Consider the following 127,323-nt stretch of genomic DNA (forward strand, 5'->3'; position numbering starts at 1 on the left):
ATGTATGTGCTGTCAGAAATAGCAGCAAGAAATTATGTGACACACAAGAAGTTGTTTTTTTTAATGGTTATTCTGTGCATGGGATTAATGAAATAAGTGCTAAAAATTGATATTTTACAAAAGAGGAAATTTTTAAATGATGTTGTCTTTCATCAAGGTTATATAAATTGTTTTTAAATGTGCAAAATGCAAAATGTATAGGAAGGAATCTGTAATCTAGAAATGAACATGTATGTGTTCAGATGCCAAATCCTGGAAATTAGTAATGCTGAATGAATGCTAAATAGGTATGCATTATATTATGAAGAGAATTAAGTTTTCCACCTAAATAGGTTAAGGGTATATGATATACAACCTATATGCCCTTAACAAGACAAATTCAACCAGCCCTGTAATCCAGAGGGCTTGTCATGAGGATTAAATACAGTCTAGCTTCAGATATATCAGAGAGGTCAGGCTGGGATGCCAAGTAACATGTAGCTAAGTAGGGAAAGGTGATTAAGTACATGTTAAAAGAAATAACTTCATATCTTATAACCTAACTATATAAGTTAATAATTGGATTTTGGGGTGTCTGGATTCATTTTATGAAGTGCTCCATTTCAATGAGAGTAATGAATAGAGATACTAGTTGATATTATGATACAACAAATTATAAATTGGAATTTAATCAAGTATGTAGCAATATTTTGAGCTAAAAGAAAACTAAAATGGAGGATCTAAATGCTTTGTACTTCAGTTTGGTTACACACTGAAAGATTGCTAAAGAACTTAATCAAAGTTATTTGGAAGTTGTGAAGTTCAAACTAAAATTCACTGAGAGTAAATTATTATGAAAGAGGCACTGGTTGAAGACAGATGGGCCAGGGTTGCTAAGTAATAAGATCTAAGTCAAGGCCAGCAGCCTTGGGATAAACTTGCTCAGAAGCTATTAACCTCTTCCTTGCACCCAGGAAGGAGAAAGAAGTGCTTATAAAATTATGAACTGAAATAGGGACCTCAAAGAGTTAACAACCACTGTGTGATAGAACTTAAAGATGAGTATATTTTAATTGTAGAAACGGAGGTGCTCAAGCAAGCCAGCCCTGTCTGACCAAAAAGCTTGTTTGCAGCTATGGAATCTCACTACAAACATTCCAGGTCCAGCATGATAAAATGAGTTGAGTAATATGAGTTCTGGGGATTGTTAGTTGATATTTTGATTACATTTTGATCTGTATAAGGATATATGTGGCAAACAACAGCCAAAGAATGGGTAGGGTGTTAAAAATGGCATATATGTGACAATGCTTGCTCAGAAATTTATGATTGTTATGTGAATGCCTGCTAAAATGTGTTTAAGTATTGTTTAGTATTGTAAACAAAACCTCATTGTAAACCTGACTCTACCATATATTTTGTTACCTCAGTTTACCAATTTGTACTATGAACTGAAATTTATAATGGTTGAGCTCTATGCTAAAGATTGTTCAATGATGTAATCTTTTAAATCAGAATTCTTTTGGGTTACCAATTAGCAATTGAAGTGATACCAGGGGGATAGTTGTTTGACTTATGATGGTAAAAGCATGTTAGAGAAAATGGGGAGGTATGTTGGGTGCGAATTCGGGAGAAAAAGGGACTTTGATCTAAAGTCCATAAAACTTTAGTATGTGGATTTGTAAAGGAAAAATGGAAGGTGTGTTCTGCTTTTTAAGCAGAGAGTTTTGAAGGAACAGAAAAGGAGAGAGAAGGTGAAAGAGAACAGATGAATGTTCTGCTCTCATAATTGGATCTTTTAACTTAGGGATAATATATAAAGCAATGTATGTGGGAAAATCACACATGATTCTTTAATTTCTCTGGACAGTTACCCTGAAATGATTCCTGCATGACCTTGTCTTAGTCTTTCAGATGGCCTAGGTCCAGGAGATGATACAGCCCTGATTTATGGGGAACTACTTAATTCAGCACCCGTGGTCTTTTATTTCAGGTTTTGTAACTACACCGTGATGTGTAAATACATGAAAATAATTGAGTGATCAGCCTTGTAGGGATATTAAAGGCTTGTTTGGGGGTATGGAGATTTGTTTCTGGACTGCTGATAAGCAGAATTTCTCTCAGCTGAAATGGGGGAAAACTTGTCTTTTAAGGAAAAAGAAGGCTTCTGGGACCCAGTGGCAAGTGCTCTAAGGAGAGAAAAAGTCCTAGGATGGTTATAGAGAAGGCAGCCCAAGGTTCACTTTGGACTGAATTTTCCTGACCATCCTCGAGTGAAACAACAATGGCAGTGACAGCCTTGCTTGGGGTGACTTTTGTGACTTGGAGATATTTTCCCTTTCTGGGCCTTCTTCCTTCGTGACAATTCCCATGATCAGCACATAATGCAAATTGTGATATTAAAGTTTCCATTTCCTCATTGGGAATTCTTAAATTGTTAGGATAATGCTTTAAGAAATAGGTGGAGTTTATTCCTAGATGACTTGTATTTGTAGCTTTAATTTACCATAGTTGAAGTTTGGTTCTTGAGCTTGGAAATATAGCTTACAGCTTTCTTGATTTCCCCAGCCTCTGGGGTAAGGAAATACATCTGTAAGATATTGTTACTCCAGTGTTTATAGATGTTATAGTTAATGTGTACTTTGCAATGGGATATTCTTTAACAAATATCACATACCAACTCTGCAAACAACTCAGGAAGGGATCTGTTCCTATCAGAAGATGATTTCTGAAGATGAAGTCTGTTGGTTAAGATACCCAAATGCAAATGTATGATGTTCATTGCTATTGTATTAATGTCCTGTTCCTATCTGCTATTTGCCCCAGTACACTTCTCTCTTAGGGGCTGACTTCCCCTTGTGACCGGTCTGCCAATGGGGGAAGCAGTGGCTAGACACCCTTCAGATCTCCAGGCAGTTCTCCACCGACCTGGGACCCTGGAATTCACTGAGGACACGCCCCTAAAGACACTGTGTCTCCCTCCCCCTCTTATTCCCCACCCTCTCTCTCTTAAACATAAGCAGGGACAGCTATACACCCATTCTCAGCACTGAATACGCTACAGAAGATTTGAACTTTGCCCTTTTTCCCTTAGATACTTGGAGAGATGAGGGGATAGGATGGCAGGGGGCACTGAACCAGGTGGGGCCTGAGATTCTGGCCCTCCTGGAGGCTGTGTGGTTCCCCTATGGATGGCTGGGCCTGCTAGATGGCAGGACTCACCAGAAGCAGTGGGGAGACAACTAGCAAAAGGAATAAATGATCCACTCGCTTCCATTACTTCACTTTTCCCCTACCTCTTGGTTTCCCCCTTCCCTGTCTGGCTCTTCTCTATTCTCCAGGGCAGAACTCCCCCTACAGCTCCCCTACCTAACAACCTCCACCCCGCAAGCCCAACACTTCCGACCACCCCCAGATCCCACAATCCCGATAGCCCTGTTGCACACAACCCCTATCTTCCCTTGCTGCAAGCCTCCTTTTTCAGCCCTCAACCATTCCTCACCTAACCTCACTGAGCATTGCTGGCTTTGCCTAGTCACATCCCCTGCATTTTCAACCTCCTTGTTCAGTTCATGAAAGACCGATTGGGTGCCATCCAGATGTTGGCTCTCCAACAACAGTACCGACCCCTAGCGAGCCCCGGGCTGAGAGCCACGAGCTGCCTCAGTGGGCAGGTTTTCCCTCTTCCCCCTAAGAAAAAAAGAAGTCGGAAATAAGGGAGGCCAGAGCAGGGAATTGCCTAGCCTTGGAAGTTTAAACCGGTTGGATGCCATTCAAGTATTGGCCCTTCGACAACAGTACTAGTTCCTAGCCATTATAGAGCCCCGGACTGAGAACTGTGAACAGGCAGGCACCCCCTCTTCCCCCTAAGAGAAAAAGAAGTTGGAAATGAGGGAAATCTGAGTTGGAAATTGCCCAAGCCTTGAAAAATTCAGCCAGGAGACTAGAAGGACGGGAGGGGTACTATTCATGCTGAAAAGTATTTAAGACTGAATTTTCAGGAGGGAACTCGGAACTCTTTTGGCTGAGTTCCCACTAATGCACATTAGTTCAATAAATGGCCCTTTCTTTGCCTGATTGCATTATCCACAGGTCTTCCTTGGTGGTGGGTGAAATCTGGGACCTTAACAAGCTAAGGAGAGAAAGCAGAAGAGGGAAAATCTTCAAACTTCCTCTTCTCTCTCTGAGTCAACCCTAAACATCAGCTGTCTCCTCTGAACCTTATTTTGAGAAGGGAGGTTCTCTCTTTCCCCTCGATATACTGAAAGTCTTAACCCCTCTAGTACCAATAAACAATCTCTCGAATACTGTATGCTGCCTCCCTTTGAATCATATGTTGATACTCCCGTTCTACATGAGAAACTTGAATGAATCCATTTCCCCATGCTACAGAGGAGAGACAGCCTTTGAAAGACACAAAAGACCATCACAAATAACTCTTTATCAAAGTAAGGAGTAAACAGACATTTGAGTTATAAAGATTAGGGTAAGCAAAAGAACACCAGAATAAATGACTCTTTCTCTTGCTGTTCCTCAGCTCTCCAGCTCCTGCTTGGGTTCAGTGCAGATGATTCTCCTTCTGTAAGCCCCAACTGCTTTGGGGACACCACAGTTGCCACATTAGAGACCCCTAGGATCTGCTTACCTTTTGAAACTCACAAGGTCACTTGGATACTTCTAATTCAAGATACTCATTCACCCTAATATCAAAAAAGCAAACAAAGAGACAGAGATAACTATTTGCTTATGGCTGTTACAGCTGTCAGGGAATAGTCTCTCTGTGACCTAACTCTTGGGAAACTTCTCAGACCAGACCTGCCTCACTTGTTGCTCGACAGGGGAAAAAAAGACAATGGTAGGACAGGTCATTTAAAAAAATCTTTTGATCTATTAAATTTCAGATCAGACCAAATTTTATCTGGTGGACCCAGCTTTCAAACCTAGTATACAAAGTAGTTGGAGTCTTGATCGACATGGAAGTTTCTGAATCCTCTGGGGCTTTCTCCCCCTTTGTCACAGGGATTAGTTTTTGTTTCTGAGTTACTTGAAAATTGTAAAAGAAAAAGGAATATTGTAATATTTTTCACAAACTCTGAAACAGGAACACATGAAAGGCTAAATTAGTTCTTTAATCTAAGGTAGGGCTAAGTCATTAATTTTTTTTTTTTTTGTATCGTGAAACCCTTTAATAGCTTGGTGAAGGATATGGACCCCTTTTTGGAGTAATATTTTTTTTAACCCTTACCTTCCTTCTTGGAGTCAATACTGTGTATTGGCTCGAAGGCAGAAGAGTGGTAAGTGGCAATGGGAGTTAAGTAACTTGCCCAGGGTCACACAGCTGGGAAGTGTCTGAAGCCAGATTTGAACCTAGGACCTCCCATCTCCAGGCCTGGTTCTCAATCCACTGAGCCACCCAGCTGCCCCCAGAGTAATATTTTTAAATGCGTAAAATAAAACACATAAAATTACAAAGGAAACTAAATGGTAGTAAAAATAAAGATAATAGCTAGCATTGATATAATGCTTTAAGAATTGCAAATATATGCATTTAACTTATTTGATATAATTTGATTAGATGTAATTTTTTCCCACTCAAGTTCATGGATTCCCTGTGTTCTATCCAAGACCTCCTCCTTCTCATGTTAAGAACCCTTCGGTTCTAGGGCTTGAATTTAGGGGTATCATTTTTCATCTTTCAAACTGATAATAGTTTTATTGGGTTTTTTTCTCTCACAAGGTAAGATAACTTCACGTTCATTACATAAAGGCTAGTCAAATTGGCTAGCTACATTTCTCCCTGATGAATGGTTTCTGTTATTGGTCTTGCCAAACCCTGTAGTCGAGGCATTGCCATAAGGGTTAAAGCCCTCCTCTTCTCCCTGCTTGGGCTGCATAGTCAAGGTCGTGGGTTGAACTGTGTACAACCTGCCCAGCTGCATGCTCAAGATTGGAATAGTCAGCAGAGGGAGGATTGATAAGGTTTGTGAGTGGGAAACTGCAAGGTTGGAATAGTCAGCAGAGGGAGGATTGATAAGGTTTGTGAGAAATTGTGAGAGACTGTGGGAAACTTGTTTCTCTGCCCTTGTTTGGAATCCTCTCGATTCTTCCTTGTGCCTGGCAGGTAATGTTATGAATTCCTATGAATCTGCCCAATTATTGGTTCCTGCTGTTGCTGGGCGGTAACATCATATCTTCCTGTGTGCCTTAACCTATATATGCTTTGTGTGAACCCAATAAAGCTATGTCGCTATGCATTTCATATAGCGTCCATTCGTTACTCTTCATTTCGTTACCCCAAGTAAGGTCACACAGGGCTGGCCGACCCTGGCACTGAGCCTTACAAAACCTAAAAAACTTTTGTGCTTTTTTTAATCTACATAATCCACTAGGAAATGTCTGGAAAGCAGCACAGTGTTATCAGTAGTTCTAAAATGATTGTAGTGAACAATATAAATGAAAGAACAATAAAAAGGATACTGAACACTTAGTCATTTTAATCACCTTGAAGCCTGTTCCTGGAGAAAAGTTGAAAAAATACACCCCTCACCCCTCTTTACTGTAAAAAATAGACTCGAATACAGGACTACAATCCCCACGAGCCTTTGCTCCACTTCCCCAGAATGCCTTGTAATCTCACCTGGGCCGAGATCGAGAAAGTATTTAAGCTGATTCAAAGGCTTTTGTCGCTCTCTTGGCTCTTTTTGGACTTCTGTTTTGGAGCAGGTGGTCTCTTGAGTGATGTGAGGTTATTTTGTCTAGGCCTCTGGCCTAGGCACATGTTTCTTACTTGTATATTCTTTAATCTTTAACCTTTAATAAACCTCTAAAAAAATATAATACTCCTTACAGAGAGAAACTAATTTCTACCTGCCTCAGTCTCCCCATCTCCCCTAAATTTTAATCTTTACAGTTGGCGTAACCACTTCGGGAGAAAAAAAACTCTCAATCTTCTGATTTAATCTTTAATATCTAGTACCTAGAAATATATATATATTTTTTTGAGCCATATCTCTCTGGCCAAGGTTTTCTACCCTCACAAAGCTGCTACAGACTCCAGACCTGCTGCCCACCCCACCTGGCTCGGCCCTGCCGCTTCCTGCCTGCAGCCTGCAGCCCTGATCGTCCTTACCTGATACCTGGTCCTGGCCTTGCCCACCCCCGCAGCTGCTCCTGCTCCTGGCCTCTCACCGGCCCGCTGCCTGCCTATTTCTGCTCCCCAGACCCACAAGCACGACCCCAGTTGGCTCATCACCCAGATCCTTGGAGCAGATCGCTCAGGACTCATTGCGACCAGCTGGTAACAGTATTGGCCACCTGGGTGGAGGGGAGAGAAGAGAGGGAAAGGAGAACAGGCAATTTTCCCTTAGGCTAAGCCTCCACGTGGATGGGGGTATTGGCCACAGGTGTATCAGAGAGGGGAAAGAGAGAAAAGACTAGAGAGAAGAAACAGATCTTTTCAAACAGAAACCTAAAAAGCAATGGGTTTAAAAGAATTTTTGACTCTTCTGGCAATTTCATTGATTTTACCTGCCTGTCAGGGAGCAGACTCAGCCCAAAGATTCAACTTTAACTTTGGGGAGGAAAATGGGTAGCCCAGCAAACTGGAAGCCAGGCCCAGAGACGGGAGGTCTCTAGTTAAAATCTGGCCTCCGATGCTTCCCAGCTATGGGGCCCTGGACAGATACCTTGAACCCCATAGCCTAACCTTTACTACTCTACCTTTGGACAATAGACATTTAAATGGATAATTAAAAACAAACAAACAAACAAAAAAAAAAACCTAAGGAACTTTGAAGAGACTAAAGGCTATATTCTAAGGCATTTCAGACTCCAATGGTTTATAAAAAAATCTCTGTATTCTATTGCATTGTTTTGTTTAAGATATAACTTTGTGATTTTAAGTTCTTATATTGCTGGATTGAATATTATTCTGTGAACTGAAGGTTGATTGAATTTATTTTGAATGTACTGAGTTTTAAAATTCTGTTGTTTTTCCCCTATAACTGTTGAACAAATATTATTGTGAATAAGCCCATATATGAAAAAACAGCTTTTTTTCTGTTTTGCTGAGGATAGATAGACTTCAGAACTGGTTATAATTGTATTAACAACCTTTGGAATTTTAATGTGCTAAATACCTCAAATGATTTGATTTTAAGGGTTTTTTAAATATGATTTTTGGAATTTTTTTTTTAACAATCTGGTTATTTTTGCCTGCCCCTACCACGAGGTAAGGCCCATTAGCTGAAGTGAAATACATTTTATAACCCCCAACCTTCCCACATGAGAATGGAAGTTGGGCAGTTAATCTCAGGGCATTTGTATCCCTATAAGCCTCCGAAAAAGGAGCACCCCTTTATTTATGCTCTTCAGCTCACTACTTTACTTGCACCAGAATGATATATAGATTTCTTGATTATGTTCTAAACCCAAGATGAGTTTTACTTTGTTTAAAAATATGTTTAAATACCAAGGTTGAAAGATTGTTATGTTTGTAAAAATTGTGACAAATGTCCATCAATTCATAGGTTTTAAAAATGTCATACAGCAACTTATGTGAAATATGAAAGTGTGTTTGTTTGCTATTGTAATTAATTGGGCTATTGAGAATTTTGGGGATTTTGATATCTACATATTTGTACTACTGTATTTTTAAAGATGAAAAAATTGTTAACCTTGTTCAATTCATTTGCCTTCTACTCACAGTGATCATGGCCAGATACAAAGAGGAAATGGATCTCATTTTTTGGTGAGAAAGCCTTGCATTTTATATTTTCTTAGCTGACACAGAGTATCAATGATTGTAAGCTATATTTTTGAATTTTTTAAAGCTCTTTTATTATTATATTTTTCTTGCATGTGCAATATACTTTTTCAGGTTTTTTTATTATTTTTTCTCTCCTTTTTATATTTGAAGCACATGTCACTAGTATTAAGATTTTCTTTAACCTTTTGATTTTTAAGTTTAAGATACATTTGCTAATATATGCCCTAAATGGCTTGTGACTATAAAAATGATGCCACTAATTATTTAAATAAATTATGGGACTTTTCTTAATGATTCTGTCTGATTCCAGGACAAGAGATACACACAAGAGCCATTTCATAGGGCCAAAGAAAGGCCAATCTAGGATGGATTGATGCACTTCTAGGCCAATACAAAGGTCTTGAACCTAGTGTGAAGACTCGATGTTACTATGTTTAACATGTGTTAAGACATAGGCTTTCCTTGTATCCACACTCACCCTGAAGATACTCACAGACGGGTATCCCTGAAACCTTGGCTCCTATAATCTGGTCCCCTTTTCTGCCTCTCATAGTGTTGTACCTTTCTGTAGTCCTGGCACTGACTGGGTAAATGCATCATTACTTAGATCATTTTGATTGGGCCCTGATTGAAGGACCTGTTATAGATTTATTTTTCTTCTACTTGGAATTTTTACACATAAGACTTTGATAGTCTATATTTTCATCCAGGTAAAGGAACAAGAGATTTGGATTTTTGTATATACATCTTGGATGTGGTGGTCAGTTTGCAGATACGCTTTTATTTCTTTTTTTTAAATCCTTTGTTACAAGAGATGGCTTCCAGATAAGTGAGAGGTATGTATTTGAAAGGTGATGTAAAACAAAGGATATCAATTTTTAATGAAAGAAAAAAAGAAAACATTATTAACTGAAAAGAATAATGATATTGATGACAAGGAGAATGAAGATGACAATGATGATAATGACCATATAACTGTAAAGGTAAAATCCCCTGACAGGACAAAATATCTGCTTCTGAATTGATAGTGGGCAGTTACCACCTTCATTTATTTTATGCTTCATTTCCAGGCCACTAAGCATTTGCATTTAAAGGGAGCTTTGGACAAAATAAAGCATGTGTTTTCTCATTCTATTCTGCCTTTATACTTAGTACAGTGGTAAACCCCACTATTTAAAGCCAGGGTTTTTTGGCCTTTTTTCTTAGGACAATATTACATTTTCCCCTCTCTATTCAGGGAAAGGACAAAATTTATTTTCTTGCTTTTAAATTTTGGAATAGAGTGCTGGTTATCAAAATATGTTTTTGAATGAGCGTATTTTTTATGAGGTCTTTGGTTAGAGTATTGAGTGTCTCCTGGAGTCCTTAAAGAGCAGGAGAAGCTATTTCAGAGGCTATTCCCGCTGCGGTTGCTCCCCACTTCCTCTCTTTCTTCCTCCCCACTCCCTCCAATTACTATAAAAAATAAAAAGCTTTAACTTCTAGTTAAATTCTAATTGATAAAATTTTTAATTATTCTAATTAACAAGGATTTCTCCTTCCCATCTCCTCCCATTACTCTTCTCTTCTTCCCTCCCCCGCTCCCAATCTCTACTCCTCTTCCTCGCCCTTCCCTCCATCCACCATATCCATCTCAAACCAGAGGTGGTCGAGACACTTTCATCTGGCCATTTTCCAGAATTCCTCCAAGTTTTCCTGCCTTCTAGGAGTTTGAATCCCCAGTGGAGGGACAGTCATGTGACTGACTTTGGGGATCATCAGAATCCCCCCTGCAGCATGGGAAACATTGCAGGGGGTGGGGCTCTTGGCCAAGTCATTAGACTCCTCGGGGTCCCAGCCAGGAACCTTATGTCCTTTTCCAAGACAAATGACCTTTTGGCTCATCATCTGGAGGTAAAATCAATAGAACTTGGCAACAGACTGAATATTGATGAGCAGAGGGGGAGTGAAGAGTTTGGAGGCTGGGTGACAGGGAAGGAAATGATTCTCTTAATAGTAAGAGGGAAGATAGAGAAGAGAATTTCAGGAAAGGTGATAATCAGTTTTGTTTTGGACAGGCTGAATATAAGCTGTCTAAGGGGCATACAGTTCAAGATGTTCAATATACCATGGGTAATATGAAATTTTAAATGGGGAGATACATTAGGGATAAGTAGATAATGATCATCTCCACCAAGATGACAATGGAATCCATAGAATTTATCTGATCATAATCTTTTAGCATTACATTTTTCCCTATGCCTAACCATCCTTAACTGTTCTTTATCCTCACTTTATCCTCACCTCCATTCCTTAGTATTTTCCTAGGCTATTATCGCTACATTGGCTATGCTCTCCTTCCTTTCTTATCTTGACCCTTTGGTGAATTAGTTCAATGCTACTTTGCCCCCCTTGTCCTATCACTGATCACATCTTATTGAACCCCAACCTTGACCACCTTTTGTGCTTCTATTGACATCCTGCTGAACACAGCTGTAGAAAACCACAGTAGAATGCACTACCAGTTAATGTTACAGAATCTCACTTGTGAGCCCTCACATGCAAGACAATCCTTTTACATTCCACTAACCAATTCACTACCCCATTCACCATGGTAACTATTTAAAATCTTTTTGATCCCTCTTTAAGTCTCTCATGATACTTCATCATGACACTCATGACATCCATAGCTAGGGACCTCATTTCATATTTCCAAAAAAAAATCTGAGGCCATTCTGAGAGCTCCCTCTTCTCTCATCTAAATCCTACATCATTCACACATCCTCCCCCACACTTCATCCTTAGCGTATAGGAGGTGGCCCTTCTTGCCAAGAAAAACCCCTCATATACACTTTCTGCTTCTCTGCTTGCCAATAAAAATGTACATATTTCCATTCTTAAAATATCTGCCTCTACTAACCTAGATAGCTATCTTTCCTCCTCCCTTTTTCTGGATAAACTTGAAAAAGTTAATCTATACTTGTGCCTTGATTTTCTCACCTCTTGCTCTTCCAAACCCTCTGCAAACCACATTATTCAATTGAAAGAGTCATATACAAAGTGATCAAAATGTCCAATTTCTAAATCTAATGGACTTTTTTGTCTTCATCTTTATCTCTCAGGAGCCTTTGACCTCATTAATCACCATTTCCTGAATGCTCTCCCATGATAATGGTCTCTTCTGGTTCTCCTATGTGCCTGACTATTCTTGGATCTCCTTTGCAAAATCTTCATCTAGGTCATGCCCACTAACTTTGGGGGACCCAAGGAGCCCTTATTCTTTTTCTTTTATATTATCTTACTTGACAATCTCATCATCTACTAGGAACTCAGTTATCATTTCAATCCTTTTTTTCCAATAACACAGCCATTGCTGTTGTTCAGGCAAATTCTCATCACCTCTTTCATGGATTATTCCAAAAGCCTGCTGGCTGGTCTCTCTTTCAATCCTTGAAGTGCAGGTCTAACCTTGTTACCCTCTCCCCTCATTCAACCAATTCCATTGGCTCTATTATATCCAGGATCAGATATGAAACCCTGTTTGACATTTAAAGCCTTTCATACCTCATCTTACCACTTTTCCAATCTTCTTTATTTTATTCCTCTCCACAAACTATATAATTCAACTTGCTTTTACTCATACATGACCTTCCATCTACCTTATCCATTCCTTTGCACTGGCCATGCCCCAACACCTAGAATGTTCTTCCTTCTCATTTCTACTTCCTAGGTTATCTAACTTCCTTTAGGACTCAACTCAAATGCTACCTCCTCCAGAAGACCTCTCCTATACAATCCAAACCCTAGATGTAATAAATAATAGTGATGCCAAAAAATAAAATAAAAACATTTCAGAGGAGCCATTTGTAACATTAAAAAATGAACAGAAGCAAAGAGAAGGAAATTCAGAAGAAAGCATTAACAAGAGGGACAACTTTGAAAGTATTGAAATAGAGATTCATAGTTTCATATGAAATCCTGTATGTGTGTGTGTGTGTGTGAATGTTCTTCTGTGTGAATGGAAATGTGCTCTTTTGGTACAGAATTTTTTTTTAATCTAAAAAAATTCTTACAGATGCCTCGCAAAAGAGAATGAAACAATCACAGCCCCCCTAAATTGATAAATTGATTAAAAATAATTTCAAAAAGAAGAATTAAAAGTTAAATTAAAGCTCTTTAAGAATCAAAAGAATTTTTTAAATTTTTTAAAAGAATCAAAAGAGAGAATCAATTAGATGGTAGAGATTTTTTTTTTAACAAAACAGTAGGTACTCTGAAAAAGAGATGGAACTAAAAAATGCAGAAGATACAAAATGAAATATTTGAGTGAGGTCAAATGATGGAAAAACTAAACAAATTAGTTCTTGGTTGTTAATAAACCAAGACAATTAACTCTAATGACAAAGCTCAGCAAGACAATCTGAAGCTCATTGGGCTCCAAGAAAAATATAAGTAAATAAAAAGTTTTACTCATGTTTCAGGAAATCATGCAAGAAAATAGCCTAGACGTATTGGAAGTAGAAAGGACAATACAAATTGATAGAATTCACAAGACAGTCACAGAACCCCAAGTTTAACTTACCCAGAAATCTAATCAAGATCTTGAGCTTCAAGGTAAAAACACCACCAGCAGCAACACAAAAACTTGCGAGCAGTAAGGAGACACCTCATTTATCAAGGGATATGAGTTCAAATCACCAAGACTAAAAATTAACAATGAGAAATGAAAAAAAAATAGCTAGTATATTATATACTAAGGTGATGGAATCAAGATCTAGATGTCTATATAGCTATATATCCGTATATCTATTTCCTTATGCATCCACATAGCTACATAGATATGTAATATATATTATGGAACACAGATAAAGCTAATATCTACAATATATAATGTTACATTATTGTGATAATATATAACACAAATATACACAATATACAATATATATAAACAAATAGATAGACCAATGTACACATATATAAATTTCTTGGACATGGCCAATATGGGGATTTATTTCACTTTACTATTCATATTTATTACAAGGATTTTGTTATTTTTTAATAGAAGTACAAATAGGATGAAGAAGAAATAATTTTTTCTTAATAAAAAATGAACTTTATAACAAACAAATACAGCATACCAAAAATCTAAATAAAATAGCTTACTCTCAGAATAACATTCTGCAAAAAAAAAGGTTGAATTTTCAACAAAATATATAATATCCAGATTTCACCAGATACAAAGAACTCAAAAGGGTACGTATTGCAGGAATATTTCTCCCTAAAACTTCCCTACCCTTCCCTTTCCTATCTCCCAGATGAACATTTACCACCATCCTCCAATTTTTACCCCTTTGGAAAGGAATTCAAGGGTCCTGCTCCATTCACTACCTTCTTGATGGTTGTGGAATGGGCCTCTAAACCTTACCCACTACCAAGGATAGATCTGACCATTCACACCACTTGGATGACTGGGAAATCATCAACTACAATCTTTCCAAGTAAAATAGAGGACATTAAAGCCTTCCTGAGTTTTATCCTCTGCTCTTTTTTTTTTTAACCCTTATCTTCCATCTTGGAGCCAATTGACTCCAAGGCAGAAGAGTGGTAAGGGCTAGGCAATGGGAGTTAAGTAACTTGCCCAGGGTCACACAGCTAGGAAGTGTCTGAGGCCAAATTTGAACCTAGGACATCCCATCTCTAAGCCTGACTCTCAATCCACTGAGCCAACCAGCTCCCCCCATGCTCTGCTCTTTTAAGCCATCCCAAGGCCTTTCCATATGCCAATAGCTGAAACCTCTAGGGCAATGATGATGAACCTTTTAGAGACCAAGTGCCAGGCCCCCCTGACCCCCCCAGATACCAAGTGGCATAACATGTGCCCCCAGAGACCAAATGCCGTGCCCTGCCCCCCTATAGGGAAGAATCAAGGCAGTAGCAGGACAGATATTTATTCATTCCCATGAAGCTGAAGTTGTATCTTCCTTGTCTAGATCTGGGATTTCCCTCTAATAAATATTTTAGGATCTCTATCATTTTTGTCATGAGAACTACAGAACGTACTTTGGTTCACTTCTAACCTCATCCTGCGATCAAAAGTCTTTTCCTCTCTTTCAAGGCCTGTTTTCCTTTCTCAGAGTTGAGGTTCATGTGATCTATGTAACATGAGATCTGTAGAGTAATTTACAAATACCATGATGAGACATTTTGATAAAACTAAATGCCACGTAAAGCAAAACTGACCTTAAAATCAAGCTTCTATAGTCTTTCTTTGACTTTTATTTGTTCCTTTTATCTGAGTTATGTTGATTTTATCCTAACAATCTGTAGGTGAAAGCAGAAAGAATTAGTTCAAGGAAAGAAAAAAAAATCCATTGCCACAGACAAGTGCTTTTGGATTCCTGGCCCATATAAACAGCATTGGCTCCTTTGTTCCAATTATAATTATTACATTCCTAGGAGAACAAAGTAGGAATATTATTGCACAGGATTTTTCAGATTGACAAACTTAATCTAATGGCTTCAAAACTTTTTTGGCTTTGATGCTTAAGTCAAATTAGGAAAATCAATTAGGAAACCAAAATAATATGTTTTAAATTTTTCATAAAACAATGATTATCACAATAGAAAAACAATACCATTTTAGGATTGATGTGTACATTTCAGGACCCTTTTCCAGGCTCTGGTAATTGAAAATCACTGCCATTTCTTTGGAACAGGAAGTCAACTAGTACAACTTTGGAGGCAAAATTGCTAGGAGAAGATAATACTGCTGTGACTAGTAGAACTACTAATTCTTAAAACAATATTTCTTTTGGGCTATTTCATCCTCAGGGAGAAAGTTACCTTAGTCCCTATCTTGATCTATGTTTGGCTTAAGACTGATCTTTGAAAAGCTCTTTAGTGATCCTTCTAACTTGAATTGCTACATAAATAACACAGTTATTTTAATGAAATATCAACAAGTATCTATATGGACTACAACAGAAGTTGTACAAGGAAACTTAGATGTAAAGAGCCTGCTCTCAATCAACTTAATTTTCTATTTAGATCTCTTGACTAAAATATTTAACAAAGTGGTTTCTGATTTTTTTTTCATCCATACTCATTACATTTACATAATTACTTTCAAACATGTAATCTTTGATGTCTGATCAGGGATGAACTACAAGTGAAAGCTTTTTCACATTCATTACATCTGTAGGGTTTCTCTCCAGAATGAGTTTTCTGATGTTCTGTAAGGTGGGTGCTTCTACTGAAAGCTTTCTCACAATCACTACATTTATAAGGTTTCTCTCCAGTATGAGTTTTCTGATGTTCAACAAGGCGAGTGCTTAGACTGAAAGATTTTCCACACTCATTGCATTCATATGGTTTCTCTCCAGTATGAATTCTCTGGTGTTGAGTAAGGCGAGTGCTCTGGCTAAAGGCTGTTCCACATTCATTACATTTGTAGGGTTTTTCTCCAGTATGAGTTTTCTGATGTTGGTTAAAGTTGGACCAACAACTAAAGGCTTTCCCACATTCATTACATTCATAGGGTTTCTCTCCAGTATGAGTTCTCTGATGTTGAGTAAGGGATGAGCAATAACTAAAGGCTTTCCCACATTCATTACATTTATAGGGTTTCTCTCCAGTATGAGTTTTCTGATGCTGGTTAAGGTATGAACAGGAACTGAAAGCTTTCCCACATTCATTGCATTTATAGGGTTTCTCTCCCGTATGAGTTTTATGATGTTCAGTAAGGATTGAGTTTTGACTAAAGGCTTTCCCACATTCATTACATATATATGGTTTCTCACCAGTATGAATTATATGATGCCGAATAAAGGTTGAGCGATAAGTGAAAGCCTTCCCACATTCATTGCATTTATAGGGTTTCTCTCCAGTATGTGTTTTCTGATGTTCAGTAAGGTGTGTGCTGCGGCTGAAGAATTTTCCACATTCATTACACTTATAGGGTTTCTCTCCAGTATGAGTTTTCTGATGTTGAATGAGTTGGGTCCTCTGACTAAATGCTTTCTCACATTCACTACATTCATAGGGTTTTTCTCCAGTATGAATCCTCTGATGCTGAATAAGGTGCTTCTTTTGGCTAAATGATTTCCCACATTCATTGCATTCATAAGGCTTTTCTCCACTGTGAATTCTCTGGTGTTGAATAAAGGTTGATCGGTCACTAAAAGCCTTTCCACATTCATGGCATTCATAGGGTTGTGCCCCAGTATGAATTTTTTGATGTCGAATCAAGGGTGATGGATCACCAAAAGACTTTCTACATTCATCATATATGAATGGTTTTTCTTCAATGTGAATTCGCTGGTGACGAATAAGATCTGAATAGTAACTGCAGGCTTTCCCACATTCATTACATTTACAAGATTTCTTCTCTGTGTTGATTCTATGATGTTTAACTGTATCCAAGTTATGTTTGAAGTTCTTTTCATGTCCATCATATTTGTAAGGTTTCTCTCCTATAAAAAGTCTGGGTTGCTTTACTAAGTTTGAGCTCAGATTAAGGGTTTCCCCAAAACCATCACATTCAGGGCCTTTCTTCCAAGTAAGTGTTTTTCTATGCATTCCTACTTGATGCAATTGTTTTTCGGGTTTTCTCTGCAGGTTATCTATACTACCCTCAAATGCCAAAGTTTCTTCTAATGCAGAATTCCAAGATCCATCCATTTTAATTCTTTCCATCACTATGCCCTAGAATGATGATTCTTTGGAAATGTATTGCTTTGAAGTTGAAAGCTTCATCTCAGTCCATGTCTTCCAATCTGAAAGAAATTGAAAATACAAACGTTCCGCTTTCCTGTGTGAAGGAAAGGGAACTATTCTAGTGATAATGAGGTAATAAAACTGACAATACTGACTATATTGAAGATATGTTTTGACTATTCTCTGATATAGCTTGGCAGTCTGGGGAGAGGTTGGAAGGAAAAGCTGAAGCTAGGTAAGCAGTCAAGAGAAGGTATAGGAGAGAAACTATTTGAACTGAAAGCCTTTAACTAAATGGTGGAGAGGGTTCATGCTTTGTAGACAGAAACAACTAGAATGACTGGTGAGTTCATAAGTGCAGCCAAAGGAATTTTACCAACTTTCCTTTTTTCCTTAACTAGACTATTCATGATTGGCATATTCAAAAATGGCTATAGTCTTTTTACCCTAAATAAATGCAGCTGTGAAAGGCTCAAGTTCCCTTTCCTTCATTAATATAAAACACTTCTAAGCCAAACCTTCCTAGTTCACTTGGAATCAGACTGCATTTCTGAGAAGGCTAGTTGCCTAAAATTATTGTGTATGCCATTTCATCTCTAAAATCAAAACTATCATTGAAACCAATGGTGATAATAAGGTGACAGTCAGTCAGGGCATTTGAATAGTATTCCTTTCACTACAGTAGAACAGTTTGTATGCTATCAATAAATCCTATAGTTAGATCAATTGAGGATGGGGCTCTTAGTTCCTGAAATCCCAGTCTAGACTGGTGGAAGGTGAATCCAGTGTTCATAAAGAATGATAAGCTATCTAAGAGGTAAAGAAGTAAGGCAGAAAATTAGAAGACTAAGCCTATCTAGGGAAAGATAAGTAGAAATGTTAAGAATGAGGAATGTCTCTTGGGTATCTGCTTTTAAGGAAGTTCAAATTGTCAAAATCTTAGGGCAGTCAACCTGCTGCCAACTGCTACCTTTTACATACTATTCTACAAATTAGTCTTTCTAGAATGCTATTTTCTTCATATTACATCATAGAAAAGATTTTATTGTGTCACTCCATTGCCTATGAGATAAAAACTAAATTCTTCCCCATACTTATTCAAACATTTCCCACTATTTCCTGTCTACCATAGACTATATACTTCAGACTAATTAATCTCTTCATTGTCTTTAGATTATACCATACTTATTCTTTATTTAATCAATCTTTTGTTCAAATTGTTCACTTTGCCTTCAACATGTTAAACAGATCTTATTCATCTTTTCCTTCTCAAGTACAAACTCCTCCAAAAAACTTTTCCAAAACCTCTTCTCTCTTTTCTCATCTCTACTCTTAAAGCCCATACTAATACTCTGTATCATTTAGTTTTTTCAACTAGTCTGTAAGCTCCTAGAAAGATAATGTGTTAATCCAGTGCAGTGGAGAAATTAAACAAAAAACACAAGGATCCTGAGCTAACTCTTTTCAATATAAGTAATTTCCTACTCTATCACAGAGCAAATAAAGTTATGTCCAGGGGTCATGGTTCTTCCCTTCTTCACCAATTCTTTGATAATCTTATAGCTTGTTCATTCCAGGACAACACAGCCTACTGTTAAAGTGTGCAAACTCTTTTATTATAGTGCAAGAGAATCTTCATGCAATCTCTTTAATTATATTTTAGCTAAATAGATAATTTTTACTGTTTGCTTTAGCATAGGTTCACATATAAATTAAACTTCCACAGTTTACAGCTTGCTTTCCTTTCTTCCATCTTCAATTCAAAGGCAGAATTATTTCTCACAGATTTTTTAATCACTGGAAAAGCAAGTTTTTTCCTATCTGGATCCAAAGTAGCCCCCCACCCAAGTACTAGCTTATAATTGATCTTCTTATATCCACTTGAACTTTAATTTGGTAGCTCTCAAGAATATGATTCTTAATATCAATTCTCCTAAACTATTCAGGCTCCCAGAGGTTATGTGACTTGCCTGATGACACACAATGCAGGTATCCAGACTACAAGTCTAGTACTCCTTCCTACTATGCCTAGTTTCCAATCCACTGAAAATTTTTGAAGAGGGCCCTTTTCTGACCCTGTAAATGAGACATAATTAATTAAAAATACTTCTTAAATTACCATATTAATGAATGGCTATGTAAATTAAGACAAAAGAAAAAGTTATGTAATAGGTGGCCTCAACAAAAAGGAAAGAGAATGACTTCTCCATTTACCTTCATTAAAAAAAAAAAATCAAGTGTTTACTGAACAATTGCTAATTGTCCAGCACTGGGAACACAAAATATTATTTCTCTTTCTCAGTAGGTTAAAATATAGAGGAGAAGCTAAAAAGATAATTATAAATAATATAAATTAATCAATTGTGAGATTGTGTGGAACAAAATATAAATAAACAGCAATGGAAATTTCAGAGGAGTTGGATATCAATATTATCTGAAGTAGCTGGGAAGCCCTTCAAGAAGGCTTGAACTGGAACTTACAAGTCTGTTAGGATTTTTATAAGAGAAAAGGAAGAGGCAGAATATTTTAGATTGAGGGTAGGGAAAAAGGAAGAGTGGACCAAAAGCAGCAATCAGGAAAAAAAAATCATATGACAAAGCACATCTCTCTGCCCTTGGTAGGTTTTGAAAGTTATTTTTATAATGTTTAAAATATCTTTTTAGTTTTACAAAGTATTAATGATAAGATCGTGGAAGATCACATCTCTTCCAAAATATCTGATGCCTTCTCTGATTTGCATCTCATGCTATCACTTTCCCTAATTTTTAACATCTCTTTATCCAGGGGCTCACAATATCACATTGCCTTCAAACAACTCCTACATTTCTCCTCCCTTTCAGAGCTAGTGAAAAAAAAATTTTAAGCCATGATTTTTGCTCCTTATTCTTCTGTACAGTATCATGATGTCTCTCCCTTAATTGTGAATGTACTCCAGAGTTCTGTCCTTGGCCCATTTCTCTTCTCTCTCTCTCTCTCTCTCTCTCTCTCTCTCTCTCTCTCTCTCTCTCTATATATATATATATATATATATATATATATATATATATATTCTTTCACTAGGTGATCTGATCAGTTCCCAAATAATCTCTATGAAGATTAAGACCCACAAATCCAGCCTTTATCTCTTTTCTGATCCCCAATTCTGATCACCAACTATATGTGATTATATACCTCCAACAAGGTGCCCCATAAGTATCTCAAAATCAACATGTACAAAACAAAATTCTCTTCTAGCTTCACCCTGCTTTCTAATATCACTATTTCTGTTGAGGACATTACCATCTTGAGTCACCCAGCTTCACTGTTACATGGTAATCCCATAAATTCTAGATTTTACCATTTCCTACAGATAGTCCAGTTCCATGAATAAAAAATTTTTTTAAAACTGCAACTGCTCCATTTGTCCATAATTTCCTATCATTCTATCTCTCCTACTCTATTGACTCTCCTAAACATTCATCATTATCTCCAATCCCTTCCCCCTTAGAATTCTCAGGTTATTGACCTATGCTGATTTCATTTTTTCTCTTTTCCCATTATTATAGACTCTTGCTAAGTAGGTCACTTTCACATTCTATTCTACTCTCAAATATCTTGCCACCTTGTCTCATTACTACTCATATCTTGTCAAAATTCAACCTCAGATTATTCTCAACACTCTCATCCACTGATCCTACCCATATGCCACTGAACCTAATTGAAGAAAGTCATGAGCTGAGTCCACTAAAAATGTGTGTTCACTAATTCCAAGTAGGTTTTCATTGCAGCAAGGCAAACTTTATATTTGTCCTTAATTGATTCTCTATCCCACTCCTCATCCTCTTAGCTTAGAAACCCAGTTCATACTTTGCTGCAAAAAATAGAGGTTCTTTGCCAAGATATCCCTCTTCTCTCCTTGATCTCTCAAAAGTCCTTAGAATCATCTTTCCATTATCTTCCCCTGATAAGGAGGTCGCCCTTCTCCTCACTAGGATCAATACCTCTACATGTTTCCTTGATCCCATTCCCTCTAGTCTTCTCCAACCAACTGCCATGTCAATGATCTTTTCTCTAATCTTTAATTTCTCCCAACTTGCTAGTTCCTTCAGTACTGACTGAAAATATATCCAAGTCTTTCTCATCCTTAAAAATCTTCCTTACATCCTAACAAACCCTTAAGTAGCATTTATCCCATGTCTCCTTCCTTTCACAGACAAATTCTAATGGAAAATTTAAAAATCTATCCTCATTTGTTGCCTTTACTTTCTCTTCTCTCATTCACTACTCAACCTTTTGTAGGATTGTGGTAGGAAGAGTATCTATGAGGGTCTCTGGAATGTAAGTTGGACTAGTATTCTTAATTCTCTATCACAGTTTTCCTTAGGCTCCTACCCTTTGTGGGATAGAATAATTTTTCCTTAAAAAGTATTAGAATTGTTATCTGACTTAATTAGCCCAAAGGAGCAAGACTTGCACCATTGGCAAAGGTTCTTGGTGACCTAAATAAAAGAAACAGTGTATAAAGAATCAGGGTTTTCTCCCTTGACACTGGTGTGCCATTATGACAAATGCAGAAGCAGTGAAGCTTAATGGTATCTGTCTTCAAGGATCTTAGATTTAACTTGGGTTTAGACTAGAAAAGGGAGGAAAGACATAGGATGATAGAAAGGCTTCAAAGCCACTGGTTGAAGGAACTGGGAATGTTTAGCTTGAAGAGAAGAATAAAGTGGACATAATGTCATGCCAAGCACCTAAAATGCTGTCATTAACAGAAACGTTATACTTGTTCTTCTTGCCCCTAGAGGGCAGAACTAGGAGTAGTGTGTGGAAGGTAGAAAGAGGCAAATTTAACAATAATAATAATAATAGTATGTGCTGGGGGCAGCTGGGTAGCTCAGTGGATTGAGAGTCAGGCCTAGAGATGGAAGGTCCTGGGTTCAAATCTGACCTCAGACACTTCCTAGATGTGTGACCCTGGGCAAGTCACTTGACCCCCATTGCCTAGCCCTTACCACTCTTCTGCCTTGGAGCCAATACACGGTATTGATCCAAGAAGGAAGGTATGGGTTTAAAAAAAAATAGTATATGCTGATATATGCTTAAGTGCCAGTCACTATGCTAAGTGCTTTACCATTGTTATCTGATTTGGTCCTTGCCACAATGCTGGGAGGTAGGTACTATTATGATCTTCATTTTACAGATATGGACACTGAAGTAAAGTGACTTTCTCAGGGTCATAGAGCTAGTAAGTGTTTGAGGGTGGATTTGAACTCGAGTCTTTTTGACTCTGGGTCCAGCAATCTATGTACTGGGCTTCCTAGCTTGATGGAAAAGAAACAGTGCTTAACAATTAGAGCTACCTCAAAATGGAATGGATTTCTCAGAAGGTCTTGGTTTCCCCTTCATTGAGAGTTTTTAGAGTTTGGATGACTGATTGTAGTAGCGATTCTTTTTTAGGTATGGGTTTGACCAGATGACTACTAGGCTTGCTTCTTATTGAGATTCCCTGATTGGACTATTTCTTTCCCCCTGAAATAGAGCTTCAAGTTTCCAGATCTGATATAATATTCCATTTGGAACAAAGATGAGATTCATGGATCCTGGAAGGAGATGCCCCAAGAGTCACATTTTCAGGTGAGTCAATGAGAACTAGGTGGAAATCACTACAAAGAAACAGCCTAGGGGGCCGATGAGTGGTTCAGTTGAGAGCCAGGTTTGGAGATGGGAGGTTCTGTGTTCAAATTTGACCTCACACACTTCCTGGCTGTGTGACCTGAGGCAAGTCACTTAATCCCCATTGCCTGGCTCTCAGCTTTTCAGCCTTGGAATCAATATACAGTATTGATTCTAAAATGGAAGGTAAGGGTTTCTCTTTTAAAAGAAAGAAAAAGCATCAGTCTAGCTAGTAACTGAAGAAATGTTCATTTTGTTAGAAAGCTCTCTTGAAAGTCTTTAAAGATTTCTTCATAAATCCTTGTTGTTACTTACACATATCACCATTCCAACATATTTTCCTGATTCCTTTCCTACAAATTCTACCTCCTACTTCTGCTCCTGCTTCATCATGGTTATCTTCAAGCATTTCAGAGTTAATACCTCCTCACTGCTTTCTGCATCTTGTCTCCCTACCATGTAGTTTCTGATGGTCTCCCATAGAATATCATAAATTATATAAGCATTAGTCACATCTGAATCTGCTTTTCTGTGAATCCAGACTCAGAGCTTTTAGGGCTAGAAACCCCCACCACCTTAAACTCAGTTAAGGGTGCCTCCCCTTTTAAGTAGACTCCCAGGGGAAACTTTTCTCCATTCCCCACTTCCAAAGCAGCCAAGAACATAGTGGAATGAATCAAATGACATAAGTTCTAACATCTAGCTGTGAAACCATGGGCAAATCATTTAACATTTCTGAGACCGTTTCCTTAACCTGTAAAGTGGAGATAAATTTCTGTTACATGTTATAGTTATTCTTCTAGTAGTGATTAGAGTTGAGAGACAAAAAGGTCTTCCCCTGCCCCCCAACTAATACTTTCACTCTGGGGGATTGTCATAGAGCCAACACTGCCAAGATTCAAGTACAGATTTATATAAAAGGGTCAAAAAGAGGGGCTTAAGCTGTCATAATTTAATACTGTTCCACCTCGCTTATTCCACAAGAACTGTAGAAAGACTCGGGACTTACACAAGAGAGCATCAAGTAGCAGAGGAGCTGTGATAAAAAGAGCCTAGAGGCCCAGCAGTTGATTTCTTTAAATATGCACACAAAACATGCATAGTCTCAGAAGAAAAAATATTGTCTCCTCGTTCTGGGAATCAAACCTTCAAATCACCAGGAAAAGCATACACATAGTTAGTTGGAAAACGGAACAAAAGCACTAATTGGTAGATATTATAGTCTGGAAAGAGACTCTTTTTCCACTTCTCATCTCCCAAGGTTACAACCAAAGCGTTTCGGGGTTTTGGTTAAAACGGAAAGGGTTTAGTTGAAAGGAGACTACCAAAAATGAAACGGCCGGGTTCCTCAAAAGGCGTGCTTCTTCCTTTAACGGTTCCCCACCCCGGCCAAGATCTCAGTAGGGTACTGACGGGGAGTGGCCAGGAGCCAAAAGCCGGGAGCATTCAAGCAGATACCGGTAACCCCCGGGCTAGGGACTCACCCACCTCCCAGGCACTGCAAACAACTCCTCCGGCTACCCTGGAAAGCTTGCTGCCATTCCCTCACTTCAGTGCAGCTGCCGGTCTACAGTCTTAGCCCAGAACGTGGGGGCCGGACCAGGAGCACGCAGTCTCCTGAAGCAGAAGGAGGGATTAAGTGAAGACCCCAATCTCCCGACCCACCCACTCACCCAAAAGAGAGGGAAGGTGGAGGGAAGGAGAGCACCCACATCGCCCTTCGCGGTCACACTCTACCAAGGACAAATAGACCTCCCAGGGACCCAAACTGGAAAGAGGGTTCCTCCGAGGGGACCCGAAACCGTCCAGCAACAGATTAGGAAGACAGCATTTAAAACTACGATTCCCAAAATCCCCCTGGATGAGCCTCTTCCTTTGTTATTCAACATGGGGAAAGACTGATCCTGGAAGCTTTTGAGGGAAACAATTGAGTCTCGGAGCACAAGTGGGAGGGTTTTTTAGGCATCTGAAAGCCTTATCCTTTCCTGGTGCTTCCGCACCACCACATTCCTGGCTTAAAAGTGTGTCTGAACCCTAGCCCGGGCTGGCTTCACAGAAGTTCCAGAATAAAATTACAAACTAGGAAAAACAAAAAATTCAAATTCCCTCAGACCTTAGCCCCGTTAAATAACTTAAGGTAATAGGCATTTTCGCTGCACTTTACACTTAGGCGAAACAGAGTCTCAGACAATGTTACATGAGAGAAAGAGAGGCTCGGAAAATGTTAAATGTCATACCAGTTGGATGTCGCTGACCTGTGGGTCCCAGGTCTTTTCTACTTCTTCCTCCCTTCAGGAAAGAGGCAGCTTGGAATCTTTCCCAGGCTTCCCCATCTTCCCAGAGGGATTAGGTGTGATTTGAGTTGGGTGGAGGTAAGGAACATCGGTTTGCGGAAGTGCTAAAAGGGAATAATTGTCTCTATTAACTGCAAATCCCAGAATGTTAGTCATTTTATATCAAGGATTTGTACACGCTCTAACAGATAGAATTTGAATCCAGGTTCTCTAAGAGGGAAAATACTTTAATGTTTATTTAGTCTCTCCTGTCAGACTGTAAAACTCCTTGAAGCAGGAACTGTCTTTTACTTCTTTTTGTATACCCAGCGCTTAGCACAGTGCCTGAGGTGGAGTAGGAAATGTTTATTGATTAGTACTGTCAACTAGAAAAAACACAGAACTATTAAATAGTCAAAAATCACTCTTTAATTAAGGGAAAAAGGGTTAGCGCTACTAATACACAACAGAGCTGCTTTCCAAGACTGCACAGTCAAGACGCCCTGGTCACCAGCCCCTGGGAGTGCCACCAACTCAGGATGGACTCCGAGGAACAAAAGAACTTGGGGAACCTATATGCCACTCTAGATGACCTGGGGGGTTTAGGATTAGAGGGACAGTTGATTGACTTTACAATGATAAGAAAGGAAAATGAAGAGTTCCAAACAGGAATAATAGTGAGGGGCTGGGGCCCTACAATGGACACAAAAGGGAAGACTCAGCCCAGGGCTGGGTCACCTTGGTCATGGACCTTAGCCTAGGGGGAGAAACCATTGGGACAAAAGGGATGCTTAATATTGGATGGGATTAGCTGTTCCCACCCAAACTACCAGGAAGTTCTCTGTCTGGTGAAGAAGGATCGTCCCTCAGGGGGAAACCTCTCTTGTGACAAGGTCAAAACCTGGGGTTTCTACACTCAAACTAAATAAACTGGGGATCTCTAGATTTCCAAGTTGACAGTACCAAGATCTACTAACTCCAGAAATTCAGAGACTGGATACCCAGAAGCAAGTTCTAGCACTACTGATGCTGGAACAATTGGTGATCTTTTTGCCTGAAACCATTAAGAAAGCAAGATAACCCAGGACTGAAGATTTTACTAAAACTACTTTAATATTTATTAAATTATTTTGTAGAAGGCATTTTCAGGTGCTCTGGCATGATAGTCCATGTCTTCAAATATAATCAAAACTCTGTAGACAGAGTTCAGTCATTTCATCTCATTGGGACTCAGCTTCTTGATCTGTTAAATGAGAGTTAGTCTATAAATACATGTTTTATATGCTGCCTTGAGGCAAAAGTGAGAAAGTTTATGGACATTAAAAGCCTAAATAGGGGCAGCTGGGTGGCTCAGTGGATTGAGAACCAGGCCTAGAGATAGGAGGTCCTAGGTTCAAATTTGGCCTCAGACACTTTCTAGCTGTATGACCCTGGGCAAGTCATTTAACCCCCATTGCCTAACCTTTACTGTTCTTTTGCCTTAGAACCAATACACAGTATTCATTCTAAGAAGTGTAAGGATAATTTTAGCTTTGTGACTTGAAATCTATTTAATTGGTCGCCAGAGATAATTCCCAAATAATAAAATACCCAAGTCAGCTGGGAATTATGGCGATTTTAATTAATATAGAGAGAAGGAATTAAGGAAAGGAGAGAGAGAGAGAGAGAGAGAGAGAGAGAGAGAGAGAGAGAGAGAGAGAGAGAGAGAGAGAGAGAATTAATTTCTGCTCTGGCTCAGGCTGAGCCAGGTAGTAGTTAAAGGTCTTGGTCAAAGTGGCCTCCCTGAGCCTAAGGGAAAGGGAGTCAGTCTTATCACTCACCACTAGACTGTCTCCAGGAAGCTGTCTGAGTGAGATCCTCCAGGCTAAGTTCCAGTCCTGGCTGAACTGAACTCCGAATCTAATTGCACTCCGAACTGAATTCAATTCAATACTGAACTGACTTTTTAGCCTCCTTTTAAAGAAATTTTCTCTTATGTCACCTTCCCTAAATTTTCATGTCTACCAATCACAGTAGATGCTTTCTCCAGGACTGCCTATTCTTTAGTTCTCACCTTCTTTGATTATATTTTCAATTGAAGGGCATCCCCTCATTTTCCAATTTTTGGCCACCACAAAGAGTGTATCTATGAATATTCTTGTACAAGTCTTTTTCCTTATTGTCTCTTTGGGGTACAAACCCAGCAGTGCTATGGCTGGATCAAAGGGCAGACAGTCTTTTATCACCCTTTGGGCATAGTTCCAAATTGCCCTCCAGAATGATTGGATCAATTCACAACTCCACCAGCACTGAATTAGTGTCCCTACTTTGCCACATCCCCTCCAGCATTCATTACTCTCCATAGCTGTCATGTTAGCCAATCTGCTAGGTGTGAGGTGATACCTCAGAGTTGTTTTGATTTGCATCTCTCTGATTATAAGAGATTTAGAACACTTTTTCATGTGCTTATTAATAGTTTTGATTTCTTTAGCTGAGAACTGCCTATCCATGTCCCTTGCCCATTTATCAATTGGAGAATGGCTTGATTTTTGTACAATTGATTTAGCTCTTTGTAAATTTGAGTTATTAAACCTTTGTCAGAGATTTTTATGAAGATTGTTTCCCAATTTGTTGCTTCCCTTCTGATTTTAGTTACATTGGTTTTGTTTGTACAAAATCTTTTTAATTTGATGTATTCCAAATTATTTATTTTGCATTTTGTGACTCTTTCTAAATCTTGCTTGGTTTTAAAATCTTTCCCTTCCCAAAGGTCTGACATGTATACTATTCTGTGTTTGCCTAATTTTCTTATAGTTTCCTTCTTAATGTTCAAACCATTCATTCATTTTGAATTTATCTTCCTGTAGGGTGTGGGGTGTTGATCTAAACCTAATCTTTCCCACACTGTCCTCCAATTTTTCCAGCAGTTTTTATGAAAAGTGGATTTTTGTCCCAAAAGCTGGGGTCTTTGGTTTGTCATATACTCTCTTGCTGAGGTCACTTACCCCGAGTCTATTCCACGGATCCTCCTTTCTGTCCCTTATTCAGTACCAAATTGTTTTGATGACCGCTGCTTTATAATATAGTCTGAGATCTGGGACTGCAAGGTCCCCTTCCTTTGTATTTTTTTTTCATTATTTCCCTGGATATCCTTGATCCTTTGTTATTCCAAATGAACTTCGTTATGGTTTTTTCTAAATCAGCAAAAAAATTTTTTGGAAGTTCAATGGGCATGGCACTAAATAGATAAATGAGTTTGGGTAGGATGGTCATTTTTATTATATTGGCTCATCCTACCCATGAGCAATTAATGTTTTTCCAGTTGTTCAAGTCTAGTTTTAGTTGTGTGGAGAGTGTTTTCTAGTTGTGTTCATATAGTTCCTGTGTTTGTCTTGGGAGATAGATTCCTAAGTATTTTATTTTGTCTAAGGTGATTTTGAATGGGATTTCTCTTTCTAGTTCTTGCTGCTGAGCTGTGTTGGAAATATATAGAAATCCTGATGACTTATGTGGGTTTATTTTGTATCCTGCAACTTTGCTAACGTTGTTGATTATTTCGATTAGCTTTTTGGTTGAATCTCTAGGATTCTTTAAGTAGACCATCATGTCATCCACAAAGAGTGATAACTTGGTCTCCTCCTTGCCTTTTTTAATGCCTTCAATTTCTTTTTCTTCTCTAATTGCTGCTAGTGTTTCTAGTACAATGTTAAATAATAGAGGTGATAATGGGCATCCTTGTTTCACTCCTGATCTTATTGGGAATGCATCTAGTTTATCCCCATTGCAGATGATATTAGTTGATGATTTTAGATATATACTGTTTATTATTTTTAGGAACGACCCTTCTATTCCTATGCTTTTTAGTGTTTTTAAAGGAATGGATGTTGTATTTTATCAAAGGCTTTTTCTGCGTCTATTAAAACAATCGTGATTTTTGTTAGTTTGCTTGTTGATGTGGTCAATTATGTGGATGGTTTTCCTAATATTGAACCAGCCCTGCATCCCTGGTATAAATCCTACTTGATCATGGTGAATGACTCTTCTGATCACTTGCTGGAGTCTTTTTGCTAGTAACCTATTTAAGATTTTAGTTTTCTCTCTTAAAAGAAAGGCCTAGGCCATTGGCCTAGTCCCTAGCCTTCCTATTATTTCCTCTTACTCTGTCTCTCTCCCTTTCTTTAATGCCTTCATTTGTATTAATTAAGATCTCCATAACACCCAGCTGACTTGAGTGTTTCATATTTGGGAATTTTTCCCATGGCGACCACTTATTTTTTATTTAAATCAAGACACTAAAAAATTATCTTTACACTTTTGGCAATTCAAAATATTTTCACAATCACAGTCTATGGCAACCACTCTTTTGTCAGTTAGTTTATGGAGATCACATAGGTTGTGACAAAAAACCCTCAAAATTTCTGTGAAATCTCTTTCTTTTCTCTCTTTATTACTTGCTCTGTCAGTCAGTCTTTTTAAACATGCTAACTCAGCTTCAAAACACAGTTGCAAGAGAGGGTGAGTAAAAATATTTTGATTTCTCCTTAAACTAAATAGAATACAGCTGTTTTAAATCTTAGCAACAGGGCCCTAAGGTCCTGGCTAGGAGAGCTGTTTCTAAATCTCCTTTCTTTAGGGAACAACTGCCTAAATTAGTATTAAGGGAAACCTGGGAAAAGCTTTTGGCCTTGTCCTGCTTCCCATGTGTTTACTTTAGAAATATGTGGATACAGCCAGTTCACAAACGTACTTAACAACTGGCTATTCAGTCTTGAACCCATATTTTCACAGTCACAGTTTATGGCAACCATTCTTTTGTCTGTAACAGTATTATGCAAAACATTTCCATAGAGGTGATATTTTGTTAGAGAATACTGATATAAAATCAAAATCCTAATTAAAATAAAGTGAAAAACTGTATTCTTTGATCTGTATTCTGATTCCAACAGTTTTTTCACTGGTGGTGGGTAGAGAGCATTCTTTGTTGTACGTCCTTCAGAGTTGTCCTGGATCATTGTATTTATTGTTAAGAGTACCTAAGTCTTTCACAGTTGATCATCCTACAATATTGCTTTTACTGTGTACAATGTTCTCCCGATTCTGTTTATTTCACTCGCCATCCATTGATGGTCTTTCCAGCTCTTTCTGAAATCATCCTGTTCATCATTTCTTACAGCACAATAGTATTCCATCACCATCATATCCCACAATTTGCTCAGCCATTTCCCAATTGACCGGCATTCCCTCAATTTCCAATTTTTTTGCCACCACAAAAAGGGCTGCTATAAATGTTTTTGTACTTGTAGGTCCTTTCTCTTTTTCCCACCCAGATCTAAATGGCATCCTTGACTCTTCACTTGCTTTCAGTTCACATATACAATCTGTTGCCAAGTCTTGTTCCACCTTTACTGCTTTTACATATATCCTTTCCTAGTTGTAGGTCTCCAACAAGAGTCCTTTGCCCTGATGTAGCTCCTGTTTTGATTCAAGCATGGGCTACCAGGATACTGGACTGCCCTGATGTTGGTTTGGTTCTTTCTCCTTTTGTGGTTTGAATGTAGGCTCCCTGAGAGCTGACTTGAGCATGGGCTGACTGGGTATTAGTCTTTCCTCTCTCCTGCTTTCTTTCAGGTGAGGAATCCCTGAATGCTGTACTACCCAGATACTGATTTGGTCTTGTTTCTTGCTGTAATTGTGGCATGGAATGGCTGAGCACTATTTTGACTGGGCATAGATCTGGCCCTTTATCAGTCCTGTTTTCTTCTGTGGGTCTAGGATGCTTGAGAACTGTACCTTCTTCCTACCTTGACTTAGCAGGAAATAAGAGAATAAGCATTTACATAGTGTCAACTGGAAAAAAACACAGAACTATTAAATAGTCAAAATCACTCTTTAATCAAGGGCAAAAGGGGTTCAGCACAAAAAAACCTCAGCTCTAATAGGCCTCGACAACAGAGCTGCTCCAAGGATTGAACTCTGGCTGCTCTGGTCACTGACCCCTGGGAGTGCCATGGACTCAGGATGGACCCGAGGAACAAAAGAATTTGGGGAACCTATACACCATTAGATGGTTGACATCACTATAGCTACAAAGAAAATGGGAGTGTTCAAACTACACAGACAGAATACAATCAAGCTTGGGAAAGGAATCATAGCTGAGGCTAAGGTGTAAGAGAAGGAGCTGCTTACAATGGATACTAAAGGATCCTTAGCATATGCTTAGACTCACCCACCTAGGATTGTCATTTCCCTGAGGGTCTCCCACTCCCACTCTGAAACTGCCAGCTTGGGGTTCGGTTCAGTGTAGATTCCCATGGGAAAAGAGAACAAGGATAAGCTTTGGGGTCTCCAACCTATAAGCAAGTCTTGAAACTTGGGGTTCATCAGATCTCACTAGGCCACAAGTTTGGGATTCCTAGATTCCATGTTGACAATACTATCAAGCACTGTGCTGAGTTCTTTACAAATAATAACCCTGGAAGGTAGAATTATTATCCCCATTTTTGACCATTTATATGCTGCTTACAGTGTGCCAAACACAGTGCTAAGTATTTCTCCATTATAATTTCATTTGATAGGCATTTTATAGTAGGCACTTAATTAATGCTTTTCTCCTCCCCTTCCCTTTCCTGCAATAATAAAGCAAAAAGCCCAGTATACAGATATAATTAATAAGAGATAGAACTATTGCAATGCCACATGCCCAGAACCATTGGAGATTTAAAACACAACATAATTAGCATATAAATAAGCAAGTGATATCTAATAAATCAGTATTCCATGTGTCAACATGGAATCTAGGAATCCCAAACTTGTGGCCTAGTGAGATCTGATGAACCCCAAGTTTCAGGACTACCTTATAGGTTGGAGACTCCAAAACTTGCACTTGTTTCCAGTTCCCATGGGAACCTACACTGAAGAGAATTCCAGGCTGGCAATTTCAGACTGAGTGGGAGACCCTCAGGGGAATGACAATCCTAGTTGGATGAGACTAAGCATATGCTAAGGATCCTTTAGTATCCATTGGAAGTAGTCCTTTCTCTTACACTCTACCCTCTAGCTATGATTCCTTTCCCAAGCTTGATTGTATCCTGTCTGTGTAGTTTGAACACTCCCATTTTCTTTGTAGCTATAGTGATGTCAATCATCTTTCCCTGCCCCTGGACTCCCCAAATGGTATATAGATTCCTCAAATTCTTTTGTTCTTCATAGTCCATCTTGAGTGGTGGCATTCCAAGGGGTTAGTGACCAGTGTAGCCAGAGTTCAATTCTAGGACTCTGTGCAACAGCTCTGTTGTCTAGGCCTACTGACATGGGCAATGTACCCCAGAAACCCAAGCAAACTATTATCAGGGAAACTCCCTTGTTTTGCCTCCTCCTGACTCTGAACTTAGAAACACCCAATGAATTAGAAACACCTAGGGTCCTGAGATGTTTATCTTCTTTTGTCCTCCAGATTTAAGATGGACAAAGAGATGAATCTTTATGCCTCCAGGCAGACCCCGGTCAGATGACCACCTCACCCCACCAAATGCCTGAGGTCTTACCACTCTAAGTCAGGTCCCCACAAGGGCATAGAATCTTGTAAAAAGGCATAAAAACCTCTGAAGTGATGTTGTTCAGGGGAACAGCCTTTCCTTTCATGCTGTCCTCCCAAGGAACTGTAAAGATTAAAATTTAGGGGAGACTGAGGCAAGTAGAAATTAGTTTCTCTCTGCAAGGAGTATTATATTTTTTAGAGGTTTATTGAAGATTAAGGATTAAAGAAAAAACAGGATAAGAAACACGTGCCTAGGCCAGAGTGGCCTAGACAAGATAATCTCACATCATGGAAGAGACACCTCTGCTCCAAAACGGAAGTCCAAAAAGAGACCCAAAGGCCTTTGCAATCAGCCTAAATCCTTCCTCGATCTAGGACCACCTCAGAATTGTGTGAGATTACAAAGCATTTTGGGGAAGTGGAGCAAGGGCTTGTGGGGATTGTAGTCCTGTATTCGATTCTATTTTTTTACAGAACTGCTCCCCATCTTGCTGTTCCACCTTGCTATCCTCCTGACCACTCTCAACATTACTTTCTAAATTAATAAATCTCTTTTTTGTTTTTAAGCTAAGTTTTGGAGTCTTGCATGCTTGCAAAAGGTATCCTTCCCAAACCCTAAGGGTATCCTTTGAGCCAATAACACTACTAGGGATGAACCCCTTTTGCCTTTGATTAAAGAGTGATTTTGACTATTTAATAGTTCTGTGTTTTTTCCAGTTGACACATGCAAATAAATAGGTAAGTCTTAATCAACTTGCTTAATGCAGTAAAAATTCCAATCACAACCAAAATACATATGTAATCCTATGAAATACTGTGGGTTGATCATAAAAGAGGAAATTTTCATTGAGGAAAAAAATATAGGAAATAAAATAACTGGAAGAAGTGGTTACAATGAATAATCCAGAAAACGTTTAAAAAATTGAAATCTAGAAAGAAAAGAAGTCCCAGAAAAATAATCATACAAAAAATAAAACAACACAAAACTGTTCAAAATTCAGAAGCATCCAAAAATTGCCAATATCCTCAATCTGACAAAACAAAAGTAAAGGGGAAAAAATCAAAAAATCTCAGAAAAGAAACTACATGTGACGATGATTCCTGATGGCACTTGAGTATGGAATTATCAGTACAATCCACACCCAGTTCGTGTCTAGCTTTCTACAAGTCTATAAAAAGTACGTTTATATTACCATTTTCCTTAATTAATCAGCAAGGGAGTACAGTTGGCCACTAGGTGGAACCACACTCAAGCCACCAATCAAGGGGTTTTGTCAGATCATATCCAATACATAGAAGCTTCAGAAAAAGGTACTTGCCTACAAAGTCCATTCTCATGACATCAAAGATTAACAGGGAAAGTTGCACTTCCTAAATTGGGGCCTGCCCCAAGGGAAGATATAGGGAAGGAAAAAAACAATCTTTGTCAGTTACACTCTCCAGTGATGCTTTCCAATGACTAATTCTGTCTTATTTTATTCTGGACTCTTCCACAACACTGATCCAGAACTGTTCCTTGCTCACTGAAGGAAGAGCTGGGCTACTATAGTATTGACAGCCATGATCCCCGCCCTCCACCCCCCCCCCCCCAATGTCAGTCTCAGTACAAGGACCAACGGATCTTTATGTCCAGATGGCCAGTTTCTTACTTTTCCTCTGGCACCAAACAAAACAAATGACCTACTAGAAGTCCTCTCAAGAGCAAAAGAGGAAGAAATTTGAGTTGAGGACCTATAGATTTTCCATGTTCATTTTCCTACCATTTCTGGTATCTCATTAACCTATTTTCTTTTGTCAAGTCTAGAGAAGAGCTAGCATGTGTGACAGTGATATATCCTGGACCCCTGCCTAAAGGTCAAGTATATTAGAATTGGTCCTCTCCAAGACTTCTTTTGTATCCTAAAGGGGGATTGATAGTATCTAATCTTTCCCATTGACCTCAGCATCTCTGTATTATGATCTCCAAATTTTGGACCCCAATTCTATTTAACCACTTAGTCAAATTAGCTTTTACACAGAAATATTTACTTGAAAAATATAACAAGAACAAAAAGTGGTCTGTTCTGCTATAACTATATATATAGGTATATATATATATATATATATATATAGTCATAAAAATCAGCTTGCTATGCAAAATCATGCAATAAAATCACAAAGTATAGGAGGGAAATGTGGTTAGGATCTCAGCTCCTCCAGATACAAAAGTTTCTTTTATTTTCACAGTATTTTTTCTGATGGTTTTTACTCTTATGGATTGTAACATATCGAAGTTCTCTTGCTTCTAATTCAAAATAATTTAATATTTCAGGACTCTTCTCAATATTTAAAGCTTTCTTTTTTACATTCATTACCTGGTGATTTTGAATTAGGCTTCTTAAACATGTTTGGGATGTTGGATATATGCATCGATGTGGATACATGTTTATTTACATATACATATATGTATATGTGTTCTCAAATGCTGCCACCATGCTGGCTATCAATGTCTAAGCAAATGTCTTCCTTTTGGAGTTTGGCTCTCCATGGCACTGGAAAAAGAGATGAATGGAACAAGGTATAGGGCTATATTTTTTTCAAACTCTTGAGTAGGTTGGGTACTGTATTAATTATTAATAATAATTGTAGGTACTGACCTCCTAATATTTAAGTGTTTACTATCTATTGTAAAGTTTTGTATTTTTTGCCAACTTTTTTCCCCAAATAGTAGATGTCTAAAATCATTGTACATCTGATTCTTTTATACTCCATTGTTCAGCACAAAGTGTGCTTTTTATTTAGAATTTAAATTTTTTTTTGAAAAAAAAAAAAAAAACAACAACAAAGTATTCTTGCTTCCAGGAATACAGTGGGCAGTGAGGAAGGAGATGTCGAATAAAAGTATTTAGCATTAGTTGTGGAGTTTTTACCTTCTTTGGGGTTCCTTGTGTCCTAGCCCATGGATATAGCTAAATTTGCTTTACTTTTGGCACAAAATTTCTGTTTTGTAGAAGAGTAAAGATCAGAGGAAGTTCTCGTGACCTAGTCATGACTCTGTCTTGATGATCTTAACCAAAAATTGGAAAGAAAGGGAAAGAATATTCAAGGGAGGGGAGAGAAAAGGAGGTATGGAGAAATTATCTCATATAATTTGTTTGATCACAAAGAAGTTCATACAAACATGGGGTAAGCTGTTGACACTTGAATCTCACTCTCGTACACTAGTCAAAGGAGGAAAGAATACACACACACATACACAGTTGAGTATAGAAATATATTTCACTTTATTGGGAAATAAGAGGACAATCGAAGAAAGAGGGTAGATTAACAAAATTAGTCCTAAGTAAAACAAACTTTTAGGATGTTAAAAAAATGTGTAATTCTTTTTTAGGTGGCAAATAAGAGGAATTTGAGATGTCTATCAATTGGGAAATGGCTGAACAAGTTATAGTATATAAATGTGACATAATACTATTGTCAAGTAAGAAATTGTTGACCTCTAACCTAGAATAGAGGAGCCAGGACCTCCATCTCAGAACAGATTAACCAGAGGAGTTAGGACTTCTGACTTAGACCAGAGGGTTCAAGGTCTAATTAAAACAGATCTATGACTCAGAATAAATAAATCAGAGGAGTCAAAGTCTATAAATTGCATCTTTAATTGGACAGGACCAAAGAATGCACACATTATGACACTGCAGCAACTGTCATACCAAAGTACACAATGCCTGTAACTGCACAGGACAAAACTCACAAAGGGAATGGGGAGAGAGGGGAGCACACAAAGAACAGAGCTGGGTGAATGACATCATGGGTTTATGTCCAAAATGATTGTTTTACAGACTTGAGGCATAACAACTGGCATGATTGATTAGAAGCTTGGTGATTGGGTGCTAGCAAAGAATCTCCCTCTTTCCCACAGGACTCATTGTTAGAGTTCAGGTGCCAGATAATGACTCAGACTTTTGGATAGCAAGCAGCCCTCCAAACTCAATGCATATTATTAGCAGAAGAGCTGGATTTCTCAATTTAACCCATTACAGACCAGTTCAATTATGAACTAAATTCAGAAACAAAGATTAGTGACTTGAGCAATTAGAGGAAGCGGGCAAGAGCAAAACTTTGATCTTTGGCTCAGACCTGTGACTGGTCAGTCTAAAGTCTCTTCTAAAAACAGGATTCTCTGCTGAAAGAGTAGCGGAATAAGTTCATTTCCACAAAATGATGAAAGGGATGATTTCAGAGACAGCTGGGTGAGTATGCTGTGAACTGATGAAGAATAAAGCAAATAGAGCCAGGATAACAATTTATATAATGATATGGTAAAGACAAGCAACTTTAAAAGGCTTAGGAATTCTGACCAGCAACAGCCAGGCTTCTAGAGATCTAATGAAGAAACATTCTGCCCATTTATACATTTGGGTGTGTGTATGTGTGTTTTTCCTTTTCGTCAAGGTCAATATGGTAATGTATTGCTTGACTATAAACTGTTTATATTAGGGGTTTTGTTTCGTCTTTATCATTGAATCCCCTTCTAATAAAGGTACTTAGCCTAGAAAAGGCATTTAATAAATGATTGTTGATGGATTTTTAATCTGAAATAAATTTAAAATTAAATTCTAAAATAAAGATGTCTGCCTGTATCCAAAATTTGTTGGGGTTTTGTTGTCATTCTATTGCACATCGACTTAACGTGAAAAATTAGAATTTCCCTTCTATTCTGTACATAACATAAATAAAATATACATTGTACAAGTTCTCATATTCTCAGCTTCTCCTTTCCTCATCTTTCTCCATGTTATTTTTTCTTACTGATTCATTCTCTCTCTCTCCCACTGTCTCTCCGTCTCTTGCCCTTCTGCGTAGATATACAAACTCCTCCACCCCACCCTTACATACTAATCGTATTAAAAAAAATTTTTTCTTAACCTTTAAACTATTGTCGCGTATAAGGATGGCGGTTAAATTCCATACTATTGAGGTTTTTGTTGTTGTTGCAGAAACACAAATCAGCTTTTTCCTTTCTCCAAAGCTTTGTGGTTTGGCGGGGGGGGGGGGGGGGGGGGGGCGGGGGGGGAGAAGAAGGGGGAACCAAACGGTAGCGGACCCCTCAGGAAACTTTCTGAGACCAGAAAACTTTCTGAGATCAGAAAATGACGCAGTTTTAAAGAATTCTGGGAATCGTAGTTTGTAAGGTACACCTGCGCAGGCGCGACTCCATATGGCTCTTGGCCTTATGTATCTTTTGTTCAGCTGAGATCCGCGAGGTGAGTCCAGTTTCTTAGTTGCAGTTCTCTGTTGCGTAGGGGACAAGCGTGAGGGACGGGCGAGGGGGTTAAAGTGTGGGTGTCTCCCTGGGGCTAGTGAGCAGGGACCTTCTAGCGGCCTCAGCTTCCTCTTCTTTAAAGTGGGAGGGGTTGGACTAGATATTCCCTCACAGTTCAGACATCTAATGGTTCTAAGCGAACATTCAAACGAGCAATGTCGCGTACTCTGCTGAGCTTTGAATTGTGTCAGGAGTATCTTGGCAGACGCTACCTTTGTGGACCTCAGTTTTCTCAGCAGCAAAATAGGGTACCTCGTAGCAGCGATGATGTGAGTCTCAAATGAGCTAAAGTATTTAGCGATTTGCAAACGGAAACCCTCCTGCCGACGCTACCATTCCACCTTTATCTTTGGACACTCCCACCCCACCTCCATCTGCCTTCTTCTGTATGTGCCATCTCTTTATGTTGGGGGGTGGGCAGGAGAGGGGACGGGTAGCGAATGAGTCAATCCTATATTCCTCAGAGCAAGGTTGGAGCAGAGGAGCTAGCAGCATATCTGGGTTCATATGACAGGAAGGTAGATGCCCATCCAGCATAGATCAGAAATGGTTTGTGGAAGTAAGAATCCACCTGTAGTCCTGAGAAAGCTGCTGCTGCTGACGATGATGATGAAATCTGGCCACTTAGTTTTGTTTTTTTTAAACCCTTACCAATACTGTGTATGGGTTCCAAGGCAGAAGAGTGGTAAGGGCTAGGCAATGGGGGTTAAGTGACCAGTCTCACACCTGGGAAGTATCTGAGGCCAGATTTGATCCTAGGACTGGCTTTCAATTCACTGAGCTACCCAGCTGCCCCCTGGCCACTTAGTTTTGAGTCTGTATGCTACACAGGGGATAGTCACAATCATTTTTAATTTTAGGTATTAAGGCATGTTAGAGAAAAATGCTTTCTATGAATCTGAGTTCAGTCCAGGAGCCCTCTTTGTTATTTGCTTCACTGGATCATAGATGATATTTCACAGATGAGGAAAATTAAGTCAAGGTAGGTCAAGCTACATTTCATAAAGGTCATAGTCATTAGAGATGTGATTTAAATATAGAACTTCAAGCTCCAGAGCTTCTTTTCACTTCACAGTGCTCAGCAAATAATAGATAATAAATCCTTATTCCCTTCTCCTTTCTTCTTGCCCCACTGCTTCACTTACTGTTCAGATGCTCACTGATACCCTGGGAAAGCAGACATATAACTTGGGATCTGTCTCTTACTGAAGTTACTTGATCTTTTGTGTTTCTCTAATGTTCATTATTCTTGTAGTCACTGTCTCCCCCTCCCCATTTCATTAATTTAAGAAAGCTCTAATGTGAAAATTACCTCTTTAACTCTATTTAACTTACTATTTTAGAGTGTCTGGGAACACCAAGAGACTGAGCTGATTAAGTTCACACAGTTAGTGCGTGTCAGATTCAGGACTCGAATGCAGATCTCCCTGGCTCCAACATTAATATATCCTATTCACCTCACCGTGCTACCTTGCAGGTTTATTCTCTCCTATTTTTTCTGAGAGCCCCTTCCTTGCCTGGGAATAAATATTTAAGTTCTAGGAAGAAAAGTTTTTATCTGAAGAAACATATTCCCCTTAGGTTCTAGGTTTCTTTTTCCATAGGAACAAGACAAGTTGGATTCTCAAAAATAAAATTAGAAGGAAAGACCCCTCCCCGCCTAACCCTCCCACACCACATATATACCTGGAACTATGATCCATCTTGAAAGACAAGCTTGACCCAGAAACTCTCACCAGAATTTCCAGAAACTTAACGTTTGCATGAAGTAATACCAGCAATAATCATGTACTTGAGTGATGTCATAACACTCAGTAAACAAGAAAGGGTTAGCTCTATAGATTTAATCCTAGAGCATATGGACAGAAGTGAAAAATACAGTTGGTGAAGGAAGATCAGTCTAGTCCAAGTAGGAATAATCAATTTTATTTATATTAATATATATCCCCGGAGAGAGATTTGCAGAGAGACTTTAGTATCATTAGGAATTCATTTTTAAACCATCTCTTAATGGGCTATTTCTCTATCTGGTTATTCTCATCCATATTCTGATTTTTATTCACAGGAATTTCAGAGACTAACGTTTTCTAACTTTGTCCTCAAATTCTTAATAAACCTGAGGTTTATGTTTCCCTGTGCATTCATTTGGAGATCTTAGGAAGGAGTAATGCTATTCTTAGATAAGCTCAGATCCTTAGATTTGGAGGGTAAATTTGTTAGCACATCCAGCTGAAGAAGGAGGAGTTCTAGGCTAGTTGAGTCTGGGAATTATAGTGTAGCCCTGATCTTTTCATTTCACATTTTTCACAGAATTTGAATTAAGAACTTCAATGGCCTAGTCCAACACATACCCTCCCCCCCAAAAAAAATCCCCAGTATAGTATACCTGATAAATCCAGCCTTTGTTTAAGGATAATAATGGTGAACCCACTAACTCCTAGGGCAGCCCACTCTACCTTTGGATAGCTCTAATGGTTATGAAGTTATTCTTGACATCAAGCTCTGACTCCCATTATTTTGGGTTCTTTTCTCTCAGGTCAAATAGAACAAATCTAATACCTCTTCTACATGATAACTCTTCAAAAACCTGAAGTTAATTATCATATTCCCTTGTGTCTTTTCTTCTTCAGGCTTAATCCTTTTTCCTACAACTATCTTCACATGGAGTCTTTTGTCATCCTGGTTGCCCCTATAAAATGACACAGTCACTCCAGATGTGATTTGACAGGAGAGAGTAGAATGAGACCTTATTTCTACCTCTGTCTATATTTTTTTTTTATCACTTTCTGACTTAGAATCAGTACTGTGTTTTGGTTCCAAGGCAGAAAAGCAGTAAGGACTAGGCAGTAGAGGTTAAGTGACTTACTAATTTTTCCTCAAACATCCTGTGCTAATTAACTTGATATTTGAATTGAAGTATAAGATTTTTCCACATATCCCTATTAAATGTAATATTATTAAGTCCAACCCTGTATTCTAACCTGTCAAGATATTTTTGTATCCTAACTCTCTTATTTAGTGTGTTAGCTATGTATTTCAATTTTATGTTATCTGGAAATTTGATGAATATGTCATCTATGCCTTTACCCACATCACTGATAAAAATGTTAAAATTTCACAAAAATAAAAAATTTACGGTCAACCTTAAGTCCATGGAGCACACCATTGGATACCTTCAAGTTAATAATGAACTATTCTTTGAATTTGTCCATTCAACCACTTATTACTCTACCTAATCCACATATCTCCATCTTTTCTATAAGAAAAGCATGAGATATTTAATCAAATGATTTGCTAAAAATTTAGGTAGAGCATATCTACAGCATTCCTCTGATCTATAGTCTTATCCTTATCCAAAAAGAAGATGTGGTTAGCCTGGTACAGTGTTGGCAAACCTATTAGAGATCATGTGACCAAACTGCACCTTCAAGCTACCTTGTGAGCCTCCTACATTACCCCAGAAAGGAGGAGGAGGAAGTACTCACATTGGTCTTCTGGACAGAGGGGTGGGAGATGCAAAAAAATGTGCTCAGGAATGGTGGAGAGGGGAAACTGAGCAGCCCCCTCCATGCCTTTGCCAATACAGGTCTGGCATAACTTGCTCTTGAGGAACCTTTATAATCTTGTTTCCCCCTGTAGATGTTCTCCAACCATCTTTTTAATGACCTTTTAAAGAATTTGGTCAGGTCTGGAAGTCATTAGCCTATAATTCGCTTATTCTATGTCTTTCTCTTTTTAAAAATAAGGACAATATTTGTCCTTTAGTTGTGTGGTTCCTCTCTAGTTCTTCCCAGGGGAGATGGAATCTGGCTGATAGAGTACACCAACACTCATAACTGCCAGTATCTAAGATTGTAGTTCATCTTTGCCAAGTGACTAATTTAGCAAGGATATCTAGTGCTTCCCTTCTTTATATACTGACACACCATTAGTCATTTTTTTTTGGCAGTTCTTGGTTTTGCCAGTACAAAAGTCAGTCTCCATGATAAAGAAAACAAAAGCAAAATTGGAATAAAACAGTTTGATCTTCTCTCTGTTGTCATTTAATAACATCCCATTCATCCCCAACATCTATCCCTTTATTGGTCTCCCTTTCCCCCAATATTGTGAAAATATCCGTTTTTCTTTATCTTCAGCTTTCATCATCAGCCCAAATTCATTCTGACTTTTAACATTTACTGAACTGTGCCTTACTTCCATATTTGTTCTTTTTCCTTTACTTGCTTTTTATTTAGCTATACACATAAATATCTAAGATATATATATATATATAAATTTAAAATATCTAATTTAAATCTAAGTTGATTGATAAGTTCTCTGTGTGACCATATATCTACCTCTAGTTTTAGTTCCTAATTTTGATCTTCATTTGAATTGTTTTTCTGTGTCTTCAAAATTTCATTTTTGAATTTCATATTATTCCTGAGTTGACTTTACATTGTAGAATTTAGTCCATGAGATCCTATCCATCTATGCTATCTTTCTTCTGAATCCTATAAATCTGCTCTCCTCAAAGCTAGGGTATTTTTTTTTATCACTGTGCCTGACTCCCTTCTCTTTTACAAAATCCAAGAAATATAGGGTTCACTTCCTCCCAAGTTTCCCATCATTTTCACCTCAGTACACTTCCTCCTTGTTGGTGAGAATCAGATCAAGAATAGAATTTCCCCTTTTTGTTTCTGCCACTTTTTAAAGGATGTAGGTATCATTACATTAAGCCTAGAAGTTATTAGCTCTGCTTTTGGCATAGAGGACTCTTCTACAAATATCTGGATAAAGTCCTACATTAATTTTTTATCATGTATCTATGCCAGATTTTGTAATTTGTTTCTCAAACTCATCATTCCAGTCAACCTCTCTCTTATCTGATGGTCTGTAGCATTTAATCCAGTAACAAATTTATTTCTCTTCTGCAGGTATCAATAGAAGCAGCACTACCTTTGGAGTTACAGGTTGTGATTTCAAATTCCACTTCTGCTGCTTGCTTCTTGTGAGACCTTAGGAAAATTGCTTAACCTTCCTAGGCCTCATTTTCTTCATCTCTAAAATGAAGGGGTTGGAATAGATATTCTCTGAGGTCCTCTTAGATTTCATTCATTTTATCAGATTGTAAACTTCTTGAGGGCAAAGATCCTCTGGTTCCTCTTCTTGTATGCCGAGTGTTTAGCATGGTTTTGATGTATAGTAGAAGCTTAATAAATGCTTATTGACTGACTGACTACCCTCTTCTAGATTCCATGACAACTTTTCATTGATCTTTACCCAGCTACTATCCACCATGTTTTCCTCACATTGATGTATATTCTTTATGTGCAATTCTATTCTTCTCTCCTTTTTATTTCTCCTGTTTTCTTGAATAAGGTATACTCATCCAGAACTATGTTCCAATTATAGCTCTCATCCTACCCAACCTCAATGATACCTGTTTAGTCAAATTTACCCCAAAGGTCTTCCTTTTCAGAATGCTGCTTTTTAGCAAGAGAAGAATACAGAGGAGGAAGGAGAAAGGAATCTGCCTCAGAAAGTCAGATTCAAGATGAATTGGAGTCACTCTTTCTTTTCTGAAATGTCATCTTGTTTCTCAAAGCATTGGTATGTTTTATTTCCTTGTTCAGTAGTTTCTTTGTCCAGCTATATTCTATTTAAAGACCTTATTCCCAGAAAGAATATATAAGGAAGTACACGAATAAGTATTTTGGTACATGAATAGTACAGACAACCAAAACTTAAAGGAAAGACACTGTAACCAATGATGATCAGGGAAGTCTTCATAGAGGATATAGTATTTGGGCTGTACTCTAAAGTATGGTTGGGATTTAAATAGAGGTGAGGAACATAGAATTGCCACGGGAGAGAAAACTTTTGTGTATAGGGGATAGAATAGTAAAAAGAAAGGGCTGACAGGAGCAGTTAATGTGTAGTAGTTGAGGCAGCCAGGTGACATAGTGGATTTAGTGCCAATTGGGGAGTGAAGAATATCTAGGTTCAAATCCCACTATTTAATAGCTGTGTGACACTGGGCAAGTCACTTAATCTTTACCTACCTCAGTTGCCTCATCTGTAAAATGGGGAGAATAGTATCTTCAACCTCCTGGGGTTGTTGTAAGGATGAAATATTATAAAGCACTTTGCAAACCTTAAAAAACCTTAAAATCTATGTACAGACTTGCTAATGGCAATGGTGTAAATCTAAACTATCATAAAAATGCTGTCCTTTAATTTCTAAAACAGTAATTATTAATAGATATAGCCTAAAAGTTCTTTAAGGGATCCTCAGTTATTTTTAATAGTTTAAAAGTGTCCTGAGAGCAAAAAAGTTAGGCAAAAAAAAAGTGACACTATCTACAGAAGTGAAGCCAAGTAGAAAGTGTGGTACTAGGGACTGTAAGGAGAGAGTTTGGCAAGAATCCCAGAGAACCTGCTGATGATTGGTGATGGGTGAGGGCTATGCTTGAGTGACACTAACAGTTGTGTCCCACCTATTGGCTACAGCCAGTTTGTTCCAATGGCCATAAAGGTAGCTGAGGCACACTCTGTAGAGCACTTGGAGCTTGATCAGACAGCAAAGATATCATCACTCACTGCATCCTGGGCCAACACCAGATGTACTGACTTTTGTCTTGTGACCAGACTCTGGAAGAGAGAGTGAGGCTGGTGACTTTCTTCAGCTCTGCCTCATCTAAATCCAATCCACAAACAAATCAAGACATGACCCCTTGATGTCATTGGTCCTTTTCAATAGATGAACAACCACAGCAACCCCATATGGACTCAGATGCAGAGAGAGTCTTCTAGATCTAGAAAAACTTCTTGTATTTTCTTGACCATCTTTTTCTTATGCCTGTTAAAGATTGTTTAATATCTATAAAATATTTCTTATATGCAAGGATGTATTTGGTCCATCTATTAGTGTTTCTAAATGAATGTTCCATTTTGACAAGATTTGTAAGTCATGACATTTGTCTAAGGATAACTTAGAATGTAGTGTATTATATATCATATATATCCATGTCCTAAAAGTTAGTCTCACCATTTCCCAGGGAAAGGGAGGGAAATAAAAATGCATATTAATGATTATCTTATATATAAATTCCTAAACCATAACATATAGATTTAGTAATAATTAATATGAAAAACAAACAGGTGTGGATCTGCATTAGTAAAATGATGTCCTTACTAGGAGTTTCCTGAATAAATCAAATTACAGATCTGGTTCTAAATAAAAGAAAGATAAATAAACAAAATCAGATAAATAAAGATAAATAAACACATAAAGATAAAAATAAAATCCAGGTGTAAGCAATCAGCTATTTGGGGAATACTACAAATAATCCAAATATAAATGGCATTCTGCCAGCCTCTTGACCCGTTTTTGTTTAGATTTTATGGAAGCTAGGAAAGAGTAAGGAAAAATAATTGTTGGGTAGCACAAGAAGCTGAAAGAATCTGCCAAGGTATTTTTATGTGTAACTTCATGTACAGTTTAGTGAATAGCACACTAGTTAGTTCATTAAGCAATTATAAAACATTTAGTAATTCAGATCACTATATCAGGACCATTTTGCACTCCTGAAGTGACATAGAGCTTCCATTACTGGATCTAAACAAACTTAATAACCTGCAGCAAGGGACCCAACATTATTTCTTTGATAGGACTATAGGCAGGGTGAAATTTGTTTAAGAATCAACTTCTGCAGAATAAGATGTTGCTTAAGGTAGACAGAGGTAGGTGACTTTTCTAAGAGACAAGCCAAGATTACATATTCATTTTCTACTGAAGAAAAATTCCAACCAGAATAAAATATCTATTGCATCTCAGTTTGCAAAGGAAGTCTCTTCCTAGTAAATTAACAGGAGAAAGAAAGATTCAACCAAAATTTGTGATGGTCAGAAACTAATTCAATAGTCATGGTAAAAGGTTCAATAACTGGGTGTGAAATTAACAGTTAACTAAATGTTAGTTACAACATTATGACAGTTCCTATAGCATTGACAGTAGTGTCAGAAAGTAGTAAGCTACATAAATCTTAGACAGCAGAGCAACTGGTTTTGGTCTTTACCTGGCAAGAAATCTTAGAGCCATTTATAGAGTATTCACCATAAGGTGAATTACTTGATCAACTGATAAGAAGAGGACAATGATGAACTTGCTTTATCAACTTGAAAATTCTTCAAATTATTTTATAAGAAGAAATTTTCTGTAAGAGATGGAGGTGCCTTCTGTTTTAGGCAATGATGGCCAAGTTCATTGTAGAAGTTCAAAGTGATGAGTCATTGAGACAATGTACCACATAGCTGCCCCCTCCTTTATATTAACTCTTTCTAAGTAATGATGAACCAGGATTCAAAGATTACTAACCAACAAAAACTTGGTTTGAGCCTTACCCATCCCTGGAACTTTACTTCAAAACTCAAAACTCACTGACTAGCAGGAACCTGGCCCAAGCCTCAATTCATTTAATTCTTGTAGTTTGCTGCTGCATTTATTGGAACACATTGTCAGCTCTTTCTAGAAAATATTGTCCATATTGAAACATAAACCAACTTCACTCAACTAGACACCAACAGTGTGAGAATACCAAATTTGTCATTTATATATCATTTGGGAAAACCCAGGCAGAGAACTATTAGAATTGTATAATTCCCAGAGAAGCTAGGAACAATTAAGCTTTTAGTAACTAAACTAAAGTAAATAAATGACTAGTCTCATGCTTGATTTTCATCCAGTGATTAAGAAAATGTCCCTGTTATCAGATCATAGACTTTTACCAGGTCTCTTGCTTTTAAAGTGTATTCATTCATTTTCCTAAGGAAAAAATGATCAATTGAATCTAAAATTAGGTTAGTTTCAGATGATGTTGGAGATTGTAGCATCCCAAGCATATTCACATCTATGAAATATAAATGACTGTATGGTTACCGTGTCTCCAAGCATAAGGTTATACCAATGAGGCTTGTGAATGTAACCTTGAACTGGCCATGTGGCCCTTGGCTAAGACAAACTCATTAACATGCTCGGACTCAATTCCCCGGGAAAGCACCAAGGTTTGCAATCTACACGCCCAAAGGTAACCTCTACCTTGCCACCCAATCTTAATTGTCTATACTTTGTGATGTGGTTACTACATCCTTGGGTGTACCGCACAAGCAGGACAGGAATAAAATTCAGAGGCAATCCCATGAACTTCCTCTTGGCTCTTGGCCTTTCTCCTTTTCATGGAGCTCCACTGGGCTCCTCAATGACTATCTCTCTCTCCTCTTGACCTTCTCCTTCCCCGAGGCTGTAACCATCTCGGCCTGCATTTCCTATCTTAATCTCCTCATCCACCTCGTGTTCCTTTGTACTCATACTTTCCTATCAAAGGGAGTATCATAGGGATTGCCTGCCCTATTCAACCACTGACTTGTCCGTGTCTTTCATTTCCAACCTGGTTCTCGGTTCCTACCTCTCCTCGGGTCCCATCACAAAGGTGAGCCCCTTCCTTTGTGGGACCCTGCTGGTCAGGGAAGTCCATTAAGGAAAACCCCACAGAGATTTATAATATTATAGAAGGAATTATGTTGGCTTAGATTATACTGTGCAGCACAGAAGATAACTACAGACTTAGACATAGATACACAAATGCCCTTTAGATGCATTTGTGATGCCAAAGCAAGATTAATCTGAGAACATTTTGCAGAAAGGATCGGGGTGGTAAGATTCTAGAGATAGATAGACCATCTAGGAAGGTATAATAATCCGTTCATGTAGTGACTCACTGGAAGAGAATACCTTAAGGTTTGAGTCAAGGAATAAAGTACTCTTTTTCCTCACCCCTCATCCTATATTTCTTCCTCATCTTCTTATATTGTCCCTAATCTTAGCTAGCCTTTTTCCTTGTTGCTATGTCCACTTGTACATGCTAAGCCTGTAAACCTCAAAATTCCTTAGACTTATAAATATTGGATATTTCACCATTAGGATATTTCATACTTGGAAAATTTCTTACTGATAGTCTATTGGAATGGGAACCCCATTGGCATGGGAGGTTCCTTCTCTTCCCTTCTTCAGATTACTTTAGGACAGAAACCTTTTGCTGAACAATGGAAAGGACTTTGACCTATGCTTAAGCATAGAACAGGAATTTCTTTGAGTCATGATTGATTTTAGAATTGATACAATGGAGATACTTGGAATAAATCTCCACCCTATTCAGTCCTAACAGGATTGAGTAAGGGCTGCAGCCTAGATCAAAATTTAATTATTCCAATCTCTACCCTACTCAGGTTAACAGGATTTAGAAAGGGCTGTAGCAAAGGAGCAAAGATTTAATCATTTGAAAATATGACCTTCAACAGACATGTGCAAAAGCCAGAAACCTCTGGGCGGTCCTGGGTTAAGCTAGAGCCTCCATTGGCACAGGGAAATTGATGAACAGTGATTGGTAGATGGGAGAACTGAGGGGAGGAAGTTGGATGGTTTCCTAAAAGATAGGGGGTCTGAAGACTCCAGAAGAGGGGGTTTTTGGAGTAGTTGGTCGGGGTGGTTCGTGTGCGCTCTAAGAAGCTTGCTCTGAAGGAAGCTGAAGGTGGGGGCCTCTGAGACAAGCCCAAAGGCTTTTTTAGACCCTACCTATAATCACATGAGCACCATCCAGGAGAAGGGCACAAAGTCACCATGATAAAAACACCATTATCTTTGGGAATCCAGTTGAGTTAGACAAACCTCCAGTTCATTGATATCCTGAAGTTTGGCTTTTTAATTTTTCTATGTGTTTCTTTAACTAAATATTCTCTTATCAGCCACAAATTTATTCAGTGTTCTCAACCCCTTGGCTCTCTGGCTTCTGCGGATACCCTGGTAACAAACTGGGCTTAGATCTTCATTTTATGTGTTCTCTAGTCCAAATGAGGATTATTAATATTTTCTCCCCCTTTAGGGCTGTTTATAATCACTGACATGTCTTGATCTCATTAGGTTATAGCTTAACTTTTACATTGGATTTGTCTCATTCTCTTCAGTAGTGTTTTCAGGTTACCTTTCTTCTTCTGTCTTCTTTTCTTCCCAGATAAAAAGGACATGCCAGTACAATTCCTTTTATAATATTATAAATCTCCATCATCTGAAAGTGGCCTAATTTTACCAGCAATTGGTTATTTTCCTCAGAGCAATGAATGAATGCACTTTAAAAGCAAGAGAGAGATTGACCCCATGATCTAGTGAAAGAGACTTTTTTCCTATCTTTTTTCTCTATCACTGGATAAAGATCAAGCTTAGGAGCAGCTAGGTAACACAGTGGATAGAGTGCCAGGTCTACAGATGGGGGGTGGGGGGAGTCCTAAGTTCAAATCTGACCTCAGAAATTTCCTAGCTGTGTGACCCTAGATAGGTCATTTCACCCCAATTGCCTAACTCTTTTCACTTTTCTGTCTTGGAATTGGTACTCTTGATTCTTGGTAAAGATTAAAATAAAAAAGAACATGTTTCATGGTTGTCAAGGCCATGTATACATATCAAAAATTATTTTTAGTTTCATTTTTTATTAAATTTATTCCAGATTCAAAGACCAGGTTTAAAACCCAAGAATCAACACCAAAACAAGAAGAAAGATCATCCCATAGTATGTTAATGAAAAGACTCTCAAGTAGTGTTCACCAGGACTCTATGCTGGGATAAGTCTTGAAATTCAAAGTCCAATTTGAGAGTCAGTTGGGAAACAAGAAGAAAAATTTGCAGAATATAACATTTTCCCATATCAAAATATCTACAGAGGAGAAAGAGTCAGAATCCAATAACAGTGGGAAAAACTTCAACTTGAGGCCATCTCTTGTTGCACAACAGAGTGTTCCTGGTGAACAGAGATTACACAAATGTGATGCATGTGAAAAAAGCTTCAAACAAAATGCACATCTAATTATTCAGCAGCCAGTCTATGTAGGGAAGGAACCTTGTAAGTGTAATGTATGTGAGAAAACCTTTAGAAGTCCTACATCCCTTATTCAACATCAAAGAATTCATGCTGGGGAGAAGCCCTATGAATGTAATGAATGTGGGAAAGCATTTAGCCAGAGTGCACACCTCACAAATCATAAGAAAACTCATACAGGAGAGAAATCTTTCAAATGTAATGATTGTAATAAAGCATTCAGTTACTACTCAGCCCTTATTCAACATCAGAGAAAACACAGTGGGGGGAAACCTTTTGAATGTAGTGAATGTGGGAAAACCTTCAGCCGAAGTACATACCTTATTCAACACCAGAGAATTCATACTGGAGAGAAACCCTATAAATGTAATGAATGTGGAAAAGCCTTTAGTCAGAGTACACATCTTACTTGCATCAGAGAATTCACACTGGAGAGAAACCCTATGAATGTAATGAATGTGGGAAAACTTTCAGTCAGAGTGCACACTTTACTCAACATCAGAGAATTCATACTGGGGAGAAACCCTATGAATGTAATGAATGTGGGAAAGCCTTCAGTTATTGCTCAGACCTTATTCAGCATCAGAAAATTCATACTGGAGAAAAACCCTATAAATGTAATATTTGTAGCAATGCTTTCAATGCCTGTTCAGCACTTATTCAGCATCAGAGAACTCACACTGGAGAGAAACCCTATGAATGTAACAGATATTGGAAAGCCTTTAGTAACTACTCAGCCCTTATTCGACATCATGTAGTTCATACTGGAGAAAAACCTTATGAATGTAGTGAATGTGGAAAAGCCTTTAGCCGTAGTACATACCTTACTCAACATCAGCGAGTACATACTGGGGAGAAACCTTTTGAATGTAATGAGTGTGGGAAAGTTTTCAGTCAGAGTGCATTCCTTACTCAACACCAGAGAATCCACACAGGTGAGAAACCATATACATGTAATGAGTGTGGAAAAGCCTTCAGTGATCGCTCAGGCCACATTCAACATCAGAGAACTCACACTGGAGAGAAACCCTACTCTTGTAATGAATGTGGGAAAGCCTTTAGTTATTGTTCAGCTCTTATTCAACATAAAAGGATTCATACTGGTGAAAAACCTTATGCATGTAATGACTGTGGAAAAGCCTTTAGTGACCGCTCAGCACTCATTCAACATCAGAGAACTCATACAGGAGAGAAACCTTATAAATGTAATGTATGTGGAAAGGCTTTCAGTCAAAGTACAAATCTGACAAACCATCAGAAAACTCATACTGGAGAGAAACCCTATAAATGTAATGAATGTAGCAAAGCTTTTGGATATTGCTCAGGTCTTATTCAACATCAAATAATACATACTGGAGAGAAACCCTATGAATGCAGTGAATATGGTAAAGCTTTCTGCCGAACTATAGACCTTACAAAGCATCAGAAAATTCATTCTGGGGGGGAAACCTTATATATGCAATGAATGTGGGAAAGCCTTCAGCCAAAACACATACCTTACCAAACATCCGAAAACTCATTGGAGAGAAAGCTTGTAAGCATAATCAATGTAAGAAACCTCTCTTCCAAATGGCTTCCATATATATATATATGGATATATGTATATATATATATATATATATATATATATATATATATATATACACACACACACACACATACATGTATATAGAGCTAGTCCTAACTATATGGATATAGATATGTATAGATTCATTATGTATTTGACTCTTACATAAACTGGGACAATAATCTATGGACTTCTGCTCACTGGCCTGTAGAAACCATATATCTATTAGCATATAGAGTCTCCTATAGAACATCAACCCTACTATGTCTATATATCAAGCTTAAAAAAAATCTTATTGACATTTAAGTCTACAATGTCAGAAGACAGAAGAGCATTCATTTATCCCCATAAACTGAAATTTTTTTCCTTTATGGAAAAATCACTGGATTGAGCTTGAAGACCTGGAATGTATATCTATAGACTCAGAACACAAAAGAAATTGAAGGAACTGGGAACTACAAAGAATGTAGATCTGATTGGTACTGAATGTAATCTTAGAAGATATACATATATGTTCTATGGGGCACCCTACATCCTCATTCATGAGCCTTCCAAATAAGCTACTATAGGTTTGTGATAATTAAAATGTTTTGGGAGCAAGGGAAATATATAACAATTATGACTGCTGAAATATGTTTTCTACTATGTCTTGGTTTTATATAAATATAAGATGGTCGCCAGGGAATATATTCCCAATTTATGAATATGCCCAAGCCAACTGGGTTTTATAGAGAAATTTAATTTATAATACACTGATTAATCAATAGAAAAAGAGAGAAAGTAAGAAAGGAATAAGAATGAATAAATCAGTCAGTTGGTTTTATCACTCACCCAAGATCTCTCTAGGTAAGGCTTCTCATGCCAACCTCAGGCTCCACCTTCAAGAGAGCCTCCTTTCAAGAAATGTTTCCAGAGAATTCTCCTCCTTCAGAGCCAGCCTTCTCTCCTGGTCCTCCAACAGAGCAACCTCCTCAGTCCTCCTTCAGAGCCACCTCCCTCAGAGCAAAACCTCCTCCCTCTCTCCTCAGACCCCGCTATCTTTAAGGAAACAATCTAAGTTCCCTCCCCTCAGTTCTCACATCTACTAATCACTGTCGATCTCTCCCCTGTGCCAATGGTGGTTCTAGTTTAACCCAGGACCGCCCAGAGGTCTGTGGCTTTGCACATGTCTGTTGAAGGTCATATTCTCAAATAATTAAATCTTGATCCTTTGCTGCAGCCCTTCCTAAATCCTGTTACTCTAAGTAGGGTGGAAATTGTATTTTCCAAGACCTGGTTCTGTCATTCCAAGTATCTCTATTGTATCAATTCTAAAATCAATCATGACTCAAAGAACTTCCTGTTCTATGCTTAAGCATAGGTCAAAGCCCTTTCCATTGTTTAGCAAAAGGTTTCTGTCCTAAAGTAGTCTTATGTAGGGAGGAGAAGGATCCTCCCATGCTAAGGGGTTTCACATTCCAATAGAGTTCTTACTATCAATAGGAAATTTTTTCCAGTATGAAATTGATCAATGGGGAAATTTCCAACATTCATAAGTCTAAGAAATTTTAAGGTTTACAGGTTCAAGATACTCTGTGGGGTCATATCCACTAAGAAATCCAACATTTATATCTATATCTATATATACATACATGTAAATCCTCCCACCAGAGGAGGGGAAAACATTTTAAATGTTTTCATTTAAATAGTTGGAAGGAGCAAAAGGAAGATCTTGAAAGCCCTGTCCACTGCCCTTGACAAATAATATTATATAGTGATGAGATTATTCTATTAAAGGGCAGATGACCTGGGTTCTAATTCTAGCTCTGCTGCTAATTAACTGGGTGACTTTGGACAAGCCACATAACTATTTTCTGCTTCTATTCCTGCTTCATCTGCAGAATGAATGGGTTGAATTTCCTAAATCCTATCCAGCACTTAAAATTCTATATAATTGCTATTCTTATCTCTGTGGATCTAGTCCATGAATTATGGTTATTATTTATGCCAAACCAAGTTGGTCAGGAGATAAAATATATATTCTCTCTCTATTTCTCTCTCTCTCTGTCTCTCTCTCTCTCTCTGTCTCTCTGTCTCTCTCTCTCCTAACTACTCAATAATAGAGGAAATGTGGTAAAATAAAAAGAACTCTGAGTCAGGAGAATCCTGTGTTTGAATACAGCATTTGACATTTTCTAGCTGTAAAACTATAGACAAGTCATTTTAAACTCTTTGAACCTCAGTTTCCTTATATGTAAAATGGGGAAATTTAGCACCTTACCTGCAGGTTTATTTGTGAATATCAAATGAGATAATGCATGGAAATGTTAACTTTGTAAATAGTAAGCACACGATAATAGCTGCTATTATTACTAATTGTTGGGTTACAATGCACCATTGCTCTGTACAATTTTATACCTGCCAGAATACTCTAAAACTTAAAATATTCTGTTGAAGCTGTATGAGTGGACTAGAAAATTTTAAAAGAAATTTAAGTAATATAGAATCCTAAGCATTGAAAAATTCTTGACTATAAATATTTAAATGAAATTTTGATTTAGAATGCAAATGAGAATATAGACTAAAGGAATGACTGGAAGTTACAATGGGGAATAAATGTGTCCTAGATTAAATACAGATTCACTTTGCAAGCAATAATAGATTGTCCAACAGGTCAAGACTGGATAGCACTTGTCATCATCATGTCCACTGTGAAAAGGGCTGAATGACTGAATTTAGAAAAGATGCCAGTGAGAATAGGAGGTTGGAAAGGGTATTTTTATTTTTATTAATTTATTAATTTAGTCAAGTTAGAACATTATTCCTTGGTTACAAGAATCATATTCCTTCCCTCCCTTCCCTCCCCCACTCTTCTTGTAGTTGATGCACAATTCTACTGTGTATTACAAGTGTCCTTGATCAAAACCTATTTCCATGTTGTTGATGTTTACACTAGGATGTTCATTTAGAGTCTACCTCCCCAGCCATATCGCCTCGACTCATGTGATCAAGCAGTTGTCTTCTGTGTTCCTACTCCCACAGTTTTTCCTCTGAATGTAGATAGTGTTCTTTCTCGTAGATCCCTCCAAGTTGTTCAGGATCACTGCATTTCCACTAATGGAGAAGTCCATTACATTCAATTGTACCATAGTGTATCAGTCTCTGTGTACAATGTTCTCCTGGTTCTGCTCCTTTCACTATGCATCAAGTCCTGGAGGTCATTCCAGTTCCCATGGAATTCCTTCAGTTTATTATTCCTTCTAGTACAATAGTATTCCATCATCAACACATACCACAATTTGTTTAGCCATTCCCCAATTGAAGAGCATCCCCTCATTTTTCCAATTTTTTGCTACCACAAAGAGCGCAGCTATGAGTATTCTTGTACAAGTCTTGGAAAGGGTATTTTTAAAAATGGGATTTGGATAAAATTGTGTATTCATCATATGACTTTTTCCAATATGCCCTGTTCACTGACCTATGGAACTCTGCATTTACTAGCAGATGCAATCTTGCAGGGACATATTCTGCTATGTTTAAACATCAAACTTAAAGACTCTTTCAGTGACATTCAAATTAATAAAATCAGAAAGCAATAGAAATTTCATTCATCCTTTAAGCTAATGATATTTCCTTTTGGAAAAATCACTGGATTAGGTATGAGGACTTGAAATGCATATCTTTAGATTCAGAAAAGCAGGGAAGAAATGGAAGAATAAACTACAAAGGAAAGGATGTAGATTTGATTGGCACTGAATACAGATACTTGGAAAATATACATATATTTAATACATGGGACACCTTTCATTCATGCATAGGCCCTCTAAGTTACTCCAAGTTCAAAATATGAGGGTCACATCCACCTAAGAGACATAATTTGACTGTCGTCAGCCAAGAACATTAATGGTATGACAGTAAGAAAAATAGTAACAAAACATTTCCCCACATAAACCTTATATACATTCTTCAAATGCATGTAGTTCTTGCTAGGCTGGTCTCTTATTTGCTGAACAGTATGCCATTGATTTCGTGGTCATGGCCATGAATCTTACTCTAACCAAGCTTCTTTTTGCTTCCAGTTTCTGGGATCCAACTCATCAGGGTGCATTTTACTTATGCAGTGTGCTTTCTATCAGGAAACAATGACTAGAAAGCCTCTCTGATAAGGGTAGGCTTATAGCTCTTTGCTTACAAACAAAACCATGAGCTGTCACGGGCAAAGTCCACCCTTGCCCGAGATTCCAGGGTATCCCAATTGGTGGCGAACGATCAATCAACAAAAATAACAAACGGAAGACAGCTTAATCATAACAGCCATGGGATTGCTTTGCATCTGACAGCTGCTCTGACATTCCCAGGCTTGGGATTTATTTTATATACATATTCTTGGCATGCAGATACACAAAATCAAAGAGAGATAATTAGAAAAGTGATACATTAACTTTGAACAAGTCACTTGATTAACATTCTATATTTTTGTATTGTGATTACAGACAGAATAAAGGTTGCACACAAGATAAATGATTTCGTCACAGGTGGCTTACTAGGGAGTTTGAGTTACTGATTTGTGTAATTGAGTCACTGAGGCATATTGAAGCTTAGTGTACCTGTACTGTACCTGTACCTATTGTATGGGCCTCTATAATTGATTTGTGTGCTGGCTTCATGAGAAAGTTTTGGGCTTGGGCAGTAGCTGCAGTTTTGCTGGGAATTATGTGCCTAAGTAAAAGTTAACCCACGATAGTCTTTTGGGATTGTGTTTGAGGGTTTAATCTTTTGGTGATGTTTTGGAGAATAAGGGTACATGTGTTTTGCTCTTGCATTGTTTCTTTTGAGACTAGGGGGAATAATAATCATGTCAATTCATAGGTAAGGGGCATTGATGAAAGGTGTCATGCAAGGGGGATAGAGTGGGCAGTCACATCTTGCCAAGGACCACTCTGTGGTCTCCCCAGCTACCACACGTGACTTTGTCAAGGCGTCGTGGACTGATGGCCCCCAGCAATGAGCCATAGCATCCAACCAAGAACTGTGTCATAGACTGTCTATTTTATTTTTTCACTCTCTATGTGGAAGTCTCCATCTTTCCCTGCTGCCTTCCCAACTCTTTAAGTTAGTGCTAGAAATTTCCAGAGATCTTTTGGTTGCCCATGCAAATGAAAGGAAGAGTAGAAAACACTATGAAAATATTTGTATCTTATACATCATTATCTATTGCAGAGAATGAAAAGGTAAAGGTTATTGAAAGAAATTTATATATTTTGAGACTCAGTAACAAGTGTAAATAATAGATATGGGGAAGGAAAACAATAAATAATTTGTAAAATATGGTTCAAAAATAAGAATTAAGAGATCCTAAAGATTTATTGACTATGTAGAAACTGAATAATGATATGTGGCCCCATGTATCATTAAATTTTTTAGAAAAATGAGTTCCTACACATGGCAAATATCAAATAACATCATAAAAAAAGTGAAAAAATTTAACAGAATTCTCATTACTATTGTGAAAATGATTCCTGAGTTAGAAGTCTATGTACTCATAATACCAACACAGATCCATAGGAGTATGTATGTGAGTAGAGACAGACATATGTTTTGTACTGAAGCTCTGGTGTTTCATTTTATTGTGGAGATGACTTTGGATTCTTTAAGATTATGCTAGAGGAATGCAAACACCAATAGATTCTATGAAGCTGGACAAGCTTTGCAAAGGGATCCATTGATGGATTATATGTTTTTTTTTCAAGAACTATCTCAGTTAAAAGTCAAGTCACGTTATCTGCTGTCATTTATTAAGTACTTAAAATATGTCAGACACTGTATTAAGCACTAGAGATGTGAGTAAAGGCAAAAAATAGTCCATGTTGAAAGAGTTTGGTCTAATGGGGGAAACAGCATGCAGACAATTATGTTCAAGTATGCTGGGGATTTTTTTTAAACCCTAATCTTTTGCCTTTGAATCACTACTGTATATTGGTTCTGAAGAGCTGAGAAAAAAAAAGCTATCTGACTCTGATCTTTAAAAAAACCTTTATTTTAAAGGAAAAAAAACAGAGTTTCTCCCGCCTGAAATAGACTAACCCTGCTAAACTCTGAATCTTCTCAGATTCAAAGTTCTCTCCTTGATGTGCCAGAAGGAGGCATGGTCCCTCCCTTGCATGGGATTGGTCCATTCAAGACCAATCTCATGCCAGGAAATAGTGGGGAGGGACCCCTGGGGCACACTGGGGAATGCAGTTCCCCCCCACACATTCACAATATTTTAAAATTTGCAATTCCCCCTATAATCCTTTGAGAGACTCCCCAATGGATTATATCAAACATAAACTAAATATATATATATATATATATATATATATATATATATATATATATATATATATATATATATATATATATATTACAAAGGAAAAGTACAACAACCTGGAGATAATGAAACAAAAGGGAAATAAGAACAAAACCAATTAGGGAGCACAACATACAAATTAAAAGCATTTAACAAAATAAATGCAGTTAATAAAAACAAATGCATTTGAACAAAACAAATGAATTTAACTCCCCCTCCCCCAGTCTAATTTTTTCACATCAAAAGGTTTGCTCAGGATCTCTTGGAGTAGCATGTGGTCTCCATGGGCATCTCCATGGCATCTTCCACAAGGAGTTTAGTTTCTGGATTCCAGGAAGCAGCAAATTTCCTACCCTTAAAATTAAACTTTTCATATAAAATAAAAACATTCCTCACCCTGAGGAGAATATAAAGAAACATTGAAATCACACAAGGATTTGAGGCATATGAATCATTGTCAAAAATACCAAAAACATGACAAAAATTCCAAATGTTATATGAAAAAAATCCTAAATAAGGAAAAATAAAATCATAACAGGCCCTTGAGTCATGGCCCAATTAAAGTGATTTATGTCCTCTAAGTCTGTAGCTGCTCTCTTATCCTGGAATCAGACAGAATCATTAAGCAAAGTCCCATAATTCTTTTTTAAACAATCAGTGGCATCATTTTTATAGTCTCAAGCTTTTAGGCATGCATTGACATTATAGCAAATATATTTTAAACTTATATTACTGCAAAATCAAAAAAGTTAAAGAAAATATCAAATCTGGTGATATATGCTTCAAATACAAAAAGGAAAGAAAAAATAAAACTGAAATAGTATATTGCACATGCAAGCAAAATAATAATAAACAGTTTTCAAAATAAAAAAATGTAGCTTACAATTATTGACACTCTGTGTCAGCTAAGGAAATGTAGACTACAAAGGTTTCTCGCCAAAAAATGAGGTCCATTTCCTCTTCATACCTGGCCATGATCCACTGTGAGTGCAAAGCAAATGATTTTCACAAGGTAACATTTTTTTATAAAGAACAATAGTACAATATGTAATGCACATTCCAAAAGTATCAATATCTGCAATTTTAATAGCCCATTTAATTACAATAGCAAACAAACCCACTATCATATTTCATATAAGTTGCTCTATGACAAAACAACAACAAAACTATGAACTGATGGACATTTGTCACAGTTATTTTAGATGTAGCAAATCTTTCAACCTTGGCAAATATATTTTTAAGTAAAACTTATTTGGGTCTAGAACATCACCAAAAAATCTAGATTGTTCTGGTGGAAGTAAATTAAACTGAGTTTTGCAGGAGCTCTTTTTGGCTTCTTGTTTCACAGAAATACCTTGGTAGGAATATATCTTTGTTTCTCTACCTTTAATACAACATTCTTTAAAATATAAATATAAAAAAAACTCATCCATTCAGAAACCACTAGTTAATTAAAATTATTTCTGAAGACCCCTTAACATTACAATTAAATTCTTAGCTTATTAAATTCTCTAAAGGTTGTTAGCCAGGTTGAGTCCCATCTATCATCTATGTGACAATTAACAAATCCAAAATGGAAAAAAAAAGGCTGTTTATGGGTTTTTACAATATTTTGTTCAGTAGTCATAAGGGAAAGGTAACAGAATATATCTAATAGTTAAAACACAGTAGATTAAAATGATTCAGTGTAACAGAACAGTATCGAATACTTTAATATATGAGCTTAAAACAACAAAATTAAATCTTAAACAAAATAATCAGCAAAATACAATAAGATACAGACTTTCATTTAAAAAAAAAAAACGGACTCTGTAAAGGCTTAAAATTTCACCTCCAGATCCTTTAAAGTTCCTTTTTCTAAAATTCAGATCCCTATTGTCAGCACTATAGAATCTCCCATAGTGAGGGAGAACATGGGTTTTAGGAATCTCAAACTGGGCAGGCCCAAATGGCAAAGGATTGTAGGGGGATGAATTTCTCCCCTGAATATCAGGCAAGATAATTGAAAGGATCAGTGGTAGGAAGAAAAAACATCCTAAAGCTGGAAGCTTTTTGAAATAGGTAATGCAGTGCTCTTTCATAGAATACACCATGATTGTAATAAATTTCCTATTTGGAAGAGTCTCTTTCTTCTCCCCGTCCCCCACTGAGGTAAAATGCTAGTTTCCCCAGAGAGAGGAGGCTAATCATTGCCCAAGGAAAAAGACACTTTTTTTTTTTAGCATCTGCCCTGAGGAGCAACTCCAGGGACTTCTATATTCTCAGTGACAGCAATCAGCCCAGCAGGGACAGCAACAGTGGGGGGGTGGGGGAGGTGATTTAGGATTGGAGCTAGAGATCAGGAGGAGGATTTCTGGAGGCCAGGGGCTGGAGCTGTGTGAGTGATCTGGGTCCAGAAGATCAGGAGGAAGCGGTATCAGCAATGCCAGAGTCAGCAGCGAGTAGGAACGAAGGAGGAACGAGGAACGAAGGACTCAAGCAATTGGACAAGTGAAGCAGTTTATTTCTTCTTTGCCAAGAGTCCTCCCACACCCCATAAAAATAGCCTGGCCAGTAGGGAGAACAATCAACTGGGAAAAAAGTAGGAAAAGAAAAATGCAGCAGCTCCAAAGAGAGTTTGTGAAGGTGGGTGGGGTGGGCAAAAAACCCTTGGCAGGAGATCTAGGCTATCTTAAAAAATTTAAGAGGTTCTTCTCTGACTAGAAAATTAAATCTCAATAATATTATATTTAAGAGATTTATTAATGATCATTAGAAATCAAGGAATAAAGAAGATACAAAATAAAGACCATGTGCCTATGGCTAGTTAGACATTTTTAGCCATCCCCACTCACCATCACTGCTGATTCTACATTAGAGAGGAGGAGCCTCCAAAGCCCACACCCTTTTCCTCTGTCTATAGGAAGTAGATAATAACAGGAAGTCAGTGGGCTCTTAGGATATGTAGTTCTTTTTTTTTAGGGTAACAGATTTTCACTCATACATTGCATAGTGCCTGTCGAGCACAAGGTCAAAGAGACTAACTGATCCCAATGGAATTCATGAAAATTTTTAGCCAAGACAAGAGGACTTGAACTTATTTGGGGTTCGAGGTTGCGGCTGTTTAACATGTGTTAAAGGCAGGTCTTCCTTGTCCCACAGTCTACCAAGTATCTCAAATTTGGCTCTTACCTAGCTCCTATAATCTAGACCCTTTTCTGTCTTTCATGGTGTGGCAAACTTTCTATATAGTCCTGACTACTATATACTATATACTATATACTATACCTGACTAAATGCATAATTGCTTAAATCATTTTAATTGGGCCCTGACTTAAGGACCTGTTATGGATTTATTTTTCCTTTACTTAGAATTTTTATATTTATAAGACTTTGATAGTCTATATTTCATCCAGAACTTATTTTTTTAATTTGGATTATTTTTTCTATTTTTTATTTCTCTTGCCAATTGATTTATATACCCCATAACACCCTCTTCAGGGGGAATGTATTATTTTAAATTGCAAATTTTAAATTCTTCTTGAGAGTAATTTTAGGTTAAGAAACATGCTATCTCTCTAAATCCAGAAAAACAATTTGGATTTTATGACTTCAGAAAATGTATATGAAAAGTTGTTACTACATTTAATTAGGAAAATAAAATATCTTAAAATTTTTTTAAAGCCTTTTGGGATACTCTGCATGTACCAGGCCTGCACTAGGTATAGAGAAATAAAAAAGAAATAGTTCCTGGCCTCAATGAATTTGCTTTCTATTAGAAAACCTCAGGCAGAATGAATAGGATTCTTTTAAGTAATATTCTTATATTTGCCTATATTAGGTATATGTGAGACAACATTAATAACAGAGACTAGAAATCTCACTACATAAGGGATGGTATCTTTAGTTTTAAGGATCTTATGAGAGCCCCAATTCACCTTTCCAGTGGATTACTCTGTCATCTTATCTGTGGTTTCCATTCTTGGGGACAAAAACTAAGGAAAGCTTTCCTTTGTGAAAATGGAGTTATACATGTGTATCTGCATAGGTTCAAATCACTTAAATATTAGTCTTTTACTTATAGTTATTAAAAATAGATTCAAGATGATTCATAATAATAAAGTATGCCCCACCTTTTACAAAGTTTTTGATGTTTTTTTTTAAATATACATAAACAATGGTCCTGGGACAAAAATGCACATAATCCTGATTTCATTGGATAACTAGTGTTTAGAAAGATCTTAGGCAAAGGGTTCACTAAAAAAGGAGGTAAGGGGCAGCTAGGTGGCTCAGGGGATAGAAAGCTAGGCCTGGAGTAAGGAAGACTGATCTTCCGCATCACTTGCAGGGGACATCTATGGAGTTGTAATAGGGGACAGTTTAGAACTGTCGGGGGACAGCTTAGAGTTGTTGGAGAACAGCTATGAAGTCGCAAGAAAGAAAGACTGGAACATTATCAAAGAGGGATAATGAACATTTATTGTAAAGCAGCATACCAGATCTAAAGCTCTTCTCGAGAGACACAATCTATCCTCCCCAATCCTCCCCAGAATGTGAACAGGGGAGTGTTAAGGTCCGGGAATTCACCCCCCACCAAGGAAGAATCTCGGGCAATGTAATCAGACGCGGAGCAGGCCCTTTATTGAAAAAAAGACTGATTCGAGCATCAGTGGGAACCTCTGCCATCAGAGTTCCAAGTTGCTTCTGACAGGCTGGGGTTTCAATACTTTTTCATGAATAACCTTTGTTGGAAAGTTGCTTTTTGCACCTGGGGTCTCAGTGCTGAAGCTTATCAGGGACCTTGGACAGGCCCCAGCACAAACCCGGAGCTTATCTATCTGTGGGGCCTTGGCATTTTTCCTGGCTGAATTTCTCAGGGCAACTTTCAATTTTGATCTCCCTCATTTCCAACTTCTTTTTCTCTTAGGGAGGCAGAGGGGGTGCCTGCCCACTGAGGCTAGATCTCCCTCATTTCCAACTTCTTTTTCTCTTAGGAGGGCAGAGGGGGTGCCTGCCCACTGAGGCAGCTTGTGGCTTTCAGCCTGGGGCTCGCTAGGGGTCGGTACTGTTGTCGGAGGGCCAACACCTGGATGGTACCCAGCCGGCCTTTCACGAACCGAACAAGGCGGTTAAAAACGCAAGGGCCAAATGTCAAGAGTAGGGTTAAGATTATGAGGGGTCCTATGAGGGACGTGACTAGGGAGAAGAATTGAAAAGGTGGGCTTACCAGGGGCCAGCAGTTTCCCTCTCCTTCCGTCAGAGCTTCTAGACCTTCTCGTAGCTTGCTCAGGGAGTCCCTAATAATCTCTGAATGGTTAACATAGGAGCAGCACTCCTCACCCAAGGCTGCACAGAGGCCCCCTCCTTAAGGAAGAGGAGGTCCTGCTTGGCATAGTAGGTCACTTGGGGTACTATTGTTAGGGGGTGCAGCGGGCAGTGAGGGAGCTAGAGGAGACACAGGGCTGTAGGCCAGAACGGGGGCACAGTCAGTGCGCTCCTGCGGGTAGGATAAGGTATTTCCCAGTTGAGGGATACTCTGTGACCAAGAGGTAGGGGAGAAAGTGAAGAAATGGAAGGGAGTGGGTCATGTATTCCTTTTGCTAGCTGTTTCTCCACTGCTCCTGGTGAGTTGTGCCATCTGGCCAGCCCAGCCATCCATAGGGGAACCACACAGCCTCCCGGAGGGCCAGAATCTCAGTCCCCACCTGGTTCAGTGTCCCCTGCCATCCCATCCCCTCCCCTCTCCAAATGTCTAAGGGAAAAAGGGCAGAGGTCTAAATCTTCTGTAGTTTCTTCAGTGCTGAGCATGGGTGTAGAGCTATCCCTACCTATGTGTAGGAGAGAGAGAGGGAGGGGAATAAGGGGGGGAGGGAAGGCTGCAGACAATGTCTTTAGGGGCACGTCCTCAGTGAATTCCAGGGTCCCAGGTCGGTGGAGAACTGCCTGGAGATCTGAAGGGTGTCCTGCCACTGCTTCCCTTGATTGGCAGACCGGTCACAAGGGGAAGAGTCAGCCCCTAAGATAGAAGGGTACTGGGGCAAATACTAGAACAGCATATAGGAACAGAACATTAGTACATAGTAATTGGCATCACACATATGCATTTGGGTATCTTAACCAACAGACTTCATCCTCAGAAATCATCTTCTGACAGGAACAGATCCCTTCCTGAGTTGTTTGCAGAGTTGGTATGTGACATTTCTGTTAAAGAATATCCCATTGCAAAGTACACATTAACTATAACATCTATAAACACTGGAGTAACAATATCTTACAGATGTATTTCCTTACCCCAGAGGCTGGGGAAATCAAGAAAGCTGTGAGCTACATTTCCAAGCTCAAGAACCAAACCTCAACTGTGGTAAATTAAGGCTACAAATACATGCCATCTAGGAATAAACTCCACTTATTTCTCAAAGCATTTTCCTAACAATTTGAGAATTCCCAATTATTAGGGTTGTTTGAGGAAATGGAAACTTTAATATCATAATTTGCATTATGTGCTGATCATGGGAATTGTCACGAAGGAAGAAGGCCCAGAAAGGGAAAATATCTCCAAGTCACAAAAGTCACCCCAAGCAAGGCTGTCACTGCCATTGTTGTTTCACTCGAGGATGGTCAGGAAAATTCAGTCCAAAGTGAACCTTGGGCTGCCTTCTCTATAGCCATCCTAGGACTTTTTCTCTCCTTAGAGCACTTGCCACTGGGTCCCAGAAGCCTTCTTTTTCCTTAAAAGACAAGTTTTCCCCCATTTCAGCTGAGAGAAATTTTGCTTATCAGCAATTCAGAAACAATTCTCCATACCCCCAAACAAGCCTTTAATATCCCTACAAGGCTGATCACTCAATTATTTTCATGTATTTATACATCAGGTGTAGTCACATGAGTGCTGAATTAAGTAGTTCCCTATAAATCAGGGCTGTATCGTCTCCTGGACCTAGGCCATCTGAAAAACTAAGACAAGGTCATGCAGGAATCACTTCAGGGTAACTGTCCAGAGAAATTAAAGAATCATGTGTGATTTTCCCACATACATTACTTTATATATTATCCCTAAGTTAAAAAGCCAATTATGAGAGCAAAACATTCATCTGTTCTCTTTCACCACCTCTCTCCCTTTCTGTTCCTTCAAAACCCTCTGCTTAAAAGCAGAACACACCGTCCATTCTTCCTTTACAAACCCACATACTAAAGCTTTATGGACCTTAAATCAAAGTCCCCTTCTACCAAATTCAAACCCAACATACCTCCCCACTTTCTCTAACATGCTTTTACCATCATAAGTCAAACAACCAGCCCCCTGGTATCACTTCAATTGCTAATTGGTAACCCAAAAGAATTCTGATTTAAAGGATGACATCATTGAACAGTCTTTAGCATAGAGCTCAACCATTATAAATTTCAGTTCATAGTACAAATTGGTAGACTGAGGTAACAAACTATATGGTAGAGTCAGGTTTACAACAAGGTTTTGTTTACATCCAAACAATACTTAAACACATTTTAGCAGGCATTCACATAACAATCATAAATTTCTGAGCAAGCATTGTCACATATATGCCATTTTTAACACCCTACCTATTCTTTGGCTATTGTTTGCCACATATATCCTTATACCGATTAAAAATGTAATCAAAATATCAACCCAGAACTCATATGAGGTAACTTTATCAATTACATATCACTCAACTCATTTTATCATTCTGGACCAAACTTCTTGGTCAGACGGGGCTGGCAATATTTGCTTGCTTGAGCACCTAAAACCTCCGTTTCTACAATTAAGATATACTCATCTTTAAGTTCTATCACACAGTGGTTGTTAACTCTTTGAAGCCCCTATGTCAGTTCATAATGTTATAGGCACTTCTTTCTCCTTCCTGGGTGCAAGGAAGGGGTTAATAGCTCTGAGCTTCTGAGCAAGTTTATCCCAAGGCTGCTGGCCTTGACTTAGATCTTATTACTTAGCAACCCTGGCCCATCCATCTTCAACCAGTGCCTCTTTCATAATAATTTACTCTCAGTGAATTTTTAGTTTGAACTTCACAACTTCCAAATAACTCTGATTAAGTTCTTTAGCAATCTTTCAGTGTGTAACCAAACTGAAGTACAAAGCATTTAGATGCTCCTTTTTAGTTTTCTTTTAGCTCAAAATATTGCTACATACTTGATTAAATCCCAATTTATAATTTGTTGTATCATAATATCAACTAGTATCTGTATTCATTACTCTCATTGAAATGGAGCACTTCATAAAATGAATCCAGACACACCAAAATCCAATTATTAACTTATCTAGCTAGGTTATAAGATAGGAAGTTATTTCCTTTCACATGGACTTAATCACCTTTCCCTAGCTACATGTTACCTGGCATTCCAGCCTGACCTCTCTGATATACCTGAAACTAGACTGTCTTTAATCCTCATGAAAAACCCTGTTGATTACAGGGCTGGTTGAATTTATCTTATTAAAGGCATACAGGTTGTATGTCATATACCCTTAAACTATTTAGGTGGAAAACTTAATCCTCTTCATAATACAATGCATACATATTTAGCATTCATTCAACATTTTCTAATTCCAGCATTTGGCATCTAAATACATATATGTTCATTTCTAGATTACAAATTCCTTCCTATGCATTTTGCATTTTGCACATTTAAAAACAATTCATATAACCTTGATTAAAAACATCATTTAAAAATTTCCTCTTTTGTAAAACATCAATTCTTAGCATTTATCTCATTAGTCCCATGCACAGATTAACCACTTTAAAAAAGAAAAAACACTTCTTGTGTGTGTAATATAATTTCTTGCTGCTACTTCTGACAGCACATACATTAAAATAAATGTGATTTGAAGGATTCCCAAGTTCAAATTCTAGAATAAGTTCTTTTCAACAACATAGCAACTTTTTCGGGATGACTTTTACATCTATAAAGTAGTCAGTACAATTTCTGTTCATACAGAATAAACTTTCCTCTCTGCATCAGGTTTGCTATCAATCACATTTACACAATTCTCAAATTCACTGAAATCATTATGCATTGCAAGGTTTAACAAAGCAACCTTCTAATCAGGAGTTTTGTTGTTCAATAAAAATCTGGCAACATTTCACGTTTGACAAACAGTAACTACAATACATTACATTTGTACCATATCAAAAATCATTAGTAATCCCCCCAGTTTGAGAATTAATTTTAAGAGAAAGTTTCTAACGTTGGAGTAAGAATCTCCCTTTTTTGCTCAGAATTTTCTCTCTTCTGCTCCTTTGGGGGCCCATCCAAAGGGAGAAGGAGGGAAAAATCATTGAATGGGTAATTGTACTCTCTCCCACCCTGAAGCCTATCACAGTGTTACTTCATCATAGCCTGCCTGGTTGGAACGCAGGCAGAGGGAGCAGGGGTGCAAAATCTATTCTCCTTTGTGACCCTGCATCCCAAACTCCCCCCCCCCTTTTTCCCCTTAATCCAGCCACAACAAAGACTCAAAGAACCCTATAGGACACCTTCTCCCACACATCCACATACCCGCGTCCAAATACAAAAAGGCACATGAGACAAACAGCAAAAGCCAGAAGACAAATAACAGAGACATGGACACATAAACTCCCTGATCCTAGGAGCTTATCTTAAGATCTCATTTCTTGGCATGTACTTGTAAGGACCATAAAACCCTTAAGCAAGCTGTTTGACAAACAGACTGGTTTTCTATTATTGAGACCAAGAAGTTACAAGGAAAGGGTTAACAACTGTCCAAAAGCAGCTAGATTTTTATCAGGAAAGAAACCGGACCTTCGGCTTTTTTCGGCTTCCTTCGGTTGCCTATCAGGCCAGCCGCAATAAAGAAAGAAATCTGATACCTGCAATTACTCATCAGTGGCCAGCTCCCTTCAGGGGCCTCCGGAGTCCTTTGGCTGCTTCTGGCTATCTGTCAGGGGCAAGCAGCCAGAGGCTGGCCACCCGATCCCTCCGTGTGGCAAAAAAACCTCAGTGTGTCTAAAAATCACCTAGAGATCGTGGGGCGTCCCCCAGTCTCTCCTAGGGGTGCAATATCTTCCCAAAAAGGGGACTGAAAAACCCCTTTCCCAAACTAGACAGGGACTCGAACCCTGTCCCAAAAGTGCCAGGGTACCTGCCAGAGACGTGAAATCTCATGCTCAGGGCCCTGACAGCCAGATGGAGACTTGAACTCCATACTCAGGGGCCTCAAACACCCTGAAAGTTCCGAGTGCGGGACGTGCTCTGGACCGTATTCCTTCCCCACCCCTGACCACAAACGCTTCCTCTGGGGAGCTGACTGGCCCTCTCGCGAGAGACTTAAAACTGTAGCCATGTCAGAGTCTGCACTCAGAAATGTAAAAAATAGACTCGAATACAGGACTACAATCCCCACGAGCCTTTGCTCCACTTCCCCAGAATGCCTTGTAATCTCACCTGGGCCGAGATCGAGAAGGTATTTAAGCTGATTCAAAGGCTTTTGAGGGCTCTCTCGGGTTTTTTGGACTTCCGTTTTGGGGCAGGCCTGGTTTTTTTTTTTTTCATAATGTAGGTGAGGTTGTGTCTAGGCCACTCTATGGCCTGGACACGTGTTTCTTATCCTGTATTTTCTTTAATCCTTAATCTTCAATAAACCTCTAAAAAATATAATACTCCTTGCAGAGAGAAACTAATTTCTACCTGCCTCAGATGCCTCAGTCTCCCCTAAATTTTAATCTTTACAGAAACAGGTGGAAGGGTCAGACCAATGCCGAGGCTAAGCCTCTCGCCTTAGAAAAAGTCGGGCCCTGGGGCTTGGCATAGGGGCTCTTGTTTAAATTGCAAGAATGAATGCCCCACTAAGCCTTATGCCCATCAGGGGTCCTCATCTCCCCCATACACATTCGGTCACCATTCGCACCCAGAGCCACACAACACTTAGCTCACCGGAAGGTCCAGTCTAAGGCAGGGCCTTAGGCCCTCCTGCCTGGAGGTTCCAAGGTGGGGGAAGCTGGCGAGCCCCCAAATGTTAAGGTCCAGGAATTCACCCCCCACCAAGGAAGGATCTCAGGCAATGTAATTAGACATGGAGCAGGCCCTTTATTGAAAAAAAAGACTGATACACGCATCAGTGGGAACCTCTGCCATCAGAGTTCCAAGATGCTTCTGACAGGCTGGGGTTTCAATACTTTTTTCATGAATAACCTTTGTTGGAAAGTTGCTTTTTGCACCTGGGGTCTCAGTGCTGAAGCTTATCAGGGACCTTGGACAGGCCCCAGCACAAACCCGGAGCTTATCTGTCTGTGGGGCCTTGGCATTTTTCCTGGCTGAATTTCTCAGGGCAACTTTCAATTTTGATCTCCCTCAGGAATTAACCCATTCCCAGGAGATCTTGGAACTGTTCATGCAGCCTTGAACTGAGATGACTATGTTTTGGTGTACTCAGCAGAAATGGTATGTCACAAACACCTGGGAAGAGGAACTCCATTCAATGAAGTCATGAAAGGTTCACTGCAGGTCCTAAACTGTAGAGGAACTGTGAGCATGAAATATGGGATTTAAGAAAAGAAGAAGAAAGAAGACCTTGACCTTTGCCATCAGGCTTCAGTGTGGGCATATCCTGAATCCCAGGATTGGTCAGTGCTTATGTTTCCTTTGCAGAATCTCTAAACTAAATTTGCTATTCACTTGGCAAAGTTAACAGTAATAAGTGAGAGGGCAACCTTAGTGAGCTATGACTCTGGGAGGGAGGATGAGAAACTCCGAGGCTGTGGAATAAGTTGTGGGGTGGAGATGGTGTTCATCAGTTTGGTTCCTTCTCCCATAGCTATTATAGCACCAGAAAATATGCAATAAATATGACACTATACTTTGAAAAAGACTAAAGTTTAATTGTGGAAATGGCCATCAGAAGAATTTTGGCTTGTGAGTTGTAGACTAAATCACATATGAACTTATGATTGGGATAATTTTATTAATCTGTAAGATCTCTTTGGTATTCCATTTCATCACTAACCTCTGCCTCTCTGATTTAAGGGTACAGCCAGGAACTCCAAACCTTTATTTAAGGAGAGAGTCCAGATCAAATATCTCGTTTCTCACCTGATTGAACTACTATGGAACTTCTCTTACTGACTTCTCCACCATACCCCCACATCCAATACTTCCTTTTCATCCCTTGCTTTTATGCTCCCTTTTGTGTATTGCCTTTACCTGATTAGTTTATAAGCTTTTGAGGGAAGTAACTATGTTTTTTTTCATTTTCCTATCCTCAGAGTTTAGGTACCTGGTACATAGTGGGTGCTTGACCCCTATTGCCTAGCTCTTACCCCTCTTCAGCCTTAGAAGTGTGGGTTTTAAAATATTGTGGGGGGACTGCATCCCCCAGTGTGCCCCAGGGGTCCCTCCCCCCTATTTCCTGGGGTGGGATTGGTCTTGAATGGGCCAATTCCATGCAAGGGAGGTCCCACACACCCCTACTTTCAGGCTCAGGATTGGTCCTTATAAATTTAAAAGTAAATTAAAATAATAAAATAATAAAAAATAAAAAAAAACCCAGGGGGCAGCTAAGTGACTCAGTGGATTGAGAGCCAGGCCTAGAGATGGGAGGTCCTAGGTTCAAATCTGGCCTCAGACACTTCATAGTTATGTGACCCTTATATAGACCAATTCCATGTCAAGGAGGAAACTGAATCTGAGAAGATTCAGGGTTTAGTAGGGTTTGTCTATTTTAGACAGGAGAAACTCAGATTTTTTCCTTTAAAATAAGGTTGACTACATCATTGTATGCCGGTGAGACATCCAGGATGTACAGATCACCAGAGCCATGAGAGGAGCTGAATGCTGGACAGACCACCGATTGGTTAGAGCGACTCTTCAAATGCGCATTGTGCCTCACCATCCAAAACACGCTCAGACAGTTCGCGCATCTTGCAACATGAATTGTCTCAGAGATACACTTTATCTGCAAACATCCAAACGTCCTGTCTGGATGACAAACTGTCTGCCAAGGGACCACTCACTGGAAGCCCAACCGAGAAATGGAACCAGTTCAGAGATGCAGTGATGGAAACATCAAAGGCAGTCATAGGTCCCAAACAACGGAACCACCAGGACTGGTTTGACAAGAACAACACTGCTATTGAAGACCTATTGAACAAAAAGAACAAAGCCTTTATGGAGTGGCAAATGCTCCTAAAAAGGACAGATTCAAGTCTCTCCAAGCCACGGTGCAGTGTGAGATCAGGAAAATGCAAAGCCGATGGTGGGAAAAAAAGGCAGAAGAAATCCAGTGCTTTGCTGACACAAAAAACTATAAACAATTTTTCAATGCCCTCAAGACTGTCTATGGACCATTAAAATCTGCCACTGCCCCCTTGCTATCCTCTGACGGTGACACTCTCATAAAAGATAAAAAAGGCATCAGCAACAGGTGGAAAGAACATTTCAGCCAGCTCTTCAACCGACACTCCTCAGTCAACCAAAGGGCCCTTGACCAGATTCCCCTAAACAGCATCATCGAGCAACTTGACATCCCTCCTTCATTAGAAGAAGTCCAAAAAGCCATTAAACAAATGAGTGCAGGCAAGGCACCCGGTAGAGACGGGATCCCAACCGAGGTGTACAAGGCCTTAAATGGAAAGGCACTTCAGGCATTCCATATAGTGCTGACTAGCATATAGGAAGAGGAAGACATGCCCTCAGAACTCAGAGATACCTCTATTGTAGTCCTTTACAAGAACAAAGACACACAAGCAGCCTGTGACAACTACAGAGGCATCTCACTACTCTCCACTGCTGGAAAGATCCTCGCTTGTGTTATACTCAACAGTCTCCTGTCATCTGTTTCAGAGCAGAACCTACCTGAATCACAATGCGGCTTCCAACCAGATCGCAGCACCATCGACATGGTATTCATGGTGAGGCAAATGCAGGAAAAATGCCTTGAGTAGAACCTGAGTCTCTACATTGTCTTCATAGACCTGACGAAGGCTTTCGACACAGTAAACAGGGACGCATTGTGGGTGATCCTTAGCAAGCTCGGTTACCCAGCAAAATTCGTCAAACTGATCCAGCTCTTTCATGTCGACATGACAGGGGAAGTCCTATCTGGTGGAGAGACTTCTGATCACTTCAACATCTCCAATGGTGTGAAACAAGGCTGCATCCTTGCTCCAGTGTTATTCAACCTATACTTCACTCAAGTATTACGACATGCTGTGAAGTATCTAAACCTGGGCGTTTATATAAAATACCGTCTATTCGACCACTATTCGACCTTCGCCGCCTGACCTCTCTAGGATGACAGAGACTCATCCTAGAAGCTCTCTTCACAGATGACTATGCTCTCATGGCCCACCAAGAAAATCATCTTCAAACCATTGTGGACAGGTTCTCTACCACAACAAAACTGTTTGGCCTGACTATCAGCCTCAGCTAAACAGAGGTGCTGTTCCAACCTGCACCAGGGAGGCCAACTAACCAGCCGTGCATAACTATCAATGGCAAGCAGCTTTCTAACGTCAACACTTTCAAGTACCTGGGCAGCACCATCGCCAACGATGGGTCCCTAGACCACGAGATTAATGCCAGGATCCAAAAGGCCAGCCAGGCACTCGGGCGGCTGCTCTCCAAAGTCTTCCAACACAGCGGTGTAAGCACTGCGACGAAGCTCAAAGTGTATAGCGCAGTGGCCCTCAGCTCACTCCTGTACGGTTGTGAGCCATGGACACTGTACCAGAAGCACATGAAGCAGTTGGAGCAATTCCACCAACGCTCCCTCCGGTCAATCATGAGGATCCGATGGCAGGACCGAATCACCAATCAGGAAGTCCTTGACAGAGCCAACTCCACCAGCATCGAAGTAATGGTCCTCAAAACCCAGCTACGATGGTCTAGACACGTCATCCACATGGACCCACAGTGAAAACCAAGACAGGTATTCCATGGTGAACAGTCAGCTGGACTCAGGAAACAATGTCAACCAAAGAAAATGTCGATCAGCTAAAGTCAAGCTTGAAGTGGGCTGGCATTACACCAAAGCAACTAGAACTCGCTGCCTCTGACAGAAGCAGCTGGCGAACCTACATTAACCATGCCCCCACCACCTTTGAAGATGAGTGACGTCAACGCCGACACCAGGCCACAACCGCACCTCCCATAACAACTGGTGTTCCATGCCCCATGTGCCACAAACTCTGTACCTCAGCCTTTGGACTCCAAAGCCACATGAGGGTACACCATAGATGAAACTGCACAAAGACAATAGTCATTCTCGGTCACTGAGAAACTACCACTATATATACTCAAGGTTACTATTTAAATCAAGAAAGGAGGTTATACTTACTACTTGATGCATTTAAAGCTATTTAGTGGCAAAACTATTCAACAGAGCTTCACCTGTAGTCAGTTCTGAGCCCCCAGATTTTGGAATATACTTGGTAAGATTAAAGCAAAGCCTTTCTTTGTGTCAGGAACTATCCTTTATCCATGATGTGATTATTGTTTAGTCATTTCAATCATGTCCAAATCCTCCTAGCCTCATTTGAGGTTCTCATGGAAAATATACTGGAGTGATTTGCCATTTTCTTCTGAAGCTAATTTTACAGAAAAGGAACAGAGACTTACCCAAAGTCACAGAGCTAATAAATGTCTGAGGACATATTTGAACTCAGGAAGATGAATCTTCCTGACTCCAGGTCTGGCGCTCTACCCATTTTTCCACCTAACTATTTCCATCATGTGGTACAATTCTCAGTTGGGTAGCTGCTTGATAGGGTATTCAATATTTGTATTCAGTTTGGAGTCTATTGCCATTAAGCTTCACAATCTCTTGTCTCTCTACCAGAACTTTATAGGATTCAAACTGCCCTGTGCCAGTATGATTGCAACTGCCAAGGGACTATCCAATTTGAGCCAACTTTACAGGCTCACCCCTACTCCTCAACTAAATTTGTTCTAGTAGTAATTTTGACTGCTCAAAAGACTGTGGGCTTTTTGCCACCTTTTGAGAGTTTTTCCTGATCTGCATAATGAAGAGGTTAACCTCTTAAGTTAGTTCTTAGGGAGTTCTTAACCTTTGGGGGGGCACAGGTTCCTTTAACAATTCTGTAAAGCTAATGGACCCCTCCATAGTATAATGTTTTGTTACCTGCATTCAAAATTGAAGGAAATGTCAAATTTCAGTCAGAGATTATTTTCATGAAGACATCAACTTTTTTCCCCCATCCCAGTTCAGAGAAGCCTTAAAATTTGATCCATGGACTGTGGACCCCAAGTTAAGAACTATGAGGCTAGAAAATATTAATCCACCAATTCCACCAATTGCACCAAGAGCAATTCCACCAATGCTTTCTCCGGTCAATCATGAGGATCCAATGGCAGGACAGAAACACCAATCAGGAAGTCCTCAACAGAGCCAACTCCACCAGCTTCAAAGTAATGGTCCTCAAAATCCAGCTACGATGGTCTAGACACGTCATCCACATGGACCCACAGTGAAAACCAAGACAGGTATTCCATGGTGAACAGTCAGCTGGACTCAGGAAACAATGTCAACCAAAGAAAATGTCGATCAGCTAAAGTCAAGCTTGAAGTGGGCTGGCATTACACCAAAGCAACTAGAACTCGCTGCCTCTGACAGAAGCAGCTGGCATACCCACATTAACCATGCCGCCACCACCTTTGAAGATGAACGACGTCGACGTCTTGCCGCTGCGCATGAACGCCGACACCAGGCCACAACCGCACCTCCCGTAACAACTGGAGTTCCATGCCCCATGTGCCACAAACTCTGCGCCTCACCTTTGGACTTCAAAGCCACATGAGGGTACATCAATAGATGATAATGCACAAAGACAATAGTCATTCTCGGCTTCCAAGAGACTACTACTAGGCATTCAGTACCAATAAAATCTACATTCTTTCCTTTGTAGTTTATTCTTCCATTTCTTCCTTGCTTTTCTGAATCTAAAGATATGCATTCCAAGTCCTCATACCTAATCCAGTGATTTTTCCAAAAGGAAATATCATTATTTTTTATTATTTATTTTATTTATTTATTTTTAATTCATTTAATATTTATTTATTTATGATATTTATAAATGATATTTAATATCATTAAAGGATGAATGAACTTTCTATTGCTTTCTGATTTTATTAATTTGAATGTCACTGAAAGAGTCTTTAAGTTTGATATTTAAACATAGAAGAGTATGCCCCTGCAAGATAGCATCTGCTAGTAAATGCAGAGTTCCATAGGTCAGTGAACAGGGCATATTGGAAAAAATCATATAATGAATGCACAATTTTATCCAAATCACATTTTTTAAAATACCCTTTTCTTGAACAAAATCAAAATCTTGGATTTTTATAAAAATACAATCTCAAACAAAAAATCAAAAATCTTAAGATTTTAAATTAAAATACAATCCTCCCTGAAGTAGGTGTTAAAAAAACATCCAGTTCAGCTCTGGATGCAATGTTCAGTTATTGGGGTGTATGAATCAATTATCAAAAGAAGAGAAAAACACAAAAAAATAAGGGAAAAAAATTCAAAATAGGCCCTTGTATAGGTCCAGTTTAAAGTAATTTCTATCCCACAAGTCTGTAGGACAGAATGCAGTAATATTTCACTTACCCATTTGCAGCCAAGACTACAGGAAGTTGCCATAATATAAGAAGAAAAAAACTAGAATTCTATTTTGATAGGGAAGTGTCATTCCCTTGTATGATTTTTGACATTCTCAGGGATATAGGGAGCCAGAATGATAGTCAAATTTTGTACTTGTATGAGTACTTCACAAGAGTGTAGATACAAGGAAGTCCTACGACTTAACATATGTCAAGTGTTGCAACCTCGAGTCCACATTAGTATTTCATGTGGGCTCTTTTTGGCACTATTCAGGTTAAGTCTGTGCTCCTTGTTTTTATCCCATTTCCTGGAATCAGATACAAACATGAATCACAGTACCATAATATTTTATCATTAAGTGTCAGGGTCCCATAGTTTAAAGCTTTTGGGTATGCATTGATATTATAGTAAGAATATATGTTAAATTTATATTACTACAGAAAAATAATATTAATTGTATATACCTTTAGTACAAGAAATGAGAAAAAAGGAAAAAATCAAATATTCTAATCAAAAGAAAAGAAAAGCAATAATAAAAATAAGGAAATAATCAGGAATTCAATGTGTTCTCAAAAAACAGCATCCATTTGTTAATGGATTATTATCTCTAATGCATATGATAGGGTAAAATCATTCAGTCTCAACAGAAGATGCTTTCTTCACATCCAAGAGTCCTTCTCTCCAACCTTTATAGATGTTGGAGTAGTTAACAATATTTGGAATGGTCCTTCCCAGGAAGGCTGAGTTGCTCCAGTAGACTTGAAATTCTTAATATACACCTTCTCTCCTGGGTTCAGGTCATGAAGAGAAAAGTCTAGTGGTTCGGCTTGTACTGCAGCTCCAGATTCATAAAGTTCACATAGTTTGTGCTGTAATTCCTGTATATAGGAAGCAATAGTAGTATCTCCCCCTAATAGTGATGTATATGCAGAGGGGAAAGGTTTAGCCTGTATAGGTGGATGTCCAAAAAGCATCTCAAATGGTGAGATGCGTAGGTCTCCTCTAGGCCTGCTTCTAAGATAAAATAGGGCCAGAGGGAGAATTTCAGACCATTTTAAATGTGTCTCAATGCATAATTTTCCAATCATAGTTTTAAGTTCTTTGTTCATCCTTTCAACTTGGCCTGAGCTCTGGGGATGATATGGAACATGGAATTTGGGAGTTATCCCCAAGCAAGAATATATCTGCTTTAAGACAGAATCAGTAAAATGACTTCCTCTATCTGAATCAATACTTTCTGGCAGGCCAAAACGAGGAATAATTTCCTTTAAAAGTACCTTAGCAACAAAAGCATCCGTGGCTCGGGTTGCAGGAAATGCTTCCGGCCATCTGGTCAGTTGATCTATTATGACTAGACAAAATTTATAATGTCCGGCCTTTGGCATTGTTATGAAATCTATCTGTAGGTGCTCAAAAGGTGTGTAAGCCAGAGGACGCCCACCAAAGGCTTTGCCACGAAAGGCGTGTTGGTTATATGCCTGGCAGGTAGAGCAGGCTGAACACACTTTAGAGGCTATGGTAGTTATACCAGGGGCTATCCATACTCTCTTAACAGAATCCACGATGCGCTGGGTACCAAAGTGACCATTTTTATGAACAGATTGGCAAATTTGGTGATAGAAACTTCTAGGGAGCAGGGATTTCCCTTCAGACGATACCCACACTCCATTAATCTGTTTTGCTTTAAATTTTTGTTTCCATTTTTCCACTTCCTTTTCATTATAGGAAAGTGACAAATTTAAATCATCAGTGGTTGTTAATGTTAAAATTAATCCAGGTCCTTCTATGGCTGCTAGCTTTGCAGCGGCATCTGCTCAGTCATTTCCTCTAGAGACAGGGTCAGAGCCACCTGTATGGGCAGAGCAATGAACTACAGCTAGGGCTTCAGGCAGTTTGAGAGCAGAAAGAACTTCATTAATAATTTCTGCATTAGCTATGGATTTTCCAGCTGAGGTTAAAAATCCTCTCTGGAGCCATAGCATCCCGACTGAGTGACAAATGCCAAAAGCATATCTAGAATCCGTATAAATTGTTGCCTTTTTATCCTTGGCAATTATACAAGCATGCTTCAGAGCTATGAGTTCTGCTCCTTGAGCTCTAATGTTAGAGGGTAATGAAGCTGACCACTCAGTGGCAAATTCTGAGACTACAGCAGCTCCAGTGTAGCGTATGCCATCCCTCATTAAAGAGGAACCATCAGTAAAAAATATCAGATCTGGATTGTCTAAGGGAGTGTCCAAGAGATTATCTCGAGGCTTTTCTGCCATTGACACTACTGTTTCACAATTGTGTAATGATTCTCCTGAAGTAGGTAATTCTAGAAGCAAGGTGGCAGGGTTATGGGTTGAACAGAGTTTCAAGGTAATGTTTTCGCTATTTAGCAAGGTTATTTCATACCTTGTAATTCGCTGATCTTAGAATGCCTGTGTCCTATGCCTTAGCAACAATGCTTCTACCTCATGTGGGCACATAATTGTTAATGGGCAGTCCAATACCAGATCAACAGTTTTTGTTACTAGTAAGACTGTAGCAGCTACTCCTCTAAGACATGGTGGTGCTCCTGATGCTACTGGGTCCAGTTGGGCAGAATAATAAGCAATTCGGCACTGAGAAAGTCCCAAAGTCTGAGGTAAAACACCCAAAGCTACTCCTCTTTGCTCATGTACATACAAAATAAATCGCTTGTTGTAATCAGGATGCCTAGAGCAGGGGCAGACAGGATAGTCTTTTTTAGATCTGATAGAGCTGACAAGTGTTCTGGCTCTAACTTGAGGGGTTCAGAGACCAAATCCTTTGTTAGTGCTATAAGGGGTTTACTAATTTCCCCATAGCAAGGAATCCATTGTCTACAAAACCCTGTTGCTCCTAAAATTGCTCTCAACTGTTTCTTAGTAGTAGGAGAGCTTAAATTTTGAATAGTCTCAATTCATTTTGAAGAAATATAGCAAGCACCAGCAGTCAGGATGAATCCCAAATATTCTACTTTAGGGAGACACCACTGAACTTTATCCTTCGAGATTTTATGTTCTCTTTTGTGTAATTCCAAAAGAAGGTGTTTGCTATCTTCCTGACATGATTCTGCATCTGCTGAAGCCAAGAGTAGATCTACATATTTGATTAATTTGCTATTTTTAAATGTTATCTGTGTTTAAATTTGTGTCTTGGCTCAAAATTTGCACAAATAAACTCGGGCTTTCCACATAACCCTGTGGCAGACGATTCCGTGTATTTCGTGAGCCCTTCAATGTAAAAGCAAAAATATGCCTGGAGTTCTCATGTATAGGTAGGGAAAAGAAAGCTGAGCACAAGTCTACTACTGTAAAGTATGTAGCTGTGCTAGGAATAGAGGAAATAATAGTATTTATGTTAGAAACTATGGAGTGTCTCTTTATAACATGGTTATTCACTGCCCTCGGATCCTGTACGAATCTATAGAGGTGCTTGCCACCAGGCCCTCTTTTTGGTTTTTTAACGGGCAGGATGTGCGTGTTGTATTCAGATTTGCAAGGGATTATTATTCCTTGTTTAATTAATGAGTTAATAACTTGGATAATACCCTCAATTGCCTCTTTTGAGAGGGGGTACTGAGGAATGGAAGGAGGTGGGCTAGATTTAGTTTTTATTTGCACAGGAACAGCAGATTTAAGTAAGCCTACATCGGAAGAAGATGTGACCCAAAGAGACTCTGGTATATCCGTAGGTATTTCAAAAGTGGGAGGCTCTTTTGCCTCTTGGCTCTCTGAGAGAAATATAGGTAGTAAATTTAAAGATTCCTCTGGTACTTCCAATGTTAAGGAACCATCTGGGGAGCAAGTTATTGTTGCTCTGTTTGCATGTTGCTCTGTTCTATGTTTGCATAAAAGGTCTCTCCCCAGCAAATTTAAAGGGGAGTCAGGCATCAAAAGGAAGGAATGTTGTACCTCTAGGGGTCCTACAGACACCATTCTAGGGGGAAGTCTTTTAACTCTTTGGGGTATTCCTGATACTCCCACTACACTTTGTGAGTCAACAGAATAATAATTTAAATCGAGTACATTCTTTAATACAGACCTGGTAGCTCCAGAGTCTAAGAGACAATCATAATAGGTGTTACCCACCTTTAAGGTAACATGGGGTTCATTAGTATGGGGAGGGCAATAGATAGGGACAACGGGTAGTAGGACATCAGGGTCCAGAAAATCAAAGGTTGTATCCTCTGATTCCTGTGCCCCAGCCCCTCCCCCCCCGCCTCTGGACACCTTCATTGTGTTTAGGTCATTCCTTGGGTACCCCCCTGAAGGGCACCCCTCTGAGGGGCATTAGCACCTCGAGTATTTTTTGGATGAGCACCATTTCTTATATATTGTTGTTGTATATTATCATTTTCTTCATTTGGAGCATTGTCATTATTTTCCCAATTCCTATTTCTAAAATTTTGGTTTCTAAAGTTCTTATTTCTATAGTCATTATAGTTATTATCATAATTTCTAAAATTCTGGTTTCTATGATTATTATCATCATTTCTATAGTTATTATTTCTAAAGTTATTATTAAATTGCACATTCCTTCTGATAATCTTGAGAAAAGTTCTACATTCTATCATTCTGTGGCCCTTCTTCCCACACAAGTGGCAGGTTACTGATTTATCTGTGGATTCCCGCAAAGGGGCTATGGTCTCTCCCTTATTTTTCAACTGTCTCTTTAACATTTCAATTTCTTTCTTTAAGTCTTCCACAATTGTACTGTGTTCTTCAGTTCTTTTTACACGACCTTTATAAACATAGGTTGCTACTCTCCTCAATTCTTCAAGGTCCATAGAGTCCCAATTAGGACAGCTAGTTTTAAAGTAGTCTTTTACCACTGAACAACAATTCTCAACAAATTGCCTAGGAATTTGCCTAATGTCCCTTTCTCTGGATAAATCAAGGTCCATATATGCATTTTCTATGTCAATAAGTCTGTCCATAAACTGGGAGGGGGTCTCATCAATTTCTTGTAGGGTCCTTTCAAATTTTGACCATTTTCCAGGTCTATCAGAGGCTCTCTCATGGCTGTCAATGATGCTTCTCTGGCCTGGTTTAGTTTTGTGTGATCTAGTTCAACATTTGGGTTCCAATGTGGATCTTCAGTTGGCCAATAATGTCCTTTTCTACCTCATTTCTGATTAGCCAGAGAGAAGATATTGTCTTTTTCTCTTTTTGTTAAAAATGTTTAATAAATTCTCAACATCCATCCAAGTGGGGTGTGAACTTAGAGTGGAGGTGATAGGATAGGAAGCATGGGTGGGGTGTGAAACTGGAGTGGAAGGTGTGGGATCCAAAGCATGGGAAGGGGGAGGGGTGGGTTGGTTAGGAGGGTTAGTGTCCAGAGCAAGGTGGGACAGAGATTCTGATAATGTTCTTAACTCTCTTTTATTGCTTCTCATAAAAGTTATGATCTCCCCATGACTTTCCTCTATAAGCTCCCGCCAAGTATTTAGTTTTGCATTTTGTTGAATATTAGAGGCAGCAATTGGTTGGTTTGACTGAGAAATGAGTTCTTCAAGGATATCCAATATTACAGCTACAACAATCAAAAACTCAAGGGAAAGTAGTATGTCAATTAGATTTTGCCATAAGACCATGGGATGAGCCCTTTCAAAGAGACAAGGAATTCTGTATTTACAAGATTGGTCATGGAGCTGATGAGCCAGTTGTTAAGTAAGTTGCAGAACAATATTTGTACTATAAAAAGAACAAAGTATTTACTGAAAAGCTAATTGTTAACTAAGTTCTGAACTGGCTGTAACCCCATATTTCTAAAGTTAACACGTGGGGAGCAGGACAAGGCCAAAAGCTTTTCCAGATTTCCCTTAATCCTAGGCAGTTGTTCCCAAAAGGAAAGGTTATTTAGAAATAGCTCTCCTAGCCAGGACCTTAGGGCCCTGTTGCTAAGATTTAAAACAGCTGTGTTCTATTTAAGGAGAAATCAAAATGCTTTTTACTCACCTGCTCTTGCAGCTGTGTTTTGAAGCCAAGTTAGGACGTTTAAAAGACTGACTGATAGAGCAAGTAATAAAGAGAGAAAAGAAAGAGATTTCACAGAATTTTTTGAGGGTTTTCATTACAATCTTCGTGATCAGCCATAAACTGTGACTGCAAAAATGTGGGTTCAAGACCATGAATTGCCAAAACTGTAAAAATAATTTTAGTGTCTTGATTTTATATAAAAAATAAGTGGTCACCATGGGGAAAATTCCCAAATATGAAATACCCAAGTCAGCTGGGTTTTATGGAGATTTTAATTAATACAAATGAAGGAATTAAGGTGAGGGAGAGAGACAGAGTAAGAGGAAATAGTAGGAAAAGGCCTATGGCCTAGGTCTTTCTCTTTAAGAGATAAAACTGAGTCAGTCTTTTATCCACTCACCACAAGATTTTGTCCCAAGCAAAACTCCAACTAAGTTCAGAGGGCTAGCTACTCCAACTAGTCCGAGATCCAACTAACTACTAAGTTGAGAGAGCCAGCTCCTTTTAAAGAAAAATTTCTCTTATGTCACCTCCCCTAAATTTTCACATCTATCAATCACAGTAGACGCTTTCCACAGGGCTGACCATTCTTAATTCACATCTTCTTTTGTTATCACCTTCTCTGAGCAGACTAAAATTTCACACCTCTTGCTAAGCTTGCCCTTTGTAAGTTGATTGACCTTTTAGTGATTAATTTAACCTTTATAGGTACTTAGCATCCTTTTGTATTAGATCTAAAAATAGACCTGGCTTAAGGTTTTGGCCTCACTATAAGTATGAGTTAGGGACTTTTTCATTGTTCAGTAAGGAGTTTTACAACTTTATCTTCCCCTAAAGTATGCCTAAGTATGGGTGGTGTAATGTTAAAGTTCTCAATACATTCCTGACTAAGTACCTCTATTGTTTAAAAAGGGGAATAGCTTAACCAAATCTTCTGAAGTAGAGTATGAGAAATTTTAAGATTCACAATACAGAAGTGATACTAAAATGGAGCTGGTCAGTATTTCCCTGAGGCTGCAGAGCTTTCTAGCTAGCTAACAGAGAGGGAGACTAGCCACAGTATCACCCAAACCCCAAACTAAGGGTTTACAAAGCTTGGATCAAGAGAATGCTCCATCTGTCCTGGATCAGACCACTGAATTAATCTGAAAGGTTGCAGGTCCCCAGCCTGAGTTGCCACTAAGATTCTTGATGGGCATAGCACTGGGTACCCAGAGAAAGTAGCCACAAGACCCCAGACAAGACAAATTAGGACCAAATGGGGTCCAGATAATCATTTGAGAAATGCACAGTCTGGCCCTGACACAGTCTCAATTTAGGAAGTGAAACTGGGTAGAGTAAAAGGAAGAAGTACAGCCAAGTTCAATACCACAACTCCTCCATATGAATCTAGAAAATGTTCCATGCTGAGTTCTAATGAGGAAATCCACGTAAAAAAACCCAAAACAACAGTCATTTGGTAGACCAAATAAATATAAGGAGATAGATGGAAAGGTCTTTGAACAATAAAGACAAGTTCTAACTAAGAATGGCCATGCAGGGCCTTCCAGTGCAGAAATATACTGTGCACCAGGGCAAGAAGTCCCAAGTCTAGTACTAGTGGCCCTAAACTCTTGCAAGATACAGGAATACATGACAACTGTTGTAGGAGAGCTTGATATTGTCTGGTTCCAGAGGGCTCCCACTTAAAGAATTACCAGGCTTCAATGAATCTTTTAAAAAAGAGGAATTTATTTGAGTGAATGGCAGGGAGGCAGGTTGTGAATTTTAAAACTACTCCACCAGACTCAGCCATACTTTAGAAGATCTGATTTAGGTACTTCCTGATTAGTAACAATGGAGATACTTGGTTTAACAGAATCAGGTCTTGGGAACTCTACATTGCTCCATCCTACTTAATTTAACAAGGTCAAGAATATCTGCACCATACTCAAGAATTAAGTATCTGAGGAAATGGCCTTCAACAGACATGTGCAGAAATAGCGGACAGACCCCTGGGCTGTCCTAAGTCAAGTTAAGCTATCATTGGTACAGATGAGATGCAGGAAAGTGACATAAAACCGTCTATATAAGGCACATCACTTCCTCTCTTCTCTCTCTTTTCCTGGAGAGGCATCTCTGGCTGGCAGCGTGCTAAGCGTTCCGACGTCTTGGCGTGGTGGCAGCTATTTGTCTGGGTTTTGGTGGTGAGTTTGCCCTTGAGCTAATTCGGGTTCAGGCATCTTGGCTGAGCCCTCTTGGAGTTCTGGCTGATTCCTTCTTCTTTCGCACTCCAAACCCTTACTTTCTAGATTCCCTAATCTTCCCGCCTGGTACAAGCCAGGTGGGAGAAAATCCTACATCCTTTCCTTCTCCCTTCTTAATTTCTTTCCACTATATTAATTAAGTCACCATAAAATTTCAGACTGACTTGGGTATTTTTATTTTATTATTTGGGATATCCATGGCGACCAATAATTAATATAATTTAGGTTACAATGCTAAAATTATCTTTACAAGGTCCAGGTGAAGTCTGCCTCAGTTGGGGAGAAGGGGTTTAGGATTTTTATATCCTAAAGGAACAGAATCTATGTGACCTGGAAAGGAAGGTGGGGAGGAGGACAAACAAGGAGGAATGGGTGACATTCCTGGGTGAGGTGCCTGGGGTAGAAGCACAGGTATACATTGTTTATGACATATTAAGCCCTGATCATAAAGGAGGGTGAGTTGCATATCTTAGAGAATCTAGTGATGTTTGAGGTACAAACAGAAGGTATACATCTGTGCTAAAACTCTTAACATAAAACTAGGGGAAATGCATCTAATACAGAAATAAATGTAGCTCTCTGAGAGTCCTTTGTTTATGCATTTGTCTCCTTGGTTGCCCCAGAGCCAGCTTTCTTCCACTGCCCTCATTCCTGGGGGCCAGAATCTAGGAATTCCTCCCTTACAGTTTGTGACCTGGGATTCCCTCTAGAGACTTGGGGCCTCCCAGGGGACCCTGCACCCCAATTCCACGGCTAGCAGCATTTTTGCTCATCATCCAGTCTGGATCACAGATACCGAACAATTGAGCAGGGGACCTGTACCTAGAAGTGGCATTCCAGGATAAGGAGTACTTATGGACCCAAAGCTGTATATTTGGTGGGAAGTGTAGAAGAAGCAAGCAGCACTTGTGTGACTGACTTCAGAGCAGAGTCTAAGTTCTAGCTTCCAGTCCAGTCTGAAGTCTGCAGAGCTATAACAAGGGCAGCAATCCCAGACCAAAAAGGCATCTATGGTTTTACCACTCTCAACCATGAGAGCTTTCCAGATAGCAAACAGTCCAGTAGCAGTCTACTGAAATTCTCACTAGAGGATTCCCATGCTCAGGTCAGGAACTTAAAGAGTTAAGACTATTAGGGCAAAAATCAGATTTTTCTTTAAGTCAGACCACTTTGGAGCACTGAGAAGCTTGTAGGTCTTCAGCCTGAACTGTCCTTGAAATTCTGGAATAAAACATTAAATGCATCAAGAAAAATGCAGTTCACAGAAGTCTAGGACATGAAGTATGAAATAAAAGAAAAAGAATTCTTCCATAAGGAACTATTATGATAGCAAATGTATGTTTTAAAAATTTGTACCCCAGCAGTATCTACTTTTCCTGGGGTTCCCTTTTCTTATGTTTTCTTCACTATGTTACATCCTGGTTTGGGTTTATCTATAAATTGGCTGATCCCACGCTGAGAGGGGTTTTGCTGGGGCTTGAGCTGGCCAGGCTGCTAAGGCTCTGGCTCATGTCTCTGCTCACTGAGAGAAAGAACCCTTTTCTCTCTTACCTAGTAATAAGTAAACCCTACAAGGTTAAATGATTTACAATGTTTATTTTTCTTTTACACAGAGAAGCTCAAAACCCTAAGATAAAAGAGTAACTCCAAAACAAGGATAAGCAAAGCATCAAAGAAAACATAACATAAAATTTTTGGGAGAGATGAAATGTGCTCTTTTTTTTTTAAGGATGAATAATGTTTTTCAAAATGAAAGTATTAGAGGTGGAAATGGAGAAGAAATTAGATTTATTGAAGAAAAAATTGGTAAAAGAATGAGCAACATGGCACAAAAGGTACAAAGCCTTACTCAGGCAACAAACTACTTGGAAATTGAATGGGCCAAACAGAAGCCAATGAGACAATAACAAATAAAAAATTAAATAGAGAAAAACTGAAAAAAAAAGGGGGAAAAAGATATCTCATAACAAAGCCTGGCCTGGAAAACTAATTGAGGAGAGAGAATTTCAGAATCAAGTCTATCTGAAAGCGATGGCCAAAAAAAAGGTGTAGATCCTTTCTCTTTTTTTTTAATTAACCTTTACCTTCTGTCTTAGAATCAATACTGTATATTGGTTCTGGGACAGAAGAGTGGTATGGGGATTAAGTGTTTTATTCAGAGTAATATAGCTAGGAAATGTATAACATCATATTTGAACCCAGACCCTCCCATCTCTGGCTTTGTTTTAAATTCACTGAACCACCTAGATGTCCAACAGACATCATATTTCAAGAAATCATGAAAGAAAATTTTAGAATCATGAGGTAAAGTAGAAATAGACTCAGTCACCTGAAACTCAAAATGAAGACCTCCAAAATTTAGGGCTTCCACTTCAAAGAAAAAATAATGCAAGTAGCTAGAAATAAAGAACTTGAATTCAACTTAGTTCACTACTATTTTAAAATAAAAATAAACCAGAGAGCTCGAAATATAATGTTCCAGAAGGAAAGAACCATTGATTTATGAGTTTACTGTGTGTAAAGCATCATACTAAACATTTTACAAATATTCTTATTTGATCCTCACAACAACTCTGGGAGGTTCTATTATCCCCACTTTACAGGTGAAGAAACTGAAGGGGACAGAATTTTAAGTGACTTGCCCAGGGTCATAAAACTAATAAGTATCTGAGGCTGAATTTGAACTTAGGTTTTTCTGACTCAGGTACAGGGCCCTATCTGTTGTGCCACCTAGCAGCAGAGGATATAAGCTTACAACCCAGAAAAAAATTTACTCAGTAAAATTATGGATGATCCTTCAAAGCAAAAAACCCAAAAGGATCAAATAGAGGACTTCCAAGCATTCCTGATGAAAAGACCAGAGCTATGTAGAAACTTTGAAGTGCAAACATAAGTGTTAAGAGAAACATTAAAAGGTAAACATGAGTGAACAATCATAAGTAATTACCTCCTAATGTAGAGAGGTGATACATGCATTATCTCTTAACCCTCATCAGGATTAAAGAGAATCTAATTAGTTAGAGGCCTGGGATTTGTTCTCTTATGTCTTGATGATCTTAAAAAAAATGGAAAAGAAGAGAAAGAATATACTTGTTGGGAGAGGGTATGAAGAATGGGGGAAATCATCTCATATAACTGGGGTATATAAGTAGGAGCCCATTCAAACAAGGAAGATGGAAAGGATCACTAACCTGGCTAAAGAAAGGGAAAACACACAGTTAGTTATAAAAATGCATTTTACTCAATAGGAAAATGGGAGGGAAAGGAGAAAAGAGAGGAGGTAGTAAGAGAGAAGTTAGATCAAAAGAGGGATTAGTCCTAAGCAAATCAGATCAAAAAAGTTGAAAATGTTTATAGCAGCTCTTTTTAAAGTGGCAACAAATTAGAAAAATGAATGGATTCCCACCAATTGGGAAATGACTGAATAAATTATAAAAGTGACAGAATACTATTATGTTGGAAAAAATGATAAAAGGAATGGTTTCAGAGAAACCTGGAAAGACTTTTAGGAACTGATGAGAATGAAATGAACAGAACCAAAATGGTTTGTAAAGTAACAACAACATTGTTTAAAAAAAAAAAATTAGGGATGCTCTACCAGGACCAACCAGAGAATTCATGATGAAAAATGCTCCTGATAAAGAGCTGATGCATTCAGAGTGAACACTGAAACATTTTTTTGACACAGCCAAAGATGTTTTACTTGATCATACATGTTTGTAAGAGAAGTTTTGTTTTTATTATTTCTCAATTAAGGGGAAGAAAGTGGGAGGAAGAGAAGGCAGATTTTTGTTGATTGAAAAGAATCCAATGGTAGAAAAAAAATATGACTGGAAGGATGAGTAAACAAACAAAAAATAACTTCCTTGACAAAGATTATGGCACCAGGGATGCCTACAAACCCAAAAGAAGAGATTGACTCCAAAAAATTAACACGCAAAGCCTCAAAGAAAGATTGATCTTGGAAACAAATTTATTCTTGTTTCTAAAATTCTAGTATTCTTTGAAGAATTAAATCAATAATTTTAATTTCACAAATTAAATGAGAATGCTAGAGGAGAGAATTTGGAAAAATAATTAAAGCTTTGGATTTTATAATAAAATTATTACGAAAGGCAAAAGATATAAGGACCCTTCCTGAAAAATTCCCTTATACTGTTAAGGATATTTACCATATTCCAGGTTATCAAGACTCATAACTTCAGTGTTACCTTGGACTCCTCATTCTCTTTGACTCCACATATCCAATTTGCTGTCAAATCTCATCATTTGAACCTTCAAAACATCTCTTCACAGCCTCCACCCTCATTCAGGCCATCTCACTAGTATGTTCATTGAATCTCCAGGCCTCAAATCTCTCACACTACAGTCAGCTGCAGAAACAATTTTCCTAAAGTGTAGGTCTGATCATGTTAGTCCCCTACTTAATAAACTGGAGTTTATTTCCAATAACAAATGCAAATTCCTATTTGTTTGGTATTTAAAACTCTTCCTACCCTGGCCCCTTCCTACCCTTGCTACACTTCATGAATTCTTAATGATCCAACTGTGGGGAATAAGAAGAATTAATGTGACCTCTGGGTAGACATCCATCCTAGCACCCCTGACCCCACCCCTCCCCATTAGGATGTGGAAAGTCTATTTAGGCTTTCAGAATAAGACTTCAAGGACATTTTGATATTGTGACAGGACCAGTGAGTTGGGAGGTCTCTTATCTCATTTCAAAGCTGAAAATTATTAAGCTATCCTTATCTCCTCATATGGATAGAAGCTAAAAGAGTCACTCTAAAGACATAGCTACCTCCCCATAACTTCATCTGCTGAGGAACTCACTTGCTGTTTTCGGATAGGGATAGGCTTTGTGCCTAGATTGTAAGTTCTGGCCCCCAGACAACAGGGTGTCAGACGGGAGGGGTGGAGTGAGGTGGGGGTCTTGTTTCAAAAACCTATATCTTTGTATCTGCACCCATGCATTGCATTTGCCACTAGGTCTTCTCATGAGAAAGTATAACGACTGCTTCTACTCTCTGACTTAGGTTTGTTAATTGAGTGAGTGGTCATTTTTATCCCAATCACAGTATACTGGTTTCTTGGCTGTTCCTCACATTGGTCACTCTTATCTCCCTTACTACCCTTCCCCCCTCCTCCATTCATCTCTGCAGTTTGTTTCCCTGTTTTTTTTCCAAGACCAATATTGCCTATAATGCGGGAGGAAAGCTACCAGAGACTTTTCCTCTACCTTTATATAATTGTCTCTCCCATTAGGATGTGAGCTCTTTTTGCAGGCTTTGTGCATTGCATAGTGCTTGATAGATGGTAATAATAATAATAGTAGTAGTAGTACATCATATACACATTATTACACATTTTAAAATCAATTTTTATTTATATATTTTGCTACTATATATAATATAAATAAAATAAATATTTTATATGCTTATTATTACACATGGTAAGAACCTAAATGCTTGTGGATTGCCCTAAATACTAGAACGGTTCCCTTCACCTCTGCTTTCTTCAGAACCCAGCTACAACACCACCACCTATTATAAAACCTCTACTCCCCCAGCTCCTGGGTCCTCCCTCCAAATGCCTAGTATTTACTGTGTATATATGTTGTATATACTTCTCTATGTACTATCAGTCACTAAGCTTTTATTAAGGCCCAGGCTTACTGTGCCAGGCTATGATCATGGAGCTCACAAAATAATGAAGGACAAAACAAGCAAATTGTGTGCAAAAGAGATACAATCAAGAGAAATTGGGGATCAAGGCGAGGCCCGGTGGAGTGAGGGACGGGGTAGGGAGGAGGGGAATGGAGCAGGGGGATGGAGCAGGGGAGGCGCCGCCCGCGTAGGGTCTGGCAGCAGCGCGTTCGGGGGTTCGGTGTGCGCAAGCGCAAACCTCTCTCAGGCCTGGAAGCCCGTGGTCTTTGTCCACTCTGGAGGCGGCGCGAGAGGTGAGTGTAGGGGCAGCTTGAACCTCTGCACCCATACTGCGGAGGGATAGGGCGGCAACCCCAAGCAGGCTTGGAGACTTGGGGATCCAGCGGGCAGAGGAAGGGATGAGAGGGGCGGGCAGGCACGCGGCCAAGGGAGGTGTGGGGGTGAGCGCCTTACGGGGATGGGGCCTCTGACCTTAGTGCTGTGGCCCGGCCGGCGGCTGTGTACCGGGAAGTGATTGGGGTCAAATCGACCCGCCTCCTGACCCAGTTTCCCACCCCTCCGAGTGTGTTTCCGCGGGGGGGGGGGGGGGGGCAGTGCGTGTGTGCGTGCGTGCGCGCGCGCGCACTAAAATTGGGAGGGGGCCTCCGAAAAGTCTCCATGTTCGGGGAGAAGTGCGTGGGGAGATCTTATTTGCATTTTATGTGTCTGTGCATCCCCACCTACCCCCAGGAACTGGATCTCCTTTGTAGTTGTGCTCGATGGCTTATTCACTTTCTGGCCCTGAGTTTTCCTGCATCTCTTGTTCTTTGTAGGACTCTAAAGGCCTAATTCAGGATCGGAGGCTACAGGGTCCACCGCGGCTGGACACTGCCCCTTTCTCTCCTTCCCACCTCTTCATCCCTTCAGCAGCCCTTGGCGGATTCTACTGGAGCTAAGTCAGGACTCCAGGACTATCTTTCAGTTAGAGGATGAATGTGACAACTTAAAGAGACATTGCCTCGGCACTTACAGGCCCCAGAGAAACATTTCTGAGCTCGAAGGTGGAGGCCACCAAACCAGAGAGGCAAGAGACTCATAGAAGGGAGAAGATCCTGGAGTTTCAGGAGTAATTACTGAACAGTCTACCAAGGGAGATCAAGGCTTTGAAGTCCATGAGGAGAACCCCAAAGGAGTTAACTATGGAGAAGTCAACTCAGGTGATTGAGGAGGAAGGTGAGAATGGTACTGAAGGTTAACTTTTGGTAGAAAACAAGAAAACGGACACGAGTAGAAAGATTGGGGAAGAGCACAAACTACTTGGACTCAGTAAAAGAAAACCGAGCCCCACGATAAATCTCTTATATCACATTAATCAGGCCAAAGGCCCCTTTCCAACTGTTATTTATGTGTAGCTTCTAAAGTGGGGGGAGGGGGGAGGGGGGAGGAGAGAAGCATCTTTTTTCTGTATTGCTCCTGCTGTTGAAGTTAAGGGGATAACAACTATCTTCCTTGCCCTCCAAAGGTTGATGCCACTCCAAGAAGGCAGCATAGTATATTTAAAGAAACATTGGACTGGGAGTTAAAAGACCTAAGTTCAAATCTAATTCTGTTATGCCTTAGCTGTGTAGCTGTGAATGGCTTGTTTAATTTCTGATTCTGAATTTTCTTCAACGTAGCAATAATAATTCCTGTACTACCCACCTTGCAAGATTTTTATGAGACTCAAAGAGATGTCTTTAAGGAGTTTTGTTGCAGGAAGGTGCTTTTTAAAATGTTAGCTGCTCTTATATCACATTATCCAGCACAAAGACCCCTTTCCAGTGGCTCTTCTGATATTAAATAAATGAATATGAGAATTTGAATTTCTTTATAGCTATGATTTCATTTTGTCATCATATAGACCCTGAATCAAGTATCAATCAAGTGACTGATTTTAGGCTCCAGCTAGTTATAGGTAGAGACTGGACTAGAATTCAGTTTTCTGTTGTATCTCTATCAGGAAAAAAAAAAATTCATTTCCCCCAAATAATTTAGCATATTGTTCTGTAGCAAAGGATAAGACAGAGGATTTTATTTTTAAAGTAAAATTTTATATTTCCTTATGAATGAAGAGGCACCTGAAGCACACAGCTCTGGAAAGAGAGAATTGGAACTTCAGCATTTAAGTTCTAATTCCCAGAGTAGAGATTTCTCCTAAAATTCTCTGATCATTGGAATGGTTGGATATCCAAAGAGCAATGACTCTGACATTGATTTCTTATCTTGAAAGCAGATAATGAGTTTTTCAGTTTTCTTTTCTTCAGTTTCTTTTGAAGGAGATGCTCTAGTAATTGTGGGGTCTAGTTGGTAATTTAGGACAGCACTGCCTTTTCCTAAAGTATCACTTTTCCTTTCCCAGCTCAGTCTTTTCGGGACTCTTCCCTTCCCCAAGAAAGGAAGACCCAAGAGGTAGGAACAGCTGCTCTTCAACTGACAGCCAGGTCTCATGTAAGTTGAACTTTTTTCCCCCGAAATAGACTCTTAGTTCTCAAAATATGGGCACTTTTATCTACCTACCTCTAGAGTATCTTAGTCATAACAGAGAGTCATAGACTTGAGCCCTTATGCCAGGAGACTAAATTGTGGGATCTAAGAATTAGAGATTTGATGCTGTTATCCTCTGACCACGTTAGTGCTTGACTATAACCACTGTTTCCACCTCTGCTGTTTTCTTGTGGTTGAATGGACCTCATGGAGAATGCTCTCCATTTTCTTAGTGTTTTATTATGTTTTTCTTGACTTTTCTATAATTACCCTTTCACTTAACAGGAATTCATTGATTAGCCAACCCTATGTAGTATATGCTTAATATTCTATATGTATATTGCAATGTATATGTAGGAATATAAAATAGAGTGTACATATTCATCTAAATCATTTTCCAGTCCTGACATGTAACTTCTCATTCTTTTTTCTCCTCTCTTTTTCCCCCCCTTTTCTTTTTTTTTCTTGTAAACTCAGAGAAAAAAGTATGCTCCTTTCCACTTATACTCTGGACTTTTCTACCTTTCAGGAACATTACTTCCACAACCTTTATTGTCATCTTCTTTGACAGTAGCATTTTCTCTTCCTACATAGACTTACCCTAAATTCCCAACACTATACTGTCTGACTTTTCCTCTTAGAACTTTACTGTGACTTTTCCTGAAGATCACTAATGATTACCTTGTAGTCAGACTCACATTTCTGGACACTCTTAACCACCTATCTTGACTTTGAGTACAAATCACTGTTTTAATTTTCATACATTTTCTCTTTCTTCTTCTAGTAGGACTATAACAGGCAGGAATGAAGAAAGATGAACTTTAGTGTCAAGATTGAGAATTGTTATGACAGGGACAAAGGAAGTGTAGGGTTCTATTTAGTGCAGTGTATGAATTTAATCATGTGTAGCTATGGGTGTCTTGGGTAAAATGGGAAAATGCAAGTATTTAATCTTACTTCTTGGTGAGGGAGAAGAAGAGGTATGATGGTTTTGGGGTTCATAAGATCATAAATTTAGAGCATCTAGCCAACCCTTTATTTTATATTTGAGGGAAATGACCATAGAGTTTAAGTGAGTGGGTTCATCCAGGTCATACACGGTAGTAAATGACAAGCAAGATTTGGACTTAAATAAACTCTTTGAGAGTAAGGATTGCTTCATTTCTTTTTTCCTTTTTTTGTATCCTTAGCCCCAGAACAGTGCCTGGCACATAATAGGCATTTGATATTTGGCTGTTGATTGATTGATCCACATGGTAGGTAAGGACATTGTACTCAGATCTAAGACACTGATCATGTTTGGGGTCTTGGAGATGAGGCTATGCCATATAATAGTGAAGTCTAGGATGTGGCCAAGCTAGTGATTACTGGGCAGAAGGGTGAATAAAGTCAATTGAGTTCAAAGGTCAAGGAACTATGTTGTGGTGTCATCATGAGCATGAATGCCGCAGGATAACGGTAATTGAAAGGTAGCACTTAAGACAGGGTACTAAATTAACCAAGAAGGTAGCAGTTAGTCAGAAGGGGAAAGAGGGCATTATGGTACATGATAGTGGCAATGATTTGGAGATTCTGTTAAAGGTAGGTAGCATGGATTTTGAATGAAGAAAAGTAAAATGTGGGTGATGGTTTAGGGGCCTGGAATTGGTACTGGGATACAAGGAGCAGATGAATCTTTCCATTATTTAAGAGAAAGCAAGAGAAAAGAGGAGGGGTGCATAGTGCGGTCTTGGCACAGCTAGGTTTCTAATAAGGTGAAGTGGTAAAATAAAGGTGAAATTTTTCAAGTTTCAGAAAATTTGCCTCAAATCAATAACATATTCAATAGAGTGAAATAGGAAGGGATTATAGAGGAAATAATTGAAGAAAAATAGAGTGGGAGTTTAATAGATAGATGTGAAAATTTGAGTTTAGGTAGCAAAGGTTTGCACTGAAAAGTGAGACAATGAAAGCTGTAGGTTGGTAGTGAGAGCAGGGGTTTGTATTTGTGGCTGAATCTTGGAGTATTCTTATTAGACTAATTGTGAATATTGCCCAAGAACCAACCTCCCAGAATAATTCTACACAAAACTTAAACTCCAAGTATTTTGAGTGGCCTTGCCACTTGCCCTTGTGGGGATGGGCAGATCTTCATCTTAACCTCTGTCCACACTCTCATGTGGAAGACATAGGGATAAAACCTAATGTTTCAAACTATAGCATCTAACACAAAATGTCTTTTATTCAGAAAGTATTTATTAAATACCTACTGTATACCAGGCATAAAAAATACAAAAATGAAACAGACCCTTGCCTTCAAGTAACTTACTTCTGTTGTGTTCTTTAATACAGATTTAAAACTTTCAACATTATTCCATACAAAAGACCAGAGAGTCTTTGGCCAAACTTGTATGCCAGAGGGTTTTTTTAATAGCCTTTTGTTGTTCAGTCATGACCCCACCTTGAATTTTCTTAGCACAGATACTGGAGTGGTTTGCAATTTCCTACTCCAGCTCATTTTACAGATGAGAAAACTGAGTCAAACAGGGTTAAGTGACTTGTCCAGGGTCACACAGCTAGTAAATATCTGAGGCTAGATTTAAGTTCCAGTTTTCCTGACTCTAGGCCTGGTGCTCTATCCACTGCACCGTCTAACTGTCCTTTTTATTGCCCAGCTTAGTGCAAATAGTGAGGATTCTGTAGAGATTGCTTTTCAGAAGAGATTTAAGATACTATTGGGCATTTTAAGGGGAGAATAATGGACATAATACCTTTCAGACAAGCTCATCTGATCTTCTTTCTAGAATTTAGATATTTAAAACTTTCTAGAACATGAAAATCTTGGATTCTTCTCATAGGCTTCTATAGTCAAGCTTTCTGCTCTAAATGATATTGTTACTCTCCCTTGCATCTACAGGCCTTAGGAATCCTCTTACTAGTGAGGCATTACTATACCAGAATTCAAGGAAAAATCACAAGTTATGTATAGGTGGACAGTTACAGGTACTATTACATAAACTAGTTGTGTCCAGTTTTGGACTCTGGAATCTTTGGACCTAGATTCATCACCTCCCATTGCTCTTCAACTTTATTCTACCTCTAACTCATTCTTAGCCAAGATAATTTTTTTATTTGACCATCCCAAGAATTGTGTCATTCTTTGCATTCTACATGGTGTTTCTACCTTAAATCCAAGCTAAATTACCTATTTACCACCTTTTTTGCCTTCATATATGTCTTGGAATGACATTCCTCTATGTGACTCTTCAAGTTACACTTCATGTCCATTTTCATAAAGCTACCTTCCACTGTAATCTATTTTTTCCTTCGGATTGTGTGGCTCTTACTTTTCCCAAGACTTAAAAACTTCTGTTTTCCAGTTTCTTGCATTTCCCTCTTCTCCTTAATAGCAATGTCATAAACTCCTAAGAGACAGAGACCATCTCATACTTTTAAAAAATAAATATTGGTGTGATCAAGCACAGTGCCAAAACATACATACTTCATTTGAGACTGATGCTGTGCTACCCATTTCTCATATACCTTTATCTGCTTTCCTTAATACTGCTAATATCACTACTCATCTAAAAGCCATGTAGGATTTATGTATTATTTCTTGGGGAAAGAGGGACAGTTTGGCAAGAGATGATCTTGGGGTTTGTAAAAATGTATTTGGTGTTTCAGGAATTAGTGACATTCAAAGATGTGGCCATGGATTTTACCCCAGAGGAATGGGGGCAACTGGATCCTGCTCAGAGGGATGTTATGCTGGAGAACTATAGGAACCTCGTCTCTTTGTGTAAGGACAGTTCTCCCTTGTGACTTGGTATCTGATTTTGAGAAATTGATTTTATATGTGTTTATAGCACCTGGAGTGTTTTGCTGGATTTTGGCTTGGGTTTTAGGGTTCAAAGATTCCCAATTTCCTCTTAGACTGAGAGAAAAGACATTAACTCTTCCAATTTCCATGTCTATCCTGCTAAAAGTGAAAATGGGCAACATCATTGTGCTACCTCTGAAATGTTATGGTTTTCCTATTTTCAGTTTCCCTATGCCAGGGGATTTTCCTTGAGGTCTCAGTGCAGATGCTTCCATGGGTGGGAATTTACTATCTTTTAGCAAGAAAAGTGAAATAAACTCCCTGATTAGTCTTCCCCATTCTCCTTAGAGTTCTAAACACCTTGTTGATCATACCTTTCTCTGAGCCTTTTGATAATGCTTTCTTTTCCCTATTGACCAAAAGGCTGGAACTGGGTTCTGGGATGGTTAAAACATCAGTCTCATTTATTTCCCAATGAACAGGGCTTCCAGTTTCCAAACCTGATGGGAGCTCTAATTTTGATCAAGGAGAAAATCAGTGGATGATGGAAAGAAAAGTCCCAAGAGGCACCCGTCCAGGTGAGCAAGTAAGAATTAGCGTAGGGTGTTAAGTCAAATGTATTCCATTAGTAAGAGAGTAGCAGCTTTGAATGATCATTTTGGACATTGTTTTCATCTTGCTGTTCTCCTGCCTCCATCTCCCTTCCAATCCCCTCTGTCCTGACATCTCTTCTTTCACTTTTTCATACTCAGAAAAGAGAATCTGTTTCTTTCACAATTCTTTCTGTTCTATAGCAGCTGACTCGCCTTCATCTAAGTCCTCAACTTCCTTTACTTTTGGTGCTTTGATTCTCTTTCCTGTCTTCTACATATACAACACTAGGTATCAGTTTGATACTTTTTTTCCTTTGTACTTCCTTGATGGTCCCCTCTCCTCTCCCCCACCCCCTGTAAGGTCCTCAGTTGCCTTTATCGGTTCAGGTCCTGCACATACTCTGGTAGTGTTGTAAAGAAAAGTCGCAGAGCACTGAAGCAATCAATCAGTTTAGAGAATGTTTTAGTAATTCAGGTTGAGAATTTTTTTACCAGAAAATGAAGAGTAATTTGACTTCTAGACACTCCTCTCATACATCGTGTTATATTACATTCTAGATGGTTATTTTGCCTTATAAACTCCTGTCTTGTTCACTGGCTCTTTTTCTTTCCTATTTCCTCCTCCTTACCCCCTCTGCCCTCAGTAATTGTTGGATTCTTCAAGGTTCTGTCCTATACCACCTCTGCTCTTCTCTCTGTATTTTTAATCTTGTATTCTTATAACTACTTCTTTTGTAAAGTTCATAAAGGTACATTCACATAGTAAGTACTTGGTAAATCTCCATTGAATTGAATTGAAATCCTTTCTTTGTTGATGATGACCCTAAAAGTTTGTATTATAAGCCCTATCACTTTACATTCTAGTCCTATATTTCCACCTACCTGTAAGAATTTGTATACAATTGATCCCTATTCTTCCTATATTTCCTGTAGTCAAAATCTCAATTTTTATATGTAGTATGCCTAGACTAGAAACTTGTTTTCAACTATTCCCTTTCCTTCATTCCTTATAGGCAGTTAGTCACTACCTCTTAACTAGTTATTTCTTTGATTCTCCCTTTATTTAACACTCCCAGTGTTTTGACCCTAATGATCTCATTCTTGCATTATTGTTATATCCTGAATAATTTCCTTCACTCTTGGCTTAAAAAGATATATTTATATATTTTAACAGTGCTATCAAAGGATGGACAGGATTTAAATACATGGAAACTATGTAAGGGTTTTTTGAGTACTAAACAGGTATTACTCCCTCATGTCGTACACCATGATTTATGTAGGATCCTGTTTGATATATGTAGGAGACAGTAGTTAAGCTTGATTGAAATTTACAGAGTTTTGAGGTACATTCGTAAATGTATATGAGTGGGTGAGGAATCTTTCAAAACTATGCAGAAGAACTTAATGTAAACAGCTTTTTTTTTATCATCCATGTGCCAGATAGATTAAAATAGGGAGATACCAGAGGTGGAAAAGACCAACTAGAAGGCTGTAGTATAGCAGTTTAAATGTTGATAGCCTCAATTGCAGTGGGAATAGAGAAAAGGAGAATTAGTTAGGTGGCACAATGTATAGGGTACTATACTAGAGTTAGGAAGTTATGAAGACCAAGTTTAAATCTGGGCTCAGACACTTAGTAGTATGTGACTAGCCAAGTTGAGTTTCTGTAGCTGCAAAATAAGGATAATAATAGCGCTTACCTCCCAGAGTAGTAAGAATCAAATGAGAAACATTTGTAAAGCACTTAGCAGTGTCAGGCAAATAGTAGGTGCATGATAAATGCTTGTTTTCTTCCTAATTTGAGAGATAATGCAAAGAAAGAATTTATGGGTCTTAGTGAATGATTGGCTTTGAGAGCAAAAGAAGGGGGGGGGGAGCTTTACATTTAGAAAAATGGGTAATAGTGGTATTCTATTTTTTCCATTTTATTTAATTGATTAATTAAGAAAATTTTTCCATGGTTACATGATTCATGTTCTTTCCCTCTCCTCCTTCCACCCCCATCTCCTGTACCCTATGTGCAATTCCAGTAGTGGTGTTCTTAAGATCAAGATAATGAAGTTGTGAAGTTTAGCCCTTTTGGAGAGGATAAGTTTGCTTTTGTACATCCAGATCTCTGTATTAGTTGCTTTCATTTTATGTTTAGATTTGCAAGGCTAGTAATGTCAAAAAATGTTCAATATAACACTCCAATTGGAACAATAGTTAAAAATTTAAAAAAACAGAATCACAAAATCTTAGTGTTACAAGGAACCTTAGAGAATATTTAGTCTAAACCATATATTACCAAGAATTAACAGATTGTCATCCAACTGCTTGAAGACTTTGAGGAAGAAAGAACCTAATACCTCCTAAAATCTCCCATTTCACTGTTAGAGAGTTTTCATAGAGAATTCTTATATTTAGTTAAAATATATTTTCCCATTTAAAAAGTGCCTTGAGGTCATAGAATGTTTGTATTCCTTGCATCTTGCATGATGCTTTCTACTCAATGGGTTCTTAATAAATGTTGGTTGTTTTGAATTGAAATACCACCACTTTGGATGTCTGAGGCTCAAAAGAACACATTTAATCCTTTTTTTTCATATAATGTCATTTCAGTTTTTTGAAGATAGCTACCTTAGTTCTTCTCTGTTCTATGCTAGGCATTTCCAGTTCTTTATAGCCCCTTTTTCCTAAAATGTGGTTCCATGAATTGAATACAATTTTCCAGAAGTGGCTTTATAGAAATGGCCTTGTTGGCTGCCTTGTCACATTATTGACTTTAATTGTTTTTGCTTTCACAAGAATGGTTATAACTAAGATTCCAGACCATTTTTAGAGGAACTGTTGTCTAGCTATTTCTTCCTTAATCCTGTACTTGTGAAATAGATTTTATAAGACTATACTTGTCTTTATATATTATTGAAATTAGTTTGCACCTTTTTATTAATCATTTTTGTTCATTCCTTTCCAACTCAAGTATAATTTCCCTTGTCAGAGAAGACAAGCAAAATAGTTCTGCTTTCTGTATTCTCTTTTACAGTTCTAATCATACTGAGCAACAGTATCTTTCTTTTCTCCTTTTTTCTCCTAAATATAACTTTAAAAACCCTTTTTTGTTGTACTTAGTATTTTTAAGAGTCAATGTGTAAAGGTTAAAATTATGATTGAGACTGAATGTAATAATTATATTTGGTCACCAAGGATTTTACTTATAAAATCCTAATGAAACACCCAAACTCAGCTGGAAATTTTATGGTGATTTAATTGATATAGTGGAGGAGATTAAGAAGAAGGAAGAAGGAGGGGGCTAATACCAGGCAGAAAGATTAGGAGATCTAGAAAGTAAGGTTTTGAGTATGAAGGAGGAAAGAATCAGCCTGACCTCCAAAGGGGCTTAGCTAAGATGCCCGAACTTGAATCAGCTCAAGGGCAAAACTCACCACCAACACTCCAAGATTTTGAAACGCCTAGCACACTCTCAGCCAGAGTCCTTTCCAGGGCAAGAGCAAGAGAGAGGAAGTGATGTGCCTTATATAGATGGTTTTATGTCACTTTCCTGAGTCTCATCTGTACCAATGATCGTTTAGCTTGACTTAGGACAGCCCAGGGGTCTGTCTGTTTTTCTGCACATGTCTGTTGAAGGCCATTTCCTCAGGTAATTAAATCGTGAGTTTGATGCAGACTTTCCTAATCTTGTTAAACTAAGAAGGGTGGAGAAATGTAGAGTTTCCAAGACCTGATTCTGTTATTCCAAGTATCTCCATTGTTACTGATCAGGAAATAGCTAAATCAGATTTTCGAAAGTACAGTCTGATTAGGGTGGAATAGTTTTAAAATTCACAAATGTGATATAGTAGTTGAAAAGTTGACCTTGAAGATAGGAAGACCTGGACTAAGATCATGTCTCTGACACACAGTGGCTGTGTGACTTTGAAGAAGGCATGGCCAATCAGTGCCCTACGCCTCTGGCTCTCTAAGCCTATCAATTGTGGATTCCACTTTGGTGGTCTGTATATGTGTCAGTGCCTATGCCTCAGTGTGGCTTCTCCACTGGTTGCCTCTGATGCTCTGAGGTTATAGTTTCTATATCCTGCAGATCAGGTGAAGAAAAAAGCTCATTGTCTGGAAGCTCATTGTCTGAACTGCAGGGACAAACTGTAACTGAACTACTTCTCAAACCAGATGCTGTAAGTAATGAAGCATGTAAACCTGGGCAGATAGTACAGTATAAAACTGATAGAATTGCTGATGCAAAACTGGGAAGTGAGGTGAAAGATGATCATTTAAGGTTGTATTTTAGGAATGGCAAAAGACAGATGAGTTTCATTCCCCACTACTGGTAGTTGCAATGCTGAAGTAGAAGATTCTGAATGCAATAGTAAAGAGTTTTTTTCTAATTATGTCTGTAGCAAATATTACTGATAAGGGGAAAAGAATATAATCTTAAACTGTACACATTTTATCACCAACCGAATACTCTTAATAATACTGAAAATGGAAGGAAAAAACTCCAAAACTGGTTTGAGGAGAGAGCTATTACATGATTAGAAAATTTCACATTATAAATTCTAAATATTTCACAGGACCTTATAGAAATTTCGAACCCAAACAGCGGTGATTGTACATTAGTCTTATTTTATATCTCCTGGCATCACTTTTGTACTAGTCTGATGTCATGGTAATTCTTAGCTACAAACATTTCTAATTGTATCAATAAAGGGTGTAAATATTTCCTTGATCACAATAGAGGAGAAGCTCTCTTCTACTGGGCACAGGTATCAGATTCAAGAGTTTTGTTTCTTTCCCTGGTTAGTGGCTCATGGGACAAGATAGGAGGGAACAGCTTTCCTGCCACTGAGGCAAAGGGTTCAGGTTCTTAATCCTTGCTTTTTTTGGTGAAGGCAGGAATTCTTGCCTGTGAACATGCAGCTGCCAAGAGTCAAACCCTGGTCAGTGTTACAGACAAAAAGAGTGGTTGCTATGAACTGTGACCGCGAAAATGTGAGTTTCAAGACTGTGAATTGCCCAAACTGTAAAGATAATTTTTAGCTTCTTGATTTTAATATCAAAAATAAGTAGTTGCCATGGGAAAAATTCCCAAAATATGAAATACCCAAGTCAGCTGGGTTTATGGAGATTTTAATTAATACAAATGAAGGAATTAAGGAAAGGGAGAGAGACAGAGTAAGAAGAAATAATAGGAAAAGGCTAGGGCCCAGGCCATGGCCTAGGCCTTTTTCTTTAAGAGAGAAACTAAGTCAGTCTTTTAATCATTCACCACAAGATCTTTCCAAGCAAAATTCTAGTGTTCAGAGAGCCCAGCTCTCAGTTCCTGACCTCCTTTTAAAGAGAATTTTCTCTTATGTCACCTCCTCTAAATTTTCACATCTACCAATCACAGTGGACATTTTCCACAAGACTGACCATTCTTAATTCTTAGTTCTCACCTTCTCTGGGTAGATTATATCTTCTGAGTACTTCTCATCTCTTTTGTTAAGCTTGCCTTTTGTAAATTGATTGACCTTTTGTGATTAATTTGACCTTCATAGGTACTTAGCACCCTTTTGTATTAGATCTAAAAATAGACCTAGCTTAAGGTTTTGGCCTCACTATAAGTATGAGTTAAGTACCTTCATTGTTCAATAAGGAGTTTTACAACTTTATCTTCTCCTAAAGTATGCCTAAGTATGGGTAGAGTAATTTTAAAGTTCCCAATACATTCCTGATCAAGTACCTCCATTGTTTAAATGGGAATAGCCTTAACCAAATGTTCCAAGGTAGAGTCTGAGAAGTTTTAAGATTCACATCAGTGATGTAAGGTCTAGGGTGTGTGTGTGTGGGGAGTCCCTACCACTACAGCTAGAGGTTCAGTGACCTGCTCATTTCTTTCTCTGGAGAAGACAGTGGGTGGCAGTGAGGGTGTCTTCCCCACCCTCTCTATGAAAGTGGTTACTGGAAAACAGTCTCAGTTTTAGTCATTAATTCATGAGCTACATAGAGGTATTAATGGTTTGGTTGGATTCAGACTGGAAAGGACATTCCAAAAGTTATTACAGGAGAATCTGTTAGCTGTGCTTTGACATTTATTACCAGAGACTTATAGTATATGTGAACAAGATTCAGAAACCATCAGCTCAAGCAGTGAAATCTATAGGGAGCAATAAGGAAGGAGAGACAGAGAAAATAACCCAGGGCAGAAGGAGCTGTTCCATTCAGGGTCCTATGTGATTGATATCTGTTGGATAGAAATGCTGTTCTCTGGGTATCAGCCAAGTGAGACCACCATCCAGTCAAAGACCTGGTAGTGATTGTTCCTCTGACTAGATTTGAGTGGAATTTGTATAGAGTTGCTTCTGCCTTCCTAAATAGCCCCTATCTATTGAGAGCATAGTGTCCTGAGAGGGGTTCCACTGAGAAAATGGAGGCAGAATACAGCAAATGGGAAAGAAAACACTCACACATGGAAGTTCAGGACTGCATGATTTAATCCACACACCACTCTACCCAGCAGCAGAAGATATAGTTCTGCCCATGAGAACTCAAACCTCGCTAAGGTGAGAAATCAAAAACAAAACAAAAATGGATCCTGGGAATTGTTTTCTTCTTATGATTCTAAGAACTGTTTTTTCCTTTGGCAACAAACAGATGGACATCTGGTGCAAAGACCTTGGATACCTCAGCCTCCTTATCTCAAATGTGCTCTTCTTTGAATTTGCTCCCCTTCCCTGATCTTTCTCAAGAATGCCAAAGAGAGGGGAACATGTCAAAGAGGAATTAACCCTTTTGAGTTTGCTACACCTATCTGCACATTGGTAGACCCTATCTCCAGATACACATTCAAACAAGAAGCAGAGTAAGGAATAGTCTTTTATTGGATACACAGGGAAAGCCAAAAATCATGGTGGTTCAGGAAGCCAGCTAATAACTTTTCTTGGCAAATTAAAACTATATCAGAAGTCAAAATTACAAGATGGATCCAAGTAACAAAATGGAGTCTAAGAAATATTAAATGATCACACAGCAGTGCCTGTTTTCACTACCCCAATACTTCATTTTGAGATACTAAATGCTATTTAGCCTAGCAATCTACCAGATTTGACTCTGACTATTCTTAACATCTTGGTAGTTCAAGGAAATTAATCAGTGGCAAGATTTAAACATACCAACCAGACATTGGAGAAGTCTGAAAGTCTGAAAGCCTTCATTTGCAGAGATAGAAATTAAGAATGATGTAGCAATGACAGTATGACCAAATAGGCCTTCTTATTAGCACTTTGTCAAGAACTATTGGTTGGTTGCTTGTGTTTCCTTGTTATATTTAGTTAGTTTAAGTATGTATGTAATGATTGGACTGAGGATATTCTGTGGCTAATTTCAGAGGAAGATCCAGAGCAATAATATACTGAAAGAAGAATTTGGAAAAGTGAATTTCAGTCTTTGATTTCAGTTATGCTGAAATTACTCAGTTATACAATGATGAATTATCGTTTAACTTGAATTTGCTTAGCTATTGAATGTGGGCAAAAAACTACACTGTGGTGTTGTATATTATTAGTATTGCAATAAACAAATGTGATAAAGTGCAATAGAATCCCCTGTTCTTGGTTCTTTTTATTTTTAATAACTACTTGGACTTAAAATTTCAAGGAACACTTAATTTTGAAAAACTGTTGTGCAACACTGAGCTAAATGAAAAGATTCTCAGAGAATCTTATCTTTCAGAAGTAAAAATTCTTTAGCATAGTTTTAGAAAAATCATAATTTGAATATCTTTGATTTTCTATGCTCTTCATATTTCCCTTCCTAAGTCCACAACTGGGCAATTGTTCTCTTGTAGGAATATTTGCTAGAAATGAAAAGGTAATTATAGCTTCATACATATTAATAGTATTGGTTGATTTCTTATCTTCTGAAAATCAATTTTTTTTAAGGAGACTAAGTTGTGGGAAAGATGTAGATCTGCTGTGAGAGAAGATTACTAAAAACTACTACTGGCACAAATGAAATCACAGGGCTTGTTAAAAAAAATCTGACTAGATTTAGTTTATTCCAAGTTTTAGCATTCTTAATACTTTCTACTGGATCATACCTAACTTTTGTATTCCTATTTCCTGTTCTTCTATTTATTTAAATTTAAGAAATTTCTTATTAGCTTCATTGGGCAACTTGGTGGTTGTCCTTTGTACTCAAAGATGACCAAAATGGCATCACTATGTTGGGGTCAATGTACAGTCGATCTAGCTGTGACTGATCAGATGACGAGCTTGAAAGGCTCTACCACAGGTCAAAATAGCCTTAATGAATATTTGGGATGGAGATATCTAAGTGTGTGTATTTCATGTTTCTTTTTGATCTACTGCAATTCTGCTTTGCTTATAGAGCACAGTGCCTTCTTTGATGTGGGCATGCCATATTATCTCTCATAATCAGTACCAAAGTTCTTCAGGGAGATCTTAAAAGCATCCTTATATCTTTCTTTTGACCTCTGTCTGAGCACTTGACTTGTGGGGGTTCTCCCTAAAATAGTCTTTTAGGAAAATGTGTGTTTGGCATTCAAACAACATGGCCAGTCCATTAGAGGTGCACCTTTTTGTCTTCAGAATTTGATTTTTGAGTGCTTCACATTCTTCATAAGTCCCTTATAGAATCCCATTTTGTTTTTTTGGTTGTGTTTATTAAACACCTTTCAGGAGGATAAAATTGAAAAATAAGATAGCTCTTGATCTCAAAAGAGCTAACCTACTGGGTGAAGCAATACATATAGAAGGTTTTAGCAATAAGTCAACTAGGTTCCATGGTTCTTAGGATACAGCAGCAAAGCAGATATTAATACCTGCAAAGTCTATTTCTATTTTCTACATTTTCCCTGTATCTGATGTTGAACCATTTGAAAGTGCCAAGGACTTTGATGACAAGAACCTCCTTTACCTGGAAGCATATTTGCCAGTTTGTTTTTCCATAGGAATTGCTTCTTAGGATTAAATGAGATACTAATGAAGTGCCTAACACATTGTCTGACAAATAGTAGTTGCTTAAGGAGGTATTGCTATTCTCAGGGCTCTTGAGTTCAAAGTCCAGGGCTCTCTCTGTCAACTGAGATGTTATAACATTGACCCAGTTATGAGATGCTAAGTAATTAGTTTTTCAGTCACAACTCTTCATTACCCAATCTGGTGTTTTCTTCACAAAGATACTGTAATAATTTGTCATTTCCTTCTCCAGCTCATTTTTCAGATAAGAAAACTAAAGCCAATAGGGTTAAGTGACTTGCTCAAGGGTCACTTAGCTTTAAGTGTCTGAGATCAGATTTGAACTCAAGAAGATGAGTCTTTCTGGCTCCAAGCCTGGCATGCTCTTCATTTCCCCCTAGCTTTCCCTACTGCAGTGGGCAAGTAGCCTGCCTCATTCAATCTGTGCTCTTCCCACCCATTTACAACTGTCAGTTTAGCTGAATTGACTGGATCACTTAATTCTCACCTTTTTTTTGGTATTTATTTTAAAATTTACTTTTTTTCTTCATTATCAACCATTCAAATGTCAGTGAATACAAACATTTCCTCTTACAGAAAAGAAAAAGAAAACTGTAATAAGAAACTTGGACTCATCATTCCATACACTCTTTTTGTTTTGTATATTTCAAATTTACATGGTACTTCCAACATTGCCCTGCTTGCCAGTGTCCTCTTCTGAATTTCTTTCTGCTCTCGTGAATGTGTTTGTGTGTCTGTGTATTCTTTTAAAATTTATTTTATTTTATTTTATTTTTTTGGTTACAATACTCACTTTATTTCCCTCCCTCCCTTCCACCCACCCCTCCCGCAACCAACGCGCAATTTCATTGGGTATTACTTGTGTCCTTGATCAGAACCTATTTCCATGTTGTTGTTTACACTAGGATGTTCATTTAGAGTCTGCATCCCCAACCATATCCCTTCGACCCATGTATTCAAGCAGTTGTTTTTCTTCAGTGTTTTTACTCCCACAGTGTTTCCTCTGGATGTGAATAGTGGTTTTTCTCGTAGGTTCCTCTGAGTTGTTCATGGTCATTGCATTGCCACAAATGGATAAGTCCGTTATATTCAGTTGTACCACAGTGTATCAGTCTCTGTGTATACAATGTTTTCCTGGTTCTGCCCATCTCACTCGGCATCAATTCCTGGAGGTTGTTCCAGTCCCCATGGAATTCCTCCACTTTATTATTCCTTTGAATACGATAGTATTCCATCACCAACATATACCACAATTTGTTGAGCCACTCCCCAATTGAAAGGCATCCCCTCATTTTCCAATTTTTTGCCACCACAAAGAGCGCAGCTATGAATATTCTTGTACAAATCTTTTTCCTTATTATCTCTTTGGGGTACAAACCCAGCAGTGCTATATAGGGATGGATCAAAGGGCAGACAGTCTTTTATCGCCTTTTGGACATAGTTCCAAATTGCCCTCCAGAATGGTTGGATCAATTCACAACTCCACCAGCCATGTATTAATGTCCCAACTTTGCCACACCCCCTCCAGCAATCATTACTTTCCTTTGCTATCATGTTAGCCAATCTGCTAGGTGTGAGGTGATACCTCAGAGTTGTTTTGATTTGCATTTCTCTGATTATAAGAGATTTAGAACACTTTTTCATGTGCTTATTAATAGTTTTGATTTCTTTAACTGAAAAATTGCCTATTCATGTTCCCTGCCCATTTTTCAATTGGAGAATGGCTTGATTTTTTGTACAACTGGTTTAGCTCTTTATAAATTTGAGTAATTAGACCTTTGTCAGAGGTTTTTGAAATGAAGATTGTTTCCCAATTTGTTGCTTCCCTTCTACTTTTGAATGTATTAGTTTTGTTTGTACAAAAACTTTTTAATTTGATGTAATCAAAATTATTGATTTTACATTTTGTGGTTTTTTCTAGCTCTTGCTTGGTTTTAAAGTCTTTCCTTTCCCAAAGATCTGACAAATATACTATTCTGTGTTCACCTAATTTGCTTATAGTTTCCTTCTTTATATTCAGGTCATTCACCCATTCTGAGTTTATCTTGGTGTAGAGTGTGAGATGTTAATCCAAAACTAATCTCTCCCATACTGTCTTCCAATTTTCCCAGCAGTTTTTATCAAATAGTGGGTTTTTGGTCCCTAAAACTGGGATCTTTGGGTTTATCATAGACTATCTTGCTTAGGTCATTTACCCCAAGTCAATTCCACTGATCTTCTTTTCTGTCTCTTAGCCAGTACCAAATTGCTTTGATAACCACTGCTTTATAGTATAGTTTGAGATCTGGGACTGCAAGTCCTCCTTCCTTTGCATTTTTTTTTCATGATTTCCCTGGATATCCTTGATCTTTTGTTCTTCCAAATGAACTTTGTTATGTTTTTTTCCTAATTCAGTAAAAAAGTTTTTTGGTAGTTCAATGGGTATGGCACTAAATAAGTAGATTAATTTGGGTAGGTTTGTCATTTTTATTATGTTAGCTCGTCTCACCCATGAGCAATCAATGTTTTTCCAATTGTTTAGATCTAGTTTTAATTGTGTGAAGAGTGTTTTGTAGTTGTATTCATATAGTTCCTGTGTTTGTCTCGGCAGATAGATTCCCAAGTATTTTATTTTGTCTAGGGTGATTTTAAATGGGATTTCTCTTTCTAATTCTTGCTACTGAAATGGGTTGGAGATATATAGAAATGCTGATGACTTATGCGGGTTTATTTTGTATCCTACAACTTTGCTAAAATTGTTGATTGTTTCAACTAGCTTTTTAGTTAATTCTCTAGGATTCTTTAAGTAGACCATCATGTCATCCACAAAGAGTGATAGCTTGATCTCCTCATTGCCAATTTTAATACCTTCAATTTCTTTTTCTTTTCTAATTGCTACTGCTAGTGTTTCTAGTACAATGTTAAATAATAGAGGTGATAATGGGCATCCTTGTTTTACTCCTGATCTTATTGGGAAGGTTTCTAGTTTATCCGCATTGCAGATGATGTTTGCTGATGGTTTTAGGCATATACTGTTTATTATTTTTAGGAAAGATCCTTCTATTCCTATACTTTCTGGTGTTTTCAATAGGAATGGGTGTTGTATTTTATCAAAGGCTTTTTCTGCATCTATTGAGATAATCATGTGATTTTTGTTGGTTTGCTTGTTAATATGGTCAAGTATGTGGATGGTTTTCCTAATATTGAACCATCCTTGCATTCCTGGTAAAAATCCTACCTGATCATAGTGAATAATTCTCATGATCACTTGCTGGAGTCTTTTTGTTAATATCCTATTTAAGATTTTTGCATCTATATTCATTAGGGAGATTGGTCTATAGTTTTCTTTCTCTGTTTTTGACCTGCCTGGCTTTGGGGATCAGTACCGTATTTGTGTCATAAAAGGAATTTGGTAGAATTCCTTCTTTGCGTATTATGTCAAATAGTTTGTGTAATATTGGGATTAGCTGTTCTTTGAATGTTTGATAGAATTCATTTGTGAATCCATCTGGACCTGGGGATTTTTTCTTAGGGAGTTCTTTGATGGCTTGTTCAATTTCTTTTTCTGGTGTGGGGTTGTTTAGGTAATCTAGTTCTAGGCAGTTTATATTTTTGTAAGTAATCATCCATATCACGTAGATTGCCATATTTGTTGCCATATAATTGGGCATAATGTTTTTTAATGATTGCCTTAATTTCCTCTTCATTAGAGGTAAGGTTTCCCTTTTCATCTTGGATACTGTCAATTTGGTTTTCTTCTTTACTTTTTTTAATTAGACTGACGACCAGTACTTTGTCTGTTTTATTTGTTTTTTCAAAGTACCAGTTTCTAGTCTTATTTATTAAATCAATAGTTCTTTGACTTTCAGTTTTATTAATTTCTCTTTTAATTTTTAGGATCTCCAATTTAGTCTTCATTTGAGGATTTTTAATTTGTTCACTTTCTAGTTTTTTAATTTGCATGCCCAATTCATTGACCTCTGCTCTCCCTAATTTGTTAATATATGAACTCAAGGATATAAATTTCCCCCTGAGTACTGCTTTGGCTGCATCCCATACGTTTTGAAAGGATGTCTCATCATTGTCATTTTCTTCAATGAAATTATTAATTGTTCCTATGATTTGTTCTTTGACTAACTTGTTTTGGAGAATTGTACTGTTTAATTTCCAATTAATTTTTCATTTACCTCTCCATGTACCCTTACTAATTATTATTTTCATTGCATTGTGATCTGAGAAGGTTACATTTATTATTTCTGCTCTTTTGCACTTGTTTGCAATGTTTTTATGCCCTAATACATGGTCAATCTTTGTGAATGTACCATGTGCTGCTGAAATTAAGGTGTATTCCTTTTTGTCTCTATTTTTCTCCACATATCTACTAACTCTAATTTTTCTAAGATTTCATTCACTTCTCTTACCTCTTTCTTATTTATTTTTTGGTTTGATTTATCTAGTTCGGATAGAAGATGGTTCAGGTCTCCCACTAGTATAGTTTTTCTATCTATTTCATCCTTGAGCTCCACTAGTTTTTGCATACATGTTGAGTACTGATATTTCCTCATTGTCTATACTGCCTTTTATCAGGATGTAATTACCTTCCCTATCTCTTTTAACTAGATTTATTTTTACTTTGGCTTTGTCAGATATCATGATTGTGACTCCTGCCTTCTTTTTATCAGTTGATGCCCATCCTCTTACTTTCACCTTATGCATATCTACCTTCCTCAAGTGTGTTTCTACTTCTTAACTTTCTGAACATAATCTGATCATTATATATGCTTAATAATCCAGTCCATCTCTTCCATTCCTTTTCTTCCCTCTTATTTCCATCTCCCTAAATTGCAGGTCTGTATTTGAATTGTCAGAATCCATTCATACATATTTTTTTAACTTTGTAATACCATTTTATTAGTTTCTTTTTTATGAGACTTGTATTTTTACTTTTTTTCAGACTGGGATACTAGGTCTGAGAGCAGAGAGTCAACCTCAGTGCAGGAAATCTCTGAAGAAGAATCATCACAAGGGGTGATTGTGGGAAGAGTCACAGAGGATGATGTTTCTAACTTGGAAGAATGTGAGGACTGGTTAGAGAGGCAGCAGGAAAATGAGAGACATTTGAGGCAAGTGACAATTGCCCAAAGGAAAAACCTTACTAAGGAGAGAGACTCTGAATGTAATACATACTGGAAAAATTTTAATCAGAGGTCAGTTATTGTTAATCAAGAGAAAATTCCTACCGGAGAGAACTTGGGTAACTTTGAAAGAAAGACTTTCAAACAAAACTCAAACCTAATGAAAAATCAGAGAATCTACAAAGAGAAAAAACCTTGTAAGTGTAATGAATGTGGAGAATCCTTCAGTTATCATTCAGTGCTTATTCGACATCAAAGAATTCATACTGGAGAGAAACCATATATGTGTAATAATTGTGGGAAAGCCTTCAGCCACAAAGCTAACCTCAAAAAACATTTGAAAACTCATACTAGGGCAAGACTCTATACATGCAATGCATGTGGAAAAACCTTTACTGAGAGCTTAGCTTTTTCTGAACATCAGAAAACACATATTGGAGAGAGACCTTATGAATGTAATGAATGTGGGAAGGCCTTCAGTCGGACTTCACACCTTATTCAGCATAAGATGATTCATACTGGGGAGAAGCCCTATCAATGTAATGAATGTGACAAAGCCTTCATCCACTCTTCAGCTCTTATTAAGCATCAGAGAACTCATACTGGAGAGAAACCCTATACATGTAATGAATGTGGGAAAGCATTCAGTCACTGCTCATCCCTTACTAAACATCAGAGAGTTCATACTGGGGAGAAACCCTATGAATGTAATGAATGTGGGAAAACCTTTAGTCAGAGTACACACCTTGTTCAACATCAGAGAATTCATACTGGCGAGAAACCTTATGAATGCAATGAATGTGGGAAAACCTTCAGCAGAAGCTCAAACTTTGCTAAACATCAGAGAATTCATAGTGGAAAGAAACCCTATGAGTGTAATGAATGTGGCAAAGCCTTCATTCATTCATCAGCCCTTATTCAGCATCAGAAAACTCACACTGGAGAAAAACCCTATAAATGTAATGAGTGTGTGAAAACTTTCAAGTGTAGTTCCTCTCTCCTTAGGCATCAAAGGCTCCATACAGGGGAGTAGGCCCCAAAAAAGAATAAATGTAGGGAAACCTGAATATTGCCTGGGACATAGCAGATGCTCAATAAATGCTTGTGGGATTGAACTTGTTATTTTGTCAAATATTTTTACAATTGAGGAAGCAGATCCATAAAAGATTGTAAGTTTTTTGAGGCTGAACTTTATATACTTGTGACTTTATTTGTACAGCACATTGTCCAGGCCATGGGCATTTATCATTTAATAAATATTTGTTAATTCATTAATTGTGATAATCATAGAAGCACCTGCATTCTCAGGAACTACATATTAAAGAAAGCCCTGCAATTAAATTGGAAGTAACAGTCCAATTCAAGCATCATTTACTTTTTGAAGAATGGTTATAGCTGGGCAAAGCAACCAAAAATACAGTATTTACATTCCTCTCTTCCCCACCCCCAAATCTGTAGAAAACAACGAATCTAGCAGTTTTTCTTCCCTGGGGTATTGAAGCTATGAGAGTGACCATACCAAGAACATAGGAAAAATCTTTTTGTAATGTCTTATGTACCATCACAACCCCCATCCCTCCACTAACAAGCCCTGGAAAAGTGATAGCACCTAAAGCCCTGATCAAGTTTTCTACTATTTTTGCTTGTTTTCCCTTTTTAAGTGGCCATTTCATTATTATACTTTTAGATTATTCTTCAAAACCTGCACTTCTGTGATTATCTCCAATTTTGGAGAGAGAAACTAGATCAAAGGAAAGGCTCTGAAGAGAGTTTGAAGAGTTTAGGGAGGCAGTGTGAACCAAATTTACTTTTTTGGACCTATAGAATATGTGGCAGAAACTTGAAATCAAAGCCCATGTCCAAGGAAATCAGCCCAAGAAAGCTTTGACCTAGATGGGAATGAAGAGCTCCCTATCCTGTATCCTGGTTACCTTAGTTGAAAAGTCCTAGGCCAATACTAGTGTGGAAGTAACCACAAATCTTTCTAACTGTAGGAAAACAATTCATGAGCTGAATAGTGTCTCAGTCTTCTCAAAAGTCACATTCACTTCCCTTTAGCCTTGTACCAACCTATTTGTTTCACCAATCTGCCCCACTCTTGAATTTACTCGTCAATTTTTTTTACCAATTGTTACACTTTTCTTACCTTGTCTTTGTCAGCTACTTTAAGTCTTAAAAACAAACAAACAAAAAACCTGTTCCCTTCTTAGAATCAAATTTGAGTATCCTTTCCAAGGTGGAAAAGAGGAATGGGCATGGCAATGGGGCTTAAGTGATTTGCCTAGGGTCACATAGCTAAGAAGTATCAGGTCAGATTTCAACCCAAGATCTCCTGTCTCCATGACATTCTTATCTACCTAACTCTGTTACCTTGTTATATCTTTCTGTTGTTTACTTCTTCAGCTTCTTTATTCTCTACTTCTCTTAATTCCTTTATATCTTCCTTAATTGTCCTTGATACTGCCATTTCCACCCAGAATTAGAATTTGGACAAGCTCTGGGCCTGAAAATTATTCTCCCGTTTCCCCAAATTTATGCTCCCTAAATTTAACCTCTGGCTTAATTTATTGGACCCTCTAATTCTCCTACACTTTTAATGACCTCAAGATCTCTCTTCTCTCAATTCTCCCATAGAGATTATAGGGTAAGTCAAAGAATATCAAAAGTTAGGCAACCAGGATGGTAAAAATCCTTGTGTCCATGTTATAAAAAAAAATTTTTAAACATTATTTTATTTGGTCATTTCCAAACATTATTCATTGGAAACAAAGATCATTTTCTTTTCTTCCCCCCCCCCCCACCTCTCCCATAGGCCACGCACGATTCCACTGGGTGTCACATGTGTTCTTGATTCAAACCCATTTCCATGTTGTTGGCATTTGCATCAGAGCATGTTATAAAAATTTAATAATCATTTTGAGTAACCAGGAAAGTTATTCTTGAGAGTAGAAACCTAGAGGAAGATAAAAGATAAGTGTTGTCAAACTGGGTTATCTGTGGAATTAAACTTACTCTGTTTGGCCCTAGAAATAATGGGCAGAAATTTGAAAGGCCAATTTAAGCTTGATGTCAGGAAAAACTTCCTTAACAAAGCTATCCAGAAGGGGAACAGGTGCCTCACGAGGTGGTAATTCCATTTGGGTATGAGTTTAACTTCTAAGATCCCTTCCAACTCCGTGATTCTATGCCTAGTAGTAGTTGGTGACTTCCAACGAATATAGCAAGGCAGCAATTTGTTAGCTAATAGATTTGTTGTCTTACCAGTTGATATATCCCGAAACTATTAGAAACTTGACAAACCCTGCGAATATCACAGTTATGATTCATGTAGAGACAAATGTCACTATATGGAACCCAGAAATTTGCTAAATATTTTAGAGTCCTGGGGGAAATGCAGAAAACTTGGGGGACAAAGTGTTTTCATCTCTGTTGCTGATTTAAGATAGGAGATTCATAAGAAAAGTCAAAATAAATTGGATTTCTGGATAACATCTTAAAATGTAAATCCCTTAGGGAGGGATAAAACATATCTGGTAATCTAGTAAAGGTCAGTAAAAGAATATTTGCCAATGGAGGTTTTTTGTTGTTGTTTTTAAGCCCAATCCAAGACAGTTTTAAATAAAAAAGAGGAAAGGAGAAAAAAAATTCTGGTACTGGTACTACACAGAATATAAGGTATAACATTAGATGAACAATAAAAAAGAAGACTAAATTCACACAAGAAAATAACCAAGACAACCAACTTTGTCAGGTACTAGCTCAAGAAGGCAAACAGTTCAAATCTGGCCTCAGACACTTCCCAGCTGTGTGACCCTGGGCAAGTCACTTGACCCCCATTGCCTAGCCCTTACCACTCTTCTGCCTTAGAGTCAATACTGTGTATTGACTCTAAGACAGAAGGTAAGGGTTTTAAAAAAAAAAGAAGAAGGCAAACAACCCCAAAGGCATCACTAAGACTTGATGAGTGGGAATCATGACTAGAATAAATGTCAGGAGATTTATACATAATTTTTTGATGCTTTATTGATACTTTTTTCATTATTGTTACCAGTATACCCATGGAACCCTACTTTGTAATCATTGATACATTCTACATCTATAGTCTGCTACCTTTCTACCAAGAGAATGCCAGAAAGTTTCATTAAGAGTCATCTTTTCTGATGTCTTCTACTATCTTTTCCCCTTTATTGTGCTTATTATTTATTTATTATTCCCTTTATTATCACTGGCCACAAAATATTTTTTTCTTCTCTTGATTCTGTACATTATTCATGCAAGTCTTATTTATTTCTCTAAATCTCTTTTTAAAAAGTTTTACTGATGCCTTTTGTTTTTATATTAAGTAATTTCCTGATACTCTCTTCACCCTACCCCTACTCCATGCCCCACATCCACTGTTACTATCAAACAAACCTCTGCTTGTAACAAAGAAAAACAAAGTCAACTGGCACAGACATTAAGTCAGGAAGCATATCCTTATATCATGCACCCAAAGACCTCCAATTCTTTATTGAAAGAAGAGTAGCAATTCCTCATATTTTCTTCAGTCAGTCACTCAATAAATATCTATTAAACGTCTATTACATGCCAGTAAATAAGCACATATTGAGTGCCTGTTATATATTAGACACTGTGCTAATCCCTGGGGAAACAAAGAGGCAAAAGGTAAATTCTCACCCTGAAGATTCTCAGAATTTAATGAGATTGCAAGCAAACAAATATACAAACATGCTATATAAAGGATAAACAGGCAAGAATTAACAGAGAGAAGGCACTAGAATTAAGATGAGTTGGGAAAGGTTTCTTGTATAAAGTGAGACTTGAAGGAAACCAGGGAAGCCAGGAGATAGAATTGAGGGAAAGCATTCTAAGCATGGGGGACAGCCTGACAAAGAGAGTCAAAGATGGAGTATCTCATCTGTAGAACAGCAAGGAGGCCGGTGTCTCTGGATCAAAGAACACATGGTGAGAATAAGGTATAAGATAACTGGAAAGAGGGGAGAAGGGCTGATTATGAAGAGCTTTGAATGCCAAACATGATTTTGTATTTGATTCTGAAGGTGATAAGGAGCCACTGGAGTTTAAGTATAGGTGCGCAGGGGATGGAATGGGATATAGGGGGACAAGGCCCTATGCTAAGCACTTAGGGCACAAAGAAAAGCAAAAGACAATCTGCTTACAAGGAGGTCACAGCCTAATGGAGAAGACAACATGCAAATAAGTATGTACAACCAAACTAGGTTTTTAAAAAATTGGAAATAAAAAGGCAATATAATTAAGGGGTTGGGAAAGGCTTCCTGTGTTAGACCTGGTTCTGGTTTCCCAAATTAGGAGGCACACAGGATAATGTAAAAGCAAGAGGTACTGCTTTATTACAAGCTCAAGCTTGGGTTCCACAGCCTCCTAGGCAGATGGAACCCTGAACAAAGGGGAGAGAAGGATTATATAGGGTAGGTTTGAGTTGCAGAAGAGGATATCCTACCAGAACAGTTTGGGTAGGGTTAGGTCTTTGTGGTCAAGTGTCCACTCGTGGTGCCTAGTTCTATTTATCTCCTCAGAAAAGTTGGGAGGCCCTAGGTGGGGTTAGGTCATGGATCAAAAAGTCCTAGGGGTTGAGTCCTTATCAGTCCCTAGCACATTCCAGGGTATGGTCACTGGTTCTTTATTAACTTGACTGCAGGGGCTCTAGGGGCAAGGGGGTCAGGGAAAAATTACGTTCCAGGGCTGGTCCTTCATTTCCTACTTCTGCTGTACATGAGGAATCTTCCTCATGCTACCATATGCTCATAAGGGGATTCAGTAGGAATCAGAGTTTGATATTGCTGGTGAAGGACCATAGCTGGACAGTATTAATGCAATCCTTGATAAAGGCTACTAGGCGATTGACTAGCCCCATATTATCAGCATAAAAGCAATGAATCCTTAGGCTAGGAGTCACAAGGATGCAAGGGAGCAAAGGAATTTCCATGGCAATAGTCCACCCAAGTTTCTGGGGGTGCAATACCCATGCTATCTCCCCCCTCTCCAAATATCTAAGGGAAAGGGGGTGATGGTCTCAGCATTCTGTAGTTTCTTCAGAGCTGAGAATGGCTGTAGAGCTGTCCTTGCCTATGGTCAGAAGAGACGTATTGGCTGTAGGCAATGTCCAGGGCTTCAGGCTGGAATGATTACTGAGGTTATAGGGGCATCTGGGTGACTCCCATGAGTCTAGGGTAAAACCTAGACACAACTAGAGAAGTGACAAGGTTACAAATTGCAAGGTCCACATATGCCACAGGGGAGTAGCCAAAACTTGAACAGAGAGGGAAAGACTGTGGATACAGGGTCTTTAGGGGCGTGTCCTCAGTGAATGCCTGGGTCCTAGGTAGGTGGGAACCTGTTTGGAGATCTGACGGAGGTCCAGCAACTGTTTCCCCCGATTGGCAGACAGGTCACAAGGGGAAAAGTCAGTCCCTAAGTTAGAAGTGTAGAAACCAGGACTGGGGCAAAAACTAGAGCACCAGATAGAAACAGAGAAAATTAGTACAATAGTCATTGATATTACACATTTGCATTTGGGTATCTTAGCCAACAGACTTTTTCAGAAATCATCTTCTGACAGGAATAGATCCCTTTAAGAAATCGGATTCCTGAGTTGTTTGCAGAGTTGATAGGTGATGTTTCTGTTAAAGAATATCCTTTTGCAAAGTACACATTAGCTATAAACAACTATAAACACTTGAGTAACAATATTTTTCAGATGAAGTTCTTTACCCCAGATTCTGGGGGAAATTCAAGAAAGCTTTGAGCTATATTTCCAAGCTCAAGATCCAGACTTCAACTGTGGTAAATTAAGGCTCCAAATACAAGCCATCTATTAATAAACTTCACCTACTTCTCAAAGTATGTTCCCTAACAATTTAAGAGTTTTCAATTATTAAACTAATAGGTTGTTTGAGGAAATGGAAACTTTAATTTTCCAATTTGTATTATGTGTTGATTATGGGAATTTGTCACAAAGGAAAAGGCCGATGGGGAAAATATTTCCTCATGTTCCAAGGGACACATAGTGAGGGCTTCACTTACAGGCCAAAGCTATCATTGGCTCATGTCATCATTGTATCACTCAAAGACTAACAGCATAGATGGTCAGAAAAGGTCCATTCACAGGTGAGCCCAGAATATGCCTCTGTAATGTGAATCTTAAAAATTCTCAACTCTACCTTGGAACATTATCTTAAGGTTAAGTTCAAGGTTATCCCCCATTTAAACAATGGAGGTACTTGATCAGGAATGTATTGAGAACTTTACATTACCCCACCCATACTAATGCATACTTTAGGGGGAAGATAAAGTTGTAAACTCCTTACTGAACAATGGAAAGGTACTAAAGCTTCCTCAGAGGGGAGAGAGAAGCTTTAAGGTAGGAAGACAGAGAAAGGATAGAAGTTTTAGATACCACGAGGGGGATGACGGAGTCGAAGTAGAGATATGAGGTGGCAGGAATGAGTCTTTATTAATTACCAATGAGCCACAGCCAAGCTCTGATCAAAGGACCCTTCCGAAGGCTTTTACCAGTCCAGAGATCCAGATTCAATACCACACAGGTCAGAGAGATGATAGAGAAAGATTAAAGATGGAGCCTGGCCCAAAGCCAGGCTCCTGCAAGGACAGCCATCAGTGCAAGCTGGAAGGGAGCAAGAGCAGAAGAGAGAAAGGCGGAGCTGGCTGGGCCCTATTTATATGCAAATATACACAGTACATAGGGATGATCATCACTGGTTAATGACAAGGTATAGGTGTGGTTTCTCTTAACCAGGTGAGCACAAAGAAACCTGTGTTCCCGCCTAACCTGGGGGAAGCTGGGGTCTAGGGTCAGAGGCTTTCCCAGCCATGTGCAATACTGAGCATGCTCAAGACTGAGCATGCTCTCTTCTAAGGCAATCTGTACATACCAACTGTTTCCCTTGCCCATAGCTAGGGGTGGACTGCTACATCTCCCCCTTTTTGTTTGACATAACAATAAATAGTGCAATATCAAAATGTAACAACATTACAGTATTAACAAATACAAACACTCTGGTGCATAATCATATTCTGATACAGAGATGAAAACCCAAACCAGATTGTATAACAGATATACCAATCAAGAGTGAACATCAGCATAAACTGATTCAGTGATCAATCTTAAAAATCCCAAACTGATCTTTCTATCTGCCTGTCTGCATTTCACAATCAATGCAACAGTCTTAGTAGATATAAAAATGTTAAGAAAATAATTTCCACGCTACTGATCCTAGTTTAATGAGGTAGAATTCTATGACTCACCTGACAGGTGCAATAATCAAACATGCCACCATTCACAGTCTGGACTATCAGAAGTTGTCAGCCTTTTCAACAGTTAGCAAAATACTATCTCTGGAGATGAAGGATAAGTCCTTCCTTTCTCTCGTACTGATACTGCATCTTAGGGATCTATCCATGCTCACTGCCAGATGCCTGCCACATAGGAAACTGGTTGGTAGCCCGATGCCAGAACATCCAGTGGCTGAGGGTGTCAGTACACCATGTCTCTGCATTTCCCAACCTCAAACATCCATTTCATATGGAAAGTGTATAATTGTGGCTGAGGCTGTCTGGTCCATAATGAAAGATTCATTATGATTCCCCTTACATGCAATCAGACATTGCTCTCCAGAATGGTCATCTGAAAATTAACAAATGTTGTCATAATTCTCGCAGTCTCATACTTCCCTGTGGCTGAAACAGTTACATACTTGCACCTCTGTAATTCTGGATCAGAGCATCAACAGTACTTTCCTTGTACTTAAAAATTCTGGCAATAATTGTGCAACAGAAAAATCAAAGTTGAATACTTGAAAATGAATCAAAAGTGTTCTCTAAAATGAACATACTGATATCTATAAGATTCCTCTCCCTTTTCTTTTTTGTTTGTGTGTTGGGAGAGATCCCTTCAAAGAAAAACATCCTCTCTGAACCATTCTGGAGATCATGTTATCACCTATCAAATGATCTTAGAAAATGATCCTGGGAACCTGATCCCAAAACTAATACAAAATTCTCTTGGCTCACTGTCTATGTGGTATCTTTGAAACTGAGCCAATGTGTAATATCAGAACTTATATTCCAAATGATTTCTAATACCTGATCTAAATAGATCACAATTTGCCTTGTATATGAACATAATTTTGCACCATTACAGGCCCTTGCAAAAACATTAATACAATAATCACAGTGCAATTTTTAACAAATAACAATATTCCTATACACTTTACATACTCAATTGTAGCTTAAATAACCATGATGGTGATAATGAAGTAATATTTCAAGTTCTGACTGCATATTTCTCATGTCATCCTTATTTAAATCTCTGTTTGTATAAATAAACCCATCAATATGATAACCAAGCATATAACATTACCAATATCTGCAAAATTCATTCCACCAAACCAATGTTTGGGTAAATAGAAGCTTAAGTTGTTTTTCACGTAGAAACAATTTCTACAGTTTCTTGTACCTATAGAATTTTACATAGCTTTTTCATTCCTAGTTGTCAGTGTATAATATTCAATGTGCTTTTTCTACAAGCTTATCTGTGCCTATTGTGTCATGTTTTCAATCCATACTCCAAAAAGTAAAACTTAGATTATACTTTGCCCTTGCTCCATGCATTTGTGTAATAATTTTTTTCCACTTAGGAGAGACAATGACTGCGCGTCCACAGAAATTGTCAAACCTAGAGTCCTCAGTTTGCTCCTGAGGTCTCACTTCCATATGCCAGAACGTCTTCCAGTATATGAAAGGGAAGCCAATAGACCCCGAATCCAGCAGCCGTCTGAATTCTGGGGCTGTTGGGAGAGAGCAAGAAATTTTTCCTATTAAGATATTACCCACAAAGACAGGGTATCAGGAGTAATGGTTAACAATGGTATTCACACTTAACTACACCTATGGTAGGCAGCCCTTAATGTCCATCCTGGTATTGTCAGGAACATAATCTTTGCCTGGATGTCAATGATTTCTTACAATAACTCAGGTTCCTGATTAAAGATTTCATAGTGTCTTTTGCCTAATCTCTCATCCTTTCTTGAGAGTAACATCACTATCATCTGTCCATTTACCATGTCTGTGCAGCATTTTCTGCTTAGCACCTCATTTTTGGTGTCAGAGGTATCAGATCTATGCTGTGAATGAAAGTTGTTTGTCTTCTACTCTTTGGAGAGTCATACCAATGTCTATACCCTTGTTGATAACAGCATTTCTTACGATACAAGTGATAGATTCACAATGCATACAATATACATTCCTTTTGACAGTATCATATACAAAATACAAGCTATACTTTAGTAGCTAAACAATTGTAGCTAATTCATCTCAATCCCATAGCAAAGTCTTTGGAGTGTGGGATGTATCTGGTGTCTTATACAGACATGAGTGTGTCTTTCAGTCCTTCTAAGTTAGCATACTTGATGTTGCTCTGGGTACCACATCTCAATGTATGTCAGCATGACAAATGTCCATCAGTGGCCTAATAGCAAATGTCTCTAATAAGTGTAATGTCATTGTTCTGGAGTGATATTAGTCACCAAAGAAGTGTCCTTCCAGCGTGCCTGGATTGTGGCTGGCATGTAGATAGCTGATAACAACAGCGTTCGTCTGCTTCTCTTCCTGGTCTGTGTCAGCTGGCATGAAGCATGACGTGGGTGACCAGATGTTTTCATTATCTGTGAACATACAAACAAGACCTCGACCCAATGTTATCATCCCCTTGGGTCCCTTACAGTCTTAATATCTTGATGATATTTAACCCAATTCAGGTATCTCACACAATGTAATCTTTATCATTACATTCAATACTGATTATTGCAAAGCTTTAACTTATATTTCTTCTGGGGTGTAGAAGAGATAGATGATTAGTGATACCATATCCACCCCTTTTTTCTTATGAAAGTGGAACTGTCACAGCTTAACAAAATTGACTTCTAAATAAGTCTGATTCTAATAAAGACATGTTGTTTGCAAATATAATGTACCCTTTAAGACAATAATCATAATTACATTTTGGATAGTAATACCCTTTTGTGCTGCAAGTGGACAGCATTCATTATACTGTCATAACATTCCCAATTGTACCCTTTGGTATTTGATCAAATTTGGCTAACATGGAACAATTCCAATAATATGATTGTAAGTTACATATTGTACCAATACCATTCAAAATTTTCAGTCATGTGATAAAGTTAGATCTTTTAACAAATACCCATATATTCATAGAACAGAATATCTGTCAGTGACAATTATATTCTTCTGCATGTAAATTGTTTTTTATTCAAGTACATTTGTGTGGATAGTGTGTTAGACCTGCCTATAGGGCAGTGTTATTGTCTTTACAGTGTGTGTGCTGCATTTCTGGTGTCCTGTGCCAGACACTTCTGCCATCTGTCCTTCTTCTGGGCAGATTTTCTTGCCATCAGATGCTCTTGGTCATCTTCCATGGACTTCATGTATCTGAGAAAATAAACAGAAAACCTTGACCCCAAATGAAAGCCTCATTGGGTCTTAGAAAGTTAGAAAGTGACAGAACATATATAACTTCAGTTTTTTAACCTTGGGGCTCATGGATTCCTTGGAGCTCTATTTACCATAGCTTGCATGTAAGCCATGAGCTATGCAATTTAGCCCTTGCATTGCTGTTAAAAGCCCTGCTATTCCAAGCTGTTTGGAATAGCCAGTTGTGCATAAGTGTTTACAAGATTTGACATCACTTTGCTCACTTCTTCATTTGAGCTTGAACCCATAAACCAGGAGAGTAAGTATCTCCCATCACTTTTCACAGTTCAACCTTTATGCCAGGAGCATGTTGAAATGCATCCTTTGCTCCAAAATATGTAGTGGATATCTCTCAGGGGTGAAATTAATCCCCAACAGTTTGCATTGATAAGCAATATCACATGCTTGTACGGGATAGATGTACAACAGATCTGGCCCTCTGCTAGAGCAGAGAATGCTAGCAGCTGTTTGCTCAAAACAGCAGTTTTACCTTTTACTTTGCAAAACAGCATGTATAGATGCTTAAATATTTGCTTTTTTAAACCCATAATCATAAAAACATCATACCATAAATCACTTATGATTTGACCCATGTGTGCTGGAATCTTAAACATTTGTCTGTCTGCACACCATTTTTGCTTCTTTGAAAAAAATTCATATCGTGCAGTTATTAAAATTCTAGCATTGTCTTATGCTGTAAAATATGCACAGAATTATCAAACAGTTGCACAGGAGTTGTTATTTCTGAACTACTGCAGTTAACTTCATAACTGAAAAGATCTTGATACTGTGACTAAAATTATTACTTTCATCTGCTAAGTCTGCAAATCTTCACTGCAGAAATAAATCAAATTGTGCCAGTAACCTTTGAATTTGCATTATTATCATAGGTCCCTTTTCAATATCATGATCAGCTTCAATATCTGTAATTTGAATAAATGATAGTATTGCCTCTTTCAAATCCTTAATAAATCACTGTACTGAGTAAAAAATTTCTTGATAACTTTAATAATTAACCACTGGTAAACAGATTGAATCCTTCTAACCATGATTTTACTCTGCTGAGCATGTGTCTTATTTTTCCATAGTAAAAGCTATTCTAGTTATAAATTATTTGCTTTCTGGATACAAGTATATTAATATGCCTACTAAAAAGTTTCTGAACTGCATACAGGCTGTTTACATAATCTCTGCTCAATATTTATCTTGTTGCTTTCATGTCCTACTTAGAAAAGTGTTAATAATTCCTCCATAGTTAAAATTAGAAAGCCTTAGAAATTCCTTTAAATCATATTCCAATTCATATTTATTATATCTTAGTATTAAATTTTAATTCTAGCCAATTACAGCGTTAGTGATAAAACTTGGAACCTCAGTTGCTATGATGCTATCTTCCACGTGGCTCTAGCCACGTGGCCGGGAGAGAGAAAAAATTCATGCAGCTTCAGATTTAAGCCCAAACCTTAAAAATTTTCTGTTTGCACCTTAATTACCTCGTGATTTATACCAAAATTTCTTTACAGATAAAACATTTCTAGTCCTGATATTCTGTGGCATATAACAAAGTCAGAGAAAGATTTTTAATTCTCTTTTTTAACTTCCTCTATCAAGAAATATAAGCAGACATTCCTTTATAATTTTGCCTATATCCAACCCAAATTAAAACGATTCAAATTCCCACATCTCACCTCACTGTGCTTCTTATCATTTGCAATCACCCAGGTACAGCCTGCATTTACTTGGCTGGACCTCAAACAAAAGAGTTCCTAGGACCTTTTTCCATTCAGGATTATTACCTCGGTTCATTAATTTTGCTGAGACCTGCGGTTTTATTAGAAAAAGTTTTTTTTTTAATTTAAATTATCCCTTTTGCCAAGTGATTCCCATCCTTTAAATGCCCTGCTTTGAGTCAAAGCAACCACTTCCTGCTAAGTCTTTCAAATGCATCCGAGTCAGACCTCTTCTGAAAAGGCTCAGGAATCTTCCTGTGAAGATTAGCTTGCTCCCTGCAGAACTTTTGAAATAAACAGTGTTTAAGAAAGAATTCCTTAGCTTTCTGCAGCAGCTTCTACCTTGCTTCTTTGCTAGCCTTTCCAGCTTTTGCTAAACTGCCTGTTTTTGCCTATGAATAGAAGCCTGGCTCTCCGAGCTTTTGTCTTAGGAGCCGGTAAATTTGACTTTGCACTTTCCGGATGAAATCTTAACTCCTGCTTTTTCTTTTCCCAGTTGCTCCTTTTGAAATTCACTAAGCTTTAGCAACTGTCTGTTTCAGACCGAGATTTCCCAAGTTATAGGACTCATGCAGCAGATACCAATTGCCCCTGGTGAGGGTTTTGCTAGATCAGATTTTTTCCCTCCCCCTCCCCCTCAGACCATTCCTCAGGTGTTTCTTAACCTCAGGAGATCCAGGTCAGGGAGAGGCGGCCACGACATAGCATTGTACTAGCGGGCCCCGGTGGGGGAGGGGAACGGCACTCCCCCGCAGAGATAGTTTGAGAATCATGCTCTGACTGACCATGTGCTTTCCTCATCCTGATATTTTTCCAATCTTAGTCTCAGGCAGTTAAGCTCTTGAGACCTCCCTTCCTCCCCCGTCAAGCAACAACATTAAGAGTCGAGCAGGGTTCAGAGGAATGACCCATCTCGAGCAGAGGAAGACTTACCGTTCTTGGCCAAGAGAACCGGAAAACTCCCTCAGACTCTCGCCATCATCAAGCCTTCTCACCCTCGTGTCAAGGGACATATCCTGGCTACCAGCTGTGCAAAACAAAGGTTGAATGCCACGAGAAAGTGCCAGGTGTGAGTCCTGGTCACATTTTTGGGCACCAGATAAAGCTTCCTCTGAGGGGAGAGAGAAGCTTTAAGGTAGGAAGACAGAGAAAGGATAGAAGTTTTAGATACCACGAGGGGGATGACGGAGTCGAAGTAGAGATATGAGGTGGCAGGAATGAGTCTTTATTAATTACCAATGAGCCACAGCCAAGCTCTGATCAAAGGACCCTTCCGAAGGCTTTTACCAGTCCAGAGATCCAGATTCAATACCACACAGGTCAGAGAGATGATAGAGAAAGATTAAAGATGGAGCCTGGCCCAAAGCCAGGCTCCTGCAAGGACAGCCATCAGTGCAAGCTGGAAGGGAGCAAGAGCAGAAGAGAGAAAGGTGGAGCTGGCTGGGCCCTATTTATATGCAAATATACACAGTACATAGGGATGATCATCACTGGTTAATGACAAGGTATAGGTGTGGTTTCTCTTAACCAGGTGAGCACAAAGAAACCTGTGTTCCCGCCTAACCTGGGGGAAGCTGGGGTCTAGGGTCAGAGGCTTTCCCAGCCATGTGCAATACTGAGCATGCTCAAGACTGAGCATGCTCTCATCTAAGGCAATCTGTACATACCAACTGTTTCCCTTGCCCATAGCTAGGGGTGGACTGCTACAGGTACCTAGCCCATACTTAAAGTAAAGCTAAAACCCTTAAGCTGGGTCTATTTTTAGATCTAATACAAAAAGGTGCTAAGTACCTATGAAAGTCAAATTAATCACCAAAAGGTCAGGCAACTTGCAAACTTGCAAGGGACAAGCTTAACAAAAGAGGTGTGAAGTTTTAGTCTACTCAGGTATGAATTACTCAAAAGTTTTAGTCTACCCAGAGAAGGTGATAACAAGGTGTGAATTAAGAATGGTCAGTTCTTTGAAAAATGTCTACTGTGATTGGTAGATGTGAAAACTTAGGGGAGGTGACATAGGAAAAAATTTTCTTTAAAAGGAGGTCAGAAGGCCTTTGAATGGAATTCAGCTATGGAGCTGAATTGGAGGCTGGTCTCTGTCTTGGTGGCTGAAAGGGAATCCAGCCTTGGAAGCTGAAGTGGAGCTCAGGAGCTGAACTGGAGGGTCTCTCTGAACACTAGAATCTTGCTTGGGACAAAATCTTTTGGTGAGTGGATTAAAGACTGACTGGTCTCTCTTAAAGCTCAGGTCTAGGCCAATGGTCTAGGCCCCTTTTCCCATTATTTCCTCTTACTCTCTCTCTCCCTTTTCTTAATTCCTCATTTGTATTAATTAAAATCTCCATAAAAACCCAGCTCAGTTGGGTATTTCATATTTGGGGATTTTTCCCATGGCGACCACTTTATTTTTAATATAAAATCGACACAAAAAATTATCTTTACAGTTTTGGCAATTCAAAGCCTGGAAACCATATTTTTTTGCGGTCACAGTTCATAACAAACCACTCTTTTGTCTGTAACAGTAACCATCCCAGGACATTCTCTGTCCTTTGTGTACTTTGTCAACATTAGATCCCAGAAGCCTTCTTTTTCCTTAAAAGACAAGTCTCACCCATTACAGCTCAGAGAAATTCTGCTTACCACCAGTCCATACCCTCAAACAAGCCTTTTTTGTCCCTACAAGGCTGATCACTCAATTATTCTTATGTATTTTGTCAATAATTTACATATCACACTTTAGTCACAAAACTAAAATAAAGAACATGAGCGTTGAATTGAGTAGCTCCCTAGTAATATAAATCAGAGGTGTATCATCTCTTAGACTTAGGCCATCTGAAAGACTAAGACAAGTCCACACAGGAATCATTTCAGGGTAACTGTCCAGAGAAATTATAGAATCATATGTGATTTTCCCACAACACATACATTAATTTTAGAATAATCCCTAGGTCAGGGATCCAATTATGAGTAGAGCATCTATCTGTTCTCTTTCACCTCCCTTGTAATCTTTAAGTTCTATCACACAGTGGTTGTCAACTCTGTGAGGTCCCTATTTCAGTCCCTAAGTATCAGTGTGGAACAATCACAAGCACTTCTTTCTCCTTCCTGTGTACAAGGAAGGGGTAATAGCTTGTGAGCAATTTATCCTAAAGCTGCTTAGCATGATTTAGGTTTTAATCTTGTCCCATCCTTCTTTAACAAGTGAGCTTAGCTTACCACAATTTAAAATTTTGAATGTATCAAACCTCCTCCATAATAATGTACTCTCAGTGGATTATAGTTTGAACTCCACAACTTCCAAATAACTTTGATTAAGTCCTTTAGCAGTCTTTCAGTGTGTAACCAAACTGAAGTGCAAAGCATTTACTCGTACTCCTCTCAAACCTCTGTCTAAAGTAGAATAGAACCTCCAGTTTAGTTTCCTTTTAGCTCAAAACATTATCACATACCTGATTAAATTCCATCAACATTATTCCAATTTATAATTTGTTGTCTCTATTTCACACTAGATTTCATAGTATCAACTAGCAACTCTATCCATTACTCTTATTTCTTCTGGCTTCTCCTCTTTATCATTATTGTAAGTAGA

At 38.5% G+C, this 127,323-nt stretch overlaps 2 protein-coding genes and 1 pseudogene across 8 annotated transcripts; 2 read left to right on the forward strand and 1 right to left on the reverse strand.

The window, feature by feature from the left end:
* Nucleotides 1–13,768: 13,768 nt before the first annotated feature.
* Nucleotides 13,769–17,755, reverse strand: LOC100012250 (zinc finger protein 184-like). Its single transcript, XM_016430786.2, has one exon. The coding sequence runs from the start codon at nt 17,417–17,419 to the stop codon at nt 15,851–15,853; it is 1,569 nt and encodes a 522-aa protein (XP_016286272.1). The 5' UTR covers nt 17,420–17,755; the 3' UTR covers nt 13,769–15,850.
* A 20,341-nt stretch (nt 17,756–38,096) lies between these two features.
* On the forward strand, nt 38,097–111,732 carry LOC100618250 (zinc finger protein 286A). 7 transcript variants are annotated; one of them, XM_056814271.1, is made up of 7 exons: nt 89,690–89,767; nt 90,287–90,686; nt 91,852–91,940; nt 93,167–93,236; nt 95,640–95,754; nt 96,258–96,353; nt 110,277–111,732. In XM_056814271.1, the coding sequence occupies exons 5-7, from the start codon at nt 95,667–95,669 to the stop codon at nt 111,488–111,490; spliced, it is 1,398 nt and encodes a 465-aa protein (XP_056670249.1). In that variant the 5' UTR covers nt 89,690–89,767; nt 90,287–90,686; nt 91,852–91,940; nt 93,167–93,236; nt 95,640–95,666; the 3' UTR covers nt 111,491–111,732. The 7 variants fall into 7 exon arrangements, with proteins under 7 accessions (XP_007483152.1, XP_007483151.1, XP_056670249.1 ...); XM_056814268.1 differs by having other exon boundaries at nt 93,167–93,232; XM_056814269.1 differs by having other exon boundaries at nt 90,287–90,670; nt 93,167–93,232.
* Nucleotides 38,343–51,709, forward strand: LOC100618206 (zinc finger protein 883-like; annotated as a pseudogene).
* Nucleotides 111,733–127,323: the final 15,591 nt, after the last annotated feature.

Source organism: Monodelphis domestica, chromosome 2, assembly GCF_027887165.1.
Source record: "Monodelphis domestica isolate mMonDom1 chromosome 2, mMonDom1.pri, whole genome shotgun sequence".
Lineage (NCBI taxonomy): Eukaryota > Metazoa > Chordata > Mammalia > Didelphimorphia > Didelphidae > Monodelphis > Monodelphis domestica.

Coding starts and splice junctions, on each gene's coding strand:
- LOC100618250 (XM_007483090.3), top strand. CDS start 90,626: ATGAGGAGAACCCCAAAGGAGTTAACTATGGAGAAGTCAACTCAGGTG. Junction 91,941..95,639: donor AACTGACAGCCAGGTCTCAT/GTAAGTTGAACT, acceptor TTGGTGTTTCAG/GAATTAGTGACATTCAAAGA. Junction 95,755..96,257: donor TAGGAACCTCGTCTCTTTGT/GTAAGGACAGTT, acceptor CCCAATGAACAG/GGCTTCCAGTTTCCAAACCT.
- LOC100012250 (XM_016430786.2), bottom strand. CDS start 17,419: ATGGAAAGAATTAAAATGGATGGATCTTGGAATTCTGCATTAGAAGAA.